The sequence below is a fragment of the Ursus arctos genome, unplaced genomic scaffold (genome assembly GCF_023065955.2).
Source record: "Ursus arctos isolate Adak ecotype North America unplaced genomic scaffold, UrsArc2.0 scaffold_26, whole genome shotgun sequence".
Classification (NCBI taxonomy): domain Eukaryota; kingdom Metazoa; phylum Chordata; class Mammalia; order Carnivora; family Ursidae; genus Ursus; species Ursus arctos.
In genome coordinates this window covers 38202023-38322173 of record NW_026622941.1, presented here as the reverse complement: position 1 = coordinate 38322173, position 120151 = coordinate 38202023, and the positions used below count along the sequence as shown (strand labels likewise).

The 120151-nt window shown below is 47.8% G+C and overlaps 3 protein-coding genes and 1 long non-coding RNA gene across 8 annotated transcripts; 3 read left to right on the top strand and 1 right to left on the bottom strand.

Moving 5' to 3' along the window:
• The first annotated feature begins 12311 nt into the window (after positions 1 to 12311).
• On the top strand, positions 12312 to 42751 carry RAPGEF3 (Rap guanine nucleotide exchange factor 3). 4 transcript variants are annotated; one of them, XM_026502021.4, is made up of 28 exons: positions 12312 to 12672; positions 13123 to 13335; positions 19250 to 19303; positions 19388 to 19494; positions 19687 to 19808; positions 19961 to 20129; positions 20610 to 20694; positions 21028 to 21088; positions 21196 to 21272; positions 21468 to 21614; positions 22167 to 22279; positions 22556 to 22644; positions 22945 to 23023; positions 23230 to 23380; positions 23465 to 23547; positions 24366 to 24405; positions 26952 to 27033; positions 27350 to 27496; positions 29428 to 29525; positions 29991 to 30116; positions 30205 to 30386; positions 30656 to 30746; positions 30850 to 30900; positions 31812 to 31899; positions 32249 to 32313; positions 32726 to 32780; positions 32890 to 32961; positions 33726 to 34151. In XM_026502021.4, the coding sequence occupies exons 1-28, from the start codon at positions 12667 to 12669 to the stop codon at positions 33842 to 33844; spliced, it is 2772 nt and encodes a 923-aa protein (XP_026357806.2). In that variant the 5' UTR covers positions 12312 to 12666; the 3' UTR covers positions 33845 to 34151. The 4 variants fall into 4 exon arrangements, with proteins under 4 accessions (XP_026357806.2, XP_057174790.1, XP_057174791.1 ...); XM_057318808.1 differs by lacking the exon at positions 33726 to 34151 and adding an exon at positions 42209 to 42751 and having other exon boundaries at positions 12357 to 12672; XM_057318809.1 differs by having other exon boundaries at positions 12357 to 12672; positions 12994 to 13335.
• Positions 33251 to 69077, bottom strand: LOC113257689 (uncharacterized). Of its 2 annotated transcripts, XR_007189432.2 has the most exons (5): positions 68771 to 69059; positions 67561 to 67832; positions 66288 to 66368; positions 45091 to 45231; positions 33251 to 43165 (listed from the first exon to the last, which is right to left on the bottom strand). It is a non-coding gene; the product is annotated as an uncharacterized LOC113257689 (long non-coding RNA). The 2 variants fall into 2 exon arrangements; XR_003317020.4 differs by lacking the exon at positions 45091 to 45231 and having other exon boundaries at positions 68771 to 69077.
• ENDOU (endonuclease, poly(U) specific) lies at positions 44226 to 60332 on the top strand. The gene is made up of 10 exons (XM_026502026.4): positions 44226 to 45199; positions 49750 to 49872; positions 52105 to 52176; positions 52632 to 52766; positions 53229 to 53400; positions 53816 to 54015; positions 56731 to 56844; positions 57482 to 57588; positions 58353 to 58495; positions 59184 to 60332. The coding sequence occupies exons 1-10, from the start codon at positions 45145 to 45147 to the stop codon at positions 59302 to 59304; spliced, it is 1242 nt and encodes a 413-aa protein (XP_026357811.1). The 5' UTR covers positions 44226 to 45144; the 3' UTR covers positions 59305 to 60332.
• RPAP3 (RNA polymerase II associated protein 3) lies at positions 68939 to 109083 on the top strand. Its single transcript, XM_026502023.4, has 17 exons — positions 68939 to 69185; positions 72072 to 72255; positions 73025 to 73165; positions 76062 to 76184; positions 76988 to 77115; positions 88108 to 88229; positions 88970 to 89040; positions 90417 to 90542; positions 91508 to 91635; positions 94357 to 94478; positions 96171 to 96241; positions 96360 to 96461; positions 103112 to 103344; positions 104580 to 104766; positions 105596 to 105693; positions 106303 to 106403; positions 108766 to 109083. Exons 2-17 carry the CDS (start codon positions 72103 to 72105, stop codon positions 108849 to 108851), a joined length of 1992 nt encoding a protein of 663 aa, XP_026357808.3. The 5' UTR covers positions 68939 to 69185; positions 72072 to 72102; the 3' UTR covers positions 108852 to 109083.
• The last annotated feature ends 11068 nt before the right edge of the window (positions 109084 to 120151 follow it).

The following is a 120151-nucleotide window of genomic DNA, read 5'->3' as shown; positions in this document are numbered from 1 at the left end:
TCATCGCCATAAGCTTCACCCCCCACCCCAAATCCCTACCAAACATCACCCCTCTCTCAGAATCTATAGCAATAGTATACCGAGCTTCCTCTGTGAGCTGGCTTCATCCTGGGAGCTGGGAGGGAAAATCAAGGGTAACACAGAGCCCTCAAGCCCATACGATCTAGTCGGGGAGGCCCATCACATCCCCGCACAACAGAAGTAGCCGGTATCCCTATTAGTTTCCTTTTGCTGCTGTAACAAACTGAATCTAATGGCTTAAAGCAACAAATACTTATTTTCCCGCAGTTCTGCAGGTTGAGAGTCCAGCAGTGGGTCTCACTGAACTAAAATCGCGGAGATGGCAGGGCTGCCCTGCTTCTGGACGCTGGAGGGGAGAATCTGGGTCCTTCCTTGCCTTTTCCAGCTTCTATCACCACCCACATTCCTTGACTCATGGCCCTCTTCCTTCACCTTCAAAGCTGCCAATCACATTACTCTGACCTCTGCTACTGTCGTCATATCTTCTCTACTGATGACTCGGCTGCCTCCGTCTTCCCTCGTAAGGACACTTGTGACTAAGAACCTGGATGATCTGGGGCACCTGGGTGGCTCAGTCGGTTAAGCGTCCAAGTCTTGGTTTCCGCCCAGGTCATGATCTTAGGGTCTTGAGATTAAGCCCCAAATGGGGCTCCCTGCTTGAGATCCTCTCTCCCTGCCCCTCCTGGCCAAGCACTGTCTCTCTCTCTCTCTCTCTCTCTCCCTCTCTCGCTCGCTCTTAAATAAATAAATAAATAAATAAAATCTTTTTAAAAAAAGAACCTAGATAATCCAAGCTGATTTTTCCACCTCTTTACCTTAATCACATCAGCAAAATCTCCTTTGCCACGTAAAGTAACATATTCACAAGTTTTGGGGATGAGGACATGGACATCTTAGGGAGGCATTATTCTGCCTACCACACCCTTCCAGAATGTAAACTCTATGAAGAGGGACTGTACCACTTTCGTTCACATGAACACCTAGAAGAGCGCTTGGCACCTAGTAGCCCCTTAATGAACATCGTTGAATAGGTGAAGGTGGTAAATGAGTTAAGCATTAAATAATGATAAAGGTGGTCGTCATAGGAAGTCCAGGCAGGACATGACGAATTGCCCAGGGAGTGATATAAACCAGTGTAAACCACACTTGCCTCACTTCAGAATAGTCTGGGAGCTTCTAAAAAAAAAAAAAAAAAAAAAAAAAAAAAAAAAAAAAAGACCCCAGACTCCATCCATGGTTTATTACATTTGAATTTTGGAAGTGTATTTTTTTTAAAAGATTTTATTTATTTATTTGACAGAGAGAGAGAAAGCACAAGCAGGGGGAGCGGCAGGCAGAGGCAGAGGGAGAAGCAGACTCCCTGCTGAGCAAGGAACCTGAGGTGGGACTCAATCCCGGGACCCTGGGATCATGACCTGAGCTGAAGGCAGATGCTTAACTGACTGAGCCACCAGGCGCCCCTTGGTATTTTTTTAATGAGAAGTCATTTTCATGTGGTAGGCTCAGCACTCAGCCCTTCTTTGGGGGCCAGTGATGCAGTCCGAGAAGGGAGCAAGTGCCATGGTCCGGAGTACACTGCCAAGGATGGCTTCAGAGCAGGCTGGCTGCGCTAACACTCCAGGCGGTGGGAACAGCATGTGTGCGGCCCAGAGGGAAGAATCAACATGGCAGATTTGGGGAAACTGTAAATAGTTTGTGGTCTGTGGGTGGAGTGGTGGGTTTTGAAGTTAGAAATATTCTGAACATAAAGAGCCTTTGTGCTCTGCTAGGGGGAGGGAAGCAAGAGCTCCATATTCTAGAAACGTGGCCAGGGTGATAGCATGAGGACCAGCTGTCTATGAAAAGACTAGAAGCAGAGAGCTCGTTCAGACAAGTCCTTCCCCTCACTGTGCCTTAGTGACCTCATCTGCAAAATGGGGACAGCAGGGATACCTACTTCCAGTGTTGTGACGAGGAGTCGGTGCTTAGAAGAGTGCCTAGCACATAGTAGGTGCTCAGTAAGCGAGATGAACTACGGCAGTCCAGCTGCCGTGGCAAGAGAGGAGGAGAGGCTGAAAGGTGGTTCCGGCTGAGAGAGTGAGAATGGAAAAGAGGGAACTGATTCAACAGATATTGAAGCTATTTGAACCTGAAAGGTCATATAGGAGTAGTTAATTATCTGGGCAGACAGAAACAAGCAGAGTGAAAGTATTCAGAGTGGACATAGTGGGAGTATTGGAGAGTAGTGAGCGAACGTGTCACTCTGCAGTAAGAGATGGTACAAGAAATCAGTTAGAAATAATTCGCTAATTGTAGCTGGCCCAGGTCATACAGGAAGGTTAAAAGCAGGCTGAACCTTCTTCTTGATTGCAGAGGTACTATGGAGCTGTTGGGAGACTTCATACTCAGATGGGGTCACCACTTACGGTGTGACCCTAGGCAGGTTCCCATAACTCAGCAGAACTTTCTAAGTTTCTGCCAAGAGAATACTCTATGTGCTCTCCAAAACAGTAGCTGCAACACACATGTGGCTTGTACTTGTACTTGGTATGTGGCTAGTGTGACGGAGGAGCTGAATGTTTAATTGTTTTTCATTTTAATTTAAATAGCCACTTGTGGCTGGTGGCCACTATAATAGCACAGGAAAGCTCTCGGGACCCCTGTTGCTCTGCCTGTACGATGGGAAGGATGATGATACCTCGTCGGCTTGTTACAACAACTGAGATATACCGACATACTGCTGTTAGAAGCCCAACACAGTAATTCACCAAGTTATTTTCACTGTTCTTAAGATTGTTGTTATTGTCCTCACTGAACAGGTGTAGCAGGATATAAGCCATGTCTTAGGAAGATTATTGAGATTGTGATGTCCAGGTTAGATCTGATGGGAAAAGAACATTGTAGAAGAGAAAGCAGTCACAAGACTATTTCAGTGGTAAGGTGTGGATAATTAAGGTCCTACCTGGAGAACGGCTGTGACAACGGGAAAGAATGGAAGGATTCTGTCGTGTTCTGCAAAGCACATGCGTGTGCCCGCACAGACACGTCTTGCCACATCAGCTTCCCTTCCAAGGTGCTTTCAGGGAGCGCCCTCCCGTCCCAGCCCAAGACAATGCACCGCCGCCCGCTCCCCCCACAAGACAGATAGCCACTCTCCCTGCTCACTAATGCTCACCATTAGGGACTCTTCTGGCACATCACCCACTAAATTTGAACTTGGAACACTTCCCAGTGTCCTTGCAGTGAAACTGATGCCATGGGGATTGAGCTCTGAACAACGGAATCAAAGCGGAAGCAATGGCTGCCATTTCCAGGCTGGACCCGTAAAAATTTCCATGCACCCTCAATTCCCTATTTCCATTCTGTCACGATTTGGGAGGCCACATGTTGAAGATGGCAGCACCACACGATGGAAGGAGTGTGGGACCCCTGAATGAATGAATGAATGAATGAATGAATGAATGGAACAAAACCACTCACTCCGTTCTCATGGAACTATAAAGGGGAGTGCAAAATACACCTTTGTTGTGCTAAACCATTGAGATTTGTAGGTTGTTTGTTAAGGCTAACCTGATTAGTCTGAGACACTGTTCCTCATCCCATTTCTGTCGTGTGAACATACCCCATATGGCTAACCCGGCTGAACTATCAAGCCCTCAGGAGTCACTTTTAAATTGGGCCCCACCAATATTAAGACAGACTCTAACTCCCACCTGCAGGCATCTTGCCTCCCAAGACATTCCTTCCTCACTTCCCCAAAGCAGGCACATTCCAGACACGTCTCCCTGGACAACACTACGTCAAGAATAGCCCCGCTGAGCTGTACTCCGGTTGATTGAGTTTATTGGACTTGCCAGAGCTTCCTCCTCTCTGTTCCTTACTCCCCCCCCCCCACCCCACCCCACTCAGGGATCTCGTATGCCTTCTGGGCATGTCCTTGTTTACCATGGCTCCAGCCCCAAACCCCAGCGTCATTTCTGAGTCCTCTCTTTCCTTCCTCCCCACATCCAATTTGTTAGTAAGACAGTGGGGTCTGCCCTGTCCTCCTCCCTGTCACCACCCTCATCCAGGCACCATCATCACCACCTGCCCACTGGCAAGGGTCTCCGAACTGGCCTTCCTCTGCTCACCTTTTCCCTTCCAGTCCATTCTCCAGCCAGCAGCTGGCACGATCTTTTAAAAATGACAAGCGGCACATGGTACCCTCCTGCTCAATCCCTCCAGGAGCTTCCATCACTCTGGGGTAAACCGATTGGGACCTCCCAGTTCCAACTACTCTGACCGTTCACTCCAATTCCGGTACACAGGCCTTCTTTCTGTTTCTCAAATGTGCCAAGCTTGCTCCTGCCCCAGGGTTTTTGGACTTTGGGCCTGGAAATCTCATCTCTGAGCACCTAGAAGATTGATTCCTCCTCCTCATTCATCAACAAAGACGTTACTTCCTCAGAGAGGCAATGCTGGCCTCCTTATCTCAAGTATAATCTGCCACCCGCTTTTAAGTTTTTCATGGCCCCATCACTATATGTTTACCCTTTAACCCCCACTTCTCCTATCCCTTCGGAACGTAACCTCCACGAGGGCAGGGGCTTTATTTGATAGGGTCCTTCTCCTCTTGGTTTTACCGTGAAAGGTCTCACATCCCAAGAAATCCCTGGGCAAGTCTAGGGCAAACCGTGACAGTCCCGGATTGCCTGCCTTGATTACTTCCGCCTTCCCAGTACCTAGTTTAAGGCCAGGTGTGGAGGGAGGAACTCGATAAAGGTTTGTACAATAAATACAATGGCTGGCCCTCCATAAAGAATTCTTGGATCCCAGCTCTAGGGGGCAGCCTTCTCCAACCTTGTGCCTTGAGACCCAGCTTTCCGAAGTTGGGCTAAAAATCTCTTGTGCTTGGATTTAGGTGGTGAGTTCCACAAGAGTCTCCCCAGACATCGCAGGGCCCCCTCGCCCATCCCCAGCTCTTGTGGAGTTCGAGGCTGAGGACCCCGGATAAGATCACCACGTCACTCCTGCAGCTTCGTCTTCCTCCCGAGGCCAGGCCGATAGAGCAGAGCAGAAAGGACTGTTCTAAGAGGAGGCACAGGTGGCTCACTGAAGGGAGAGCGTCCCAGCTGTCCCGGCTGCAGAAAAACATCCTGAGTTGAGGGCTCCCCGGGGGTCACTTCGCCCCCCTGCCCCCCTGGGCTCCTCCCCAGGGCTGTGGCTGCCTTCTGCCCCTGGAAGGGATGTCTTTGCTTCTTAGGGTGAGAGTGAAACTGCTCAGAATCTGCTTTTCCTCTGAGAGCCCACTTCCTCCGCCTGCCCACCGACGGCCTAGAAGTCCTCGTAGTGGGCAGGATGCAGGGTGAGCAGATGGTGCGGACGCGCAGCAGGTCTTCGAACTCAAGTGCTAAGTGAGCACCGTAGGCAAAGCCAGAAGCAGCACGTGGGGAGAGAGGGAGTGTGTGTGTGTGTGTGTGAGAGAGAGAGAGAGAGAGAGAGAGAGATCACAGCCGCAGTACTGTTTGGGAGGGCCGCCTGGGGCCCAGGCCTGCTTGCTTCTCCCAGTGTGTCTGGTGACCTCCATCTTCTGACCTGAACCCTTGATCACAGGTACCTACCCCAACTCTCTTTCCCTTTCCCTGTGCACTCGCTGCTGGGTGAGGAGGGAGGGAGGGAGGGCAAGCCTGCACTTCCCCTCCACTGGGCTAAGCCTGGGAGCTGTAGGGAGTGGGAGAAGAGCAGGGCTGAGGGCAGGAGGGGAGGGTGCTGACAAAGCCTGGCTCAGGGACGTGCACCGCTTGTCCTGTTGATTCGAGTTTGGTGACTGGATTGATTGAATGAGAAAGTCACCACCGAGGCTTAATCCATACGTGTGGGTCCTGCCCTAGTCCAGCTGCAAGGACACTGGGTGAGGTGAGGTAAAGGGGCTAGAAATAAGGCTGTCACTGTGCTTGGTCCAGAGCATGCGACCCAAGAAAAGTGGCCTGGAGAGTGCCGCATCTGAGGGTGCTTCATGGAGGAGGGAGGGGTGGGCTAGGGGGTGGGCTAGGGACGGCCTGCCGCAGGGTGAGCAGGGTGAGGAGCGGAGAGCGGTCAGGAGCTGGGCGGGAAGGTACCAGCAAAGAAGGCAGATCTGGGGGGTCCACGAGGGTGGTGAAAAGGACCCATGCAGGAGAGGGGGAAGTTCGTTTGCCTGCTGAACTCAAGCGATGTCCCCTGAGCAGCTTGTGGGCACAAGGCCCTGACTGTGTGGGGTGCAGCCTCGACCGAGCAGAGCTGGGTCCTGCCCTTTGGGAGCTCACGTTCTCTTGAAGGAATCACCGATCATAACTAGGAAGTGATTTAATTTCGGCTGTGGTGAGTGCCAGGTGGGGGGCAGCTGGCTCTGAGGGCCCCGGGAGGCATGAGGCCTGAGGAGCCTGGGCCGAGGGAGAACCAAGGGCAACAGGGAGGAGGAAATCAGGATTCAAGACTTGAGAGGCCTCTGTGGAATGAGAACAGAAATACTGAGGTGGGCTGTCTACCTGCCCCTGCCTCGTGTTTAAGTGGAGGTGACTCTCCTTTTTTCCGGAGGGAAGGCCTCTAGAGGCCGAGGCGCCAAGGCCAAGGGCAGGAAGGACTTCCTGAGGGCCAGGCCTAGGGTGGAGGTCTGAGCAGCTGGTGCTGTCTCCCGAGTCCTGGAGGTACAGACTGATACCTGGAGCGGAGGGAGTGACCTCTCTCTCAGTCTCTCAGTGTTTCCCTTTCTGGACGCCCCCTCTGTAACCTCCTCTAGGCTGTTCCCAGGTCCTCTCAGGAGAGAGGAAACGGGCAGTGGTGCTGGTGCCGGGAAGTCTTTGGACTCTTCAGCTTCATCTCTGGTCCCAACACATCCTGCCTGGGCTTTGGGGGCAGGATTGAGGTCTGCCCTGAGGCTAGGAAGGGGCTTCTCTCCCTGGCCTGATTACCCACATCCGTGTCCCTTCTCAGCCGCTGTTCTAGGTCCAGAGAGAACGGGGCATGTCGTGAGCAGGGGCTGGGGCCCTCCTAGGAGCCGTCCCTCGGGCTCCCGGGGCTGCTCCTGCCAGGGGTCTAAAACGAGGGCCAAGTGGGTGCAGAGTCTGAGTCCTGAACAAGGGCCACAGGCCTAGGACGGGTTGGAAGATTGGAGCACTTGCGACTAGGCTTCTGGGAAGGCCAGGAATGTTGGGAAGAGGCAAGGGGGAGGAGGTCGTGTGGGTGGCCAGCCTCAGGGAAAGGCTAGGAGTGGTGTGGGCTGGGGCACAGGCAAGTGTAGGCTGGAAGTTCTGACACAGCTGCAGGACTGAGGGAGAAAGAGAGGTGCTCCGAGCCCGAAGGACAGTGGCTACACCTGGACTGGGGCTGCCACTTCCCACCGATCACTCATGGTCAGATGCAGAGTCTCCTGGGTATTTGGGATACACACACGTACACACATGCACACCCAGCCCTTGAGAAACAAAAGCTTGGGAGGAAGCACATTTGCCTGCTAGGCAGGCCTGTTCCCTCCCACACAGCTCCAGACCTGCCCCTGCCTTCCCTCCTGCTCTCCAGGCCTCTCCTCACCCTCCGGCCACCACCACCGGCACCACCACGGGCCTGCTCGGTGATTGTTTCCTTGCCCCTGTCACACATGACCAGCTTGAGCTCCAGCCAGGAGAATGTGCCTCCAGGAAAATATGGGGTCCCTGTTCTGGCCTCGTCAGATCCTCACCAGTCCCCAGACCTGTCCAGCCTTCCCTCCCGGCTCCCAGATCTCCCCCACCTGGAGAAGGCGGGAGCCCGTTCCTTGCTCTTCTCCTCCCGCTCCCCTGCTGTCAAAGCGGCCCATAAGCGCCTGGCTGGGACCTGCTAGTCCTGAGAAGGTTTGGCTCGGGGCCCATTAGCCATTAGCGTTCCAGCTCCCTGCCTCTGCCCCCCACCCCAGGAATGGGCGGGGGCGGGGAGGGGGGCGGTAGGCTGGAACTGAACTGGAACCACCCTCAGGGCAAGGTACCTGGGCAAGTATGGGAGGACTTTAAACCTTCCAGGGCCAGGAGGCAGAGCCCCCATGAGGGTACGGGGCTCAAGTTCCTCTCCCTTGTCCATGGGCTATGGCCAAGGCAGAATCCCAGGGATGCTGAGGGAGGCTGCAGCAGGCCGGGCTCCCAGGCAGAGCCCTTCCGTCCTCTGGTTTCCAAGCTGGCCCTTCTCTGCAGTCCCCCTGGAGGCCCGTTAGTTAAAACTTCCTCTAACCTCCCACTGTCCATCCCACCAACCAGCCTCAGAGGACAGAGCTGAGCCTGTGAGCCAAGTCTGCAGCACAGGAAGGGAGAACAGAGCAGGAGGCGGGGAAGCAGGAGGAGGGAGGAAGCTGGACCACTGGCAGCTTGAAAAGCAGCCCCTCTCCCTCCCCTGGCCCCGGGGTACAGGCCCTTGGTGGGCACCAGCTCGCTCCCACAGTTCCGATTCATTTCATTTCCACCGCTCATCTCTGCATCAGACACTGCTGGGCAGGGAGGCCTGACCAGATGGGTGTGTTAGGAGATAAAGAAAATTCCACTTGGCCCTGTGCCCCTGCAGCCTGGGGTCTGCTCACTTCAGTTCCTAGTTTAGAGCAGCGATCCTGGCACTTGGGTAAATGTGGTGGAAGGAACTGAGGATTCATGCAGCTCGGCACAGGATAGAGGGAGGAGGGCAAGGCTGAGCACAGCAATGGGGAGGCAGTACCCAAGGGTGGTGGGGTGTGAGCGCTGCAGCTGGCCGCCTGAGTCTGGCTCTACCAAACTCCGTTGTGGGGCTGCGGGCCGCTTACGTCGCCTCTCTGTGCCTCAGTACCCTCACTTGCAAGTAGAGAGTGCTCTGGGGATGAAAAGACGAAGTCTATCAGGTTACTCAGCACCCTGCTCATAGTAAGTGCTGGAAGAGGCCACCCCCAGGGCCAGAGCTGTTGCAGCAGGCCCCAGGGCAGAAGGGCTGAATGTAACAGATTATCTCTTCCTTGGCTCATCCAGAGCTGGTGGCATGGCTGACTGGACATGGGAGAAGGGACGGAGGAATCTAGCTGGTGGCTTAGGCAGTGGCGGGGCTCCTGGAGCAGGCAGCAGGGAGACACAGGCAGGAGGAGGGAGTCCAGACACGCCCTCCTCAAAGCACCTGTGAAGGTCCAGGAAGCCCTGTGGGCTCCGTAAGTGGCCAGCTCAGCAGAGAGGCCTGGGTGGGTGGGAGAGAGCCAAGTCCAAGCCAGGGGCCCAGAAGCTCTCCTTCCCCATGCACCCTCCTCCATGATTCTTTGGGGGCCTCTGCCACCCCCTGCCATCTGCCTGAAGGGAGCAGGGCAGGGTTGGGGGAGGTTCAGGCCCTGGTGGAGAGCTCCTTGTATGGGTAGACTGTGTCAAGGGGCCCAGCCCTTCAGCTTCCATCATCTGCCTCTCCCTCCCCTTCCCTCTGGAGCCTGTGCACCCAGATGTGGGGGAAATGACTCTGGATACGGGCTTTTTCCCCTTCCCGGGAACCGTCGATGTATTTGAGAGGCAGGATTGCAAAATGGCAAAGCCCACAGGACTCCTGATGGCTTGGGTGGAACCCACCGCTCTACATCTTCCTAGTGAGGGGCCCCTGGGTAGGCCATCTAGGCTTCTTGTGTCTCAACTTCCTCATCTGTGAAATGGGATGGCAATTAGACCTATCTCATAGGCTTGCTGTAATGATTAAAAACGCGCACGTATATGAAGGATCAAGAGCAGGGCCTGAGGCAGGGTAACTGCTGTTATTAGTTATCTGTCCTAACACACCTCCAGACATCTAATGACAGTCGGGGAGGGTGAAGGCTGCACCCGGGCAGGGCACGATTGTTCCCGAGATGCCTCACTATCTGTCTTGGGATGTCTTCCTCAGACACGCTCCTCTTGTCCCCCACCCCCTGCAGGCTTCAACCCCGATTAAACATCTGCTGGGTGGCCATTCAATGAGGCAACCCTCACTCAGGAATCCCGGGAAGGAAAAACCCAGGCCCATCATCTGCCTCGAGTGGGGAGGCAGGAGGCTTCGCCTGCCAGTAATGAGAAGGAGACAAGTAGGAGGTCCAATGGCCTGGTTGCCGGTGAATAGGCAATCACCCCAGCCATCTTCTCCGTCTCCCAGGAGAGGGGGAATGAGAAAGAGCTCAGAGAAAAGAAAGGCAAGGGAAGAGTAGTGGTGAGGGAGAACACAGATGGGGGAAAGTGGGTCTGAGACACGTCCATTTGCACTGATTTGAATGACTTTCTTTGGACCCTCGCACCCCCCACCCCAACCCCTGCACTCATGCTCAATTTCCCTTTGCATAGCTTTCTCGTCTAGGCATAGAGTGCAGATTAGGAGAATAAGTGAGATGGATACACAGTGCAGTACAGCATGGGGGTTAAGTGGAGCCTGGCAACCTGGGTTGAAGCCCCAGGTCATCATTTGCTAGCTGTGTGACCTTGGCCAGTGACTTAGTACTTCGGGGCCTCAGTTTCCCCTTGTGGATAAAGTGAGAATAAGGGTAGTGCGGCCTCACAGGGTAGCGAGCGGCAGCGATTCCTCACGTGAGGCACTTGGAAGAGTGCCAGGCACTTACAGGTCTCGCGGCTTGCTGAGGGTCTGCGGGTACGCAGATGTCCCGCTTCATTTCCCAGCTCCGTTTCCACCTGCCCAAGTAAGGGCAGGTATGAAGACAAAATGGGGGACCCCTTTCTGACCCCACTACTAGTCCCTTGAAACTGCTCTGTAAGACCTTCTAGATCAGGTCACTAGCCCCAGCAACCTGAAACTTCAACTCCCTCAACTGTCTTCTGCACGAGCCCCTGTGCCCCCAGCCTGTTAGTCTTTCCTGCCAACAGCTAGGCTGTTCTCGCTTCTTCCAAATTCCCAGAACTCCCAGAACGTGGGTGCGTGGGTTTGGGCCTGGGGCCAAATCTATTCTCAGGCTCCCCGTCTTCCCTGAAGGGGCATTTAAAACTCCACCATCATTGCTCAGAATGTGAACCCAGCAGATAACCTTGGGGTATTTGCTCAAAATATAGATTTTCCATCACATGCCAATAGAACTGAATCTGAATTTAGGGGGTGGGGAGGATAAAACTTTCATTTTGATAAGCTCCTGGGTGGCTTTTTAAATACACATTAAAATTGAGATTTTATTTATTTGTCAGAGAGAAAGAGAGAGCACAAGCGTGGGGGGGGGGGGCGGCCGGCAGAGGGAGAAGTAGGGTCTCCACTGAGCAGGGAGCCTGACGTGGGACTTGATCCCAGAACCCTGGAGCTGAACCGACTGAGCCACCCAGGCGTCCCTAAAATTGAGATTTTGATCACCATTAAAAACTGTCTCCGAGAAAATAGTCATCGGTGGGAGATGCGGTCTTAGCGTCTCAAGGCAGGCGGGATGGTTAGTGTCTTCCCCAATTCAGGCCGGCTCAGCAGCAAAGGGAAAGGGACAGAGACTCGGCCAAAAAAGGGAGTCCTGCCTGGAAAGCTGGGGGCGGGGCGCGACTCCTTTCAAAACCCTCATCCCGGTCCTGACCAATTACTGGGCGCTGCGGGTGTCGCGGCGAGGAGCCCCTGTCTCCCCGCGGTCTCCGAAGCAGGAGTGGGGCGAAGAGGGCGACTCTGGGCCATGTGCGCGGGGGGGAAATTGAAGCCCAGGCAGGCGGCGGGCTTTCGGTACAGAGCTCGCACAGGACTCTGGAATCCCCGGGCTCTGCCTCCAGCCGCCCGGCAGCCAGGGAGCGCGCTGGGGGCGTGGTTCTCGAAAACCCCCTCTCTTCCGCAGCTCAGCCACAACTCCGGCCCCCATCCCTTCTGGAAAGCAGCCCTTCTTCCCAAGCCTCAATTTCCCCTCCCGCGCCCGTGTGTGTGTGTATGGCGGGCGGGGGACGGGGAGGCTCGGCTCGGCAGCGGGATTCCCCACGGGAAAGCAGCCCAATCCCTCCCCCGGGCTGTTCGAGACCCTGAACCGAAACAGGAGGCAGGACGCCCCCGGCCGGGAAGCGGCCCCAGCCCGGATTTCCCTCCCGGGTGGGGCTGCAATGACTCACCCCGCTCCCCCTTCCCCCGGTTTCCTTGTTTGCATTTCTCCTCCCGGCCACGTGGCGGCCGGTGCCGCCACTCACCACCCCTACCCCGACACCCCGGCCGCCGAGGCCCTGGCACACAACCCAGGGCCGCTCCTGCCCCCTTGGGGTTTCTCAGGCCTCGGGCTGGCGCCCGCCCTACTTCCCCGGAGACCGGACTCCACCCCCTGCCCATGCCCGCCCCCTTGCCTGCGCCCTCCCCCACCGTCAGGCCGGGAGCCTCCTCCCCGCCCTCTTAGCCCGACCCGGGGAGGGAAAGGGGCGGGGAGCGCAGGGGGTGTGACAGCTCCCGCCCGGACCAGTGCCAGCTGCAGCCTCGCTTCGGCGCCCGGTGCCAGCTGGCTCATTCGTCTGGGACGGAGGCGGAGGCTTGGGGCTCCTTGCCGCTGGGGGGGACTCCCCCCCCCACGCCCCCTGCCCTCTACCCACCCTAAAGGAGCCCCTCCACCCAGCCCGTTGCCCTAGCAGCAGGTCCAGCTGGGAATTACCCCGTTCACTTCGCCTGGGGCTTAGAGCCCACACCCCTCCAGGAGCAGTCGGGGTCTCGCTGAGGGTCTCCCCCGCCCCAGCCTTTTGCTAGAGCCTGCAGGGCTGTGCAAGCTTTAGAAGGAACATGAAGGTGGGTAAGGTGGGATCAGGGTGGGGAGGAACAGGAGATGGTGGGTGGGGTGTTTGAGTGGGAGAGAGAGGGCTGGTCAGGGGTGAAGGAGAGAAGGGCTTGAGCCGAAGCTGCATTTCTGGGGGATCCAGTGAGTCCCTAGCCTCATACTGGGAGGTGGCAGAGATCCCTTCAGGGACATGGGCGGTGGGGTGGGGCAGAAGTCCAAAGAAGACCGGGAAGAAAGGCCCGATCTCCGGTCCGCCAGCTGGAGACCCCGAAGTGCGCCAGACCGGCAGGCCCCAGTGAAGGTCTTCCTGTCCCTCCCCCGGCTCCTGGCAGGGTTGCAGCACCTCCGCCTGACCAGTCCAGAGGACTCAAAGGAAGTGGTTCTGCCTGGGGCAGTTGTGCCCTGGTCCAGCTGCCCCAGCCCCAGCCCCATGGCTCTCTGCCTTCCTCCCTGCGTCACAGGTGGGCTGGCCAGGTGAGAGCCGCTGGCAGGTGGGCCTGGCTGTGGAGGACAGCCCGGCTCTGGGAGCATCACAGGTGGGAGGCCTCCCGGCCGTGGTGCCGGAGGGGACCCTGCTCAACATGGTGCTGAAGAGGGTGCACCGGCCCCGAAGCTGCTCTTACCAGCTGCTGCTGGAGCACCAGCGCCCCAGCCGCATCCAGGGGCTCCGCTGGGTGAGTGCCCCTCCGCCCCGCGGGCTAGGGCCAGGACGGGGACAGAGAGTGTGCTGGAGGAGGGCCTGGACTGGGACAGAGAGCGTGCTGCCGGGGGTGCAGGGGCTACTGCTGGGCTGGACGGGGGTCAGCAGCTTGGCTGCTCTGTGTGGGTCTGTGGGCGCGTGGTACTCACATCTTCCCCTGCCGGCGTGGGGGAAGGGGAAAGGGATTTGTCACTGATCTGTCACCTCTGTGTGCGCTGAGTTAGGTGCTTGTGTGTTCTCCGGGTGGTGGTGGGAGGCATGTGTGAAATACTGGGGGCCGGGTCAAGGTGGAGGGTGAGGTGAGCTTGCTTGCTGTTCTGGATCTATCACCGTGGCAACACGGTCCTTCAGCGAGTCACTGAACTGTGCCAATTCTTCCTGATCTTGGGGTGAGGTGGTCATGTGAACACTGCTTGGCATCTGGCTCTGGGGGGCTCAGGGGAAGATTTTGAGAAGTTTGGAGACTGGAGCTGGAGTCTCCCTTGGCCGCAAAGAACCTCCTGGAGCTGTGAGAATGAAGGAGAGGGCAGGAGGGGGGAGAGTGGAGGGGTGTGGGGTGGGGGACAGGATCCAGAGCAGCAGAGAAGCTCTCTCCGACTGTCCAGACTTCACAGAGTTCCTTCCCCTGAGATTCAGCGTGTGTCTATTCTGTGGGCCACAGGGACAGCGTTGGCGGGGGGTGTGGGGTGCCAGGAGGGTACTTGGGCAAAGGGGTAGCGGGAAAGCAGGAGCAGGTGACAGAATTGGGAGAGCTTGTCACCTCTGTCTCTTATCAGCAAGTCCCTTTGAGTACAATGACCACCACCTTCTGCCTCTTTCCTCCCACCTGTTGCCCAACTGCCGTTTATATATCAAAATATGAGGCTGAGCGAGAAAAACGAGGTATGCCAGGGTGATGGGGGCCTCCCTAAAATAGGAATTGAGAGGATAATCTAGGTGACTGTCCCTAGCTGTCCCCCAACCCATCCCTCCCTCCCTGGGTCTTCCTGGTCGGGACTGTCTGGGGCCTGGGGCCTGCTCAAGATGGGGCTCCGGAGGGAGCAGGGGAGCCGACCCCTTCTGGTCACCCCTCCAGGTCACTGGCAGTAGCTACTGACTGCTTGGAGCCTGTGGGTTGGAACCCTCCCTCCCTCCTTCCCTCTCAGGCTATAATTACTTGTGCATTTCCTGTCCCCTTCCCAGCTTGTAGAGGCAAGGTGGGGAGTGGGGGAAAGGGCAGGTGCCGGGACAATGAGGTCACTGGAGCATCCCCTGGGACCCAAAGACTGGGGGAAGGAGTGGAAGAGGCCACCAGGCTGTCTCCTGACTCCCCCAACCCCCAGAATTGAAGAGCTGGGGTGTGTGGGGAGGCCGGAAGGGTGGTGTGAGGGTTGCTGGAGTGTAAATGGGGTGAAAGTCACTGAAACACAGCCCCTCCCCTGTTAGGTGTGAGGGGGGTAGGCAGGGATGGGTGATTAAAGGGAACTTAGATTTTTAGGGCTAGGGGCAAGGGCCGTGCCCTCTCCTGATGACCAGCTCTGGGGAATGGGGGTGGGGTGGGGTGGTTTCAGCCCCCTGTGGCTGTGTTTCAGAGGCTCTGGGTACCCATGAAGTTGCCTGTCTAGCCTGTAGTTGACGCATTGGGCCTAGAAGGGGCTCACTTGAGGGAACGAGGGGCCGAGGGGCCGGCAGGGAGTGTGCACACCTAAGGGAGAGGGGTTATGTTGTAAAGGGGCGGAGGCTAGGAGGACACGGCTAGCAGTTATCCAGGCTGCGACAGCCTCTTAGAAAACCAGGGGAGACCCATGAACCTCCTGAGGTCTGAAGAGACCACTTTCTGTTGCGACTAGATCAGGACAAGAGAAAATGAAAGCAAGTTACAGCAGGACGGCCCGAGGTTAGAGAAAAGACTTCCCGACTGGCAAAAGTGACACTGGAATGGGATGGAAGGACATCTCTGGAAAATGCGAGAGGGAGAGGAGATCTTGTCTGATGTCTGGGAGCCCAAGAAGGACCAATTTATCAAGAGGCACGGGCAAGATCAGGATACCTCTGGTGGTTCTTACAAGCGCAGAGAAGTTTCCCTTTGAGTGATTGTTCTGGGGGAGGTGCCTCTATTCTCTAACTCAGAAAACACGCTTTCGGGCGCCTGGGTGGCACAGCGGTTAAGCATCTGCCTTCGGCTCAGGGCGTGGTCCCGGCGTTACGGGATCGAGCCCCACATCAGGCTCTTCTGCTGTGAGCCTGCTTCTTCCTCTCCCACTCCCCCTTGTGTTCCCTCTCTCGCTGGCTGTCTCTATCTCTGTCGAATAAATAAATAAAATCTTTAAAAAAAAAAAAAAAAAAAAGAAAACACGCTTTCATCCAACCTGTCCAAACAATGGTAGGAGCTAACAGTGGTCTAATACTTAGGTCCCAGGCATATTTTTTTTAAAAGATTTTATTTATTTATTTGAGAGACAGAGAGAGGAGGTGAGAGAGAGAGAGAGAGCACAAGCCAGGGGGAGAGGCAGAGGGAGAAGCTGTCTCCCTGCTGATCAGGGAGCCCGAAGCGGGGCTTGATCCCAGGACCCTGGGATCATAACCCGAGCTGAAGGCAGATGCTGAACTGACGGAGTCACCCAGGCGCCCCAGTCCTAGACACTATTAGAAGAGCTTTACCTTTATCATATCAAATAATCTGACAATAGCCCTGTGAGATAGATACTAATGTCATCATCTCATTTTATAGATGAGAAAACAGAGGCACGGGGTGGCTACGCACCTGCTAAGAGACAGAGTGAGGCTTCTGTCCCAGGGGATCTGGCCATGGAGGCTGAGCTCCTGGTGTACTTTCTTTTGCTGCAGATGGTAACACGGACCCCCTCCCCCGGCCAAGCATCACCCCTCCCCTTGCGTCCTCTCCCTGTCCCAACACACACAGCCCTGGCCTGAGACCCTAGCCATGGCCTAAGGGAACTGGTCTGACAGGTCCCCACGAGGCTCTCTGGCTCAGTGCCTGCCCCTCCAATGTGGCTCTGACACCCAGCGACGGGGGAGGGAGGGTGGAGCAGGCTTATGGTGCTGGTGCCAGGGAAGCTAGCTCCCACCTCCTCTCCCACCCTGCTGTCTTTCCTGTCCCTGTGGGCGGGGGAGGCAGTGGGCAAGGGCCTTCACCCCTACCCATACCAGCCACTTCTTTCCAACTGAGAACCCCTACGGTGACACTCAGGGTTATCGGATCAGGGACAGGGTCAGCCAAGGGATAGCATTTTTTTGCATTGTGTCCAGGGAATAGGTACCCATCATAAAATAATGAAGTTTAATCAAGTAACTTAACATTTACTAAGCGGTTACCACCAGCCAAGCATCGCTTCGAGTGCTTTATGTTATTAACTCATTTGACCCTCATAATTACCTTATAAGATGGGTACTATTATCATGAACCCCATTTTACAGATGAGGAAACTGAAGCACACAGAGGTTAATAACCAGCCAAGGTGACACAACCGGCTGGTAATGGGGAGCCGAGATTTGACCTGGGCATCTGGATCGGGAGCCCCCAACCTTAACCGTGTCTCCTGAATAGTACCCCCCACCCCCATCCTACATGTGCATGGTAGGGACCGAGAGGGACTGTCTCAAACCTGTGGAACTTTGTTTAACGCAATGTCTTCCAAACTTACTTGCCCATGGAACATTCCTGAGGTCAGAATTTATCCATCCAGAGCACAAAATGGGGGAAACATGAGGCTATGGGGTGCCTGGGAGAGGGTAGTGCGTAGTGTGCTTTGGAGTCAGAGAGGCACGGCGTGAGTCCTGGTCCCCTCCTCACCAACTCTCAGGACAGGTTACATAACCTCCGAGCCTCCTACTATCTAGCTGCGAGCTAGGAGACAAATACCTCCTTCCAGGGTCCGCGCTGGTTAGTCAGTAGGCTCTTGAATTTCTGAGTAGTTGTGTGACTCTGGGTCGGTTACTTCATCTCTCTGGGCTCCCGTTTTCCTTGGCAGATTGAGAGGGATGCCTTCAGGAACCTTCCTCAGCTCTGATGGGCCAGAGCCCCCTTCCTCTGACCCCCATGCTTATTCCCTGGGGCAGGGCAGGAAATGGTTTCAACAAGGCCTGGGGATCTGGGATCTGGGTTGTGCCCGGCCTGGCCACAGGAGCTGGCACCTCCCCTCCCGATGTGCCCTCCAGGGTCAGAATAATACCAGGAAGGGAGCATAGGCTGGAGCCGGGGCCGTGGGCACCAAGGAGGGTTGGGGCAGGGTCCGGGCCACTTGGGCGTTTTGACATGAACAACAACAAGTCATTAGTGCTCGGCACTGTTTGTTCTGACACAGGGGGCTGGCTGAGTAGCATTCCTGCCCTTCCTCCTTCCTTGGCTCCTCCTCCTCCTCCTCATTTCCTGTTGCTAAGTCTCCAGGGCTCTGTGTCTGGCACCAGGCTGGGCCCCATGACCCGGGCAGGGATACCCTAGGGACACCTAGCGACTTCCGCCCAGCCCTGGGCCAGGCGCCTGTGCGTGCCAGACCTCAGGCCTCTGCCTGGCACACGGTGGGAAGATGTCAGGACCAGGGGAGGGGGTTCTGGCTCTGGGCCTGCTTGCACCCCAGCTCACCAGCCAGGTCCTTCTCAGGGCCCTGAGTGCAGCTGGGAAAGCGGGAGAGAGAGCTGGTGAGAAGGGGGAAGGGGGAGGGGGAAGGAACCAGGCAGGTGCGGTGGGTGGGGTGAGACCAAGAATGTGAGCACTTGGGAGCTTACGCATGGCTGTCTGGCTACCCCATGTACGCGTGCCTGTGTTACACAGGCTCTTCACCCCAAGAGTTCTGTTTCCTTATTCAGAGAGGACAGCCAATCCCTGCTCCACTTTACATCTGGTCCTATGCTGTACAAGATCAGTGGAAATCATGGAGCGAGACATGCTTTGTAAACCGTAAAGTACTCTGCCTTTGGGACGGCTCATGGAGGGTCGGGCATCCTGTCCAGAGATGTCCACAAATTCCAGTTTTCAGGTGGCAGAAAAAGAAGGCTTGTAAGGGGCTGTTGCGGCCAACATCCCAGGACATATAGGCCCCGGGGTCCTGGATGGCGTGGTTGATACCGGGGGCCCGAGGTCTTATTCACTGGTGTTTCTACATAAATCCCGTCTTCCAGAGCCAGTCCTGGGTGCCGCCAAGACTTACTCACTCTCGCAGGGTTCTGGGCTAGCAGCAGCATCTCAGAGAGGACAGGGGCTTTCCAGCAAGCAGCCCGCCCCCTGCTTCACGGATGAGTAATGATAGCCAGCGTGTACATACAACTCTATGCTAGCAGTGCTTTCAACATTTAATGCACAGGAACTCACAGAGCCCTTCCCAAAGCCTCCGCATTGGTATTATGAGTGTTTTATAGAGTTTATAGACGAGGAAATTGAGGCAGGGAGACGTTGAACCACCTATCTAGGGTCAGGTCACACTGCTAGTAAATGGAGGAACAGGAATTTGAATCCAGGAGTCCCCAGGTCTTGTGGCTGGGGACAAACCCCGGCTTGGGATTAGGCAAGCGTTCCAGGCCTGCCTGCCGAGCTGCTCACTTCCTGGCCCGTCGTGAGCCTTCCTTACCTCCCATCCTCACGCCCTTTCAGCTCTCCCCCCTCTACAGGTGTGGTTCACCTGGGAGCCTGGGCACCCCTGGGCCCTGAGTAAGCAGAATGGGGAGCTCCTCTATTGGGGGGCAGTGCTGGTGTCTGGAAGGAAGACAAGGGTCTGGTGATGGGGGGGAAGATGGTGGGTGCTCGGGGAGTAGTAGTTTATTTGCTGACCGAGTAGCTAAGTGCATGTGTTTGGAGCTGGGGGCTGGGCAAGGGGTGGGGGGAAACGGGGAGGGCTGGGGTCCCTGCGGTCCAAGAGCTGGCCCTAACGTGCAGCCCTCCCCGCTGCCCTCAGACGCCGCTCACCGACAGTGAGGAGTCCCTGGATTTCAGCGTGAGCCTGGAGCAGGTACCAGCTGTGAGGGGTGGAGCCGGGAGGGGACAGCCGAGCCAGGGGTCAGCGCCTGACCAGCTGTGCTCCTGCCTGTCCTAGGCCTCCGCCGAGCGGGTGCTCAGGGCTGGCAAGCAGCTGCACCGCCATCTCCTGGCCACCTGCCCGACCCTTATCCGAGACCGGAAGTACCACCTTCGGCTCTATCGGTGAGGGGAGGCCTGGGCTGCCTCCTTGCCTGCCCCTCATTTTCTCTCCCTTTTGCTCTCCTTCGGGCCTCTGGGCCTAGCCCTGCTGCTAGCCTAGGAAGGCACCTTTCTGATGGGAAGTTCCCCCTTCTGCCCTCCACCCTCCTGCCTCGTGATTTTCCCTCTTCTTCTCTGTCCCCTTACCTCTCGTAGGCAGTGCTGCTCCGGCCGGGAGCTGGTGGATGGCATCTTGGCCCTGGGCCTTGGGGTCCATTCCCGGAGCCAAGCCGTGGGAATCTGCCAGGTGCTGCTGGATGAAGGTGCCCTTTGCCATGGTGAGCCCGAGCCCAGGGTGGGGCCCCCAGGCTGGGCAGTCCTGGGGAGCAGGCATCTGGGGGCGAGGCATCCGTGGGCATTACAATGGGGGCCTCGTATCCACACGGCCTCAGTTTGTCGCCTCCCTCACACTTGGGCCTCTGCCCTGCAGTGAAACACGACTGGACCTTCCAGGACCGAGACACCCAATTCTACCGTTTCCCCGGGTCGGAGCCGGAGCCCGTGGGCATCCACGAGCTGGAGGACGAGCTCGTGGAGGCTGTGGCCCTGCTCTCCCAGCGGGGCCCTGATGCCCTGCTCACCGTGGCGCTTCGAAAGCCGTGAGTGCGGTGCCCTGCAGCCCGCAACCCCAGGTCTCGCGTGGCTCTCGGACTCTGTAGTTTCATCTCTGAGAGGTTCCCCTTCTTCTTCCTGTGTGATCTGGAGCTTCCCTACCTCTGAACCTGTTTCTTCCTTTGTAGCTGTGGGCGGGACGCACGGGGCTTCCGAAGACCCTGTGCGCTCAGGGCGGCGGTGGCTGAGACGGGGTGGGCGGGCAGGTCTGGTTCAGGATGCAGTTCCATGGCTGACTAGCTGGGTGGCCTTGGGCCTCTCCATGCCAGCTGCTTCTTCTGTCAAAGGAGGAGAGGCATGCCCACATCATGGGGTGGTCACGAGGACAGGCTGAAGTAACGCGCGGGGCCCTCGGCCCTTGTCCGGCACGCGGTGCGCACGCAGTAGTGGCTGGCCCCAGGCCCAAGCGCGGCGGGCGGAGTGGCGCCCGTGCCCGTGGCCCGCAGCGCATCGTTTGCTGCCCGCAGCCCCGGTCAGCGCACAGACGAGGAGCTGGACCTCATCTTTGAGGAGCTGCTGCACATCAAGGCTGTGGCCCACCTCTCCAACTCGGTCAGTCCGCCCGCCTCCGCCCTTTCCCCAGGACCTCCTCTCCCTGTGAACCCCTGAGGCCCAACCGCTGGGCCGGACGACGCTTCCTTCCCCTTCGCCCTGTGGCTTGGAAATGTCCATCTAATTTCTGGTTCCCAGCATCCTTGTCCAAAAATCCTTCTGCCCCTCCTGGCTCATTTCCTCCCCTTGCGTTGTCTCCTGCTGAATCCCAGGCACCTGAGCTAGCCGTCTCTCTGCCCCCGGGCACTTGTGTCCTTGGACCTAACCTCCCCGCTAACCTGGCCCCTCTCACCCCGGACTCACCCCACTGACCCTCCTCTCCCCACCTCACAGGTGAAGCGGGAATTAGCGGCAGTTCTGCTCTTTGAACCACACAGCAAAGCAGGGACCGTGTGTAAGTCAGATGGGGGGCAGGAAGCTGGGCACCAGGGGTCTGGACGTGGCAGCGGCCACGGAGAAGTGGAGGTGACCCCAGGCCTGTCTGATCGGTGCTTCTCTCAGTGTTCAGCCAAGGAGACAAGGGCACCTCGTGGTACATTATCTGGAAGGGATCTGTCAATGTGGTGACCCATGGCAAGGTGAGTTCTCCCTCTCTTCCCAGCCCCCTCGGTGATACCCGCTTCCCTGGTCCAAGCCCTGGCAGGCAGGACCTTGAATGGACCCAAGATCGCCAGTCTCCCAGGTCTCCTCCTGCCCAGGGGTTCTCCCACCATGAATCTGCTCTGATGAGGGTTGGGGGGGGGGGCTGGGCTATGACTGAGACCTGGCTGCAGGGGCTGGTAACCACACTGCATGAGGGAGATGACTTCGGACAGCTGGCGCTGGTGAATGATGCACCCCGGGCAGCCACCATCATCCTGCGAGAAGACAACTGTCATTTTCTCCGCGTGGACAAGCAGGACTTCAACCGTATCATCAAGGTGCCATTACTGGGGGTGGGAGGGCAGGGGACATGGCAGGGACACATTTCTGGAGAAGTGGTAGGGGGTAAGGGGCAGGGACCAGAGAAGGCCTGTAAGGAGCCTGTAGAGGGAGAAGCTGGGGAAGCTTGGAGGTGATGGCTGGAGCGTGGGCATGTGGGGAGGTCCACAGCACGCCGAGGAGGTTCAGTGAAAGAAGAGAACCCCAGCTCAATGGGGGAGACCATGGGGGTGGGTGGTTACAGAGGGGTGGCAAGCCACAGAGGGGTGGGGGACTAGGGTATGAGGGGAGGCAGCGTAATGGAGAGTGGGAGCCACAGAAGGAGGTGGGGGAGGGATGGGTGGAAGAGGGGGTCAGGCTGCACGATAGGCAGGGCTGAGAGTAGGGCAGAGCCAAGGTCACGGGCATTGAATGGGGTGGGAGAAGGGCTGAATGTTCTTGTGGGAGCCTTGTGGGGCCCAGGGTCTAGCATGGAGGTGGAGGGAGAGGCCCTGGAATGGGGGAAAGGACCTGTGGTGTGTACTGAGCAGTGGGCGTGGCTTGTTCTCCAGGATGTGGAAGCAAAGACCATGAGGCTAGAAGAACATGGCAAAGTGGTGTTGGTACTGGAGAGAGCCTCTCAGGGCGCTGGCCCTTCTCGTCCCCCAACCCCAGGCAGGAACCGGTAACACACCTGCCACGCTCCTTCTGCACACCTTTTCTCTTGCCCACCTTCTCTCCTTCCGTATCCCAGGCTTTTCTCCCTCCCCCTGCCATGTCTTACCCTGCTCGCTGGCCTCCTGGGGTGGGGGGAAGGGGCATCCGGGGATCAGATGCACCCCCAGAGCCAGCTTTCCCTCCAACCCCACGGTGGGACAGAGCTGGCACATAGGGAGGGGTGATGTGATTCTTGATGTCTGTCTGAATGTGGGAAGTGCTATGAATCAGCTGTTTCTGCTAGGTATACAGTGATGTCTGGCACCCCAGAGAAGATCCTAGAACTGCTGTTGGAGGCCATGCGACCTGATTCCAGTGCTCATGACCCAACAGGTAGGGGCAAGAGATACCCTGCCTGCTCTGTGACTCACTGGGTGGTCAGCGTAGTCTGGGAGAGGGCCAGGCACCCTGATGACGTCATTGGGTGCTGGGTTGGTCCATTTGGCCGGGCGGCAGGAAGTCCTCATTCCTGTGCTCTTGGCTTGGGTGCAGAGTGCCGTCACAGGGGCTGGGCCTTGCTGGGACACTGCCCACCTTGGGACTGGGAGAAGGGAACTCCAGCTATGCATATATCTGTGCTCAGTAGACCTGAGCTCTGAGGCTTCCTCCTGTTCCCCTGTCCGTGCCCTACAGAGACGTTCCTCAGTGACTTCCTCCTGACCTACAGTGTCTTCATGCCCAGTGCCCAGCTCTGTGCTGCCCTCTTGCACCAATATCCTTCCAGCCCCGGGGAACGAGGTTGTTGTATGGAACAGGGAGAAGGGGTCTCTTGCAGCAGGGCTGCGCTGAACCCTCCGAAGGACGAGCCTCACGCAGAGGCCAGCTTGTCAGTGCGCCCCGGGCATCCTTGCCCCTCCTATGCCTGAGGTGGGGTGGGTGGCCCGGTTGGCCGTTGTGCTTCCCTTGACTGGCGCCCACCTTCCACGCGGAGCCCTCAGGGGGCAGCGAGCAGGAGCACAGCACCTACATTTGTAACCGGAGGCAGCAGATCCTGCGGCTGGTTGGCCAGTGGGTGGCCCTGTACGGCCCCATGCTCCACACTGACCCCGTGGCCACCAGTTTTCTCCAGGTACCTGGGGGTGAGGCAGGGCTGGACCGGGCTGCCAGGGTAGGCACAGCTACCTCTGGGTCAATGAATCTTGGCTCCTCCCAGAAACTCTCCGACCTGGTGAGCAGAGACACCCGGCTTTGCATCTTGCTGCGGGAGCAGTGGCCGGAGAGGCGGCGACATCACAGGTGATGCTTTGGCTCTAAGTGAACTCTTCACATGCATGGCGGGTGGTGCATTGGGGACGCTGAACACCAGCACAAACACGCGGCTTGGAATGCAGGCTGTGCTGCTCTGGGCCCCATGCCCCCTATCAGGGCTTCAGCTCTGTCTCTAAAACCGGGAGAGCACCCATCCCGCGGGGCGGAGTGTTACCGCGCCTTAAGAGCACGGAGCCATGCATGGCAGGCGGTGTGAGCTATGCGAGTGCTGGCTGTGGCGGCTCATTTGTCTAGCCCCGCTCGTCTCAGTTAGCTGTTCCTTCCAGTCCCCTTGCCGTGCACGCTCATGCCACGCTCACGCATTCTCCCGACGACGCAGGCATTCGTGTGTCCTTCTCCCGCACGCACCTGCTATTCTCCCTTCCTCCACTCTGCACATACTTACTCCGGAGCATCCTTGGGGCTGGTCCTGCTGGCCCCGCCCGGTGAATTTCCTAGAGCTTCTCTTGGCCTTCCCAGGCATTCCTATGGGGCCAGGTGAGGTTCAGGGAGAGCCCACCTGCCCAGTCTGACACCTGGGGCACGTTACTTCCTGGAACTCTCTTTCCGTCCCGCTGCTGGCCTGCAAAAAATCCCAGAATGCAGGGGCTGAGTTTTGAGCCCCGGCTTTGCCCCCTCTAGCTGGTACTTACCAAGTCTGCAAAGTTCTGAACTTCTGCTGAGGGCAGATGGAATCCAGAGCCAGGCCCCCTGCTCCCCACCCTGCGCCCCTGCCCCTGCCACGATCTGCCCTGCCCGCAGGGGTCCCTCGCCCCATCTCACTGCCCTTCTCACTTGCTCCCCAGGTTGGAAAATGGCTGTGGGAATGCATCTCCACAGATGAAGGTGTCTGCTCGGACCGCTCCTCTCACCTCTGTCTGGCCCCAGCTTCTTCCCTCCGCCCCTCCTTCAGCCCCCACCCCAGGGGCTCAGCCTGGGAAGGATCCCCAGGCACAGACACACCCCTGGGGCTGGGATAGGTGTTCATAGAGCAGAAACTGTGTGTGGCGCTGGGGCCAGGCCTAGCGGGGAGACACAGAGGTCTAGGGTCACCCCTCCACCCCTACCTCACCCCAAGGGGCTTCTATTGCATTTGGGAGGTAATCCTTGTTCACAGAGCCAGTTAGCAGTTCGGGGGTGGGGGCGGGGGATGGGGCCTGAAGGCAGCCTCTGAAGCCCAGGGGTTCCTGGGAGGCAGAGGGGGCCAGTACCATTCCTGGGAGGGACCCATAGGGACCAAAGGGGGATGAGAACATGTGGCTGGAGCCGAGATTTCTTGAGGAATGGTAGGAGAGAGGGCTGGAAAGGTAGGATGGGGCTGGTTGTGGGGGGTGGTGCACTGGGAATAAACCCCAGGCTCTCTGTGCCCGGTGGCCTGTGTCCCCTCCTCCCCCCTCCCTGCTAGAGACTCTCACAGGCTCCTCTTCTATAGGCAAAGCTTGTTTCCAGCTCAGGGCCTGGAACTTTCTTTCCCTGGCTCTTTGCCCTGCCTAGATCCATGTCCTTCTGATCTCAGCCAGAATGTTAGGTTCTCACAGAGGCTCCTTCCCCTGCCAAGGTGTCTTCTAGGACTCTCCTCAAAGCCTTAGTGCCCTGTGGGGTTGTTTTGCTGTCGTCTGTCAGTGCTTGTCACGCCCCACCGGAGTACCAGCTTCGAGAGGGAGGGGCTGGGACCTCTGTTTCGCCAGGGCTCCCCTGCTGCCCTGCTCATGGCCGGTGCGCAGGAACTAGTGTGGACTGCCCTCTTGTGCCAGGCGCTCTGCTGAGGGGCGAGCCTCCCCTGGCCTTGTGGGGCTCACAGACAGGCGAGGGACAGAGCTGCTGAACAGCGTTGTGATGCGTAAGGGCAGAGGCAGGAGTCTCTGAAAACAGGGAAGGGAACGGCTGACACAGGGTCAGGATCGGGAGAGTGACCACAGGGGCTGAGAACTACAGGGTGGGAGGGTCAAGGCGGAGGAGGCCCACGGTCAGGTCCAACAGGGAAGGGAGTGCACCTGTTCGGGACCCTGCAGGAGGGAGTGTGCGAGGGAGCTGCTGGAGGAGGCCGGGAGAGGGGCATGCAGGGCCCACAGCGTGTAGGGCACTGTGGGCCATGTTGAGGGCTTTGGTCCTTGTCTTCCGAACAATGCGATTCCCTGGAGGTATTGGAACCACGGGTTGACAAGGCGGAATGTGTGCTTTGAGTCAGTCAGCTAAGGAGCCCGTGCTTTATCCAGCAGACAATGATGGCCTTGAAGCTGCATTAGGGAGCTTAATCTGGCTCTGGTCAGGCAGACTGGTGGGAGGGGGGAGGCACCGGAGGGCCATTGTAGCACACAAGGAGGGAGGCAACTGGGCAGGTGGCACTGGGGGTTGGCCTGGGCTGGGAGGAGGGACCCAGAGGAATCCCCAGAACAAGATGATAAGCTTTGAGCAAATGGGGTGGGGATCTGGGGGCAGGGAGAAACGGGAGCCAAGCCCAGGAGACTGGCTGGGAGGCAGGATGGGGGGTCTGAGGGAGATGTTGAGTCTGGGGGCATGGAGCCCAGATATGGAAGGATCCAGGAGGTGCTTGGAAGAGAGGGCGATGCTGGACTATGGCTGCAACTTCCCCATGCAGGCGGCGTGAGGCTGCGTGGAACTTTGGGGAGAGCTCTGATTCGTGGAAACGTAGACAAGGCCCATGGGCTGGGGTCTGAACTCGGAGGATTGGCCCCGTTCAGAGCTGGGAGGGGGAAGAGTCAGTACAGGTGTGGGAAACACAGTCGGGTGGGCAGAGGAATTGTGTTACGGAGGCCTTGGCCCGGCATGGCTGTCCCGTCAGCCCTGCGCTGGGGCCCCTGAAGAAGGGCCGTGGGGCTCGACAGAGCAGGTGACAGGGGCAGTAGAGTGTTGGTGATAACAGCACAGAGGGAGGGAGGAGCCGGTTAGGATTCCAGCTGTGCTACTTAGCAGCTCTGTGGCCTTGGGCATGTTATTAACCTCCCTGAGCCTCATTTCTCTCATCTATAAAATGGGAATAATATTAATAGTTTTGTCAAAGGGCTATTGCGAATATTTAGGTACTTAGAATAAGCCTGTACTTAGCCTGGCATGTAGCAAATGGCCAACTAGCAAACGGTAGCCAGAGGTGGAAAAGGAAGAGAAAAGCAGGGCCAGTGGCTGAGCTGTGTTCGTTTTAGGACAGCTCTGGGCCTTTTTGGCAAAGGGGGTGACGCGCACACACAGGGGCACTGACTTGTCTCTCCTCGGGGAGCCTTGGTGCCTGAGACCTCACCCGGCTCAGGTCCACGCTGCAAGCAGAGCCCGCTGGTGGTGCAGTGCGGGCCCCATGCTCCCAGGGACAGAGGCCCCTGCCAGGCTCTGTGCGCTCTCCCCTGTGCCCCCTGGGCCTTACTTTCTCTCCCTCTTAGGCCAGGAACATGGCTGTTTGGCTCCCCGGCCAGGACCAGCCCCTCCCCAGCAGCAACTGCGCCATTCGAGTTGGGGACAAAGGTTGGTGGTCCAGGCCAGCCAGGGCAGAGCCTGCACTGCTATCGTCACCCTTGACCTTCGTATGCCTGGCTGAGGAGGGCACGCTGTTCTCTGCTCCAGGCTGCCAGATGGGGTGTCCCCCCGCCCGCCCTGCCCCGTGCCTCCCTTCCCAGCTCAGGACCTCCCTCCCCGCTCTGGGCAGTGGATCTACCAGACTTCCCCTCACCACCCATCTTCCCTCCTCGGGACCCTCCCACTGCTGCACTTGCTGCGCGCTCACTTCTGGGTGGGGGACCAAGGAGCCCCTCCTCCAGCTCGGCCTGGTCTTCCTCTCCAGTCTCCTATGACATTTGCCGGCCGGACCACTCGGTGCTGACCCTGAAGCTGCCTGTGACGGCCTCCGTGAGAGAGGTGATGGCCGCGTTGGCCCAGGAGGACGGCTGGACCAAGGGGCAGGTGCTGGTGAAGGTCAACTCCGCAGGTGGTGAGTTGTGTCTCTGGGGGTGTGTGTGGCCCCGAGGGAGGGCCCCTCAGTCCGTGCCCAGATTCCCCCCTCGAATTAAGGTCATCATTTTGGTCGTCTTCATCAACGTCAATGATGGTTAGCGTTTAAAGGAGGTCGATTACGTCTCTCCAAAGCGCTTTGTGTGTGGTGCTTGAGAGAGTGAGCCCGAGCTTGCAGTCTGCAGTTGAGCCCAGCGCTTTAGCTCCCTGTCTGTGTGTCCTGGGGCAGCATACTTGATCTCTCTGTGCTCTTTTCAGCATCTGTATAACGGGGCTGCTAAGAGTGCCGGCTTCATAGAGGACTGAATGAGCATATCTATTTCAGGGCTTAGATCGGTGGCTGGCACAGTACTTTGTACGTTAGTCTTATTATTATCATCCTCATATAGTCACTGAACCCTAGAAACCACCTGATGAGATAGGTACTTTCATCCTATCTGCATTCAAGGACACTGAAGCTCAAGGGGGTGAGGCAATTTCCCCGAATTCACACAGTAAAGGAGAGTGCCTGGCTTTTAGATTTAGGTGGTCTTCATTCATTTCGTCAGTTGGCAAACATGTTTGAGAATCAGCTACGGGCCAGCAACGTGCTAGGAGCTGGAGGTACCGTGGCGGGTAATACAGAGACGCTTGGTGGTTAAGAGCATCCACAGGGGCGCTGGAGCTGGGTTGGGATCCCAGGACCCCCTGCCGATGAGCTGTGTGATCCTGATCTGAGCAGAGTGCTTAGCCTCTCTGAGCATCCAGTTCCTCCTCTGTCGCATGAGCACTAACACGGCACCCATCACACAGGACTGCTGGGCCATTAAACGAGATCACATATATCAACACTTAGCGTGGGGCTGGTACAGAGTTAGTGCTCAGAACACGGCACCATGAGAATTCCTTAGACCTGCTTTCAGGGAACTTGGGCCATCGGAAACCACTCTTCATTCTCCATAAAGGACCCCGCGGGGAGCTGACAGCTGGAGCTTAGGGTAGACACGAATTAGGGGCCCCCAGGGAATAATGGCAAGGAGTAGAGGCCAGAAAAGCAAACCCTTCTCCCCCTTCAGGAAGCGGGGAGACGGGATGAAGTCACGTGCTCGTGTGCTCTGCTCTGGGACGCACCGCCCTCTGGTGGCCACCCGAGAGTGGCAGCGGCCGCAGGACCAGAGACCCTATTATGAGACAGGAACTGTTTAGAGCGCTGACCTTCCTATTGATTGTTTAGGTCACCTCCCGTGTCAGTAACCAATATTTTTACAGCAAACCCCTGTCATGTGTCTATTTGCTTAGAAGTCATATACATATACTCCCACACTAACATTATATAATTCTAAAGGTACCCACGAAGTAAAAATGCAAAACAGATGAGAAAAATGTAAGTAGAAGAGCTGATATTTTTTGGATACATGATGGTCTTGCTTTGGAGGCTACTGGTCTAGAGAGTGGGGATTCACACACGACTAAGACAGTCTCCGTCAGTAGGAGCTGACGAAAATCAACACTAAGCCCCGTGTGAGGCACTTCCCAGTTTTGAAAGGGCCGTTATGTGCATTGTCGACTTATTGCCACGGCTTACATACTTAACTTGTTAGACTTGTGAGTAGTCGGGGTTGGTCTTGCTGTCTCCGTTTGACGAAGGAGGACACTCAGGGAGTCTCCATCGTTGCTCAAGAATTGCCTGTCTCACTAACAATCCTGTTCCGTCTTCCTCGGTGTGCTAACCTGGGCGTGTGGCTGTTGCGGGCCCACGCACGTGTGTATTTAGAGCACTGCCCAGCACTCCAACCTGGCTACTGGGAGAAGGGACCTCCCAGCCTCCCGACTGGGGCCTCGACCTGGCCTTCGGCCTTCGGTGGCTCCCGGACCTCCCTCTCTGCCAGCCACTGCCCCACCCCCCCAGCCCAGCCTCTGCTCTCTTTGCAGATGCCATTGGCCTGCAGCCAGAGGCCCGTGGTGTGGCCACATCCCTGGGGCTCAACGAGCGGCTCTTTGTTGTCAACCCACAGGAAGTGCACGAGCTGGTAGGAACAGGCAGGGGGCCAGAGAGGAGCTGTGTTTTGGGGGTGGCAGCGGGGGTGCAGGGGAGGGTCACAGAGAGGAGAGAGGAGGGCCTGGCTCTGACCGCTGCTGGGACTTAAGGGCGAAGTGGAAGGAGTGGGACTCAGCTGATGGAAGGTTCCAGATGCTGGGGAAGGGAGAGAGCTGGTTGAAAGCTCTCAAGGAGAGAGAAGACCTCCCCTCATTGGGGGTTCCCCAGGAGACAGGAGCCCTACAAGGAAGGGGTCTCAGCACTGGGGAGCCGGCAGGAGGATAGATGCCTCCTTGGGAAGCCTTATCCTTCAGAGGCCTACTCCTGGTAGCACCCTTCCCCTCCCCGACATCCCTTTGACCATGGGCATGGAGTCCCTGCCCCAAACTCTCTCCTCCTACCCCTACCCGCCCCTGGATTCCTCAGGTACCCCTCCTGAGCTCTCTTCCACCTACAGACCCCACACCCCGAGCAGCTGGGGCCCACCGTGGGCTCTGCTGAGGGGCTGGACCTGGTGAGTGCCAAGGACCTGGCGGGCCAGCTGACGGACCACGACTGGAACCTCTTCAACAGTATCCACCAGGTGCAGGGAGCAGAGCCGAGGGGAGGATCGCCCACGGCAGGGGCGCTGCGCCTGGTGTGGGCTCATCTCTCCTGCCACCCCTCCCCAGGTGGAGCTGATCCACTATGTGCTAGGCCCCCAGCACCTGCGGGATGTCACCACCGCCAACTTGGAGCGCTTCATGCGCCGCTTCAACGAGCTCCAGTACTGGGTGGCCACGGAGCTGTGTCTCTGCCCTGTGCCGGGCCTGCGGGCCCAGCTGCTCCGGAAGTTCATCAAGCTGGCTGCCCAGTGAGTGTCTGCGGGCTGGGGGGGGGGGGGGTGGCGAGTCCTGAGGCGGCCTTCTCTCGCGTCCCTGGTCAGGATGTCGCCAAGTCCGCCGTGCCCTTGCTCCCCTGGGTCTCCTAGAGTCGGCCTCCCCACCCCATCCAGCGCCAGGCCCCACAGAGCCAGCGCCGGCCAGGCCGATCCTGGGCCCCAGGCCGGCCGGCTGTTGTGTGGGTAGGAGCTCTGGGAGTGTGGCTCTTTCCCCTGAGATCCTCTGGGTCTTCCTCTCACAGCCTCAAGGAGCAAAAGAATCTCAATTCCTTCTTTGCCGTCATGTTTGGCCTCAGCAACTCGGCCATCAGCCGCCTGGCCCACACCTGGGAGGTAGGCGCCATGTGGAGGGCCCCGCGGCCGTCCTGGGGGTGCTGGTTGGGGATGGGGCGCCCATCCCAGAGCAGTGATAGCTCCATCTGCCTCTGCTTCACAGCGGCTGCCCCACAAAGTCCGGAAGCTCTACTCGGCCCTCGAGAGGTTGCTGGTGAGTGCTGGGCCTTGGCTCTCCTTCCAGAAACCCTGATTCTGGGCCTCCCGGCAGCCCCTCCATCTGTCTCTGGCCACTTCCAGGGTTTCCAGTCCTGGGCCAGAGTCGGAGTCCCTCTGGGCTGTGTGTTGGGGGCGCTGGTGAGGAATGGGGTGTTAGCAGTACGGGGGGGGGGTGGTGCACAGTGTATTATATCCCGTATGGTGGGGGTGGGGAGCCTTGGCTGTGGCCGTGAGGTCCTGTGTGAAGACCAGGACAGGGCACATGTGGTGTCGGGCCTTGGGCTCCGAAGCGCCAGGGGAACATCGGGGTACCACTGGTCTCCAGCCGACCCCCCTCCGGCCCAGGAAGCAAGCCCGGGCGCCAGACCCCACAGCACGCCGGCCTGTCAGTGGCCCCCAGGAGGTGCTAGAGGGGGCTGGAGGAGGCCGTAAGATGAGGGAAAAGCGGAGGAGCTGGCTGCCCCTCCCAGACCCCTGCCAGGAATTGCTGGGGTTAAGGGTTCTGAGAGTGTTCAGGAGAGAACTGGCACAAAAGTGTTTTTTCAGCCTGGCTCTGAGCTCTTGAGAAAATAATTTACCTTGCGGGCTCAAGAGGTTCAAAGGACTTTACCCACTAGAGAGGGACACACAGAGACAAAAACAAGGACAGGGACAGAGACAGAAGAGAGAAAGAGAGAGTTTCCCATGGAACCTCAGGGCCCCCGAAGTGTGCATGGGGGGCTAACCAGAGGCTAGGAAGCCGCATGCGAAGGCGGCCGGTCACGCTTCAGGTCCCCTCTCGCCTGCTGCGGAGCCCGTGTCGGGGAGGCCTGGGGCCCAGGGGAGGCTGAGCTCCGAGCAGAGGGTGTTTGGTTGTGTTGTGGTGCGTGGTGGGTCCCTCCCTCACTGAGACTTCTCCCCTCTCAGGACCCTTCATGGAACCACCGAGTCTATCGACTGGCCCTCACCAAGCTCTCCCCTCCCATCATCCCCTTCATGCCTCTTCTTCTCAAAGGTAATTGGTGCAGAGCTTACCTTCCCACCTCCACCCATCCGTTCCTGCGTCTGTCTGTATGTCCACTCGACCCTTGGGGTGCCAACGCCTTGGGGGACACAAAGATGAATTAGGAGTTCATGGGGTAGAAGCAGTGTTGAGACAAGTGCTGGTGACATCAGGTGGCCTCCGATATGAGGCCTAGGAGATACAAGGAAATCGCTCCAGGAGGTCAGAGGGAAGCCAGAGGAAGAGGGCAATGTGGGGCTGCGACAGGCCCAAGACTCCTATTATTGGCCCTTTGCCTTTCCTGGGCTGCAGGAAGGGGAGGGAATTCGGGGACATTTAAGCAAAACTCATCTCTCTGCAGACATGACCTTCATCCATGAAGGAAACCACACGCTGGTGGAGAATCTCATCAACTTCGAGAAGATGGTGAGTTCAAGGAGAGTGGGCGTCTGGCCCTAGAGTGGGTTAGGGATCTGACTGTGTCCTTGGAGGGGGTGGGGGGCGGGAGATGACCTAAAGTTGTTATTGATACTACAAACACGAATACTTCTTTTAAAATAGCCGCTGCCTCACTCCCTTGTGTGCGGGGAAGACAGCCTCCATTACGTGACCCGGCAAGCAGAGCCCTTCCGGGTCTCTTCGGCCCTAAGCCCTCCCCGATCCCTGTTCTTTCTCCCACCGCCTGGTGCCCCCTGGGTGTGCTGGGACAGAGCAGACAGGGCCCCATCTAGTCCCTAGGAGCACCCCCACTCAAAGGAGGCTTGGTTCCCAGCTGCCCCACGGGCCGTGCCAGGGTCCTGCCCCCAGGCCTGGTCTTCTGTCCTTACTTTGCCCACAGAGAATGATGGCCAGGGCCGTGCGGATGCTGCAGCGCTGCCGAAGCCACAGCAACGGTGAGAGCGCTGGGCCCCCGCCCCCCACCCCGGGAGCCCCACCCCCACTCACCCCCGTCCAGGCTCTGGCTCCACCGGCTCCCTGACTCCCGCCTCTCTCCCTGCGCAGTGCCGCTGTCCCCACTCAGAAGCCGCGTATCCCACCTGCACGAGGACAGCCAGGCGGCAAGGACATCCACGTGTAAGGCGGGCAGGGCTGGGGGCTGACGGGGCGGCTGCGGCTGGCACTTACAGGCACTTGTGTAGAGGATGCTGTGGACTCCTCACGACACCTCTCTGAGGAAGCTAGAATGTTCTCCCAACTTAGAGATGCACAGACAGGCCTGAGCACTCACGTAACTTGTGGAAGGCTGGGGTAGGGCCATAGGGCCGCGATGCAGGCACTCTTACTCCAGATCTGATTTTTTTCAATTCAACTTCAGTTGCATGAAGTGGGATTAATCGTAGTCCACGGTTCAGCCAACACTGTCATCATTGGCCCTTTATTTTACGTATGTATCTGTCGTGATAATATAACGGACACCGCTGGACCCAAGCCGAGTATGAGCACACTGACGATAGTTTCCTCTCCCTGCATACTGTTCCCTCCTCCCGTGCCACCATAACATATTGATGTAGCTGGACACATAAACATACACCCACAGCTTTAAAATGCTTCCTATACATATCATGACAACAAAATCCTTCAGTCGTCGTCGTTTTTGAATTCAGTAAAAGGGGTATTATGCAGTATGTAATCTTGGGGACCTGTTTTGCAGAGTCTGAGCTCTTCACCACACTTCTGTCCAGACTGGAGGGGTGGACGGTCTTCTAGCTGGGCTGTGGGAAGTGGCAGGGTGGGGGGGGTGGGGGCGGCAAGGCTGAGCTGCTCCTTGATGGGGAGGGGATGGGCTCTACACAGTGGCGCGGCTGCCCCCCCTGACCACTCTCCCCCACCCCCGGCAGGCTCCGAGCAGTCCCTGAGCACCCGCAGTCCGGCCAGCACCTGGGCTTATGTCCAGCAGCTGAAGGTCATCGACAACCAGCGGGAACTCTCCCGCCTCTCCCGGGAGCTGGAGCCGTGAGGAGGCCGGGGCTGGAGCAGGCACTTCCCGTCAGGAAAGCCAGGGCACGCCCGGGCCAAGAGGCCCACAGGCTGGCCACAGCTGGGCAGGGCTGTCCGTGGAGTGGACTCACGGCCCTGGAGCGGGCAGCGTGGAGGCGGCTGTCCCCTGTGATGACGGGCGGCCAAGGAGGACCTCGGAGTGGAATGAGCCGGGGCCCAAGGCCAAGGAATGGGGGACAGAGAGGCCCTGGAGCGGGGGGGAGAGCAGAGCAGGCGCTGGGACTCTGTGTTTAATAGAGAGCTCTCCCCACGGGGTTTTTCCCAGATTCTGTGCTTCTGTGGCTCTGTTGTCCGGCCATCTCCAGGCGGTTTGTTTTCACAGTGGACAGAGGGAGCAGGTCACATCTGTGTGGCGGGTGTGTGGCAGGGGCAGGGCGGGCGGCCTGGGGAGTGGGGGCAGGAGCAGTCCTGCTTTTCTTCCCAGAGTGGGGGAACAGCAGAGAAACAGTCGGGTGTGGCCGGGGCTGTTTGTATGGGAGGGGTGGTCCCTGAGGAGCCTTACCGCTAGCATAGATTACCAGGGACACGGTGTTCTGAGGCCGCCCCGTCGGGGTGTGTCAGTGAAGGCCGAGACCCTCCCAGCCCCAGGAGCTGGGGAGGAGGCGTTGTCTCTAGAGTGGACCCAGGGAGCCTGACAGGCAGTCCCACTGCTGTACGGGGTCTCTGGGACCCAGGCAGAGCGCCAAGACGGCTGACCGCCGTGCAGATCTAACGCCCTGGCCACGGCAGCCGCTGGAGCCTGGGGCTCCTGTCAGCGGCCAGCGGGGGTAACGCTCAGTTCTCCACTGTGGTCTGAGAGCACTGGTACGGCCCAGCTGCAGCTAGCTCCTTCCACCCCCCATCCTGGCTGCACTTGCTGTCCCTCTGCCTGCAGCACGCCTCAGCCTGGTGGGTGGGCCTCTCAACCAACCGAGGCCTCCGAGAAGTGGCCAGTGATAGAAAGAACACTGAGGCAGAGGCTTCTGAGGGGAGCCCGTCCCTTTCTGAGGCCTAGCAGGCTCCCCGGAAATCCAGCTTCCTGAAAATGGTCCCAGCAAACTCTGTCAGCATTCAGTCCTCCCCCCCTGCCACTTCAGCACTCCCCTCCCACCCAGGGGCCTCCTGTGAGGAAGTTCCAGGCGGGGCCTCCCTCCTCTCTGCCTCCTGTGGCCCTGAACCTGGTAGGGGGAGGCGCCCTGTCTGGCCTGGAAAGGGACCTCTCGGCCTTGGGGATGACTCCAGAGTAGGTATTGAGCAGCAGGGCCCGAGGGCATCTGGAGGAAGTGGGCCCACACCTGGAGGCTGAGGAGGCAGCTGGCGTGGCCCCGTACTGGCTCGAGTCCACCTCCCCTCACCCCTGCACGGCCAGACCTCTTATCCCTGTGGTCAGGGACACACAAGCAAACTGCTTCCAGAGAGGGTTAGAGCCTTTCGCAGGAAGCAGCACAACTGGGATTATATCTCAGGTTTCTGAGAGAATCGCAGCAAGTTAAGGAATGGTTCCCTGCCTCCATTTTTCCATCTGTAAAATGGGTATGATGAGCTCAGTCCAGCCCTTAGTGACAAACAAGTCTGACTGCAGCTCAGCCTCCAGAACCACGGAGACAGCCTTGGCAGTCCGGTGCCCTCGGCCTGACGGGGTGGGTGGGCAGCAGTGCCTAGAGTGAAATTGGGCAGAGCCCACTCCTTCAGGGAGAGCCTGGGTAGAGCAGATGACAGGGTGACCAAGCCAGTTCCCTTGCCTATGGGTGGAGGTGCAGGACCACGGGGCACGGAAGCTTCCAGAGCTGAGCAATCATGACAGGAGGCCCGAAGCTTGGTGAGTCAGGACTCCCAGGGGCTCTCTGCCATCCTAAACCCATTGTCTGATGGGGTTTTGGCAAAGGCCAGACCAGCCTGCCAGCCACAGCCCTTCACCATGCTTTCAGACTCCAGAGCGAGACAAGCCTTCCAACCACAGAATGGAAGCCAAGCGTGGTCAGGGCTGGTGTCTTCCATCAGCATTTCCACTTTTCTTCTCTGTGGTCACACCTATGTCCTGAAGGAACTTTGGCAGCAAACGAATCTCCCTTCTGCCTGGGACTGCCCTGCAACCTTCCAGCTGCTTTAATCTCTGGGGTACACCTTTTGAGCCTGTTGGGAGAGGCTTGGCCAGGAAACCAGTGCCCAGGACGGGCAGGAGGATGCAGACTGGGTGCTGGAGATGCCTTGACTAGGCCGGGTCACCATGGAGGAGGGAAAGGCTCTAGGTCGTGGTGGCTCCTTGCTCTGAGGGCCTCGTCACTTCTGTCTCCCTGACTGCCTAGGCGTGGGGTGGGCGGGACGCATCTTCCCGTATCCAGGCTGCGTAGGGGACTCCCAGTTAGTGTCCCAGCTCCAGGACAGCCATGAAGGGAGAAGGAACTCATGGGACGGCCGAGAGAAGGAAGTGTAAGATGAGGTCTTTAAAAAAAGCTCTTACCTAAAAGGAGGTAAAGCAGGGAGGAAAGTGTGTGTGTGTGTGTGTGTGTATGGGTGTGCGTGTGTGTGTGTGTGTGTGTGTGTGTGCACCCGAGCCCCATGAGGGAGAACAGAGTGCGGCAGGTAATTCCTCCTCCCAGATACACACGCATACTCACCCCTCCGTCACCCCTTCTCCTTGGCTTCCCCGGGGAAGGCCAGGACGCTAATTGTGGGGTACACACTGGGGAGGGCCACACCTCTCCAGCTGGTTGAGCAGGATCTGGGGAAAGGGTAGGGCGGTCTGGGAGCCGACTGTCTGACCCTCGGGCTGCTCCAGCTCTTCTCCCTGGGAGCCAGCCCCCCCCCCCCCGTCTCTCCACGAGCCCTGGGACTCTGGCCACTAGGCTCCCCAAGCTGCGAAGATTTATCTTTTCAATATTGCTGTTATTCATAGTATTTATCATGCCGATAGGCTTAGATGTGAATAGTTTTCATCCTTTCCAGCATACTTTAACCTCTATTATTTTTATACTGATAGTAGGGCACATACTTTTACCCCCGCCCCCATTTTACGGTCAAACTGAGGCACAAAATGATTTGCCTAAGGTCACACAGCTGACTAATAATAAGCAGGTGGACCGGTGAGGAGCCTGGGTGTGTATCTCCTGGGCCCGTGCCGTGGACCTTCGCTCACCCTTGCCCTTTCCTCGTGCCCCCGGCGTTCTAGATGCAATCTCCCTGAACCCCAGCATTTTCTTCTCTTAGAGGAATAGGCCTAGGCATGTACATTCCTCCCTCTCTCACCTCATTCTTGAAATCTTACACAGTAGGGGCTCTGTGAATGAGACAGGCAGTCCTGGCCTTCATGGAGTGGACCGCCCCACCCGCAGACAGACCCGGAGCAAGGCTGTCAGAGGGCTACGGTGCCACAGAGCGCAAGTCCAGGGAGGAGTGGATGCCCAGGGCTGTGGGGTCTCACTGCTCACCCCCGAGCAGTAGGCATCACTCTGCTCCCGGCATTGGGGCTGCTCTGCACTTAGGATGGGTACAAGCCCCCGAGGATCCCGAGTATCTGACAGCTAGTGTGGCTGGTGGCTGGGGCACACTCTGACCGGGCAGTTGTTCTCTTCCCTTCCATGGACGGATAGGCCAGAACGTAAACGCATTTCCAGAATGTGTCCTCGTACCCTGCCCCGTACAGGAGTGCTAGGCTTCTCACACACCTGCCAGCGCCATGGGCCTGACCCAAGGCCCCAGCCTGTCCAGTTGCCCTGTTCCATTGCCCCAGCCAGTCCAGGCACCCCTCTCTGAGATTCTGGACTCTCCAAACCCTGAGCCCCATCCTCCTGCAGCCCCTCTGGACAGGGCCCCTGAGGACGAAGGGGCTTACAGCCTCCGATGAGCGACTAGTGTTCTTCCCAGTGAGGATGAAAGCACATCCTCTGAGAAGCTGAGTCTGACTCAGCTGTGCTCTGAGAGCATCTTCTTGGTCATGTCTGGGGCCTTCCTGGAGCAGGTGGCCTCGCTGGGGCCAGAAGCGTAGGTGGAGCCCTGGGCGGGCAGCACGGGCCCAGTGACTCCCAGAGGAAGAGGAAGGTTGGGCTCAGAGCCCAGATCCACTTTTTATGGAAAAGTGTGGGATTCTAGTTGCTCATGTCTGTTTCGACTTTGACCTGTGTGGACTCTGGGTGAAGGAGCCCTACACTTAAGGCCTCGTCTGCCTCTGCCTCGCATGTTCTTGGCCCTCGGGGAGAACTTGGGGGTCAGTTTTCTTGCTGGGGTGTGAGTTGTGGGCAGCCAGAGCCGTCTCTGGGCTTTCCTGGCACTGAGGGGACTGTAGCCAACAGAGGGGTGGAGAGAGGCTGACTTTTTGCTGGGGTCATGACGCCAAGGCATTTTTAGCTTACTCTGCCTCCCAGAAAAGTGCCCTGTCAACCAAGCTGGAGGCAGCCGGGGTGTGGGGCAGGGCCGTCCTCCCTGAGTGGCGGTGGGTGGGGCAAGAGGAGCCTGGGCCTCAGCAGCATGTGGCCCCGGCCTCCCCTCCAGCAAGCCTCTTCCTCTCTCCTGGTTTCCTTATTTATAAACAGGGATTTTGACTAGAAGGGTTTGGGATGTTTTCCCTCTCTCAGTGTCTTGACTTAGGCTGCTCAAGTCAACAAAGGAAATGAGGGGGCACCGACCTCTCTTGGTCATAAAGCTGCAGACTCTCCAAGCATCTTCCCAGGGGTGGCCTCTGGCCGGAACCACCCGACGGAGGGAGTGTCAGCTACAAGCCATTTTATTAGAAGGATTTTCAGAGAGCCCCCTATCCCCTAAATATTACCGCCTGCAGGCTCCCTGAATTCTAGGTGTCTGTCGATACCTAACTGGGGAAGATTCTAGGGGTCTAATGGACAGGATCCTCATCCTTCTAATGCCATTTTAAGGGAGAAATAGGAAAGAAAGAGCCTGAAACAATGCATTAGGGGAGTTTTGTTCCCCACTGAAGCTCCTAGCTCCCCACCCCCCCCAGATCAAGCTCAGTCCTCTAGGCTGCAGCCCCCCCCCCCCGAAAATAAGTGGTCCCCTTTGGCAACCAAACCAAGTGCGCTAGACAGTGTGACTCACAGAGTCATCCCCCCCCAACTGGGAAATAAAAAAGTGAAATGCTTGAACATACACAAAAGCACATCACATTCTTAAAATATAAATTTGGTTTTGGAATTATAAAAAGGCATCACATTATGAAGAGTTTAGAGAAACTGCCACTTTCTCATGCTTCCTGTCTTAAATGTCATTTTTTCACGGAGGCTTCCATAACCATCCTGTCCAAGTTAGGTCTTTTGTAGGCCCGCTTTTTTATTTTTAATTGAGGCATAATTAATGTACAGTGTTATATTAGTTTCAAGTGCACAATATAATGATTCAGCAATTCTATACATTACCCAGTGCTCATGATGGTAAGTGCACGCTTTAATCCCCAACCCCCATGCCCCTCTTCCCCCACCCACCTCCTCTCTGCTAACCATCAGTTAGTTCTCTGTATTTAAGTGTCTGGTTTTTTTGTTTGTCTCTTTTTTCTTTGTTCATTTGTTTTGTTTCTTAAATTCCACACATGAGTGAAATCATATGGTATTTGTCTTTCTCTGTTTGACTTATTTCACTTAGCATAATACCCTCTAGATCCATCCATGTTGTTACTAATGGCAAGATTTCATTCTTTTTTTTAAGGCTGAGTAATAGTCCGATATATATCTATATCTATATATCTCCAACATATGTATATATATCGTGCTTCTTCTTTCTTCATCCAGTCATCTATCGATGGGCACTTAGGCTGCTTCCATATGTTGACTATTATAAATAATGCTGCAATCAACATAGGGGTGCATATACCTTTTTGAGTTAGTTTTTGTTAGGTACCCAGTAGTGGAGTACTAGGGCATGTGTAATTTTATTAGAAAAATTTTGAAGACCCTCCATCCACAAAAATAAATTCAGTTTAATTCATTTGCATGTGGTTGTCCAGTTTTTCCCAGCACCATTTATTGAGGAGATAGTCTTTTCCCCATTGTATATTCTTGCTTCCTTTGTCATAGATTAATTGACCATAGATTTCTGGGCTCTCGATTCTGTTCCATTGATCTATGTGTCTGTTTTTGCGCCCGTACCATGCTGTTCTGATTACCACAGCTTTGTGGTGTGTCTTGAAATCTGGGAGTGTAGTACTTCTGGCTTTGATCTTCTTTCTCAAGATTGCCTTGGCTGGCCCCGTTCTTTTTAAACACACCCTATGCTGGTCTTGTTATGTTCCAGGCACTGTTCTAGGTGCTTTGCAAGTATTAACTCATTCAATCTGCACAAGAGCCTTGTCAGGTACTCTTACTTGCTCTATTTTACAATTATGGGGGAAACCGAGGCACAGAGAGGTCAGGAAAACTGCTCAGGGTTGCATAGCTGGTGAGTGGCAGAATTGGGACTTGGACCCGGGCAGCTTGGCTCTAGAACCAGTAGTCTCAGCATTGGGTTCTGCTCCCCCAATCACAGCTTTCAATGTGCTTGTCCATCGCCTCCCTCCCTCTTCGGAGGCTGAGCTCCTCGTCCTCTCATCCATTTTGCTCAGCAAAGTCAGGCGAATGAACAAATGCTGAGAAAGGGGGAAATTGGCCCGACTACTTTAGACACTAATTATGACAATTGTGAAAGACGGTAGGTCCTCACACCCTGGGTAGGAACCGCTCCTGCCAGTTCCACTGTTGTCTCTGGGAGGGCAGAGCAGCTGGCTGTGCCGACACACCTGGGGCAAGAGGCTGGTGAGAGACCTGGTGCCAGTGCCCGGCCCCTGCTCGGCTGCTCCCAGCCCTCCCTCCTGCCCTTGCCCTTGCTCACTCCCTTGCCGCCTCTCCGAACCTCCTTCTCTCTGTCTGCTTCTCTCATCCGCTTCTCTTTGCTCCCAGCTAGGCCTCCAGACCCTCCCCAAAACTACTGGGGTTACGAGACAGAAATGTTATTTGATAAACACTGTTAGGTAGCGTAAAACAAACATAAGTGCAGCTAGAAAAAAAATCTAGGCAGGTGGTTACTTTGGGATCCCAATAAGATTGAGTTATCTGTTACATTGTGGATTCAGAAGCTGCTGGAATCCTGGGTCCTGTCTGATCCCTGCGTTGGCTGCCCCTGGCAGGGGTGGTGCCAAGGGGGTTGCTTGGGGGGTTAGATGCCCCTGCATTTCCATTAGTTCCAAACAAACATGCAATATTGCCCCAAACGGTGTGTTTGCTATGAAAACATAACTACACAGTGAATGCCTAGACCCCATTTCCACCCACTGCCCATAAGTCCCCCGCTCGGAAACCTCCAAATCTCAAAGAGGGACCCATCTGCTCTCTCTTGGGCTCATCATCTTCCGTCGAGCCTTTATAACAAGTGGGGCTGGGAGGTTTAGTTTGCGCATTCATTCGTTCTTGGCCCCTTGTACATGTTGATGGCTATTTAACACATTCAGTGACAATACAAGGCAGTAGAGGGGACCCGGGAAGCAGAGCTGTGGAGGAAACGTTCAATGGCAGTGCAAGGTTAGGCGACACCACGCTGGCAACAATACCAGAGGGGCTGTGACATGGCAAAGGCACCCAGGACGGATATCAAGAACTGAGGCCACAGGCAGGAGGGATTCCTCTGGCTGGAGGGCTGAAGTCAGGCTTCACAGGAGGGTGGGCTTGCCCTGGGCCTGGAGGTGAGTGGGAGGTGGACAGTCCAGGGGAGGGCATCGCTGGCGGAAGACTGGCCTGGGGTTTGGCCAACAGAACCAGAAGCGCAGCCCGGGACTCTGGTGAGTGGCCTCGGTGGCATGTCTGACTCGTGTATCCAGGGCGGGTGGCGAGTGCGACGCTGAGTATCAGGGCTGCCCACAGACTTAAAAAGAAATGCCTGGACACCCAACGGTGGTACACAACCTACAGACCACTGTGAAAGAAAACCACACGTGGAGCCATTCCAAAACACGTTCAGCAAGAGGGAACTTGACTGAGGCAGGTCACAAGGGACCAGATGTGGGTGACTGTCTCGGGTCTCTCTCCCGGGGCACTTCTGGGCCACGATGGTATGGAGGCTGGAGGTGTGACTTCAGGGGCCAGAGGTCCTCTCGGGAGGTGACTCTAAGCCTCACCTGTGCTGGGCCAGCTGCAGGGCCCGTCCAGTTCTGGTCTTGTGCTGAAGTGACTCAGCCTTGGTTTCCCAGAGGACAAGGACAGTGGAGAGGCTGGCCTCGGCGTATGTCCCCTTCAGCAGTTCCCTGGGCCAGTCTCTCCCATTGCCTGTGGGTCCTGACAGAGCCCTCACCACCCTGGTAGCCCAGAGATGTGTGGGATCTACTTCAAACAGCAGTCTAATGCTGACGCTTCTCTGTCCTCTGTCCCACTAGAAGCCAACAGGTCTAAGAGCCGTCTGCCAGCCCGGCCTGAATCCTGCTGGTCCAGTAACAACACAGCACCAGACGTACTAGCCAGTGCTCAGTAAACACCTGCTCACGGAATTCCCATCCCCCACACTGCTGATGGCCTGCCGGCCTCCTGGATCCTTGCCCACGTGACTTCGCCCTCCATGGCCGCACTCTGGCCTCACTCCTGATCAGAGGAGGCATCTCTGCTGGTGTTCTCGTCGTGGGAATACCATCAGCCATGCACCTGTTACCGCCCCCTCCTGGGCCCAAGTCTCCAGGATCCAGCCTCCTGGGACTCCCACCTTGCTGGCTGGCCCCCTGGGAAGACTTTTAATCAAGGGTGGAAAGCCCACGTGAAAACCGAACTGGGGGAGAACCTGGAAAGAGGAGCAGCCGAGTTTTCTGTCCAGACCAGGCCAGCTGCTGTCTGAAATACCTGTTCGTGCGTTTATCTCTACATACCCATATGTGCATCTAATTTATCCGTGAGGCGTCTTTGCGGGAGTGTACAGATGTGTGTTCATACATTGGCTCGCTGGATTTTTTCACACTGTCTTATCTCCTTTCCTCCATGTCAGGGTGTCGTGGGTTACACAGTCCTGGGGTTTGGGAATCAGACCTGGGAAGCGGGGATGAGCGGCCCCTAGAGGCACGGAGGCATCAGGTGGAGGCAGGACAGCGTCTTCAGATCGTGCCGGGCTTGCAACTTCATCTGAGCAGCGGAGCCCGGTGACCGCTGAGGTCCCTTCAATTCCACCATCTGAGTGCAGACCACTTTGCATCGTAACCCGGCGTGAGGAAGTGGTTGTTGACGCGTTGTGTGCGACAACGTGGCATCAGTGCCCATTAGGTCGGCGTCTGGTGGGAAGCCCTGCCGCATAACTTACTGATGCGCTCCTGGGTGTACCTCCCAACCTTTCTGTGCCTCGGTTTCCTCCTCTGTGAATGAGGATAACAATAGTACTATTACGGGTTGTAGTGAGAGAGAAGGAGAGAGCGCATAGCAAGTTCTAGCATGTGACACCCCGGCACGTCCTTAAAGTTGGCATTGCGGTTCTTGTTGGAGGACCCAGTTGGAAAGACCTGGCTCCTCAGATGCGCCCTCTGGCTCTATGGGGTCAGTGTCGACCGTCCCCCAGCTCCCAGCCTTGCTCCTGACCTAAAATTCCCCTGTTGGAGGGAGGCGCTCCTGCCCAGAAGCCCCACCCACAGGTAGCTCAGCTGGACAGTGGGGCCGCTGGGGGCCGGACTCCACACCTGTGGCCTGAGTGGGGGTCCCCCCAGTCGGGGCCTTGGAAGGCACTGTCCATCCCAAATTCTGAGGCGTTGTTCTCCTGGCCCAGCCAGTGACTGTCTCCTTTAGTCCCTAAACTAACCAGAGCCTGAGATCGGGGTGTGCGCCGCCAGCCCCCAGAGGCTGCAGGCTCCTGCTGGCCGCGGTCGCAGCCTGCCCTCCACTTGGACTTGGCCGCTGGAGCAGCACAAGCAGCCTTTCTGCTCCTACTCCTCCAACCAGCTTCCCTCCATGAAAGGGCCAGGTTGACGCATCAGCTGTGCACCTGCTGTGAGTCTCTTGCAAGGTGGCTCGCCGCAGGCTGCCCTGTGCACCCCGGAGCTCCGTGTGGGGTCTCATCTCCACACACAGACGGGGGGGGGGAGTATTTTCCCCAACCTACTGCAACGGCTCACCCTGGGCGTGGGCGGGAAGCCCTGAAATGAACTTGGCAGGGATTGTCAGGTTCAACCCTGTCATTTCGGAGATGGGGAAACTGAGGTCAGAGAGAGGAAGCATCCCACTTTTCAGGCACACTGGCTGAGGAGGATAGCCCCCCCCACTTCACCCCTAGAGAAAAGTCACTATAGAGTAGTCTCGATGGTTCATCAATTTTGCCTTTTTATGCGAGGGTTTTCTTTTTTTGAGAGAGCGGAATCTCCATGCAGTACTCTTTCTGCAAAGGGCAATTTACTTAGCAGATTTTACCTTTAATAAGAGGGGGATCCTGGCAGCCCCACGTTGCTGTGCTTCTGCTCTCGGACTTGGGGAGGAAGGAGCATCAAGAAGCCTCACCTCCCTGGGGAGGATCCTCGGGAAGACGAGTGTAAGTAGGGGATGAAGGGAGTGGGCTCCTGGGCCCCCAGGAGAGGAAGGGTGGGTCCTCTGGCTGTCTCTAAGCCTCTCGGCCACCGCTGACCTTGTAAACCTGGAACCTCTGAGAACCTGAACCGTGAAAAGCTGAGACGCTGACTCAGCAAGAGTTAGAGACTACTTGCCTACTATTTGTGGGGTGCTTCAGCGACGTGCGGCTTGCTGCTAATAAGAGCGGCCCTTGTTCCTGACCCACACCTCCCCTCTCTCTCCTTGCGCTGACACTAACGCTTGCCTGAGCACTTCCCTGCTGGTCAGATTTGGAACGAACGATCGCCTTACTCTGTTCCTCATGCTAGCATCAGGAACTCAAAGACGAAGCCAGCCTGTAGCTCCTTGGAAGGTCAGGACAGTGGCCTGCAGGTAGGTGGGTGTTTGAGGGGAGCACCCAGAGACAAGTCCATCAGTGCTCCCACTTGGGACAGAGAACCCCCCCAAACCAGGACCATCTTGCTGTGCCTGCGTACATGACCTATTTTCTGGCTACAGCTAGTATTACCTGTTCTAAACATCTGGAATTACCTGCCTGCTTAGTCACCTTCCCTCTGGCTTCAAACAGCTGTAGGGCCCCACCCCCTCTCCCCCTCCTATCCATCTAGGGTCCCTCCCTCCCCTTTTTCTTCCTGGAAGGATCTGGAGGTACCAGATCCACAAGTTCTGATGTCTTTAAAAGGATCAGCCTGGGCAATAAGGCTCATTTGAGAGCTGTGACATTCACCTTGACTAGTGAAAGTCCAACAGCCAATCCCCTTTTGGCTTCCAACTGGGCACCATGAGGGCCTGCGTGCCCCTGATAGTGGCCATACTCTGCAGCCTGGCCTGGGCCGGTAAGTCACTCTCTGGTGGGGGTGAAAGGGTCCTGCATAAAGAAGCAGAGAGTTAGGGAACTTGGTAGAGGGACAGCAGAGTGGGACAAGGGAGGGTCAGCTCGGTCCTAGAGCCATGGAGCACCTTAGACCTATCCCTATTAGAGTATAGTTGTCGTCTCTGGGGTGGAGGGGACTGTGTGAAGGGGGTTGCAGGGCTGATGGACTAATGTCATGGAAGCCCCTTCCTGAGTCCTTGGAGGACCAGACCCAAACATTCCTTAGTCCAACCTGACTTTTGATCTCACCAAGGTTTGTCTGTGGGACGGCTGTATGATATAATGCCGGGGCTGTGGCCTGCTGGGTTTGAGGGGCCTGGCTGCCCTTGGTCGCTCCCTCCACTGCCCTGGGGGTGGGTCGGCTTGTTTGGGATGGGACCTTGCTCTGGACAAAGCCTCAGGAGATGGGCAGGCTCAGGGGGAAACCGGAAAAGACCCTGGCCAAGAGGGGGGTCATGCGCTCTCTGGGCTGTAGAAGTGGTCAGCGGAAGGGGCCCTCGACCCAGTGTTCGAGGAGCTAGAGCCCAGAGAAGGGTCCTGGCCCACAGTTACTAGCTGGGCGGGGGTGGGACTGGCAGGTGGACAGCAATGTTTTCTTCGGTAGCTGTGTAAGATGCTGATGCTGATGTGTTCATTGGTCGTTGGTTAATGGGCGTGGAGGAACGAGTGCCAAGGGAGGGGGCTGAGCCGAGAGGTGTGGGGAGAGTTCTCCTCTGCCCAGAGGAGAAAGAATCAGAACTTGATACCCACCCCACCGAACCCAGGTTATTCCTAAATAAAACTGCCGTAAGGATGAATTAAGATAATGTATAAGAAGCACCTCACGTGGACTGAGAGCTCGAGGAACTGGGGTTTTGGTCACGATTCTGCTTATACATATTCCTGGGAGAAACTTCCTCCTTTCCAGTCAGGTTATGTGTAAGGAGACCCGTAATGGGATTCCCAGATGGAAAACCTTGGAGGAAGAAGCTGCTCCCAGGCCCCCCTGTGCTGGGAGGGACCATGTGCCTCTACTTCGGCAGCAACTGAGGGCAGCTGGGACTCGGCTCTGTCGGGGCCCTGGGTGGTGGACAGCCAGCAGGGAGGCCGTGGGAACTTCTCGCTTAATGTGAGTGAGTGGCCGCTGGGTTGGCACATCCCACTCTCAGGAGAGGAGAGCGACTTGAGACATTGGGTCCCGGGGCAGACCTCGCCGGGGGCAGAGGCAACACTGGCTCTAGAAGTGCCAGGTGGGGCCCTTGCACCTGGGGGTGATCTGATCTGGCTGTGGGATGGATGGGGGGTGCGGGTCCAGTGGGCAATGCCTCCTTCTTCCCTAACGTGGGCGGGCAGAGGCTCAGCTCTTGTCCAGCCTAGTGCCAACTAGGTTAGATGCAAGACTATGAATCATACGGAGGAGTCACTGCCAGCCTTTGGACCTTGGTTGTTTCAGGGGAATGGGGGCAGGAAGCATGAATCTTCTTGGTCGACTCGGTCTCCAGGGAAACAACATTTGGGGCGCCTGGACAGGCACGGATGTAGGATGGTGACCCCATCCTCCGAGGGGCTGAGTGCTGGTGTAAGGGGGACATCCAGGCTTGGGACCAGCCTCTCTTGGTGGGCAGCATGGCTAGGGAGTGGGCCTTCTGGCATATCGAAGTCCTGGAGAGTGCAGAGAAATGGAGCGTCTCATGAAACAGGGGGGCCCTAAGCTTTTCAAGGGGAAATGGAGGGAAAGCCTGAGTCTGAGACAGGCAAGGCCAAAATGAAGAAGGCAGAGGCTCAGAGAGATGAGGCAGGTGGTCACTGGGACAGTGACTCAGCGCCTGGCCATTGAGCGAGGCTCACACAGAGCCTTGTGTGGCCCACAGGCACAGGGCGGGGACACCGGAGTGAGGAGTCAGGGTGACTAGTCCGCTGAGTGTCCCCAGGACAGCACAGTGAGGCGCCCACGAGGAAAAGTCCCTCCTACCTCTCCCCTCCACCCTCAAATCCCAAGGTCGTCTTGAAGCAGACCAAGTTTACAGGGGAACCCCTGGAAGGGGGTTCTTACTGGGGACAGAGTTCTTGAACAGAGATGAAAAAGTCCACTCAGTCAGGGCCGTGGGGGTGTTCTCCTGAGCTCCACAGAGCTGACTATTCCCTTGGAGCCCTTCTCAGCTGGTGCCAGCAGCCGGAACGAAGTGAATTCTTCCCTGGGGCTCTGCTGATCTGGCCCATTGTGAACGCTGCCTTGATTTGTCCGAATTTTCTCCTTTCGGATTCTGGGTGTTCTGCCAGGCTGACCGGGCAGGCAGCTGACCGAGCCTTCCTCCTGGCCTAAAAAGTTCTCCTCGAGGTCTTCGCATTCAGGTTCCAAGGGAGCATCATTTAAGATTCAAGAGGAGTTCCCCTGAGCCTGAAAGGACCAGAGGCCTTGGGCCTGGTTGTTTTTCAGGACAATCCACTGGATCAAAGGCCTGCCTCGCTGGCCACGTGGGAGGCCCTGGATGCAACTTGAGGCTGCCTCAGGACCTGCTTAACCTTGACCTGACACCTCGCTCATGTAAATACAGGCTCCCAGCAATGACGTCAGCTAGGAAACTGTGGGCAGCATAGATGCACTGACACCCCAGTCCAAGGGATGGCACGGCTGAAACCCAGGAGGGAGTCAGCTAGATGGACTGCGTGGACACGGAAGCCTGCTCCAGCCCGTCTGCACACTTGCCACACCGCAGCTGGGCATGCCCCGTGATCCCTGTCTATTTCTCTAAGCCACACACGTGCTACTATGTATCGTGCGCTGTACTGAGCACTTTACAAATACCAACTCATTTAATTCTTACACATATTCTAGGAGACGGACTCCATGGTCATGACACTTTCACAGATAAGGAAACCGAGGCACAGAAGGTCCAATAACTTGTCCAAGATCTCAGAGCTTGAAAGCAGCAGAACCAGAATTCCAGCCCCATGCAGTTTTGGCCCAAAGTCCAGGTTCTCAAGCTCTTTGCTACGCCACCCGTGTGAACACAACAGTATAAACCCTAATCCCAGAATCCAAACCAGTAACTAAGCCCACATCCTTACTACTCACCTCCCACCCCATCCAGGCTTCAGTTGAGATACTGTGCCGGTGTGGGATCACCCCCAGAAGCAAACCCCAAATCTAGTCTCAGGCAAACGTGGGATAATTTCTCTTCTGTTAATCTTGACACACTCTTCAGCTGTGAAGTGGTGTTAAACCTATTCCCTCATTCCTCAGCCCAACAGTAATACAAAATTGTTATTTTATCAGTAAATTTAACTCAAGCCCAAATCCAACCGTAGCTGTTAATCTAAATCTAACTAATCCTAACTCTGGCCCCGATTAGGTTTCAGTTTCTTCATTCGTACAAATTCCGATGCTAATGGCAACCCTGACTCTGATCTTGACATCCGCCGTCGCCCACAGCCTGGCCCCTAAACCCAGCCTTCGCGAAATCCAAACCTCAGGAACCTCAAGTGGAAACAAAGACTCTGTAATTACTCTGAAAGCTCAAAGTGGAAGGAAAGGGCCCCTGAAGCTGGCTGTCACCCTGGTGTGCTCCCCACCCTGTCTTTGCTGGGGTGGGCATGGCGGGGGTTGTGTTTTTAGGAGTGGTAGTGGGTTTGTACCATTTCTTTCAAAGTTTTTGTCTATGCCCCTTGTGACCAAAAGTTTGCTTCTGCAAGCCATGTGGCTGGAGTAAGGGATGTGGTCTGTGGTTACACAACGGATCCTATTCCAGAATCCAATTCTCACCCATACTCGCCTCGCTCCCCACCCGAGTGTAAACTAATTCAAACGCATTCCAAGGACTAGAAGAAACAGAAAGACAGGACCCGGGGGAAACAGGATGCAGGGGAGACCAGGCGAAGGGAACAACGAACAAAGCAGCAGAAGACATAAAAGGGACAGGATGAGAGGAAGGGGGTGTCACAGGGGAGAGGGCCGGCGGGATCCCTGGGGCAGCAGTGTCTCACCTTCATCTATGGGAGAGGTAAACAGTGGCCTGTGGGTCACAACCAGCCCACAGACCTCTTTCGTTGGTCTGCCTGAATTTTTTAAAAATTGGAAAACTTCACATAAAAATGAAGGCTCCTCTGGAGAAACTAGAGGCTGTAGCGACACTGCGCCTGTACCCCAACATGGCAGGAGCGGCCGGAGCTGACAGTGGCTGTCAGTTTCAGGCCGAGCATCACTTCCAAGCTTGTCACGGTCCCCACCGATTCTTACGGCCTCCTTGCTTCTTTACTTGCTTCTATTAGGGGTCTCGCCTCACTCAGCAGTTGAGTCTGTGACCCTCATCTATGTTATGAGCCCCGCAATGTAGGGTGGGGGTGGGGGTGGCGACGAGGCTTCTGCCGGCGCGTGGGAGGCTGCGTGTGTATTTCCCCCTTGCAGAGAGCAACGGTCTTTCCTGCAAGGACAGGCCCGTGCCCTGTCTGTCCGCAAACCCTACTGCAGGGGGCACCTTGATGAGGAGAAGAGGATTCTCACAGAGCTGAGTTTGTGACCTTTACTGCCCGTAGGAAAACTGGAGTCCTGTGCATCTCGCTGTAACGAGAAATTTCACCGGGACGCTGCCTGCCAGTGCGACCACCAGTGTCCCCGGCATGGGGACTGCTGTGAAGACTATGAGCACCTGTGTACTGGTGAGGCTCCTTGTGGGGTGAAGGGTCTGGGAGGCATGGCGGGCCAGGCTGTGTCCTCACCGAGACTGCCTGACGGGACGCTGGTTCGGGTGTCCAGCAGTTCAGAGTAGGGGTTGAGACTGATGACAGGGCTCCAGGGGCCCGAATGAGGACACTGAGGGGCAGCACAAAGGTCAGGGATTTAGCCACTACTTGTCCCAGGTAGTCTAGGATGTCCCCAGTGTAAAACCCCAACTTAAAAGAAAATAGATGTTATTTACCTGGAATATCTATCTGAACTTTCGGGCTTAACAATACTATTTTGGAAATTTAAGTAATTCCCCAGACAGCAGAATGGTAACAAACAATAATATAGCATGTATCCCATTACCAATTGTAATTCAACACTTTACATCACAAAAGTGTAAGAATGGAGTCGAACTTTCCAACTTGCTTGCCACCAGGAAGCCTGCACGACATCACAGTGACTGTCGTGATTTACACCACTCTTCCTATAATGAGTGGACCGAGCGGCTGTGGCATCTTCAATCTGTCATTCCCTGTCCAGTGATTAAATGGGACATGCACTGCTCTCAGAAGCCTCTCAGAAACAATTGTTTCTCTGCTACTCTAACAACATAGTTTTAAAGGAATCATTTGAAAAAATTATTTTGAATAATCCCCTTGTTTGGATGCTTCCAGTGTTTCAGACTGCCAGATAAATGGTCTTCTCCTTTGTGACATGAAGGCTTGTTAAGTTCACTGTCAAACCAGGTGCCCCGACTCTCACTTTGGAAAACATGATCACTAAAGCCATGGTAGGTAATGGCCAGCAAGACCATGGCATATATGGTGGTGCAGGTTGTGCACTGCGCAAGGGCACCTGGCTGAGAAGGCAAGTTGACCAAAATTGAGTCCATACCCTTCTGGCCAATCCATGTGCCTTGCTGAAGAGTTAGGAGAAAGGAGTCCCTTTTCCTAATTTTCCCGAAGGTGGTATCTGCTGACCCAGCCATGTGCCCACTGTGCTGCTTCTACCCAGAAGGAGCCCGCATTCAATTTACATGAAAACACCATCTATACCAGCAGAAGTTCTGCTGACCAGGCCCAGGGAGGGAAACTCGGGTCCGGAGCTCAGTGCCAGAATCAGAGCCTGCCCTTTCCCCCTGCCTTGTGCCCTGTTCAGCAGACACAGGAGAGCCTGTTCACCCTGGACCATCGGTCTGGTGTTTCATAGCACCGACAATACTTGGCTTAGGAGCCAGTCCATCTCCAAGTCTCTGATTTGCACCTCAGAATCCTTTTCCCACAGAAAAATCCAGATGATGCTTGAGACTCTAAATCAGCCCTTGAAAGTCTATTTAGCATAACATTGGCGGAGTTAAGAACCCTGTGGATTGTCGGCAGCACAAGTGAGTGATCAGAAGATGTGTGTTGGCTGAAGGAACCACCTGCCCTGTGGTTCTGACGGCAATAACACAACACAATCCAGCAAACTCACTAACGGATTCTGAATCACTTTGGAAGTGTTATTCCTTGGGGGAAATTACCCCCTCTGTTCCTTGGGGGAAATTACCCCCTCTGCGTGCCAGAGAGGAGCTCAAAGTCCCTAGGAGCACCCTGCCTCTTCCTCCCCACCCCCACTCCACCCACGCTGCTCTGCCCAGAGTCCGGGCCGGGCCGCAGTCACACAGCGGGCAGGCCAAGGGCACAGGGCAGCACCATGAACGTGCTTTTCTGAACACTCCCCTCCCCCTCCCGGTCTCTGTGGCCATTGCCAAGTGTAAAGAAAGAAGGGAAGTTGGTATCTCAGGAAACAGCTCTTAGTCCCAGAGAGCCTGGGTGGAGTTCACCCTTGACTGTGACTGGGAGCTGGTATAGGTAAGGGATGTTCCTAAGTGAGGGCCTTGTCATTTGGAGAAGGGCAAGCTTGTCCCTCTACCAACGTACATTAAAGAAAAGTCATACCCAAATCAGGGTTTGCAATCCAGGGAGGCACACTGAGTACCAGAATGCTGAAGTGGCAAGGAGAGTTGTCACCTGGGGAAATTCTTGCACTTTCTGTAGCAGTTTTCAGTCCTGTTCCCTGCTGTCTTCCATTTTCAGTTTGTCCCCGTGTTCATTGTGCCTTAGCCCCTGTTTTGTATTTTCTTCCACCGCACTGCTTGTCCCAGAGGCTGGGGGACCTGAGAATCAGACATGAGGGGAAGGGAGCCCTCGGGGGTGGCTGGTGACTGCTTCTCTGACCTACAGTGGAAGAGGACCCCGAAGAGCCAGAGCCATTCCCGGAGCTGGAGGAAGAGGTGTTGGAGGCCCCAGCTAGCAGTGAGTCTGCCTTTCTAAAGGGGGGCCTGCAGGCTACAGGAGGAGGGACGCGAGAGGTGACAAGGAGGAGGCAGCCGTCCCAGTGGCAGCAGGCACAGGCCTGAGCCAGACGGACCCCAACCCCAGCACCGGGAGGTGGTACGAGGGCCTGGCCTCGGCAGCCTGGGGAGTAGGCAGGAAAGGGAGTCTGAGGCCTATGGAGGGAAGTGGAAGAGATTTTATTTTTAGAGTGGGAAGATTATAAAAACAACAGGCCAGAAAGTAGAGTTTGGCCTCTCGGAAAGGGCTTCCTGACCGTGGAGGGTGTGCACCAACCCAGCCTGTTTGTTTTCCTTCCCCAGAGATCTTCAATAGGAGTGCGGAGGACGAGGCTGGGGGGAGGGGGGACCCAGCCGGCGGCGGCCCAAGTGACCTCTAGGGGTCTGCCCTGGACACACCTCTCCCTGTCCTCTTAGACCTGTACTCGGCACCCAGCTCCTGCCGGGACCGCTGCCACGAGGCCTTCGACAGGCACCAGCCATGCCACTGCAATGCCCGCTGCCCAGAGTTTGGGAACTGCTGCAAGGACTTCGAGAGCCTGTGTGGCCACGGTCAGTCTCCTGCTCCCTTTAGCACAGCCCCAGAGATGGAGGAACTCTCCAGAGCAATAGTTCTCCAGGTGCGGTCTCTGGAGCAGTAACATCAGTTACCATCTGGGGATATAGGAGAACAGGAAGCTCTAGGGCTTGCCCCCAGACCCACTGAATCAGAAACTCGGGGGGTGGGGCCCACCTGTTTCAACAAGCCCCCCCAGGGGATTCTGGTGCATGCCAAAGTTTGAGAACCTTCCCAGATGGGGGGGCAGTGTGGACATTCTACGGGCAGAGCCCTGTGCCAATTTTAAGTATCCTTTAGGCCCGAGGCCCCTGCCTTCCAACCACTAGGGTGATGAATTGCAGCCTCTTTCCCTGGCTGTCGGCTTCTGGAAGGTGCCCAGGGGAGGGGGCACACAGACTGCTCTCCCGTGCTCAGGCCTTCCTTAGGCTGAGAAACCCCTCCCCCATTCCTCCTAGAGGGCTTCTCGTACAGCAGGGACGCCATAACCAAGGAGGAGCTACAGAGCATCTCGGAGAAGATCTACAGGGCAGACATCAACAAAGCCCAGAAGGAAGACATCATTCTCAATAGCCAAAACCGCATCTCGCCCTCAGAGACCAGAGACCAAGTGGACCGCTGCCCAGAGCCGTGAGTCCCCTTCACTCTTCCTGCACAGGGCCCCTCACCCCTGCTCCCGCCCCCAGCTCCCCCCAGCTCCGCTTCTTTCCAAGCCTCAGCTCTTTTCTCCTCAGGGCAGGCAGGATCAAAGGGAGAGAAGAAAATAGGTCTCCTAAGACAAAGAAAGCCATCTTGAGGGACTGTGGGTGTCCAGCTGGGAGGGTTTCTGTGATTGACTGGGCTGCGAATAGAACTGACCTTCCAAGAGCTGGAGCAGGAGATAAGAGCGACCTCACGCACACCCTCCCAGAGGCTCTGAAGCCCCCACGCTGCTCCTGACCCCACTTTCACATGCCTGCCCTGGCCTGTCTGGCTGTCCCTGGAGGGGGTGGGGGGTTCTGCTCCTCATTCAGGCCTCCCTCGGGCCTCCCTCTGCCTCCCCCAGCCTCTTCACATATGTCAACGAGAAGCTGTTCTCCAAGCCGACCTACGCGGCCTTCATCAGCCTCCTCAACAACTACCAGCGGGCCACGGGCCGCGGGGAGCACTTCGACGGCCAGCAGCTGGCCGAGCAGGATGCCTTCCTCAGAGAGGTCATGAAGACTGCGGTCATGAAGGAACTCTATGGCTTCCTCCGTCACCAGAGTGAGTGAGCCTCCCAAGCCCCCCGAGGCAGTGCTGAGGACTCGGTGTGTCTGCAGGAGAGCCTGGCCCCCCGGGGGCTCCCAGGTGGGGAGGTGAAGAGAGCCGGTGGGGGCTGTGTGGGTGCCAGCGGACCTCTGCGAGGGGCCGGGAGGGGGCCAGAGAGGAGCCCGGGAGAGACCATGGGCCTAAGGAGCGGCGGAAGCCTCCGTCTGGCTTGGAAGTCACCCCTCTTTTGCTTTACTCTGAGCTGCCTGGTGTATCCCCACCATTCACTGCTGCAGTCTCAGGGTCTCTGCAGGTCGGGGAGTCACCCTGCTCCACCCCACTTCACCCCTCCCGCCTGCTCCAGGTCCAGGAAGGATTGTTGGCTCACTCCACATTTTTGCTGGGGAAACAGCAACAGAAAATCACCAAAAGCTCCGAGAGGGACGTTCTCCCGGGAGGGGTTCTGGCTAGCGGGGCTCCAGAGAGGGATACATTTGAATCAGACCGAAGAAGGTTGGAGCGGCAGGAGTTTTTGGCGGAGGCTTGTGTTCCTTCTTGTCCTGCAGATTCCTCTCCTGAGCTCCAGGCAGCTGGGCTGGGCCTCATGGGCAGCTCTGGCCAGGTCTCCCCCCTGCCCGGAGTGGCTGCCTTCCATCTGCCTGCCTTCCCTTACCAGTGAGTTTTTAGGGGTTTTTAAAAAGGTAAAGTGGGTGACGCGCAGGCAGCCCCTGTAAAGAGAGCGCGATCCCGCACCGCCCCCTGGCGGCCTCTGCAGCAAACACAAGCGAGAATCTTGTGAGGACAGCCCCCCAGCTTTCCAGACAGAAGCGGAGGTCCGCACAGGCTGGCTGACTTGTCTGACACCAGGCAAGTTGTGAGCCGAGCCGGGTCTGGGACCCAGGGGTCCGATACTGAGCGCGGGCTGTTCCTTCTCCTGTCCTCACCTCTCTCCCTGTCCGAATCCAGACTGTCCCCCAAGTTCTAGCTCACGTCCCACATGGCTGACGCTGCCCCTGCCCCAGCTCACCGCAGGCTTTCAGCATCTCCTCAGAGGTCAAGGGTTGGGGGTGGGTAACCCCAAGTAGCCTCGGGCCAGAGAGCCTCTGCCACTTGTTGGTGCAACCATGGGCAAATTATCTTAGCTGCCAGAGCCTTATCTGTGAAATGGGGTCTTGGAGAATGAATGCACGAGAAACACTCAGTGGGAAGCCTAGCGCCGGGTAAGTGGCAGCCGTTCAGGCTGAGAACCCATTCTCTGTTATTTTGTGTACATTTTGTCTCGTTTTCTGACTGTGTTTTAAGTCCTCGAAAGGATGGAAATGTCTGGTATCTTTTTGGTACCCACACACGATTCTGAGCGGCGGACAGCCAGTATCCGACGGCTCCCTCAATTAGAGCTCGAGCCCCGACTTTCCCGTTGGGTCCCAGCTGCCTCTCCAACATCTCATGCAGCCGTCTCATAGCATCTACTCAGAGAACTCATGATTCCCACCCCTTCCTCCTCCCTCGGTCCTCCCCGCCCCATCAATGACGTCATAGTCGATCTCATTGCTCAGGCCCACACCCCAGGAGGTCCATTCGATTCTTCTCTTTACCTCATGGCTCCCCACCTCCAACTCCTCCATCAGTAACGTCTGCCACGCCCGCCTTCAAAATCTATCCCTGATCTGCCCGCTTCTCACCCCTCGTCCACGGCTGCCACCCCTGCTTCTGACCTGGACAAAGTGTTAGCCTCAAAACTGGTCTCTCTGCTGTGCCTACACACCTGTGCCTACACACCACTGCCTTTTTATAAACACGACCAGAGTGAGCCTTTAAGAACAAAGCTATCACATAATTCCCCTGCTTAAAGCCCATCGGTGGCTCTCTCACCTCTAGGAAACTATATAAAGTCGTTAGGAGACCAGTTACCGTGTGTCATGGTCACATGGGCTTGAGTGCCGTTTCTACCTCTTATTAACTGTGTGATCTTGTGTGAGTTACAGAACCCTGGTCTGCCTCAATTTCCTCATTTCTAAATTGGGGATAATTAGGATTGACCTTACATGAAGATTCAATGTGAGGACTGAAAGCACTTAAAACAGTCTGGGCACATAGAATGTAGTCAGTAAATCTAAAATATTTTTGTATTACTACTTTTTGACTGACACCCAACTTTCTTGCCTTGGCTTATGAGGCCTGGCCGCTGCCTACCCCTCCGACCTCCTGTCCAGATACTACCCCCCGCGCTCACTGTGCTCCAGCCACACTGACTTTCCCTTAGCTCTTTGAACACGAAGGCCAGGTCATCTTAGAGCCTTGCACTTGATGTTCCCCCTGCATGGAATAATCTTTCCCCCAGATTTTGTGTGGCTGACTCCTTATCCTTCAGGTCTCTGATTAGTGCTACCTTCTCAGAGAGGTCTTTCTGATCTTCTTTTCTAGAAGAGCCCAACCCCATCCCAACCCCACCTCCAGTCATCTTGGGATACTTTCCTTATTTTCTTCATAGCACTTATCTGCAATCATATTGTTTATTATTTGTCTTTTCCCCTGGAATGGAAACCGTGAAAGCAGGATCCTGTCCTTGCTATGTCCGTAGATCGGGCTAGTTATTGAATGGAAAACTGAACACATTCGTTGGTTGAAGCCCTGTGTCTCTTGATGTGCTGGAGCAGGCCGCCCTTCCCTGCTTCCCAGGACCTGGCCTCGCCTTCCCCTCTCTCAGGTGCTCCGTGTTCCTCCCCACAGACCGCTACAGCTCAGAACAAGAGTTTGTCAGTGACTTGAAGAACATGTGGTTTGGGCTCTATTCAAGAGGCAATGAAGAGGAGGACTCAAGTGGCTTTGAACACGTCTTTTCAGGTGGGATCATTCTGCGTGGAAAGAAGGAGTTGGACGAATGAAGAGAGACAGCCTCCCTCAGGAGTAGGGCAGCATCAGGCGCCAATGAATCGGCAGCCAAGCCAACTGGCAGGGACGGACATGTCCACTCCCTAGCCAAGACGGAGGGGTCCAAGGAGCCGTTTTTGAGGAACAGTCTCCTCTGGAGTATCTAAAGGGGAAAGGAGATCAGACACTGGGGCTCCCAAAGGGCACACATAGGAAGGGAGATGTGTTTGGGGGCAGGGCTGGCTACTTCTGAATGGTCCTCTGCTTTCCAAGAGGGCCATGGTCTTTCTCCCCACTACCCCCCCCCCCCAAAGCTCCACCAAGGGTGGCTTGCTACTGGAGAAATGGCTGAGAGGAATATCCCAGATTGGTCATCCGGAGCCAACCGGAAGGAGGAATTCTCCCAAGGGCTTGAGCTGAAAGGGGGTGGGGAGGGCTTTCTTAGGTGAGAGTTGGGGATGTGTGGGATGCTGGGGAGTTGGTGTAAGAGGCTAAGCGGGTATGCATTCTACGAGCCAAAGTCTGCAGAAGGGGGACAGCCTTGGCATGGGAGGGGCAAAAGGGGCTGGAGGGGAGGCCCAGATCACCCACCTTGAACTCTTTATTATAGGTGAAATCAAAAAAGGCAAGGTCACCGGCTTCCATAACTGGATCCGCTTCTACATGCAGGAGAAGGAGGGCCTGGTTGACTATTACAGTCACATCTATGACGGCCCTGTGAGTACTGAGTGCTGACCCGTGGGCTGGAGCAGCTTATTAGTACCCAGACTTCCTGCCCTCCCCCTACACTCCCGGCAGCCGGACTTGCCTCCTACCCTGACCCTCGTTGGCCGTCTAGTGGAGATGGTGAAGATGACTTCCCTATCTGCTGGAGAGTGGGTTCAGGCAGCCAGGACCCCGAGAGTCCCTTCTAAAGAGCGAAGGCTCCAGAGCCGCAGAGGGCAGGAGGCAGAGAGCACTTTCTCTGGAGGAGAGGTGGGGCGCAGGGGAGGAGCCTAGAGGGGAAGACAAGACTCAAAGATGTGTAATGACCCCTGCCCAAACTTCCTTAGAATGTGGCCTTGGCTGGAAGTTTCAGCCTGGCTAGTCTGAGTTCAACTCCTTACGTTTTATAAAAAAGAAACGTTTGCTGCCCTGTGCCAGTTAATAATTTGGGTACAAAACTGTCCTTCTGCTCCACGACTGGTGGCCACAGGAAACAGGCATGGTCCCCGCTGCCCTGGTGTCAGTCACAGGAATGCTGGCTCTGGCCTCTCGGGGAGATGCTCACCCGCAGCTCCACACCGAGGGTCCAAGGAGGGCTCAGGCACCTTAGCAGGGCAGACCGCTTCCTCGGTCCATGTAAGGAATCCAGGCTCCCCACAAAACTCACACAGGCCCCTAACGGGCCATCAGCAAATCTTGGCTGAGGGCTACCACGTGCCACCTCTCTGTCAGACTCCGCTCAGTATTCACCAGGCCCCCTTTGCTACGCTCCGCAGTGGGATTCTTACCCCGACGTGTTAGCCATGCAGTTCAACTGGGACGGCTACTATAAAGAAGTGGGCTCAGCTTTCATCGGCAGCAGCCCTGAATTCGAGTTTGCGCTCTACTCCCTCTGCTTCATTGCCAGGCCGGGCAAAGTGTAAGTACTGGGCCAGCCAGGCCTGGGGAGCAGGCTGGGGCCACAGGCTGTCCTCGGCCAGGACAGCAGGAGAGCTGGATTCTGCAACACAGTGGCTTCGACAAATCACCCTTCTGGACCTCAGTTTTCTCACTTGGGAAATGAGGTTGTTAGATAAGACTGGTGGTTGTCAAACTTTATCTTAGCGGCAGAACCACCACCTGAAATCTTATGCAGAACCTTCGTATATAAAACAGTTAGAAATGGAGTTGCCCTTGTGCTCCAAGCCTCTCTCTTGGGTCCCTAAGGCTGCTGGGGGAACCCCAAAGCCTCAGAGAGTATAGCCAGAAACCACTGGGCTTCATCTCCTCTAACATTTCAGGACTTTGGGTCCTACTACTTCTGCAACCCGAAGCAGACATTTAATTTCCGGGGGTTCAGCTCTAGAATCTGAGATTTTAGAATATTGCTCTGGGAACTATGAAGAGCAGTGTTCTTTAGGAAGACAGAAAATAAGGCGTAGGTTTTGAAGGGCTGCCTGTGCATGGGGAGCAGGAGGCAATGGCTGAAGAAAGCTGTGGCGGTTCTCTTGGGGGCTCTTCAAGTCCGAGTGGAGCCCTTCAGCATGGCTTGGGCTTCATCTTCCCAGTCAGGGGACAGACAAGGAGAGACGTGGTGGCCCCTATGACTTGGGCATCTTTCCCCACAGGTGCCAGTTAAGCCTGGGTGGTTATCCCTTGGCCATCCAGACCTATCCCTGGGACAAGTCCAGCTACGGAAACGGCAAGAAATACATCGCCACAGCCTACGTGGTGTCTTCCACCCGATAGAGCTTGGAGCCGGAGAGAGCCATGAGGGCAGTGAGAGTTTCTGCAGGACTCAGGGGCTATCTGCTCGGGGCTGGAGGGGGCTGGAGGAGACTGGGAGGGATTCTCAAGTCTAGAAATGCCCTTATGGTTAAGAGAGAAAAGACACACATAAGACAAATGCAGAGAAACAGTCAAATCTTTGTGCTCCAGCATTTTGGAAATAGAGTCCAGACAGAGAAGATGGGAGCCCTCCGTAGCCCTTTGCCCTGATGGGAAGTGAAACCATAGACAAGCCCTTGACCTCTCCAGGCCTCATGTTTCCTTTTAATGTAAAGGGAAGGGGTTTGCCCCCTTTCTTCTTTTTGGAGTTGGTGAGAGGGCAAACCTGATGATATCATTACTGTGAAGGTGTTTTCAATTGTTCTTAAAAAGAACAGCAGATAAAAATTCAAGGTTTCTATAACGGCTGTTATCATACACAGCTTTGCAAACTGCAATTCAGCCCTATGTTGGGGCCCCAAAGAACTCTGGTCATGGAAATCAAGCAGTGGGTATTTGGTCTTTTCTAGGGTTATATCCTCTCAGAACAGGGTCTGGGAGAACCCTGAGGCTTGAAGGAGAGGATAGTGGGTTGACACAGTGAGTGAGCTTGGGAGGGAGTGAACTTCTCCAGGCCCGAGTGTTTTTGCACCCAGCTCAGTGAACGCATCAAGAAGCTTCCTGCTTGTAGATGTTTAGTGCATGTACAGAGGTGCATTTTGATCCCACATAGTTTGTGAAAGGGTTCCCCAAAATAGGAGGAAGATTTTGCACCTGAAGAAAGGACCTTATAGCTTGGTGACATTAACAATTACAAGGCTTATCCAGCAGCCATAATCTGCTGGAATTACTCTGGAATTAAAGACCAGGGAGAGTGAGGATCCCCGTTCCAACCTCAATTATGCATTTCTCCTCCTGTGACCTCGGGGAGAACCAGACACTGTTCCACAGAACTAGGCTTGAACTATGGTTTACAGGGTTCAAGTCTCTAATTAAAGTCATTAAGAAAACTTGGACTCTATCTCCTCTTTGTATATGACCGCCCTCAACTCTCTGCCTCCCTCCCTGCCTTTTCCCTGGAGCTGAGAGTGATGTCGCTGGCTTCAGATGCTATTCAGGATGGTGTGCAGAATGTGGTAACTCCAAGTCCTGAGGACTCATTAAGTCTCTCTAGCCAAGAGGGGAAGAGAATTCTTGCTGGTTGATTTGTAATGTGAAGAGTAGAAGGAGGGTACATCCGACTTCTGGTTCCACATATAAGGAGCTTGGAAGTCACTATTCCATCCTAACAACAAGTGAAAAACTGAACAGACTGAAAAATCAACAACTCTTCTTGGATCTGCAAGAGAGGAGAGGATGCAGGCCAACCATGGCCCTGAAGACTGGAAAGTCAGGCAACTATAGATTGGAATAAGCTTGGAAAGATAAGCTTATTGGAGCAGAGACTCTCAAGCAGAAAGCCGTTGTAGAAACCAGTGCCAGGAGAGGAAAATCTGAGCTGCAATTGATGAATTGCCGGAAGGAGAGGCAGGCAGACTACTCTGAGTTCCAAACTCCAGGGGACCCTGGCATAGGGGGTGCCACCGTATTGTGAGACTGATCTCTAGCTCCACCAGGTTCCCATAGTGTGTATTAGAAAAACCCTCTTGGGCTTCTGGCACAGGGAGGAGAGTTGGAACCATTTTGAAATAGCCAGAGCACGTTGTCCTCGTTAACAAAGCCTGCCCTTGGGGGAAACTTGTTAGCCGGTGGCTAACCTGCCAGAATATTATCAGAGCCTAACTGACCTGGGGAAGGCAAATAGCCAACTCCACCCACGTTAGCCATCCTCTTCCACACAAAGGGGGCAAAAACCGGAGAAACACTTGTGAAGTTCACAGTTCAGAAGTATGGGCTCACTAAAAGACTGAAACACAATCACAGGACTGTGGAATGCTCCCCCCCCACATTACCAAAGGCCAATTTACCATGCCTGGCAATCAAGAAAAAATTTACAAAGCATATCAAAAGGTAAAATAACATAATTTGAAGAGCTAGAGCAAACACCAGAAACAGGCATGGCAGGGATATTGTAATTTTCAGATAGGGAATTTAAAGTGACTATGATTAATACGCTAAGGGCTATAATGAATAAAGCGGACAGCATGCAAGAACTGATGGGCAATGTAAGCAGAGAGATGGAAATCCTAAGAAAGAACCAAAAAGAAATGCCAGAGATGAAAACACTGTAACAGAAATGAAGAATACGTTTGAGGGGCTTATTAGTACACTGGACACATTTGAGGAGAGAATCTCTGAGCTCGAGGATATCTCAATAGAATCCTCCAAGACCGAAAAGCAAAGAGAATAAGGACCGACAAACGACCAAAACAGAATAGCCAAGGACTGTGGGACAACTACGAAAGGTGTAACATACGCATAATGAGAATGCCAGAATCTCCTTCTGGCATTTGCTCCCCCTTTGCAGTTAGAAAGGGAGAAAGGAACAGAAGAAATATTTGAAACAATAATGACTGAGAATGTCCCCAAATTAATGTCAGACATCAAACCAGAGATCCAGGAAGTTCACAAAACAGCAAGCAGAATAAATGTCAAAAAACCGCTATACTTTGACATATCATTTTCAAATTACAGAAAATCAAAGATAAAGAATAACCGTGAAAGAAACCAGAGGAAAAAAAGTCTTACCTACAGAGGAACAAAGATAAGAAATACATCTGACTTCTGCTCAGAAACCATGCAAGCAAGAAGAGAATAGCATGAAATATTTAAAATGCTGAGAGAAGGTGCCTAGGTGGCTCAGTCAGTTGAGTGTCCAACTCTTGATTTCAGCTCAGGTCATGATCTTGGGGTTAAGAGATTGAGCCCTGCATCAGGCTCTGTGCTCAGCACAGAGTCTGCTTGAGATTCTCTCTCTCCCTCTCCCTCTGCCCTCCCCCCTGCTCATGCAAACACACTCTCTCTAATTAAATAAATAAAATCTTAAAAAAAAAAGGTTGAGGGAAAAAACCCATCAACCTAGAATTCTGTACCCTGCAAAATTATCCTTCAAAAGGGAAGGAGAAATAAAGACTTTCTCACATAAACAAAAATTCAGGGAATTTGTTGCCCATAGATCTGCCTTGCAAGAAATTTTCAAAATTTCCAAATTTCAAAATTTGGAGAGAAGGAAAATAACATAGATCCGAAACTCAGATCTACATAGAGAAAAAAGAGGGTATCAAAGAAGTAAAAAGTGAAGGTAAAATAAAAGCTTACTTTCTTGTTACTAATTGATCTAACAGATAACAATTTGTTCAAAATAACAACAGCAATAATGTGTTCAATTATATATGTTATGTATACATGTACACATATATTTATGTACACTTATATACATATAGGTATTACAGAAATATACATATATATTTATCCTCATATGTAAGTGAAATGAATAGCAGGTACAAGGGATGAGAAGAAGGAATTAGGATTATTTTGTTATCATAAGGTACTCACAGTACCCATGATGTGGTATAGTGTTATTTGAAAGTAGACAAGGATTAATGTTGTAAATGTATTTTGCAAACTCTAGGACAATAACTAAAAAAAGTAAAAAAAGTAAAAAAAATGTAAAAAGTATAATGGATTTGCTAAGAAAGGAGAAAAAAATGGAATCATATGAAATTCTCAATTAAAAGCATAAAAACCAGAAAATGAATGGAAGACAAAAATCAGAACAAAGACCTAGGGTAACAAATAAAAAACAGTAATGAGTATGGCAGATATTAATTCAACTACATCAATAGTTACTTTGAATGTCAATGGTCTAAATGCAACAAATAAAAAAGAGATCGTCATAGTGGATCAAAACCAAGAACCAACTATATGTTGTCTATGAGAAACCCACTTTAAATATAAAGATACACATAGATGAAAAGTAAATGGATAGAGAAAAATACACCATGCTAGCACTAATCAAAAGAAAGCAGGCATAGCTATGTTAATTTCAGACAGACCAGACTTCAAAGTAAGGAAAGTTATCAGGGAAAAAGAAGGGCATTACATAATGTTAAATGGATCAACTCTCCAAGAAGATGTAATGATTCTTAACATGTATGCATCAAACAACACAGCCTGCAACTACATGAGGCAAAAACTGATAAAATAGAAAGAAGACATAAATGAATCCACTATCATAGTTGGAGATGCCAGTATCCTTCTCTCAGAAACAGACAGACCTGGTAGGCAGAAAATCAGTAAGGATACAGGTAAACTCAGCCACACCATCGATCAACTGAATATAATTGCCATCTATAGACTATTTCATCTAATAAGATAGAATGTACATTTTTCTCAAAGTCATATGGATCATTCACCGAGATAAACCACATTCCAGGCCACAAAATACTGCTTAACAAATTCAAAATAACAGAATACCACGATGTCTGCTGTCAGCTCACAGTGGAATTAAACTAGACACCAATAACAAAAGAGAACTGGAAAACCATAAAATACATGGACATTAAACAACACGCTTTTAAATAACACGAGTAAAGGAAAAAAACTCAAGACAAATTTTAATATGTTTTGAACTAAATGAAAATGAAAATACAACCTATCAAAATGTGTGAGATACAATGCTTAGAGGAAAATTTATAGCATTGAATGCATATATTAGAAAAGGAGAGAGATGTAAAATCAATCATCTAAGTTTCTACCTTAGGAAACTAGAAAAAGCAGAGAAAAATGAAAAGTAGAAGAAAAATAATAAGAATTGGAGCAGAAATCAAACAGATTGAAAACAGGAAATCGATAGAGAAAATAAAATTAAAAACTAGTTCTTTGAAAAGATCAATAAAGTTGATAAGCCTCTAGCCAGGCTAACTAAGAAAAAAGGAGAGGACATAAATGACTAATATCAAAATGAGAGAAGAACAACACAGCAGACTCTGTGGAAGTTAAAAGGATAATAAAGGAATATTATGAGCAACTCTATGCTCATAAATTTAAAAACTAGATGAAATGAATGAATTCCTTGAAAGACACAAGAGGAAATAGATGATCTGAATAGGCCTATATCTGGTAAATAAATAATATTAATAACCTTCTAAAAGAGAAAGCACCAGTCCAGATAGGTTCCCTGGTAAATTCTATCAAATAGGTTAGGAAGAAATTTACCCAGTTTTCTACAGTCTATTTCAGAGGATATAAAAAGAGGGAATGCTTCTTAACTCATTCTATGAGGTCAGCATTACACTAATACCAAAACCAGACAAAGGCATTATAAGAAAAGAAAACTACAGGCCAATATATCTCATGAACGTAGACGTAAAAATTCTCAACAAAATATTAGTAAGTAGAACCCAAAAAAGTATAAAAAGAATTGTATACCACAGCCAAGTGGGATTTATTCCAGGTATGCAAAGCTGGTTCAACATTAAAAAATCAATTAATGTAATTTAGCACATCAACAGACCAAAAACGAAAAATTGCATGGTCATATCAATAGATGTAGAAAAAGCATTTGACAAAATCCAACACCCATTCATAATAAAAACTCTCAGTAAACTAGGAATAGAAGGAAACTTCTTCAACTTGATAAAAATAATCTGCAAAAAACTTACAGCTAACATCATACTTAATACTGAGAAACTTGAAGGTTTCCCACTAAAATCAGGTACCAGGCAAAAATGTCCCCTCTCGCTATTCTTTTTCAACATTGAACTGGAAGTCCTTGTGCATGCAATATGGCAAGAAAAGGAAATAAAAGTTATGCATATTGGGAAATATGTCTTTATTCACAGATGACATGATCATCTATGTAGAAAATCTGTAAGAATCAACAAAAAAATCTCTTGGGAGTAATAAGTAATTATAGCAAGGTTAAAAGATACAAGGTTAATATATAAAAAGTTAGTTGCTTTCCTATATGCCAGTAATGAACAAGTGGAATTTGAAATGAAAAACACAATACCATTCACATTAGCAACCCCCAAAATGAAATACTTAAGTATAAACCTAACGAAATATACACAAGATCTTTATGAAGAACACTAAAAAATTCTCATGAATAAGATGTAAAAATAAGTAAATGGAAAGATATTCCGTGTCCACAGATAGGAAGACCCAATATTGTCAAAATGTCAATTCTTCCCAACTCAATCCCATTCAAAGCTCCAGCAAGTTATTTTATAGATGTCAACAAACCATTTCTAAATTTTATATGGAGAGGTAAAAGGCCCAGAAGAGCCAATACAATATCGGAGAAGAACCAGACTTCCAGACTTACTATACAGCTACAGTCATGAAGACAGTGTGGTGTTGGTGAAAGAAAAGACCAATAGTTCAATGGAACAGAATAGAGAGCCCAGAAATAGACCCAAAGAAGCATACTCAATGATTTTCATGAAGGAGTCAAGGAAATACAATGGAGCTAAGTATTAGTTTCAATAAGATTCTGGAATAACCAGACATCTACATGTAAAAAAATCAGTCTAGACACAGGCCTTACACCCTTCACAAAAATTAACTCAAAATAGATCATAGACCTAAATATAAAACACAAAACCATGAAACTCCTAAAAGATAACATAGGAGAAAACCTAGATGACTTTGGGTATGGTGATGACTTTTTAGATACAACACCAAAGACATAACCCACGAAAGAAAAGTTGGTAAGTTATACCTCATTAAAATTAAAAACATCTGCTCTGTGAAAAACAACATCAAGAGCATTAGTGGATAAGTCACAGACTAGGAGGAAATATTTGCAAAATACACACCTATAAAAGACGGTTATCTAAAATATACAAAGAAGACTTAAAACTCAACAATGAGAAAACAGCTCGGTTAAAAAAAATATGGGACCATAACAAACACCTTACCAAAGAAGATATACGGATAGCAAATAAGAATATGAAGAGTTGCTCCACATCATATTTCATCAGGGAAATGCAAATTAAAAATAACAAGATAGCACTACCTACCTATTAGATGGCCAAAATCTGGAACACTGACACCACCAAATGCTGGTGGAGATGTGAAACAACAGGCACACTCCTTTATTGCTGGTGGGAATGCAAAATGGACGGTTACATTGGAAGAGAGTTTGGCAGTTTCTCACAAAACAAAACATACTCTTGGGGCACCTGGATGGCTCAGTTGGTTAAGCAACTGACTCTTGATTTTAGCTCTGGTCATGATCTCAGGGTGGTGTGATCAAGCCCTGTGCGGGCTCTGTGCTGGGCATGGAGCCTGCTTACATTTCTCTCTGTCCCCCTGTCCCCCCTCCTCCTCCCACTCCCATGCGCTTGCACGTGCTCTCTCTCTCTCTCAAAACAAAACAAAACAAAACAAAACAAAACAAAACAAAACGGTATTCTTACCATATGATCCGGCAATTACTCTTCTTGGTATCTACCCAAAGGATTTGAAAACTTTTGGCCACACAATAACACCCATGTGAATATTTATAGCAGCTGCACTCATAATTGTCAAAATGTGGTAGGCGAATGGATAAACCGTGGTACATCCAGACAACAGAGTACTATTCAGACTCATACGAAATGAGTTATCAAGCCATGAAAAAACATGGAGGAATTTTAAATTCATATTACTAAGTGAAAAAAAGTCAATCTGAGAAGGCTACATACTGTATGATTCCAAGTATATGACATTCCGGAAAAGGCAAACTGTGGAAACAATAGGAAAGATCATGCCCGAGATGCAGATAGTGGGGGGATGAATAGGCAGAGCACGGAGGCTTTTTAGGGCAGTGCAAATATTCTGTATGACAGTACAATGGGAGATACATGGTTGTTATAAGTTTGTCCAGAACCACTGTACAACACCAAGAGCGACCCTTAGTTAAACTATGGACTCTGAGTGACTGTGATGTGTCAATGTAAGTTCATTTTTGGTAGAAAATTGTAGTATTCTGGTGACTGATGTTAATAGTAAGGGAGGCTATGTATGTGTGGGGGCAGGAGGTATATGGGAAATCTTGGTACCTTCATCTCAATTTATTGGAAACCTAAAACTTCTCTAGAAAATTAGTCTTGAGAGTGTGGAAGGAGCATTATACATAGATTATGGGGTGCAGTAAAAGGAGACTGGTGATCCCCAGCCCTGCTAACCAGCCCCATAGGCCACATCCACAAGACATGTAAGGACACTTCTGGATACAGCTTCTGCGGTTGTGGAAGTTGACCCAGTGAGGGAGGAGGAGGTCCTAAAGAGATAAATTAAGAAAGTTCTTACCTGTCAACAGATTACGTAGGCTACAGATGCTAGGAGAATGCCAGATATGAAGGAACATCTCAGGCAAGTCACAGAGTGCAGATGGGTGGACCAGGGCCTCATCTCGCCCTTCCTCAGGGGAGCTCACAGCCAAATGAGCAAGACAAGGAATCAGGAGAACATGGTGGTCACGGGTGCTGGCTCTGAAGCCGGAATGCCCAGGTACCTCACCAAGCTCTGTCACTTGCTGGCCGTACGGGCAAATTTCTTAATGATTCGTATCAGCTTCCTCACTGGTAAAATGGGGATAACATTACCATTATGTTGTGAGATAAAAAAATAAAATAATATGCTTATTACTTCAAATAATTCTTTTTTTTTTAAAGATTTTATTTATTTATTTGACAGAGAGAGGGACAGCCAGCGAGAGAGGGAACACAAGCAGGGGGAGTGGGAGAGGAAGAAGCAGGCTCCTAGCGGAGAAGCCTGATGTGGGACGGACTGAATCACCCAGGTGCCCCTATTTTTTTTTTTATTGTTGTTTGTTTGTTTTTGTTTTAATGCTCCATAGATGATTCCAAAGCTCAGCCAAAACTGAGAGCCACTGAACTGGATTTTGGGACTAATGTTTGAGATCATTGAGTTGTTTCAAACCGATAGGTTTGTTTGCTTCTGTTTGTTTTCATGGGCTGTTGACATTATTTTTGTTTTACAATTTTAGAGTTGTCATGAAATTGAAAGAAAGCTCACTCTTACACTAAGCAGAAGCAAGAAGCACTAAAACCTTCACATTCTTTCTTCGTTTTAAGCCAGGGCACATCTAAAGACAGATTTTTTTTTTTAAAGATTTTATTTATTTATTTGACAGAGACAGACAGCCAGCGAGAGAGAGAACACAAGCAGGGGGAGTGGGAGAAGAAGAAGCAGGCTCCTAGCGGAGGAGCCTGATGTGGGGCTTGATCCCAGAACGCTGGGATCACGCCCTGAGCCGAAGGCAGATGCTTAACGACTGTGCCACCCAGGCGCCCCTAAAGACAGATCTTAATACTGACACACGTCCAAGGAAGACTCAGATGTAGATACACTTAAAAAAGGAGAGTTTACTTGCAAAGGCGAAAAGAGTCAGACTGAAGAACTGGTTTGCCAAATGGAGGCGCTTAAAGGGGGGAAAAACAACAACCGCGCACAATTGTCAGAGTTACAAGATTACACAGTCTGTTGGAAACAGTACCTTTCTCGGATGATCGTCATGCCTACAAAGGTCGTAATCTACAGACACCGGCAAGGCAAATATTCGGGCTAAAATTGTTTTAAGGGATTCCAAGTTAATACTCAAGATGTTATTACTTTGGGAATCAGAACGAGTCAGGATGACTCTGCAGTTTTGGGGTTATCTCCCGTGAAGTTTAGTCACGTTGGAAACAGGCAAGGCGTCAGATTTGCCTTTAACACACCTGTCAATTCTTCAACTCCACCGGGAGAAGAAAGGCGCACAGTATCTGACCTTCTGCGCACGCTCCGTCCGGAAGCCAGGGGGCGGGGCGAGGGCACGCGGGGACTTGTGGGAAAGCTCGGGAAGGCGGGGCCCGGCGTGGGAAGCTGCGGGCCTGGGGTACCGGTCCTGCGGGCAGTAACGGCCTAGCGAGGTGAGCCGGCTTTGCCTTTATCGCCGGCTGCGATAGCCGACGAGGCTTTGGGGGTGACCTGGCGCAAAGAGGGCGCGCGGCCGTGGGTGCCGGGGGAGGCGGAGGGCAGGAACGCGTGAGGGCGGGCGGCGAGGGCGCGGCGGCGCGGTGGTGTCCAGGGTAGCGGCGTCCCGGGGGAGCGTTCCGGAAGGGACTCGCCCTGCGCGCCAGGGTATGGAAGATCTGCTCCGCCGACTGTCCCTCCATCCCCGGCTACCCAGGGTATTGGCCGATTTGCGGTGATCCGATCGCAGATCCACCCTACCTAGAGAACTGCAGGAGGGGGGGGGGGATACCCGCCCCCCTCTCGGCGTGGGTGTGCTGTGTTCGCCTGGATACTGAGTATGAAAGCGATACCCCCCAGCACTGGAAGTTTCTGGTTCCCTGCTCCGACTCTAGCCCCGTCGTAGGTTCCGTGGGAGCAATTGTACCTGCGGGAGCAGCAGAGGTGATGAGTGAAATGAAAAAGGGTTTCGACTCTTTGTAGCATCTCAGCGGCTTGTTGCATTATTATTCCTATTTTTGAGCCCCCAGGAAAGCACTATACTGGTTTCGTTTTTTTTAAAAATGAGATATACATACGTGATCAAACTGGGGCACTGCCTGAAAAGAAGGTTAAACTTTATTAGGTTATAAGGACAGGCAAGGGGTCAGAAGACCTATCTGCATTTGCAACCATCAGAAAAGTGATTTTCCTAATCTCTGCTCTCGTTCCCATGCTGCTCCCCTCCCCACTCACCTTAAACGTTGAATCCCTTCCTATCTTTTTGCGGACTTTGCCCCATTACTCATCCTGCCCCATCACTCATCCTTTTTCCTAGATCTTCTTTTACACTGATTCTGTTCGTCCTCTTCCACCAGACTATACTTGTGAGCAATCTTAGATTATTACAGAATTAGCTAATCCCCATATAATCTCATTTACTCAGCAGCTCATTTTATTTCCATTCTTTCCTTAAGTCTCATTAAAACTTTCAATAAATTTTTATATGACTAAATACAGTGCACTTTCTTTCCCCTAATGCAACCTTTGTGTCATTAGGCACTGCCAACCTCTCTCATCTTGAACTCATTCTTGAAAATTCTCTTCTGTGACAGTACTCTCCAGTTTTCCTCCCAGCTCTCTAGATGTTGCTCCCCAGTTTTTCCTATATTGGCATCTCCTTGGCTTGTTCCCTAAATGGTAGTGTTTTGCAGGCTCCACCCCGGCCCCACCCAACCCAGCAGTCGCAGTGATTAAGCAGGTCCAAATCCATGATTGTAACTTGTACCTTTATGCTAATGACACTCAAATTTATAAATTTATATCTCTGCCCTATGTAACTACCTACTGGGTATGTCATCCTGATGTCTGATAAGCACTTGAGTCAGTATATCCCAAACTGAAATATTTGTCTTCTTGTCCTCCAATCCTGAAACCTCTTTTCCTTTCTTTTTTTAAGGTTAAAAAAATTTTTTTTAAAGTAATCTCTACACCCAACGTGGGGCTCAAACTCATAACCCCAAGATTAAGAGTGGCATGTTCCACCGGCTGAGCCAGCCAGGTGCCCCCCTCTTTTCCTTTTAGAATTGTGATCAATTCTAGATCACAGATCAAATCTGTGACTCAAATGGCACTGCTAATTTCACCAGGCTCCCAAGCAGGAAATCTAAGACATTGTTTATGTCCTTCTCTGCTCGCAGCTCCTCAGTTGAATCAGTCATGAGGTACTTTTGATTTTACCTCCACGATACTTTCATAGCTCTCAGACCTCAAGGCCTGGCATTTTGAGATCTGTCCCATAGCCACCTCAGCCTTCTCTTCCGTCATTCTCTTTCTTAGTCCTTCAGTCCACGTGCCCACTCCATGGTTAATCACTAGCTAGTTATAGCACCTCTGGGGACTCTTTCCTTGAACCCACCACCCTACCCACCTGATTTATGCCTGTCCTTTGTGGTCAGTCCCACAGCATCTGTATGTGCCTCTAGCGCAGTTCTCAACCAGGAGTTTGTCTCCCCGGTGACATCTGACAATGTCTGGAGACATTTTTGATTGTCACAGTCTAGAGGGGAGGGAGAATACTGCTACACACTTGGAAGATGCCAGCCATCTTACAATGCATAGGACAGACCTTCTACCACAGAGAATTATCTGGCCCAAAGTGTCAATAGCCGGGCGCCTGGGTGGCTCAGTCCTTAAGCGTCTGCCTTCAGGTCAGGTCCTGATCTCAGCGTTCTGGGATCGATCCCCGCATTGGGCTCCCTGCTCGGCGGGAAACCTGCTTCTCCTTCTCCTACTCCCCCTGCTTGTGTTCCCTCTCTCGCTGCCTCTCTCTCTGTCGAATAAATAAATAAAATCTTAAACAAAACAAAACAAAACAAAACACAAAGTGTCAATAGCCCCAAGATGAAAAACCCTGCCTAGCATAGTATTTTGTGGCTCGGTACTTGATTATTTCGTTTCCTTTTCCACTAGACCTGGGATCTTGTCTTACTTGTTTTTACAGGACCTGTCACATAGCAGAAGTTCAATAAATTTTGAAAAGGAGTAAAGGAGATAATTAGATTAATTTATAAACTGGAGATGAGCAGAGAGTCTGCTGCTTGCTAATTTCAGTGATTTCCCCATCATTGCCTTTCATTCATATTGCATTGCAGTGAAGCCCAGACTTGTCTGTTTATTTTTCATTTGTTCATTCAGCAAACATTGATTCATTTAAAAAATAATATACTGATGTTTTCTTTGTTCAGCATCACTTTAGACTCTCGTCCATGCACGTATTTTTTGCCATTTATGAAGTGGTAAAAAAATCATTAATTAGCTCTGCTTCAAAAACAAACCAAATAATTCTGTTTAATTCTTGTCAGAGATTGGTTGGTCAAAAGCCTGCAGACCATAATGACTTCGACAAATAAAGCAATTGAATTACAACTACAAGTGAAACAAAATGCAGAAGAATTACAGGACTTTATGAGGGATTTAGAAAACTGGGAAAAAGATATTAAACAGAAGGATATGGAACTAAGAAGACAGAATGGTGTTCCTGAAGAGGTAACTTTCTTGATTAAATCCCACTTTAGCTTCCAGCAAAGCTGTTTAATTTAAAACAAAGCACAACCTTGTAAAATGTTTCACGAAAATACTGAAATTGAAGTCATGTGCTGCCTGTCAAACATTTTGAAAAATTCTGCTTTTTAAATGTTTGTAATAATTATATTAACTCTATTCAGACATTTTAAGGCTTAGCCAGTAGTTACAGAAAGGAAGACCGCGTGATAATTCTTAAGGTAAATGAATAGCATCTTCGATATTTAGGGGTGTGTGTGTATATATATAATACAGATTGTGTACAATTACATATTTAATGGTATCTTAACATACAGTATTGGCATAAAATGTAGATTACTTACAAACGTTTTTCTTAAGACCGCATTTAAGTATGGGTAACTTTCAAACTAACGATATGGAGGCAGTTCAGTTTGCTGTTGTACTGCTGATTCATTGTAGTAAGGCTGACGATAAAGCAATTTCGGAAGCGTGAATTTAGGATTGCAAATGAAGTGTATAATTAAAATTTCTAGCTAATACTTTCCTTGTGACTAAACAATATTCAGCATTTGTCAAAGAATGAATTAAACTTTTCAGGCATGAATTGTTATAAGTGAAGATGGTAAATTGGTATTTTAAGCACTTAAAAAATAAAAAGTACTTCTTACTTGAAAATATAATTTAGTGATAGTTTTAAACATTGGTAGTTATATAAAAGAGTAATAACAGAGCAGTGCTTAAACATTGTGTGTTTATTTTTTCCCATCCCTAGAATTTACCTCCTATTCGAAATGGGAATTTTAGGAAAAAGAAGAAAGGCAAACCTAAAGAGTCTTCTAAAAAAACCAAAGATGAAAACACAAAAAACAGGATAAAATCTTATGATTATGAGGCATGGGCAAAACTTGATGTGGTAAGTTAATTTGCTTCTGTGCTTCTTAGTATTTGAATAAAATTGTCTTGAAGTTAGCTAAGAGTCATGGGTTAAATGAAGAATAATGTAAAGTTCTTACCTTTGTGTCTTTCACTTATAGATTATTTTATGTGAGTCCAAATTAAATGACATTGCTTTTCAATTAACTAGATTATTTTTTTCTCCTGAAGCCCTCATTCAGTGAGTAGTGGCTAAAACAGCCAGGATCCTTTTCTTTTTTTCTATTTTTTCTTTCTGCAAAAATAGTATGTAGGGGCTCCTGGGTGGCGCAGTCGTTAAGCGTCTGCCTTTGGCTTAGGGCGTGATCCCGGCGTTCTGGGATCGAGCCCCACATCAGGCTCCTCCGCTGGGAGCCTGCTTCTTCCTCTCCCACTCCCCCTGCTTGTGTTCCCTCTCTCGCTGACTGTCTCTATCTCTGTCAAATAAAGAAATAAAATCTTAAAAAAAAAAAAAGGTATTAAAAAAAATAGTATGTAGAGGTCCTGTGTACTCCCTACCCCATTTACCCCAGTGGTTGTATCTTCCTTAATTATAGTACAGTATCAAAACCAGGAAATTGATATGGTACAATGTATGTATAGTTCAATGCCATTTTACCACACAGATTTGGGTAGCCACCACTGCATTTAGAATTCAAAAATACCGCATCCCTATCCCATCTTCTTTTCTTCCCTCTATCCCCATAGATAACCACTCTTCTGATTTTTATGTTTATTATTTTATTTGCACTTGTCTGTTTAACATTTTTATTTGAGGTTATAGTATACATACAGTGAAGTGCAAAAATTTTAAGTGTACGGCTCCCTGAATTTTTGCTCCTGTATATACCTGAGAAACCATGATCCACATCAAAATATAAGATGTTTCCAGCATCCCAGAAGCCTTCCTTTTCAGTTGATTACCTCCCGAAAGTAGCCAGTATTGTGATCTCTAATATTATAGATCAGTTTTGCCAGTTTTGGAATTTCATATAAATGTATCATACAGTACACACTCTTTTGTGTTTAGCTTTGTTTGCTGGCATTGTCTGAGATTGATCCATATTAACAGTAGCAGTAATTTGTTCTTTTTCCTTGCTGATTAGAATTCCATTGTGTGGATATATCACAGTTTGTGTATCCATTCTCCTATTGACATAGTTTGGGTTGTTTCCAGTTTGGGACTATTATGAATAAATCTGCTATGAACATTCTTGTATGTGTCTTTTGATGGATGTAAGCACCCGGGAGGGAATTTGCCAGGACATATTTTATATATACATTTAGTTTTAGAAGACATTGCTCAATAGTTTTTCACATTAATTGTATTTTTCTTAATGAAACCAAGGCTAATTGACTCAAGATAGAGCTGGCACTAACAATTAAATAGTTTGCCATCTGCTTCAGTATTGTCCTGATGTAAGAGAAGTACGATTTTAGGTCTTGGATTTATTGCTGTGGGAAGTACTTTCTGAACATGATTTTTTCTCTGCTGAGTATTATATAGTCTACTTTGATTTTTTGTGACCTTACCTGTCATTATATAGATTTTTCCTTTTCGTAAGGTGGTATGTTCTTATAATGCTTTTTCCTGAAAGCCATCACCCTCAGATCATTGCTGAGAGTGGTGCTTTCTATACAGTCATTTACTCAGTCAGCAGATACTTTTGAACTCCTGCTTTGTGTGGCCAGTGCCATCATGATGCCCTGCGTTGCTTGACGTCGTTTTAGTGTATCCATACAAGACGTAGGTGTTTACTTACCATCCCACTCTAGTTGAGATCTGAGCAGCTGCTTTAGTGTTCTGCTGCTGGTGGTGGTCTACACATGCAAGCGTAGCGGCGTTGGATAATCTCGGCTCTTTAATGTCGGTAGGCTGGTGGTATTTGTGGAATCTTCATGCTAAAACACGTAGCTGAGTTTCAGTCTATCCTTTAATGTTCATTCAAGGAAACAAGCATAGATTTTATTTTATTTTTTAATTTGTCAATGACTTGGGGTTTTTTGACATAAGTAGTATGGTATTAAAGGCAAAAAAGATTTTTTTATATAATTAAAATTTTTGTTTAAATGAGCTTTAATGAACTTTAACGCTTACTGGTTTTAAAATCTCTTAATAAAAACCATTCTTTTATCGTATGTGATAAATATGATGAGATGATTTATTACCGTGAAAGGAATGTGTGATCCAAAAGAGATGAGGAACTGTTGGACTAGCATATTATGTATTTTCTTTGGTAGAGTTGGCTGTGTTTTTGGAATTCACTGAGAGACACTCTAACACAGTCCTTGAGAGCTCTTCAGAGGAGGCAGATTTGCCTTGATTCAAATCTTGGCTTGGGCACTCATTAGCCCAGTGATCTTGAGTTAATAAACCTGTGTGTCTTCGTTCCTTCCAGTAAAAAACATGGGGAATTATACTTACCTCATAGGTTTTTGTAAGGATTAGGAGTTCATGTGCTTTACAGGCAGTTTTTCATATTTTGAGAATAAAGAAGAAAAAAGGTTTTTAGTAAAAACCTTTCTTGGCTGTTGGTTGTTTATTACATTAGTTTGGCGTTATTTCCAAACTTCGCTTATGTCAAGCTGTAAATACCTCACTACGAATAGTTTGTGATTTAGAGGGATTTGTAGGCTCTATTGACTTAGCTTACTTACTTCATGAGTTCGTAGCTAGATTCTTGAAATAGTCTGGATCTTGGTTTTCTAAACAAGGGGGCATTTTTCTCTGGAGATAATCCTAACAATGAGAGGTTATTTGGATTGAAAGCAACCTTAAGCCTTTAGGTCCTTAGATCATTACAATGTAAGTTCTGTTGAGTGTACTTTTTTTTTTTAATGACTTCTTTATTTTAATGGTCATGTAATTATGAGCACTGTTCTACTTATAATTTCAGGACAGTATCCTTGATGAGCTTGATAAAGAAGAGAGTACCCATGATTCTGTGTCTCAAGAATCAGAGTCAGAAGAAGATGGGATTCATGTAGATTCACAAAAGGCTCTTGCTCTAAAAGAAAAGGTATTCTTTAGGTTAGCATTAGTTTCCTTCGTGTAAGCAGGATATGTAGAAAATCGTATGGATCCCAGTATTTCTTCAGTGTAGTTTGGGGGATGTTCACACTTTAAGTTGTTATTGGCTGTATCCGTATCAAGAACTTGATTACAAGTATATGCTCTGAAACCAGATTGTATGGGTTCAGATCCTGTGACAAGTTCTTTAATTTCCTGTACCTCAGTTTTCTTAACTGTAAAAATAAGATTAATATTATTACTAAACCTCAGTGGGTTGTTAAGAATATTAAATGAAGTATTATGCATGGACTGTACAGAGAGTCCTTTTAGGGTTTTTTGTAGAAGACTAAAGTAACTTAAAATCAGTGTGTGAATCTTGACATGCATATTAAATTCCACTCCTCTGTATCACAGGTCATCTTTGGTTACTTTTTGGAATGTTAAACATCCCTCTTCAGAAACCCTCATTGTAAAACTAATTATATTGCTTTTCAAAAAGTGGAACTCTTTTCAGATTAGACTTCATTTTGATGCCTTTCTTTTGTTACATTTTTGTGGGTTATTGTCAATCTAAAGTATATAATGCTAGGTATGTTACTCATTTTTCTACGAAGGCTTTTTTGGCTTGTGCTCATACCAGAGTATCTAGTGAATTTCAGCATTAGTCGGAAGACCATTTTGCTTAATTCTCTTTTCTTTCCTGTTAACCTTGAACACAGAGCTAATGAGTTAGTAAGAGATGCATAATATTGAAAGAAAGTGGCTCTGCAATTCTCTGCCAGTATATATCTGATTCATGTGCTTTTTCAGGGCAATAAATACTTCAAACAAGGAAAATATGATGAAGCAATTGAATGCTACACCAAAGGCATGGATGCTGATCCGTATAATCCTGTGTTGCCAACAAACAGAGCATCAGCATACTTTAGGTTGAAAAAGTAAGGGATTCCCGTAATGTGTCTGACTATTTTATATGTGTATGGAGACTGATTTTTTTTTTAAAATCTTTTGTACATCCAGGCAATTACATAATATTCAGCAATAAAAAGGCATGAGTTATTAAGTCGTGAAAAGTCATGGAGGAAACTTAGATGCATATTTCTTCTCTCTCTCTCTCTTCTTAGTGTTACTGACTTTTTATTCTCATAACTAAGCCTAGTAAAACAAACATACAGTCATCTGCTGTCATTATAATTTCTTGAACAAAAGGCTATTTGGCAGTATTAAGGACATAATCTTAGAACAGTCTTTTAAATGAAATAATTTGGCTTTACAAGAATTTACTATATGGTCTGTCTTTTCCCAGTTTTCATCATAAAGTGGTAAAAACTTGTCCCAAATTCTGGCACTTGCATGCAGACTAGCATTTGGGAATCATACATCATAAAAAGATAACTTTCTTCTTTCCTTGAAAATGGAGATGGGCTCTTCGTTTTTTTTTTTTTTCCTCCAAATTTTTATTTAAATTCCAGTTAGTTAACATACGGTGGAATATTAGTTTCAGTGTAGAATTTAGTGATTCATTGCTTGCATGCAACACTCAGTGCTCGTCACAAGTGCCCTCCTTAATACCCAGCACCTACTTAACCCATCCCCCCACCTGCCTCTCCTCCAGTAACCCTCAATTTGTGTCTGTAGTTAAGAGTCTGCTTCTTGATTTGTCTTTCTTTTTTTTCCTCCATGTTCATTTGTTTCTTAAATTCCGCATATGAGTGAAATCCTATGGTATTTGTCCTTCTCTGACTGATTTTGTTTAGCATAATATACTCTAGCTCCACCCACATCATTGCAGATGACAAGATTTCATTCTTTTTGACGACTGAGTAATATTCCGTGTGTGTGTGTGTGTGTGTGTGTGTGTGTGCGCACTCATCTTCTTTACCCATTTATCAGTGATGGACTTTTGGGCTCTTCCCGTAATTTGGCTATTGTTGATGCTGCTGCTATAAACATTGGGGGGGAACGTACCTTTTCCAATCAGTATTTCTGTGTCCTTAGGTAAATACCTAGTAGTGCAATTGCTGGATCGTAGGGTACTTCTATTTTTAACTTTTTGAGGAACCTCCATACTGTTTTCCAGAGTGCCTGCCCCAGTTTACATTCCCACCAACAGAGTAAGAGTTTCCCTTTTCTGCCCATCCTCACCAACAACTGTTATTTCCTGTGTTGTTAATGTTAGCTCTTCTGACAGGTATGAGGTGGTATCTCATTGTAGTTTTGGTTTGTATTTCTCTGATGATGAGTGATGTTGAGCATCTTTTCATGTATCTATTGGCCATTTGTATGTCTTCTTTGGAGAAATGTCTACTCATGTCTTCTGCCCTTTTCTTAACTGGATTATTTGTGTTGAGTTTGATAAGTTCTTTATAGATTTTGAATACTAACCCTTTATCAGATATGTCATTTGCAAATATCTTCTCCCATTCTGTGGGTTGCCTTTTAATTCTGTAGATGGTTTCCTTCGCTGTGCAGAAGCTTTTTGTTTTGATGAAGTCCCTATAGTTTATTTTTGCTTTTGTTTCCCTTGCGTCTGGAGATGTATCTAGTAAGAAGTTGCTACAGCCAGTGCCAGAGAGGTTACTGTGTGTGTTCTCCTCTAGGAATTTGATGGTTTCCTGTCTCACATTTAGGTCTTTCATCCATTTTGACTTTATTTTTGTGTATGGTGTAAGAAAGTGATCCAGTTTTCATTTTTTGCATGTTACTGTCCAGTTTTCCCAGCACCATTTGTTGAAGAGACTGTTTTTTTCCATTGTCTATTCTTTTCTGCTTTGTAAAAGATTAATTGACCATAGAATTGTGAATCCATTTCTGAGTTTTCTGTTGTGTTGCATTGATCTGTCTGTTTTTATACCAGTACCATCGTGTCTTGATGACTAGCTTTGACATATAGCCTGAAGTCTGGAATTGTGATGCCTCCAGCTTTGCTTTTCTTTTTCAAGATTGCCTTGGCTGTTCGGGGTCTTTTGTGGGTCCATACAGATTTTAGGATTGTTTGTTTTAGCTCTGAAAAATGATGATGGTATTTTGAATATTTTGATGGCATTAAATGTGTGAATTGCTTTGGGTGGTATAGACATTTAACAGTATTTGTTTTTCCAATCCATGAGCATGGAATGTTTTTCCATTTCTTTGTGTGCTCTTCCATTTCTTTCGTAAGTGTTCTGCACTTTTCAGAGTACAGATCTTTCACCTCTTTGGTTAGGTTTATTGCTAGGTGCCTTAATGGGTTTTGGTGCAAATAATTCCTTGATTTCTCTTTATGCTACCTCATTATTGGTGTATAGAAATACAACAGTATTCCGTACGTTGATTTTGTATCCTGTGACTACTGAATTGCAATTTTTGTGGAATCTTTTAGGTTTTCTATATAGAGTATCATGTCATCTGCAGAAGTGAACATTTGACTTCTTCCCTGTTGATTCGGATGCCTTTTATTTCTTTTTGTTGTCTGATTGTTGAGGCTAGGACTTCCAGTGCTATGTTAATAACGGGTGAGAGTGAATATCCCTGTCTTGGTCCTGACTGTAGAGGAAAAGCTCTCAGTTTTTCCTCATTGAGGGTGATATTTGCTGTGGGTTTTTTATGTATGGTCTTTGTGATGTTGAGGTATATTCCCTCTATTCCTACTTTGTCAAGGGATTTTATCATGAATGGATGTTGTACTTTGTCAAATGTTTTTTCTGCATCTATTGAGAGGATCATATGGTTCTTATCCTTTCTTCTATTAATGTGGTGTATCACGTTGATTGATTTGCAAATATCGAATCACCCTTGCAGCCCAGGAATAAATCCCACTCGATTATGGTGAGTGATCCTTTAATGTACTGTTAGATTTGATTTGCTAGTATTTTGTTGAGAATTTTTGCATCCATGGTCTTCAGAGTTACTGGCCTGTGGTTCTCTTTTTTGGTGGACTCTTTGGTTTTGGAATCAGGATAATGCTGGCTTCACAGAATGAATTTGGAAGTTTTCCTTTCATTTCTGTTTTTTGGAACAGTTTGAGAAGAATAGGTATTAACTTTTCTTTAACTGTTCGGTAAAATTTCCCTGTGAAGACATCCAGCCCTGGACTTTTGTTTGTTGGAAGATTTTTGATTACTGATTCAATTTCTTTCCTGGTTATCAGTCTGTTCAAGTTTTTTGTTTCTTCCTGTTTCAGTTTTGGTAGTTTATATGTTTCTGGGGAATTATCCACTTCTTCCAGGTTGTCCAGTTTGTTGGCATGTAATTTTTCATAATATGCTCTTTTATTTTTATTTTATTTTATTTTATTTTTTTTAAAGATTTTATTTATTTATTCGACAGAGATAGAGACAGCCAGCGAGAGAGGGAACACAAGCAGGGGGAGTGGGAGAGGAAGAAGCAGGCTCACAGCGGAGGAGCCTGATGTGGGGCTCGATCCCAGAACGCCGGGACCACGCCCTGAGCCGAAGGCAGACGCTTAACCGCTGTGCCACCCAGGCGCCCCAATAATATGCTCTTTTAATTGTTCGTGTTTCTGTGGTCTTGGTTGTAAATGTCTCCTCTCTCATTTGTGATTTTATTTATTTGGGTCCTTTCTCTTTTCTTTTTGATAAGTCTGGCTAGGGGTTTATCAATTTTATTAATTCTTTCAAAGAACCAGCTCCTGGTTTCATTGATCTGTTTTTTGTTTGTTTGTTTCTATATCATTTATTCCTGCTCTAATCTTTATTATTTCCCTTGTTCTGCTGTCTTTAAGTTTTGTTTGTTGTTCTTTTTCTAGCTCCTTTCTAGGTGTAAGGTTAGCTTGTGTGTTTGAGATTTTTCTTGCTTTTTAAGGTCTGTCTGCATTGCTATATACTTTCCTCTTAGGACTGCTTTTGCTGTATCACAAAAGTTTTGGACCGTCATATTTTCATTTTTATTTGTTTTCGTGTATTCTCTTATTTCTTCTGTGATTTCCTGGTTGATCCATTCATTCGTCAGTAGGATGTTGTTTATAACCTGCATGTATTTGTGCTCCTTCCAAATGTTTTCTTGTGGTTGACTTCAAGTTTCGTAGGGTTGTGGTCAGAAAATATGCATGGTATGATCTTAGTCTTTTTGTACTTGTTGAGGCCTGATATGTGACCTAGTATGTAATCTGTTCTGGAGAATGTTCCATGTGAATTTGAAAAGAACGTGTATTCTGCTTTAGGATCAGATGTTCTGTGTATATCTGTTAAGTCCATCTGGTCCATGTGTCACTCAAAGCCATTGTTTCCTTGTTGATTTTCTGCTTAGATGATCTGTCCATTGCTGTAAGTAGGATGTTAAATTCCCCTACTCTTATTGTATTATTATCAATGAGTTCCTTTATGTTATTAATTATTTTATATATTTGGGTGCTCCGGTGTTGGGGGCATAAATATTTACAATTGTTAGATCTTCGTGTTGGATAGTTCACTTTATTATGATATAGTGCCCTTCATCTCTTGTTACAGTGTTTGGTGTAAAATCTAGTTTGTCTGATGTAAGTATGGCTACTCCAGCTTTCTTCTGACTTCCATTTGCATGAAAAATGTTTCTCCACCCCTCACTTTCAATCTGCAGGTATCTTTAGGTCTAAAATGAGTCTCTTGTAAGCAGCATAGAGATGGGTCTTGTTTTCTTTTTAATCCATTCTGGTACCTTGTGTCTTTTGATTGGAGCATTTAATCCATTTACATTCAGAGTAATTAGTGATAGATATGAATTTAGTGTCATTTTATGATTCTGTTGTTGTTTCTGGAGATTTTCTAGTGTTTGTCACTTTTGGTCTTTCTTTCCCACTCAGAGTCCCCTTTAGTATTTCTTCCAGGGCTGCTTTAGTGGTCATGAACTCCTTGAGTTTTTGTTTGTCTAGGAAACTCTTTGTTTCTCCTATTCTGAATGACAGCCTTGCTGGATAGAATATTCTTGGCTGCATATATTTCCCATTCAGCACATTGAATATATCATGCCACGCCTTTCTGGCTTGCAAAGTTTCTGTGGAGGGATCTCTAGCTAGCCTTATGGGTCTTTTCTTATAAGTTAGGGACTTCTTTTGTCTTGCTGCTTTTAGGATTTTTTCTTTCTCACTGTGTTTTGCAAATTTAACTACAATGTATGTCTTGGTGTTGGCCCGTTTCTGTTGATTCTGATAGGAGTTCTCTGTGCCTCCTGGATTCAGATGTCTTTCCTTCCCCAGATTAGGGAAGTTTTCAGTGATTATTTACTCAAATAATTATCTTCTGCCTCCTTTTCTTTATCTGGGACTCCTGTGATACGAATGTTATTATGTGTGATGGAGTCACCGACTTCCCTAAGTCTATTCTCATGATCCCTAATTCTTCTTTCTCTCTTTGGTTCAGCTTCATTATTTTCCATTATTCTATCTTCTGTATCACTTATTTGTTCCTCTGCCTCTTCCATCTTTGGGGTCATTACATCCAGTCTGTTTCGAATCTCAGTTATTGCATTTTTCATTCTGATTGTTTTTTAACTCTTTTATCTCTGTGGTAAGGGTCTCCCTGACGTCTTCTATACTTTTCTCAAGCCCAGGGAGTATCCTCGATTTTTGCTTTTTATTCTCCATCAGATGTATTACTTATATCTGTTTTGATTAGCTCTCTGGCCATGACCTTTTCTCGTTCTCTTTTGGGATGAATTCCTCTGTGTTGGCATTTTGTCTCTGTTTTCTGTGTATTAGAAAAGCCTGTTACGTTTCTTGCTCCTGAGAGTAGTGGCTTTATGGAGAAGAGGTCATATAGTGTCCAGGGTGTGGCACTCAGAGAGTGTCTGGTGTGTGCGACGTGCACTTTGCTTCTGTGCTTTGGCTCCTCTATCCCAGTTCAGTCATCTGCAGAGGTTCTCCTTGCCTGCTGTGGACAGAGTTTGAACCTTGGCCAGAGTGTGGCAAGTGTTTAGTAGGTGTGCTCTGGTCTGCTTGTTCCATGAAACCTGATGCTACTACCCCACCAGAACTGAAGCCCTGCAGAACTCTCTGCTCAGTAGACACGGTGCGTGGGGTGGTTTCTGCTGGTCTTCTGGGGAAGGGGCCTGCTGTGCTGGAACTTAGGCACGCTTGCCTGAGAAGAGCAGTACCAGTGGAGCACAGGGGGCCGGGACTTGGTGTAAGCAGGTTAGGCAGCCAGTATTGGTGCTGTACTGTTTACTGAAGTTGGTTTATGCTAAGGGCAGGGAGTGGGGAATGGCTCCTTTGTCCCCGGAGAGGGGTCTCCATACTTGCTGCTCTCAGGGAAGCACTCCCAGAAGAGCAAGCAGTTTCTCAGGGGGTTTTCGGGCCGCTGTTTTCACACTGTCTCCAGGTTGCTTGCCTGCCTGGAGCAGTGCAGTACACTTTGGGTTCTGTCCCAGCCAAGCCTGCTGACTTTTAAAACTCCAAACTTCAGGGACGTGCTGTGGCAAGGGCCTGCACTGGTCTCCTGGGGAAGGGGCTTGCTGTGCTGGGACGAATGCAGGTCTGACCCAGAAGGGTAGTTAGTGCAGGGGTGTGGGATTTGGAGCTAAGCCGGCTAAACAGCCAGTGTCCGGGTTAGCTGCCCTCAGCAGGTGTCTCTCCAGCTCTGCTGAGGGGCGGGGCGGGGGGGGAGTTGGTGCCTGCTGGCTCTTTTGTCCCTTGAGAGGCATCTCTGCAAATGCCACCTCTCAGATGTGCTCCCAGAAGAGTGAACAGTCTCTCCCCGTGTGCCATAGGCAAACCTCAGATCACACCTTCTGCTCCCAGGTAGTTTGCCTGCCTTCTCTCCAGGAGCGGGGCGGCGCCCTCAGGGCTCTATCCCAGCCAAGCCCGACCTCTAAAACTGCAGTCTCTGAGCCCCGCTGGCTGCAAAAATTCACCAAATCAGCTCCTCTCATTTTCCAAGCCAGTGGCTTTGGGATCGTGCTCTCTTTGTGCATATCCCCGAGCATTCTACTCTCTCTCACCTTTCTCCTGGATCAGGGCTCCCTCCCCTCCACAGCACCTGAGATCCGTTTCTCCCCCAAACCACATCTCGGCACCTGCTACCTTCCTCACTGTGGCCCCTTCTCTCCCTCTAGTTGTGCAGTTCCGTCAGTCCTCAGGTTGATTTCTTGAGTATTCAGAATGATTTGATATTTATCTAGCTGAGTTGGAAGGACGAAGCAAGCCTAGGGTGGTCCTACTACACTGCCATCTTAGCTCCCCCTTAGAGGCGTATTTCTACGTGAGAGAAGCTAATCTGAAAAATCTATATACTGTATGATTTCATGATTTCAACTGTATGACATTCTGGAGAAGGCAAAACGACGGAGACAGTGAAAAAATGAATGGTTGTCAGGGGTTGGGGGTGGTGGAGGAATGAATAGGCCGAACACAGAAGCTTTTTAGGGCCGTGAAAGTACTCTGTAATAATGTAATGATAGATACATGCCATTTAATACTTTTTCAGACACATAGAATGTACAACACCGAGAATAAACTGTAATGTAAACCATGGACTTTGGATGATAACGATGTGCCAGTATGGGTTCATCCCTTGCCCAAATGTACGGCTCTGATGTGGGATATTGATAATGGTAACCATGCACGTGTGGAGGCAGGGAGTGTACAGCTGACACATAGCCGTACCTTCCCGTCAGCACTGCTATGAGCCTAAAACTGCTGTAGAAAATTTGTCTTAATAAAAAAATTTGAAAAAAAAATCTTTTCATGATAAATTGTGAAAGATTAAACACAGACTACATTTCTGTAAATTCTTACAGCTCCCTTCTTTTTGAGTTATTTTATTCAGACCATTTTAAATGGTTTCAGATGCTCGGACCATGCTCCTGTAGTCCACGTTACCAAGATATTCCTCCAATAAAAATTTGAGTAATGATGTTTTTTACCTAATTTACAAAAGGAAGGAAAGGTAGCTAGGTAAACAATTTTAGAAATTAATTTCCTTATTTTGAAAAATCATGTATCTACTCCTTACCCTCTTTCACCTAGAGACCTTTCATTATAGTAAACTTAAAATATGTTCTTATCTTTGTTTATCTTTAAGTCATACTCTCCCTTTAAATACGTACTTAATGTTGAAGAATATGAATGTGTTATGGTCTTATAAGTAGAGAATGGACTTATCATAAGAATTTAAAAAAAGACAAATACCATCAAGATATTTCTTGAATGTTAAAATTTTTAACTGTTAAATTATTATTTGGAGGGGTGTCTGGGTGGCTCAGATGATTAAGTGTCTGCCTTTGGCTCAGGTCATGATCCCAGGGTGCTGGGATTGAGCCCCACATCGGGCTCCCTGCTCTGCGGGGAGCCTACTTCTCCCTCTTCCTCTGCCTGTAGCTCCCCCTGCTTGTGCTCTCTGTCAAATAAATAAATAAAATCTTTATAAAAAAACTTATTTGGAAATACAAATTATATGGGTGTCTGAGTTTTTAATATTTAATTGACATACTTGAGCCTTTGAAACTTATTAATATCCTGAGAAATTACAGTATTTACATTTCATAATATATAATTTAGTATGTGCAAGTTATGGAAAATAATTTTAAATAAACCCACATGCACCCATCACCCAACTTAGGAACTAGAACACTATTATTTTTGAAGCTACGTTGATACTCCTTTCCATATCCTGACCCTTGCTTCTCTCCCAGTTAACCACTGTTTCAAGTTGCATATTTATCATTCTTTTGGTTTAAAAAAATCCATTGTATATGTATATATTCCTATGTAGTATATTGTATGACTGCTTGTTTTTAAGCTTTAAGAGTGTATCATACTGAATGTAGTTTTCTGTGGCTTGCCTCTTCCTCTGAATATTATATCGCTAAGATTTATTCATGTTTTGCATATAGCTGTAGATCTTTCATTTTCACTGTTATATATAATTACTTTTTAGGAATGTGCTTTTCTGTATCCATTCTCTTCCTTCCTCCCAGGGACTCCCACCCTTCTTTTCTTCCTTATTTAAAGCAGTGATACTGTCAACATTTTTGTATGTTTCTTGGAGTTGGGTCACAGGATGTATATGTGTTCGACTTTACATGGTGATGACAATTGTACAGGTAGTACAAAGGTGGTCGTATAAGTTTATATTCCCATTAGGAGCATGTAAGAATGCTTGCTCCATTATCCACCAACACTGGTGAATTGGGCTTTTTAATTGTTTTCAATTTAGCGGATGTAAAATGATAATTCATTGTGGTCTTAATTTGCATTTCCACAGTTGCTAATAAGGTTGAACATCATCCTATATATTTATTCACCACTTGTATTTTTTTTTCCCCCCTGTGAAATGCCTGCCTTGTCTGGCCATTTTTCTGTTAAGCAGTTTTTCTGTTGATTTTTAAAAATTCTTTATTCTGGATACTGATCCTTCAGTGTTTATTTATAATTATTTTTCCCAATTTGCAGATTTGCTTTTTTTCTTTCTCTGTGAAGTCTCCGTGAACAGAAATTCTTAATTTTAATATATTTCAATTTATTGATTTTTTTTTATAGGTTAGCACTTCTAAAAATATGATTTGTTAAAAAAAATAGTTTCCTTCCCTGAGCTCATAATAGTCTTCTATATTTTCTTCCAAAAGTTTTTTTTTTTTTTTTTTTTTTTAAAGAGTTTATTTATTTATTTGACAGAGATAGAGACAGCCAGCGAGAGAGGGAACACAAGCAGGAGGAGTGGGAGAGGAAGAAGCAGGCCCATAGTGGAGGAGCCTGATGTGGGGCTCGATCCCAGAATACCGGGATCACGCCCTGAGCCGAAGGCAGACGCTTTAACCGCTGTGCCACCCAGGCGCCCCTCTTCCAAAACTTTTTATATTTTACTTTTCACGTTTAAGTCTTTATATATGCTGAAGGTAGAATTCCAGTTTCATATCTTTTCATATGAATATTTCAATCATTTCAGTCTTTTTTTTTTGTTCTTTAGAGAGAGAGAGTGAGCGAGCACAAGCCAGGGGAGTGGCAGGCACGGGGAAGCAGGCTTCCTGCTGAGCCAGGAGCCCGGTGTGGGGCTCAATCCCAGGACCTTAGGATCACAACCCACACCAAAGGCAGCCGCTTAATTGACTGACCACCCAGGCACCCCTCAATCATTTCAGTCTTATTTATTGAATATCCATGCTTTTCCCATGGATCCGCAATGCCACCATCGTTCTATGTCAAGTTTGCACTGACTCTTTTTTATCCCTCTGTTCTCCAGTTGATCTGTTGCTTATCCCTCTGCCCATTCCATACTATCTTTAAGTCTTGATATTTGGCATTGGGCATGTTTTCTTACCTTATTTTTCAGGAATGTCTTGGGTATTCTTGGACTTTTGCTTTATCAACGTAAATATTGGAATCATCTTGTCAAATTCCTTGAAAAATTATGTTGGGGTTTTGATTGTAATTGCTTTGGAATTAGAGCTCAGTTTGAAGAGAATTATATTGCTCTGTTTTTGTGACTTATAGATCATGAATGTGCTGTATGTCTACTTAAGTCTTTAATGTTTTTGAAGACAGTCTTCAAATTTTCTGCGTATGGGTCTTTAAATATCTTTTGTTAGGTTTATTTCTGTTTTTTTGTTGCTTACCTCTAGCAAAGCAGCCACCTTGCAGACTTTCATTATTTCTAACAGTGTCTCTAGATTGTTTTATTTAGGTAGACCATCATATCACCTGAGAATGTTAGTTTTTTTTCCTTCCTTTCCAGTCTTTTTGCCTGTTTTTCTTCCTTATGAAACTGCATTAGTCAGGACCTCTAGTACAATAATGAAAAAAGCAGTGATAATGGGTGTTCTTGTTCCTTGCTTTAAAGGGAATGTTGCTTACGTCTCACCATCACAAATTAATGCTTTTCAGTAGCCTTAAGTAAATAAATGAAGGTGGGAAACACACCTTTAACTGGGAACTCAATTCCCTTCTTGGGGATTTCAGAAACAAATTTGGACGTTTGGTTTAACAAATGAATTTTATTAACCTTAATATTTTTAAATTGCAGATTTGCTGTTGCTGAGTCTGATTGTAACTTAGCAATTGCCTTGAATAGAAGATATACAAAGGCTTATGCAAGACGAGGTGCTGCTCGATTTGCTTTGCAAAAATTAGAGGATGCCAAAAAAGGTATTAATATTTTCCAGGTCTTTATTATCTAAAAAGATTCTTTAACAGTTTAATTTAACAGATGCTATACAAAGAATACTAGACAGTCACAGTTCTTACCTTCGGAGAGCTTTCTGCATTTGAATAAAGCTCATTTTTACTATTTAAAAGTATCTTGATACTTTGAGAAAGAATACATTATCGGCCACCAATTAGACCTTGGTTCAGATTCTCATCCCACTGTGTATTAGCTGTGTGACCAAAGGGAAGGTTATGGATGGATCTCCTATGATTTTCAGTTTCTTATCTGTAAAATAAGGATTAAAACATTTTGTCGGATAATTTGAGGCAGAAGCACTGCACGTAAAGTTCTTAACATGTTTTTCTTTATTTGTAAATTCTAAGCCTTTTATTATCCCATAATACAGGTTTTTGTACTACAAATTACAAAAATCTGAATAAAGTTGATAATCTGGTAGGATTCTGCTGCTGCTTGGTTTTATGATGTACAACTTAGTGATAGCAAGAATCCTTCCTGGGGCTGGTGGAAGAAGGTGATTTGTCATGGGATTCTGTCAGGGTTTTGTTTGTCCTGGGGGAGAATGGAGAAAGTCCAGTAGGCTGCCATTGGCTAGTATTTCTTACTCCTCTTAATTTTGCTGCAAGATACTTGCCTGTTTGTCACATGTAGCAAATGATTATTGTTTTATGGATTTGTTTAGTATCCTGTCTTTCAAATATTGATCTTCTCATTTACCTAGATTATGAAAAAGTATTAGAACTGGAACCAAATAACTTTGAAGCAACGAATGAACTCAGGAAAATTAATCAGGTAAATCATAGTTACTTAAATTAAGTGCATTACTTACCTTTATTTGATGAAGTAAGGGTTTTGGCATAGTCTTTGTACTGTAGATTATTTAATATAGACTTTTTCTAATTTTAGTTGTTTGTACTGTATAGTTTTACTAAACAGATTTGCAGGCTAGAGGAAGTAGAACGAATGGTATTTAAAGATCCTTAGGAGTCATCATCTTAAAAAGTTGTCTGAGGGGCACCCAGCCACTCAGTCTGTGAAGCATGTGACTCCTGATCTCGGGGTTGTGAGTTCGAGCCCCACGTTGGGTGGAGAGATTACTTACAATAAAATCTTAAAAAAAAAGTCATCTGAGGTCTGTGAACTACTGCTTTATTTTTTCCCAGATGATAGAGTTATTTCTCTTTATCCCACTAATTTTTCTTTTTCGGCTTGTGCTTTGATTTCTGTGCTAAACTTTTGCATATTCTTTGATTTTGTAATTTTTAAGTCGCTCCATCCTTATACTTTATATTTTAGCAAAAACGATACTAATTTTTTAGCAGTGAGAAGATGGTTACTACCTAGCTATAAAATTTGCTGTCAGATGACACTGTACAGTTACATATTCCTTTCAGTTTGCTGTTGAATCAGTTACAATTATTGTGCCATCTGTTGAAACTTTGAGAAAAAAATGACAATGTTTGGGGAAAATCTGCTTTTAAATATTGCCATTACTTATTGCACATAATCTGCTGATAAATTTATCAACTTGTTTGTAATTGTGAATTATATTGTATGTTTTTGTATTTTGTCTGAGGTGAAATAATGACTGAATATTAAATTGAGAAATTTGGTGATGTGGTCTTAATTATCTGTTTATTTTTGAAAATAGTTACTTGAATGGTGCCTGGCCTGTGTAGAAATTCAATAAATATTTCTTTTTTTTTTTTTTTTTTAAAGATTTTATTTATTTATTTGACAGAGATAGAGACAGCCAGCGAGAGAGGGAACACAAGCAGGGGGAGTGGGAGAGGAAGAAGCAGGCTCATAGCAGAGGAGGCTGATGTGGGGCTCGATCCCAGAACGCCGGGACCACGCCCTGAGCCGAAGGCAGACGCTTAACTGCTGTGCCACCCAGGCGCCCCCCCAATAAATATTTCTTGATAAATAAATGAACAACTACCATTAGGGGATATGACTTACTCTAATTGAAATAAGATGTATATTAAATTCACTGTTTTGTTTTTTAATTTGAATTAGATTTTGAATTAGAGTAAAAACTATTTCAATATTAGTTTGAAATGTGACAGAAATTCAAATACATTTGAGTAATTTAATATTTTAAAGTCAAATATATATATGCATCTTGCATTACTTGTTTCATTTTAGCTGACTGCTCTGTCTCCTAGGCTTTACCATCCAAAGAAAACTCATATCCAAAGGAAGCTGATACAATGATTAAATCAACTGAAGGAGAGAAAAAACAAATTGAAGAGCAACAGAATAAGCAGCAGGCCATTTCAGAGAAAGATCTGGTAATCCAGAGGGATTTCAACGTATATATGTTTTGTTGAGTTTGCTCTTCGTTTCTTGTGTATCTGTTTCTGTCTTCTCTAATATTAAAATTCTTCAGTAGGGACTGAAAATTATACTGAAAAACCCCTGGAGGGTTACTAATTCAAAATTTGAATAACTGATGACTTAATACATAATTTAAAAAATAATATAGTTTAGGGAGCAAATTACTTTTGAGGATTTTAACGTATTTACGTATAGATGGTTATAAATTTAACATAGAAATAAGTTACAATTCATTCTTATATAGAATTTTTTTTTCGTTAATTCACACCGGACTGCTTTCTGATCAAAATTCCTTTAGAAACCCTGAGTTGAGATTTAGTTTAACATACTTGTAGCTTTTCTTGGAAAAATACTTATGGAACGATAAATATTTATGTAATGGTATTGATTGTGATAAACCTGACTGATTATAAATAAATGTTATAGTGAAATCCGGTATATACATTCCAGTATGGTTTAATTTATCCTATGTTTAAGCATGGTAGTGTTACCAAAGAATGAGCTGTACAATTCTGGTACTCTTTTACAAAAATTATTTGAGTTAATGAAATTCTATTGTACAGCTTCCAGTACGGCTAAAGAGTATAATATTTGGGCCTATATTTATTAAAGTGTGTTTTTAGATTTAAGCTTTTTGTAGTATTTAATTAGGAGAATAATGGTTAATGGAGCAAAGTGGTATAGTAGTATACATTTTTTTCTTTTTCGTACTGAAAAGAGAATAATGCCATTGCAAAAAACAACCTAAACTAACAGATTCTAGAACATGTATCGAGGACTAGATTTTTAACATTAAAATATACTTTAAGTACTGATACAATATTGATGAGGATTCTTGTAGTGTTTACTTACGATTTGAATTCAGCTAGTTTTTTGCATATTTTTTCATTCTTCTTTATACTTCTCTCCAAAATGATAGGGGAATGGATTTTTCAAAGAGGGGAAATACGAAAGAGCAATTGAGTGCTATACTCGGGGCATAGCAGCAGATGGCACTAATGCCCTTCTTCCAGCTAACAGAGCAATGGCCTATCTGAAGATTCAGAAGTAAGTATTGGTTATATTTGATGCTTTTCAGGATGAACATGAAATTTACCATGAATTGGCACATTAGAGAAGTAATAAATTAAAATATAATTTATTTACTCTTGAGCATTAAATTTAAATGAGAGAGAAACTGAGTGTGTATCAGTACATATTCAGTAAATGTTTGCTCTTGTTATTATTTTCCCACTTGTAATAATGTGGCATTACACAGTTTAACATTTCTTTAATTGTTTTATGCATGTTATTCTGAATTAGTGATTTAAAGATTATTTTTAACCTCAGAGCCTTTTGGGCACATTCTTATCTGGCAGTGTTTTACATATGCATATCCATACATAACAAAAGAGAATTGCTGCCATTGAGATCAGCTGACTGATGATATATCCAGCTAAAACTTGGTCCTCTGATACTAACAGCTGTTTCTGGATGCACTCAGGGGTTCCAAGTTGAACAATCAGTAGGATAATGTCTGTTGGCACAAACTGTGTCTCACAGTTCTTTATATCTTTTGTAATCATATTTTATGCACTAGTGACAGAATTTAAGAAAAAACCCTGTGAATACTTAAAATAGGGATTCTGAACTTTTTTTGGTGCCATGGACCCATTTGGCTGCATAGGGAACCTTTCTCAGAATAATATTTTCAAATGCATAATTATACATTTGAGACTACAAAGGCAGCCAATTATATTGAAATATAGTTTTTTAAAATACTACAATTTGTGATATAGTGGTATATATACTTTTTTATTGACACAACAAAACGAGAAACTATGTTTAAAATACAAGCAGATTTAAAGCTAAATTTGTTTTGAAGGCATAATATGAAAATTTAAATTTGGGTTGATCTGTGACATCTTCTTCCACATACTGATGAACTAATAAGTGTGGATAGGAAATAAAAAAGTAACACAGATGATTATGTTACCAGTATGGTGGCGTATGACTTTGCTCTTTGGTATCTGAATGACTACTAGGGGCAGTTAATTGCCTGATAGTTGGTGTCCAGGAGCATTTATAGACCGGGACGCTGTCATCCCATACAAACAGATAGCAGGTTTAATTACTATGGTAATTCGGAAATGGTGGTGAACATAGATAATACTTTGAGATATCTGCAACAGTTATAATGTGATATGAAAATATCTATGCTATTTATCGGGGCGAAGACATAGCTACTGCTTTTGCTACTACAGTTATAATGGAAAGAAAGGCCAAATCCCATTTAAGAGTTAGAATAAGGATGTAATATTTTTCCCATCCAACTTTTCAGATCTCTCAAAGGACCTCAGGTTAGGAGCTCGTGTCATAGAAGTAACTTTTGTTAGTATATTTATTCTCATTTAAACTAACAGACTCAATTAGAGATACATTATTTTGGTTACAGTAAGTGAGATGAAAAACAGGTTGAGTGTCCCGGTACAGGTTTAACTTTTCCACAGTGGAAAAGTTAATGTAACTTCTGGAAAGGGCAAGTGGTCCATATTATGGTGTTACACAGGGTACAGTGGTAGAGATAAGGCTGGAGATTCAGGCAGGCCCTTGACTTTGTGCTCTTTGGAGTTTTTTACCCTGAAAACCTGGGGGTTGGGGTGGGGACGGGGGTGGGGTATGGCTGTGTCTGGAATGAGAGAATGATACAATCAGCAAAGTAAAAAATATATTCGTGGGGCGTGGGCACACACTTTTTCTCAGACACGGACATGTTCGTTCTTTCGTTGCAAAGTGAATTAAAGAAATAAAAGATGTTTAAATTCATTAGAAATTTTGATTTTGTCCTTATGAGGTCTTGTTTCGGGGATAGGATGGCATTTTAGGTTTTGGGGAGAATGTAACCACGGGAGATTCTCTTTTTTTGGAATTTTTTATTATGAAACTTTTATAGCTTTCATGAAAGTAATATAATAAACCCCATGTACCAAATCATCTAGTTTTAACAAGCCATACCTTTGTCATTATATTTAGTTAGCTTTTTTCCCCTCTGAATTATTATAAAGCAAATCAGAGACATTATGACATCTGGTCTCTAAAGGATCTTTTGTACATAACTGTAATACTGTTATGCTAGATAATTTCACAGTAATTGATTAAGGTCATTTCGACATACAGAAGGGTCTTCAGGTTTTTTTTTTGTTTTGTTTTTTAAGCTCTCCTTAACTTTCTGTGTTTTAGAGCACTACCCAGTCTGACTGAATTGATGGCTGGCTGCATGGTTGAGTAGAATTTATGAGAAGTGTTAGGTGATATGCCGTCACACATATAACAAGCCCTAAGTTTTGCGTAGGTTGGTTTTCCTTAGGTAATGTATACCTTAGGAGATCCTTAGGTGGGTAAATATTAAGTTTTGTTAGAAAATTAATGCCAATTTTAATTATCAATGTGGTACCTGTGTGTATTGAGTGTTGGAGTGGAGATGGGCTGCCAGCCAGTGGTATTCTTTTGTCTGCTCGGCTTGTATTTTTACCATCATTTCTTAACATTCTTCCACCATACTCTTTCCAGACTTTCCTTTAACCTCGTATCTCTTCTCTCCTTCCTAGATGTTTCCTAAATTTGGTGAGAGTGAACAATTAAAAAAAAAAAAAAAGTCTTCCGCTCGAAGACAGACTTGGGAGTTTTTAATTAAAATAATATGCCTGCATTTTACGTTAGAAACTCAGTTTATGTGAAGTTTTTCTGTAAGCTGCATTTTCTAGTTGTTAATTTTGTTGCATTAAATAGATACGAAGAAGCCGAAAAAGACTGCACACAAGCTATTTTATTAGATGGCTCATACTCTAAAGCTTTTGCCAGAAGAGGAACGGCAAGAACATTTTTGGGAAAGTTAAATGAGGCCAAACAAGGTACGACTATTTTCTATAACAACTATCACTCAGACTCCCAAGTTACAGAAGCAGAGATTTTTTTTTTTTTTTTTAAAGATTTTATTTATTTATTTGACAGAGATAGAGACAGCCAGCGAGAGAGGGAACACAAGCAGGGGGAGTGGGAGAGGAAGAAACAGGCTCATAGTGGAGGAGCCTGATGTGGGGCTCGATCCCACAACGCCGGGATCACGCCCTGAGCCGAAGGCAGACGCTCAACCGCTGTGCCACCCAGGCGCCCCAGAAGCAGAGATTTTTGTAGCTTTTCCATTGTGCAAGGATACAGAACTTACAGAAGTAAATTTTCTTTCACAGTTCAGATCGTGAATTGTTTGCAGATTTGAAGGATTGCAGCTTCACAGTAGACCAGATTACCTTTTACTTTAATAGTGGACAGTCTGATCTGGCTAATTGCCAATCAAAGTTAATGAATAATTTGAATTATAGGTGAGAAGGAAAAAGGCAAAAAAGTAAAAGAAGGGGAAGCAGCCGTTAAGGGTTAGAGGATAACATGAGATCTGCAGTGATGCTTCTTTTTATTCTTGGTACTAGTTATTTTATTTTTCCAGGATCTGTCTTTTAAGTATTCATTCAGTCCTTTTGAAGAACCAACTTGGTTTTATTGTGTGTGCTTTCTGTTTCATTTATTTCTGCTCTTTCTTTCCTTCAATTTTGTTGAGGTTTATTTTATTTTAAAGACTTTATTTATTTGAGAGAGAGAGAGAGCGCATGAGCCAGGGGGAGGGCAGAGGGAGAGGGAGAAGCAGACTCCCCACTGAGCAGGGAGCTGACGCGGGGCTCGATCCCAGGACCCTGGGATCATGACTTGAGCCGAAGGCAGACACTCAACCGACTGAGCCACCCAGGCACCCCTGTTTTGTTTAGGTTTAATTTGCTGTTTTTCTAATATCTTGACATCAATACTTAGATAATTGATTTTCAGCCTTCCTTCTTTTCTGATATGTGCAATTAAATCTGACAGTTTCTCTAAGGCTGGCTTCAGCTGTAGCTCATGCATTTAAAAAATGGTAGTAAAATATACGTAACATAAAACTTACCATCTTAACTGTTTTTAAGTGTGCGATTCAGTGGTGTTAAGTACATTCATACTGTTGTGCAACCATCACCACCAAGCATCTTCAGAACTGTTTCATCATCCAATCCTGATAATCTACCCATTAATAAGAACTCCCTAGCCCCTGGTAACCATCATTCTACTTTCTGTTTCTATGAATTTGACTCTTCTAGGTACCCCATATAAGTAGAATCGTGCAGTATTTGTCCTTTTGTGTCTGGCTCCTTTAACTTAGCATAATGTTTTCAAGGATTAAGGCCGAATAATATTCCATAATATGGAATTCTCTTAGATTCTTACATTTGGTGAGTAACCCTGTCATTTTTTAATAGTGTGAGCTTTAGTAAATTAGGTGACCTCTAGGCCTCAGTTGTATCATCTGGATAGTGGGGTTCTGATGAACGTGACACGAGAATTCACGGAAAGTAACTAGAAGAGCACTCGGTCAGTGTTTAGCTCTTACTATCCTCACCTATTTCCTAGCGTCCTGAGTAAAACTTCTAGAGACAAACGTGGGTTAGTAACTAAATGTATCATGTCTTGAACTCCATAAATATTTTCACTAATTTATTCTATTTCTTAAAAATTCCCTTTAGATTTTGAAACTGTTTTACTTTTGGAACCTGGGAATAAGCAAGCAGTAACTGAACTTTCCAAAATTAAAAAGGTAATGTATTCTGTTCACCAAAATATGGTCTTATTTTCTGAAACAGAAACACATTATCTATTACATAATTAACTTGAGAATATGTTTTGGTAGTCATGCTTACAAATTTATTTTCAAGGACTTAATTGAGAAAGGACACTGGGATGATGTTTTTCTCGATTCTACACAAAGACAAAATGTGATAAAACCTATTGATAATCCATCTCATCTTGGGTCAACTGTAAGTGAAGCACTTTTCTTTCCTTTTTTTTCCCTTCCTTTTTCAATGTCAGTGTTGTATTAATAAGAGTTGGAAGCAAACTGTTGAATTAAGAAACTCTTCTTAGACTCTTTAAAAAGCACTCTTAGGATTATTGACATAATAAAAATGGGGAAAATTCAGCCGTTCAGAATTCTGGGATAATTTTTTCAGTGACTTAAGTTAGCACTATAAATTTAAATATTTCTACATATTTTCTGATATTAAAGGAATTTGAGATAGTTTTATTTTATAATAATTAAATATTTTTAATTTCTGGTACCATTTTTATTTGGGATTATGATTTTATTATAATAGTAGCCTTACATCTCATGTAGGGTTAGATCTAAAATCAGCACCTCAGCTCAGCAACAACAAAAGTAAGGTGAATACACTGCTCAGATCATTTATCAGGAGATGCAGGTGGGGATGGTGGGGTGGTCCCTGGGGCCACCAAGGGGCAGGAGGCGGAGGCGGTTCAGAGCCCATGCATGGTGATAAAGGGAGCCCATGGCACGTGCAGGATGGTCCTGATAAAGGAGGGGGTCCTCTTGTCGCCATACTGACTTGCAGAGCAGAAGTGAAAGCTGTGTTGATGTGACAGACAAAAGAGCCAATACCAACAATAGCTGAAACCCAGAAAAGCGGGTGTCAGCACCTGCCACCTTTCCCACCACAACTTTCCCAGAGAGCACATTAGTGCCAGAAAAAACTGTCTCTCCCACCGGGGGCTACCTGCAGCTTGGGGGAATAGAGGCCAGGAGGTTAAATTACTGTCACCACACGTCACTGCCCATGCCAGTGTAGAACGGCAAGGGGGTCCATCCTAGAGGGTCACCGGAAGTCATCACAGACCGATAAAGTACCGTACTGCGGACAGGCAGGCGTCTGCGCCCAGGGTAACCCTGCGTCCCTCCTCCTCCCTGGCTGCTGGAGGTGTGGTTCTTTGTATATTGAGAACAGAAGGAATGAGTGAGAATGACAAGCCCATTCTCCACACATCATAGCCACTCCTGTGGAAGAGGTCTGTCTGCCAGCCCATGACCTTCTTCCTTTGCTTCCCTCCCTGACAAAGGGGTCTTCTCTCTGGAAGTTCTGTCATGGCCTCAGAGACCTCTGGGATGTGGGGATGCCTGCAGGCTTGGAGGGGAACTGAGAGTGTTTTCTGAGAGGAACATGTTACCTATAAATGCCAATTAAGTTCAGCTACATTTATCTTACCAATTCATAAGTAATTCTGATTTTAAGTACACTATGAGACACAGAGTAATTATGTTCTATGGAAAAAGGAGGCAAAAATTCTAAATAACAGGATTAACACAAATATGTTTTGATTTCTGGTATAAAATTCCCATGCTGTGTCATGAGAGGCAGTATGAGTTCTAACAGTGACTCAGGACACAGCAGAACCCACTCAGGAACACAGCCGAAGGACTTCGTGTGGACCTGGCCCTGCAGTGGTAACTGGAAATTCTCTCTTCGTGACCTTATTGCTGGTGTACGTTTTCTACTACAAATATGTCACCTCGGATAATTCAGAATATTTTTACCCAGGGTACAACTGGAGGGATTCTGTATAGCACGTTTACCGACAGACATGGAGCAGTGATGAGTTAGTTAGGAAACTGACCTTATCTAAGACCGTTCAGAGTTGCACAACGCACACAATGTGAAGTTGGAGGGATGGCATTTCGTATTTTCCAGTTGTGAGGATTACCGCAGGCATTCTGACCAGGTTAATCACCTAACTGGAAACAGGAAAGGAGGAAACAATGATCCCACACACAGGAGTTCTGGAAGGAGTCAGCCAGGCCAGGAGGCTTCAGTGTGGAGTGTGGTGTCATTCTCTTCATGTTATTCCCAGAAAGACACAGAGCCCTAAGGTCCTCAGCCGTTAGGTACTTTTGGCTTCTGAAGGCACAGCTAAGGTGACACGCTGAAAATAGAGAAGCTGTAGGCTCTTGGGTTAAGAGTTTGCACTTTGAAGATAAATAACAGCAGACATCTCACACAACACACAGAACAGAGGTAAGGCCAGGAGAGAGCGCTGTGCAAGAAGATGGTTTCTCGAAAGAGCTACGACTGAAAATGGCCACAGCATTTACCTTGTCCTTCTCGGTGTCCTTGCTAGAGACAGAGCTGCTGTTCCTCGGGGCAGTGGCACCAGCTTCTGGATCTCATAAAGGCCCTAGAAGGAATGGAAGTTTATTTTGATTTGCATAGACTGTGCAGAATTAAAACCAACCCTCCACTCATTTCTCCACCACCTTGAACTCTTCCCTGCTCTCAGGTCCCTGACTGGCAGAGGATTTCCCACATGCTCAGGTGATCCCCAAGGATAAGGGGGAGACCTGTCCCCTATGCTTGGGGAAGACACCACAGGCCCTGGTTTAGGTGTTTTTATAACTCATCAAATAACTATGGGAAGCTTGGGGCTCAAATCAGCTGGAAAGAAAGTTACAGGTGTCCCCCATGGCTCGGAGAACCCAGCACGTGGTCTTTGCATACAGTGCACATGCACAGACGTGGTGTATGTCTGCGTTTCTGTAAACAGCCTCATTCTTTCTCTGCAAGAGACACCTGCTTTCCAGCTCAGTGTGGGGGAAATGACACAGCCCATCTTAGGGGTGTTCTGAGAAACTCGAGGATGGGTACAGTGTGCTCAGCCAGGTTTACCCTTACATTGCCAGACCCTCAGTACCATAACTATATCTTTTCAAAAAAAAAAAAAAAAAATCACCTAAGGCAAAACTCTACTATAAGCGAATTGTTTTTAAAAATATACATTGCACATTGTTTTTGGTGTACTGTACTATTTTTCATTAAGTCCAACAAAGCCAGGTTTTTCCCTGCAATATTAGAGTAGCTGGCATGAATTTAGCAATTTGTTTTGTGCTGAATTATTATCTGTAACTTTATATATATATGCAGGATATGATGTGACTGTGGTAATTTCTAACATTTACCTAATTTATACTGAAGAGTCCACAAGACAAATGAAGATTTAAAAAATATTTATAAAATGAACACCCACGAAATCACCCAACTAGGTAAAAACTGAAAGGTGTCAGCCTCCACAATCTCCCTGTGTGCCCCCCACAGGTTATGGTCCTCTCCCTGCCCCTAGAAGTGACTGTTACGCATGGCGGATGCTTTGAGAGCCGTAACAATTTTATAAGGAAGTCAGAGCAGGTATTTTTATCTTCCTTTTACAAAGGAAGAAAGTGAGGCAAAGATAGTTTTGTCAAGTTCATATTTCAGGTTGGTAACAGAGAATATCTTAGTTAAATGCTTTGTTTTTTTTTTCCCCTTCAGTTTTTCCTCCGTTCCCCATGAGTCTTTTTCTGTCGCTTTCAAAAGTTTCTTCTTTTTTTTTTTTAATTTTTTTTATTATATTATGTTAGTCACCATACAGTACATCCCCGGTTTCCGATGTAAAGTTTGATGATTCATTAGTTGCGTATAACACCCAGTGCACCATGCAATATGTGCCCTCCTTACTACCCATCACCAGTCTATCCCATTCCCCCCCCCCTTTTTTTTTTTAATTATGTAGGCTCCACGCCCAACGTGGGGACTCCAACTCATGACCCTGAGATTTGGGGTTGCGTGCTCTACTGACTGAGCCAGCCAGACACCCCCCATGTTCTTATTGTGACTTTGTTCTTGGATTTTCTGAGATAGTACTTGTTTCATGACCAGGCATAGATCTAGTTGCTTTTATAGATTGTACTCATTTTCATACGTTATGTTAACGTGCTGCTATTCTTTTCAATTAATTGTTTAACTGATTAAATGTTTAATTAAAAGTGGTTTTAAAAAAGTGGTTTAAACTTTTACATCTTTGTAAGATATTTTCCCAAAAAATTAATTCACAAGGTTTAAAAAAGCCTTTGTCAGACTTTGTTGTCCATAATTATAAAAACATGGCCAAGTGGTATATCAAATATCTGTATGTGTGATGTCCCATGGCCAGTATATAAGGAGCTTTTATACATTGGTTGGGTTCTCTTTTCCGTCACTTTAAAAATCAATTTATGTTAATAGTTTGAAAATGCAACATGTATTTAAGTCTTTTGTGGCAAGATCTCAAAACAGAACACCTCTATGAAATGAAAGATCTGGGGTAAACCATTCTATAAATCATCCCAAACAAACAAACAAAATCAATATCTTAGCAGGAAGGGGGAAATTTGCTGTTTATTTTTGTAATAGGTCTTCATAATAAAAATGTAGGCATTATTTAAAAAATAGAAGATGCAGTTTGGTGTAATGTTTTTAAGAGTTGATTTGAGCCCCACTATAAACTTTGAAATCTTGGCAAGTTACCTAATCCCTGTGAGATCCTTACTTTTTTTCCTTGTGAGGATGATTCACAGGTGAGTTTCGATCAAAGGAAATAATATCCATTAATGCTAAGGCAGGTTTAGGTGAAATGAATATTAATTTTCTTGTCAGTCACATATTTGTGAGACAACCTGACCACTGGGGAAAGTGGTCAGAAAAGAGAGGAAGGTCCCGGAAGTAGAGGGAGTCCTAGGATTACCTGAGTCAAATGAGAGCCTAGGCCAGGGAAGTCTGTTTTAAGGGCTGACAGCCTGGGAGTACTTTTGGCGAATCTTCTCTGGAGAGAGTGTAGGAGAGCGGTGACGTGGATCACCTGGGACCCGGGGTTCCCGGATAGGTGGTAGTAAATGAAGGGTCTCCTGATCTTGTAGTCTCTGCTGAAATACTTTGTTTTATTTTCATTTTTCTGTTTTCCTATAGCAAAACTTCACCTTTCTCCATGGTCCTTCCTCTTCTCTTTCTCCCTGTTTATTTTTATTTTTCTCTTCCTTTTCTTGAAATGGCCATGAGACAGAGCTAAACAAAATGTTATGCATCTAAATCTTAATTTTGAGAAAGGCTTAGTCGAATCTTTCATATTTTCTTAAATCTTTCTGTAGTGATACCTTTTGTGTTTCACTCCTGTTAACCAGCAGACTGTCATCCGCCCCATCACTCCCGACCATCAGTAGCCCTCAGAAGCTCCCAGTACCCACTGGTCTGTGCTTCTTAGAGACCACTGATTAGGAAATTTTAAAATTAGGATCATGTTTACACATCTGTTGTCAGTGAAAGGATCTGGTGTTAAGTGGGACTGTATTGATTTAATGCAACGATGACTGCCTGTCAGAAATTATAGTCTGTGTGCAGCACTCACACATGCGCATTCTTGGTCAGTGTCTTCGGGGCAAACTGTTGCTGTTGAGCGTTCTCAGCAAGGCAAAGGCTTCAGCCTAACACGATCGTACTTTAAATAGAACTGCTTCTCGGATTCTGTTAACAATTTTGCTAATAGCTTTTAAAAATTTATGTCCGTTCATCCAGTAACACTTGGTTGTTACTGTTAGGTCTTATCTTAGCTGTGTTAATAGGACGTCTGGATTTAACAGAGTTTAATATATATGTCTAAAGTTTTTATATTTACAACTTTTTCATTTAAGATTCAGTCATACATTTGGGGGCGCCTGGGTGGCACAGCGGTAAAGCGTCTGCCTTCGGCTCAGGGGTGATCCTGGTGTTCTGGGATCGAGCCCCACATCAGGCTCCTCCGCTGAGAGCCTGCTTCTTCCTCTCCCACTCCCCCTGCTTGTGTTCCCTCTTTCGCTGGCTGTCTCTATCTCTGTCAAATAAATAAATAAAATCTTTAAAAAAAATTCAATCATACATTTGGAATGAACACTTAGAATAAATTGCAGAAAAGTTTTTTATTAAAAATAACAGTATTATATGTAAACTTAAGAAGTTGAACACGTTTGACATTTGTAATGATTGAAATAGTGAATCCTGTTTATTTTGTTAAATTAGAAACCATTATGGTCAAGTCTTAACAACTTTGTGAATATATTTGGCAAATCTTTAATCCTGGGCTGGTTTTATCCAGTAGCTACATATTTAGAAAATCTACTTAGGTGTTTTTTGTTTGTTTGTTTTTAAATCTGCTTAGATTTTAATGTTAGTGTGTTTCGTACAGAATACTGGTTACTGTCTGACTTTGTTCTGCTTGCCTTCAGTTAGCCCACTGTAGGTTTGGCCATAATTTTTCTTGGCTTTGTTTCCTCTAGGATAAAGTCCCAACTCCTTGTCATGGCGCACAATTCCTTTATAAGCTGTCTAAGCAGCCTTTCAGGCTTTGTCCCCCGCACTCCTCCCCTTGCACCAGCTTTCCACTGACCATGCTGTGCCCTTCCCCATTGCCATTCCTGTGTAGTTTTCTGGGGCGACTCTCCTGATGCCACTGTCTATCTTCCTTCCTCTGTGTTCTCTTCGCATGTGGTGCTTTCACCTTTTATGGCATGCGTCCCATTGCCTTGGAAAGATGTATACGTACATCTCTGCTTCCTCCCATTCAGACTTACATGTGCTAAGTGCCATGCATCTTTTTATTCTTTGATTTCTCGGAGTATGACGCCCGTCTATCCTGCCATCAGATTGACTTATAACTGTTAGTCTATGAAATTAAAATCTAAGTACATGCTGTAAATATGGAGCAGATATTAGTTATAAGAACACGGCAGCCTTTTCATTTGTGACCCTAAAATAGGAAACCTTTCTATGTTGGTTTCAAGAATTGATTTTAATTGTTTTAGAAACCACTCAAGAAAGTTATTATTGAAGAAACTGGCAATTTGATACAGACGATTGACGTGCCAGGTAGCACTGCTGCTGCGCAGAGTGATCCTGTTACTGTGGCCAACGGAACAGCAAGTGCAGGCTCTACGAGTAAGAAGAACTCAAGCCAAGATGACCTTTTGCCCGCAAGTGATATTCCAAAAGCAAAAGTATTGAAAATAGAAGAAATCAGTGATACTTCAGCCCTGCCGTGAGTAGAAGAAATACTCTCTTTTTTTAAAAAGATTTATTTATTCATTTTAAAGAGAGAGAGGGGGAGTGAGAGCAAGGGGGGAGGCAGAGACAGAGGGAGAGAGTCTTCTGTAGGCTCCGCGCTGAGCGTGAGCCCGACGTGGAACTCGATCTCACGATCCTGAGATCACGACCTCCGCTGAAACCAAGAGTTGGGTGCTTAACTGACTGCACCACCCAGGTGCCCCAGAAGAAATACTCTTACTTGATACTCATCTAGAATGGTAATAATTCACTAGAAAATTGGTATTAACTGATGAGACTTCTGGTTTGTGCTTATCACCATAATTCTTTGAAGTGCCCAACTTCACATTCTAGATTTTTATTTGTACTTAGCCGTAAGAAAGGTTTTGCTTTTAAGGTATGATCACTATTCCTATGCCATAGTGGGGAATTTAGAGGTAAGAAAGTATCTTGAACGACTTACTTTGTGCATTTTTATTCTAGAACTTCAGTAAATGCATTTTACTTTTTAATTCAGCAAAAATAAGTTTTTAAAAGGAAGCTTCATAAAAAATGTAGAGTTTAGTCATCATTATTCTAGCCATTAATATTTAAGATTACTTGGGGTCTCTTTAAATTATGTGGGGAATTTTAAATAATAGTCATGTATTTGCTTAATGGTGAGAATATAAAAGATCTAGATTAATTAGGTTTATTTGGGGATGTTGAAACTTTGTTCTTACATTCTTGTATTGCCACTCAGTAATCCTATTAAAAGTTTTTTTTTATGTTTAATTTGAGTGGTTTTATTTAAAGTGATAGTGATTAGTGATTTGGGGAAAACTTAAGAGGTGGATTTTTTTAAAGGAGGAAGCATTTCTTGGTGTCTGGGATTATCTCTCTTGAAACTGTGATAATTCAGATTTCTGAAAGGCTGAGTTGTGAGTATCTGTGCTGTGATGTAGTAATGGCAATACATAGAAATGGTGTGCTTCAAAAGGTGCCAGGCTACATTAGCCCAGCAGATGAGAACAGTCACTACACAGCCAGCATGTGAAAATAATCTGTCTTGCCAAAGGTAAAGGTGTATTTTTATCAGCTGAAAGAATTTACTACACGTAGAATACAAATAGTTACAATACTATATTAATAAAGTCAGAAATTGAAAAATGTCTCTTGATGTTTCCTTATAAAAGCTTTATTTGTGGTTCTTTTCTAATTGTTTGACTGATGGCCTCTGAAATATCTCAGACCTCAAGTCAACTTGAAACAGAACGTATGTCAGTCTTTCGGTGAGCAGATTTCTGTAGAGACAGACAAGATACCTGCTCGGTTTGTCACAGCTGTTCTTCCTCCGGTCCCTGCAAACTCATTCCAGCTTGAATCGGATTTCAGACAACTGAAAAATTCTCCGGATATGTTGTATCAGTATTTGAAGGTAAGAAAGAGGAAGCTAGTAGTTCTAGTTTAAGTAAAAGGTCAAAGAACTTCTTTTATCACTAGTGCTGTACAAATAGCCCTGTATCTGCTTTTCGTATAACACGATTGTAGACCCCTTCCTTGCCTCCTGCATGTATTACCTCGGCCAGACCGTTTTAAATGTTTGCAACTAGGAAACCTCTGGAAATAGGTTCTGTGTTAAGTTCTGTGGTTTAATATAACTTAATCTAATTTCAGAAATCATAACCTAAACCTAATTCTTCATTCTTCAAGATGGGGGAAGAAGTTAAACTACATCGAGTGCCTTCCATGTGCCCCAAGCACTGCTTGGCAATATTTAGACAATCATTCTCTTGAAAACGAGCTCTTACTTGCTTCAAGAAAAAGAACCAGATCCTATGAAATTTACCAAATAATGGATTTTAGCATTGTCTTTTTCAAGTGTGATTATAGTAATAATCCCTTATAATTTTCTAGTATACAATTACTTCTAAGTACATTAGCTCATGTAATTCTATTTTTTGAACTGTCTAGTTATTTCTATTGCTCCTTGAGAGCTCTCTCAAGATTCCTGTCTCTCTTAGGAAACATCTCTCTGTTCAAGGAGGTTTTTCTCTGCCTTGAACAGAGTGATTATCTTACAGTTCCTTTGACTTTTGTCCTTCTGTCACAGTTACGTTGCATGGTGACCCCATTATTATTCAGTAAGGACTAGTGTGTAACAGTTATTCTTTCCTATATTCACCTAAGCGGTTGTTATATACATAATTTGTGATATGTGAATGTTGCCATGATGTAATTTTCTAACTCTTTGTATCTTTTCCAAGCAAATTGAACCATCCGTGTATCCTAAGTTGTTTCAGAAAAATCTAGATCCAGATGTATTCAACCAAATCATTAAAATTCTGCATGACTTTTATATCGAGTAAGTGGAATTTTTTTGTCATCCCTGCATATTGTGATGTTATGCTATTTCTAGTGATTTGGGAAAGTCTTTCTCCTTGATGTCATATTACCGTTTTCTGTATTGCAAAATTAGCTCTCTAGTAAATTTCACCATTGCAGAAGTTGTGACGAGAGGACAAGTGCAAGCAGTAGAAAGGGAAATGATTAGGTAGGAGGAAAAGGGGCTTTAAAACTTTTTCTTAAAGAAAGGGAGGTGTAGAAGTGACAAATGTGATAGCAAATTAATAAAGTCTGTGCTATATGGTGTAATGAGCATTGGGTGTTACATGCAACTGATGAATCACTGACCTCTACCTCTGAAACCATTAATACACTATATGTTAATTAATTGAATTTAACTAAAAAATAAACTATAAAAAGTCTGTGCTAAGCCTCACATTTAAGAAAATTATAGTTTCTTCAATTGACGATATAGCTCTTCATTTGGGCACTTAACGTGTAGACCACATCCAGGGAAAAAAGATAAATGAAGACCTTTTTTATATATAATGAGAAATCTAGTGTTATAAAAACTGAATTACATGAGCTACTTTTAATTAATCATTTGTTTATATTTGGATTGCTTCAGGAAAGAAGAGCCATCACTCATCTTTGAAATCTTACAGAAACTTTCTGAACTAAAGAGGTTTGATATGGCAGTGATGTTTATGTCAGAACCTGAGAAAAAAAGTAAGTCTGTGAAGAAAGCTTTTCCAGATCTCTTTATTCTGACATGTTGCTTTATTTATTCAACAAGTATAGTGGACATTTATTGAATATTTACTAAGATACATGCAATTAAATTTAAATTAATCACAATAAAGTTTAATTGAATTATAGTTAAGTAAAATCACATCTTTTAATCCTGACAATAGCATTATGAGGTTTAGGCATGATTAACAGTTCCCTTTTACAAAGGTGGAAACTGAGGCACAGAGAGGTAAGGAACCTGACCAAGCTCACCTAGATAAGAAGCCGGACCCAGGATTTAAGGTTAGGCAGTCCCGGCTTTATAGTCTGGACTCTTCTACTTGAAAATGCATTAAAGTGTAACGGTTGAGAGCTTGCTGTGGTGGAACACGTGAAGGGTACCCACCACAGACGCATGTCACCGGGCATGGGGGCAAGGGAGGTCAACCCAGTCTGTGAGAGCCTATTTCCTTGTGTTTGATTGAACCTGACTCCTCAAAGACGTGCGGGAGTCAGTGAGATGAAAGGGGTGGGGAAGAGTTTTAGACCGGGGAATGGTGTATGCGGAAGTTCCGAGGCAGGAAAGAACAAATTGACTTGAGAAAATTGCACGTACAGTGCAACTGGATTGTAGAGTCAGGGGGACAGTTGGCAGGTGACGATCTTGGAGAATTCTATTCCTTATCTATTTCTACATCTCGGTTTTTCCCATGAAGTGTCAGTTTAGGGAAACCTTAAGTAACATCGAACTCTGCAGGAACTTCAGTTACTTCAGGGTTTTGGGCTTTACTCTAGTTTTAGGAAAAAGAAAAAGTACTAGAATGCCAGGTTTTTAGTTTTAAAAATAGCAGAAACTCTATGTACCATTTTCATGTATCTCCTAACCTAAACATACCTCGGGCTCCTTTTCTTGTGTCTTTATGTTTCTAGCAGCGACATTGAATGAGTCTGAATCACTAAGAAGAATACTCTTTACGTTGTACTTGGAGACGTGGACACATCATTTTAAAAACATGAGATTTTTAAATAGGGTTTAAATTAAAAGACGTTTCTGTTTTATCTTTACTCAGAAACAGCCCTTGAAGTTCCCTGAAAAATACCAGCTTCTCTTAGTACTATTCTAACCTCTTCTACTACTTTTTTTTGATTACTCTGCTCCACCACACGGACTTTATATTTTCTGATATACCAAGCTGGTAAACTTATTTTGGCCTTAGGCGCTTTGCACTTGGCCGTTTCCACGGCCTAGAATACCTTCCCCTTGCCTGCTTCTTCACTTCATTCCGTTTCCACCTCAGAGTTGCCACCTCAGAGACCCCCTTCCTCAACAGAGCTACTCAAAATAACTGCCCGCCTCCCTTTATCACCCTCTGGCTTCTTACCCTCCTTTATTTTTCTTCATAATATGTAGTGAGCTGAAAATCTTTCATGGATTTGTTTATTATTTCTCTCCCCCTAATAGAATGAAAGCTCCACGAGAGCAGGAACCTTGTATACCTTGTTCTCTGGGCCTCACGGCGTAGATCGTTGCTTAGTGCAGAACAGCCTGTCAGTATAACTGCACCGAGTAAATGCATTTCTTGGTGCTGTAATGTGATAAGTACAAGTGTACTCAAAGAATGTGAGTTGGTTCTTTAGACTGGCTTACCAATAGTACTGTCTCGGTTGGGCCACCATTGTCAGCGAAGCTAAACACGGGGAGCAGCTGGATGGTTCCTGGAGTGTAACTAGGCACTCGGTCAGTATTAGCTGCTCTTACCTTTTTCGTCAGTAACAACCGGTAGCCAGTGTCAAGGTTGAACTATACTGAGTTTTCCAAAGTGTTGAGTGTGGGCCATGCAGTGGTATGAAAGATGATTTTATATGACTTACAGGCAAGTTTTGTAATTTTTAATAGTTATATAGTTTATTGGATATTATAAAAATATATAGCTAACATGATTTTGCAGCTGTTGTTTCAATTACTGTAAAGTTTCAATTTACAGTAGTGGATACAACATTTTCTTTTAAAATAAAATAGTTTCAGTTTGAAAAACCGTTAATTGAAATATTAAGTAAATAACATATACTTGTTACAGAGGACAAAAATGCTTAAGGTAGTACAGAATGAGTTAAGTTTAATCTGCAAGATTCATGTTGTTGAGAAAGTAGGGGAAGTTTTTTACAAAATATCCTGGAAGAATCTATATAATTTTCTCTGATTAGCTTTTTAAATATCTGAATTAGAATTTGTAAATAATCCTAACGGTTATTACTTTAAAATAGAAAAAGTTTTGTTTGACAAATCAGATTACTCTCTTTAATTTTTGTCATTTAGTTTTTAAAAAATGGAAATTAAAATGAATTTTTTTTCTTTTTTCAGTTGCACATGTGTTGTTCAATCACATAGACAAATCGGGATTGAAGGATAAGTCTGTTGAAGAACTCAAGAAAAGATATGGTGGTTGATTTTCATTTTTACTGAAATTATTGTCTTTGACTTTCATATGTAAATTTTTTTACCGAAAATAAAGTATTTTGCTTTTTAAGAAATGAAATCATACAGGAAAAGATTATCTTTAGACATAAGTTAATTAACTCTACATAGTGAATTGTGACTTACGTAGTGAGAAATGTACTCAGGTGAGCTATTTGTAAGTCATTTTCCAAAAATAAAAATATAATGACGTATATTTGTAAAGATCAGTATTTTATGTCATTTAAAATTCTAAATCTAGATGCATTCTTCAGTGCCCCGTAATTTTAACATTATTTTTATATTTTCTTAAGTTTTTGTAGGCACGTGACAAGGTTGCTTCGTTAGCATACGAATAAAGTTATAGTTGTATAGAGGGTGTTAAGGAGATACAATTTTCTTTATAAAAGTTTTAATATTGTGCTAGTTCCCTAACATAAAAATATTTATTTACAGGATGTGTATTTTTAGTATTTACCGTGAAAGGAGATTTAGACTCTTTCAGTAGGTTCCTTGAAGAGTCACAGCATCCTTAAATGTTCATGCTGCAGTTTTTTTCCCTCATGATATCCACATTATATGTCATCTAAAGGCAAATAATGATTAAAGCAAAGTGTAAACATTTTAAAAACTAGGAACGTCTAAAGTAGTCATTAGCATGTAGCTTGCGTATATGTGTTGTGTCTGAGGGTGGTGTCTGTAAGTTTTGAAAGCAGGGCTAGTATTCTCATCCTGGTTTTGCAAAGTACCTGACACAGTCCTTTGCACATAGTTAGGTGCTCAGTTGATATTTATACAACTTAATTGAATTTTACCATAGGAACCAACTTTAGCAAATGTCGAAAATAGCACCCTTGCAAATTTTGGGCATATACTGTAAATGTTAAAACCAAGTTAATTTTAGAGGCTACCAGGTTGTTAGACTATTAGGTCACTATCCTTTAGCTGTTATCAGCATCAATAAGGCCGTCCAACTTAAGACTTTTATACTGTTATTTTTATTGCATCATACATATGCTTAAAATTGCTTGAGTAATAATCGTAATCTATTTACAAAGATAATTTCCCCAGTTCATGGTATAAATTACTGAAGTGGTTGTAACTTGTATAGCCTCAGTGTTTTCCAATGCACTTAGGATAGAATTTTTTAGTGTTACGCATTGCTGGATGTGTCGTATTATGACATATGAAAAGGTAATGAAATCGAGCCTTTTATGTATAGCTTATACATGGGCGATAACTATTCAATTTTGAATGACTTGAATTTTTCTCAAGTCATTAAATAAGTTGGTTTTGATGTACAGAAAAACTTCCCAAAGGCAAAAATGTTCTTTCATATATTTTCTTATGTGATCCTTAGAAGAAACTTATAAAGTAGTCAGGGCAGGTAGTGTGATTGCCATTTTTTTTTAAGTTTTTTATTTTAATTCCAGTATAGTCAACATACAGTGTTACATTAGTTTCAGGTGTGCAATATAGTGATTCAGCGCTTCCGTACATTACTCAGTGCTCATCATGACAAGTGTTCTCTTAATCCCCTTCACCTGTTTCCCCCATCCTCCCACCCATCTCCCCTCTGGTAACCATCAGTTTTGTTCTCTGTAGTTAAGAGTCTATTTCTTGGTTTGTCTCTCTCTCTCTCTCTTTTTTTTTTTTTGCCTTTGCTCATTTATTTTGTTTCTTAAATTCCACACACGAGTGCGATCATAGGGCATTTGTCTCTCTCTGACTGACTGACTTGCTTATTAGCACAATGCTCTCTAGCTCCATCCATGTCCTTGCAAACCGCAAGATTCCGTTCTTTGATGGCTGGGTAGTATTCCATTGTAGACATATACCACCTCTTCCTTCTCCATTCATCTGTTGGTGGCTGATTGCCCTTTTTAACAGAAGAAGAGGAGATTCAGAGAGTAAATGGCTCCGCGATCAGAGCTAAAAAATAGCAGAACTGGTTCAGAATGTGCTGTCTCCTACTTGGTATCTGCAGCTCTTTGAACTACTCCAGGCTGCAATGTTTATTATTTATGTTGCGTTACTTCTGTAGAGACTGGACTGAAAACGTACAGATCCCATGGTTTACTTTAGAATTTGCATTAATTATTATTTTTCAGTGTTAACCTGTTTTCCCCCAGGGACAATTTCACATAGTGGTTAAGACAAAAGGCTTTGGAATCAGACTTCTCGTGTTTGAATTCTGGCTTCATCTGGCTTTAGGGCCTTGGACCCATCATTTTTCTGTGCTTTGGTTTCCTAAGCTGTGGGTGGGCATACTGATAGTTTCTGCCTCATTGGACGGCTGCTAGGGTTAAAGGAAAGGACACGTTTGTGTTGGCAACAGCACCCAGATACATAGTAAGCACTTACCAAGTTACTGCTGTTATTACTACAGTCACCCTCCTGTCCTAAATGTTGTTGGAATAAAGTATAGTCTTTAGGGAATGTCCTACTGTGTGTCGCCTTACTGCAAAATAGCACGGTGGTAAAGAGTCCTTTTGTACAGTCCCATGACCTAAGTGGACATCCTATTTGCACTTACCTAGCTTGTGACTTTGGACACGTTGTTCGACCTCCGTATGCCTCAGTGTCCTCTTACATAAAATTAGAAAAATAGTAAGTGCGTAGTTCAAAGATTCTCGGAAAGATAAATGTGCTAATACCTATAAGCATTTAATACAGTGCCTGCCACGTAGCGCTGTTATTTTTGTTAATGATAGCAATATCATTAATGACATAGACACAAAAGCAGGACTTTCCCAAGTGATTTCTTTCTAAAAATGTAGTTCTTCACTGTTGCTTGTATCTTCATTTAAGTCACAGTCTTGCATTATTGACAGAAATGCCATGCCTCCCATTTATTGGCCTCCTCCCAGTCTTGCTTCATTTGCACTAATTTCAGCGAATGGGTAGAGTATACGCAAGTCCTCACTGTTCAGTAATTTATGCTAATGCATTTGAGAAAGATTTTACTCCTGACCTACAAATCTATTTAATCTGTGTTAACAGAAGGCATTTCTGAACACAATACCAAAGCTCAGATTACCTTTTTACAATTTCTTAATGTTTGATCTTAGAGAATTCTGTTTAAAGTGACATTAAAAAATTTAGTATTAATGCAACTTTTGTTTGATTCATTCATTTATTTGTTAATTTAACAAGTATTTATTGAGTGCACATATAATGCCAGGCACTAAAAATGGATTTTGCCTTTTAACAAAGCTCAAAGTGGCATGGGGGATACAAATAAACAGTGTGACAAATGCCATGACAGGTAATACCAGGGGGTCACAGGAAATAGCAGATGCAAAATACAAGACGTGTTTGACAACTTTAATTTTGAGCGTGGAGTGGGAGCTAGACAGTGGTAAGAAATGAAGCTGGAGAAAGCAGGGCCAGGTCATAGGAGACATTGGGACTTTATCATGAGGGAGCTGGGGAGCTAGTGACCGTCAGGTTTCTATTTTGTGACGTTTCCTTTGGCTGCTGTGGGAGGAACAGTTGCATGGGGACACTGGAGTCAGGGGCACTTGTTGGAAGACTTTCTGGGTAGTTAAGGCAAGGGATTATGGTATTCTGAACTAGCCATAAGGAGGGAGAGAAGTAATAAGAATGGAGAAATACTTAGGAAGTAGAACAGGTGAGACTGGGCAGTGGATTCAGGACCGCCACACTCAGGGCTTAACTCCAACGAGCACCTGTTCGCGCTGTCTAGTGGACGGCGTCTCCGGATACAGCGTCAGTGCTTCCTGACTCGTGCGACCCCCTGAGCCTGTGTGGGCTGGATGTTCAGGTGAGAGAGAAGTTGAGAAGCAGAAGGAAGCATTAAAGACCTTGCCCAGATTTTTTCCCAGAGGGTGGTGGTTTCGTTCACTGAAGTAGAGACCGCAGAGGGTGACACAGGGGACTAAGCACTGGGGAAAATGAGGCAGAGCTGCTACCCTCAGGTAACGGCCAGTGTAGCCAGGGAGTCAGGAAGCAGCAGCTACTGTACAGTGTTACAGGTGCCCCGGGAGGGGCTTGGAGAAGGCACTGAGGGGGCCATAAGGTCCAGGTGCACAAATGGGAGGGAAAGTGTCCAGGCCGAGGGATCAGCATAGCTGAAGGTCATGTGACGTGGTCACGAGCATCCCGATTGCCCTCTGGGTTGTAAGCAATTCCATACATCATGGGAGGTGGCAGGTGGGGGAGAGTCTGAGTTGGTTGACTACATTTCCTTTCATTTTTTTTACTCCTTTTTCACGCAAGCATATCCTGACTCCATACTAGATTTTAAGCTAGATGAAGGTCCCGATGTTGTCTTACATGTTGGTGCTAGCATCGGCCTGAAGACAGAGGCTGAGTTAGTGTTTATCGATGGATTGATCTGTGTTATTACTATTATTGGTGTGTTTCTTCTCTCACTGTGACTATTTAATGCAGGACCCTCAAATCACACAGTCCTGGTTCTGGGGAGCTACAGGTGTGTCACACCATTTGCTAAGCAGTGGGTTTCTCCTTAGTAAGATTCAGCGATATTGAAGCAACCCCATGAAGAAACTCTTGATTTAGTTTATTCTATACCATCTCCTCCTTTCTCTTCGGGCTGCTACCCGTGTGGCTTGGAGGGCAGATATTTTGCGACAGCTAATCGTTATAGAGGTAAATAAAACTTGTTTTCATGCTTTTAGAAATCTGAAATGGTGTGGAAAGATGACTTTCAGGAGCTTTTGCTTTTTGAAAAAGATGTGAGATGTAGTTGTTTTTCTGAAGTAAATTCTAAAGCAGGTGGCAAAATAGAGCAAAATTTCTAAATCACTGGCGAATCACACCATTCACAACTTTTTCAGCGTAATCACTTGGAAAGGAGGAAACAAATGAAGCTACACATGGTATATAGGTTATTCCAAAATGAGTTTGATTATATTTTGTCAAATAATAATTTGGGGCAACAAAAGGACTTGATTAGCAATCCTTTTTAACATGATTGTTTTGAATTATATATAAGTTTAAAAATTCAATTATTTCCCCCTGAGGCATGAGGATGGAAAGCCTCACTTTAAATTAGCCCTAACAGCAGCCTAGCCATAGACTTTTAACAAGATGGATCACTTTTACGTTTGTAGAGCGGGCCACGCACGCTCCTGATTCTAACCTGCTAGCGGGGGCTCCGAGTTCTCCAGCCATCTTCTGAAAATAGCTGCTCCTAAAGTAGGGCCGCCTCAAGTATCTGGAACCCTTCAGTAGCTGATGCGTACTATGGAGGTTGAGAAAGACCTCTGGGTAGTTTTATTCAATAAGCGTTATTCCATCTGTATTTCTCTTAGAGTATCCATATTTAATAACAGACACACACACACACACACACCCTGCCAACAACACAAATGAAGCTTGTGTGTGTGTCCAGCCCTCCCTGGTGTCTCACTGTGCAGCTCTGGAGGGGACCGCAGGTCGCGGGGCGGAGGGCTCGGTCTCTGTGAGTCTCCCAGGACACAGGGCCGTGGTAGCATATCTAAGAGGACAGTTTTTGGGGCGCCTGGGTGGCACAGTGGTTAAGCGTCTGCCTTCGGCTCAGGGCGTGATCCCGGCGTTATGGGATCGAGCCCCACATCAGGCTCCTCCGCTGGGAGCCTGCTTCTTCCTCTCCCACTCCCCCTGCTTGTGTTCCCCCTCTCGCTGGCTGTCTCTATCTCCGTCAAATAAATAAATAAAATCTTAAAAAAAAGACAGTTTTTGTTGACCTCGCTGATTGCAGCCAGCCAGTCAAACGTGGGAGGTGGGACAGTCGATTCCCTGTGGCTCACGGACTCGGCACTGTGCTTTTGCCGTGACCGGTGCCGCGTTGCGGGCTGTGATGAAGGGACTGGACTGATGGTTCTGGAGCTGGAGGTACGGACTGTGTGGAGGAGGTGGGGTCTGAGCGGCTGGAAGGGCACGGAGGATCTGGTTAGGTGGAAGAGGGGTGACAGCGTCTAGCTGCCAAGGGGTTGCAGATGGACAGCAAAGTGGCAGAATGGAAACCGCTGTGACCGTTCCCCAGTAGCACAGCAAGGCCCAGTCCTGTGCCCTCCGGAGATAGCTCGGGGAGGACAGTAAGTAGTAGAGTTGTCAGCTGGTGGGTCTCCTGGAAGCTCCTGGATTTTCTCTGATGATGCCCTAGCATTTAAACTTCACGCTTCTGAAGTACCAGCCTGAGGGGTCAGAGAAGAAAATCGAGGGAAGCAGACAGTCAGGCAATCGGCATGGATAAAACTATACATTGAGGCCTCATTAGAATCCTGCTTTTGGTTTATTACCTCTTCAGGGAATAGCATAGATGAGGAAGATACGTCTGAGCTCTGTTTTAATCTTCTCCTTACTGCTTGCCTCATTCACTGACAGTTAAAATCCCCAAAGCTGATGACCACATTGGCAGTGACCCTGAGGCCGCTGGTGGGGGAAAGTAGTTCCATAAAACTGGGAAACCTTTGGGGTGATGTGGGGCAGGTGAACAGGATAAGATGAGAAGAATAATAAAGGTTGGGTAGAGACAGTAAGAAATGGTGAAAGATATGTGAAATTGTCAGCAATCATAAAAGATTCTCAGCTGCCGATAAGTTACTGAAGTCTATCAGATGCTTCTGACCGGGCCTGGCTCTCTCCTAGTAATGAGTCTCGCTTCCTCCCTCAGGATGGAGACCGCTTTGCAGGGACAGAGCACAGAGCAGGCATGCAGTGAACATTCACTGAATGAGAGCTGAGGAAAGCTCCAGACAGTTGTTGCTGTGTCTTGTCCACCAACACCAGGCAGAAGTGAATCTAAAGTAATTTTATCCTACGAAAGGGAGAATTTAAAAAATGGCCATCGTGGAGCCAGAGTGAGGGAAACACGTACGAGGGTAGATGAGTCACAGTCCTTGTGCTGATCAGGCACCAGAATGGAATTTGAGTACCGTTGAGACTACATCTGGAACTCTGTCCCAAAGAATCAGGGCCATGGGAGAAGGTAGAGTTTTTATCACAACATGCCCCGGGTGCAGCACAGTCTTCTTGACATTCAGTTGATCCTCTGTGACCCTTGAAACTATACGTAGGGCAGCTCTTAGGTTAAAATACTTGCCCAGAGTCATGCGAATAGCGACATAACTCAAAACTTTGTAGTGGTTCTAGAAATTTCTATCAGGTCCCCTCTCGTGGAATCCAGTAATGATATTATGACTCGACTTTCAGCACTACAAACCGTTGAGTGTGGACTCTGTGGGAACTAGATTCAGTCTGCATTTCAGTGGGATTATAGACATTCGATGTGTTTCCAAGGGATGGCTTCCAAAGCACATTACTTGGCACATAAAATGAAGTTAATAAATATTTGCTGAATAAATGAATGAATGAATTCAAGTACTACGGATGAGATGAAGTATCCAGATGAATAGCCTTTTAACTTTGGCTCAAAGCCCTTCCTGAACATTAAAGACCTTTTCATCATCAATGGGGATTATTTTAATTCTATTTCACAAGATTATGTTCAGAGAGCTCCACACCTCTGCTCCAATGTTCTTTGCATTCTAAATGAGTGTGGAAAGGGAATAGGAATTTTGTTTCTCATGTGGAGCTCTCTTTTATTGGTCTTCACAGTTCCAACAGGCTTAGTGATAATATTAGCTGCCATTTATATGCGCTCTTGTACGCTAGGCACCGTACTGGGGGCTTTGCACATATTATCTCAGTCCTAGAAACAGGCTCAGAGAGAGGTTGGTCTGAGAAGCTGGGAGTCACAGGGAGGTTAGTCTGACTCAGACACTCGTACACTTCCTTCTACACTTTATCACGGCCAAGCACTCTTCACGATAATACAAAAGCAGGGTAGCTGGAGAAGCAGGCTGGCAGCTGGCCTTTCTTTGGTATCCCTGCCACCCACTGTAGCTTTAGAAAATAGCACAAACATGACAGACAGCATGCTGATAGGAATCCAAGTGAGAGTGAATTTTTATTTCTTAGCAAGACGTTGACTCTTCAGTGTCTGTAGAAGTCTCCTAGCACTTGTAGCAAAAGTGAAGTTCTAACCTTTGATGGTGGTGTTCCGTATTGGAACCTGGGAGGAGGATGGGGTGAAGGAATGGAGTGTGGCCAACAGTTTGTTAAGTCTGGTCCTGCATCAGTTCTTCAGCTCATTCTCTTGACTAACACATAGGTCCTGCAGACCTCCTCTGTGCTGGGCAACATGGTGGTTGGCTTGGGTAGTTGGCACACAGGAAAGGATGTTAGTGTTTACTTAGTCCCTGTTCTGAGCCAGCGGATTCACTGTCCTGGCCATAGTTGTCTGGGATCCCTGGGTGTGGTTAGGCAGGGAGTTCTGTGAGGTCCCTGGGCAAATGTCCAGCCAGGGAGCACCCATCAGAGTCAGTGCCCAGCTATGGCCACACCAGAAGCTCCATCTTCCTATACCAAGCAGAGTCCCTTTTTCTAGAGGGTCACAAAGTCTTTCTAGGGACTAGGAGGGTGTGTGTGTGGGAGGGGTATTCTTGCCTTCAGTCCTATCGTGCACGGGACCTGGATCTAAAATAAAGTAACAGGCTAGACTTTGAAGGGAAGAGATGTCACAAAATGCAGTCAGGAAGGAGTGTGTAGAAATGTCTGTCCTTCCTTGGGGCAGAGTAGGGGGAGATGTGTGTGTGTGTGTGTGTGTGTGTGTGTGTGTGTGTGTGCGTGCACATGTGTGTAGAGTGGTGGGAAATGGCTAAGGGTCTCTATATGATACTAGGCCTGTTTTTCTTCTAGTTTCCTTGGCTCGTGTTTTCCATCATCAGTAAATTGTTTTGATTTTTCCTTTAAGGAGTCTGTATAAGTAAATAATATGTGGTGATTTGAGTATTTCTCACTGGGACACTTTCTCACTGGGATAGGCATGTCCTAAAACATCAGAGCAAAAACTATAATATCCGTGAAGTCAAGGCAGATCCTGGATTATGGTAAAGTGGTGCATTTGCCATAGGAGAAAGGCAAGTTGAGAAGTTGTCATAGTTCTGTGGTCATTGGTTCAATATCCTGAATACCATGTTCAATTCTCTTTTCTACGCTTTGTATCAAGCCTTTTGTGAGTGCTAAACATCCTTGAATTCTTTGTCATTAGTCACTGCTCACTGGGCAGGAGTTAGCTTACCAGGATGGCAAGAGGACCAAAGGGAAGGACTCATCCATTTACTGCCTAGCAATAAAGTGGTGTGCCATCTGTTTCTCTGGCTGAAGTTGCTGATGACCCAATTTTAGCCCTAAAAGCCTATAACTTGAGACCCAGGGCAGTATTGTGGGACAAACTCTGCTTGGGTATAGGCTTGATCATGTCCTCAGCCCCAGGCCTGGATTAGACGGCCACCAACATGCATTAGAGGGCCCCTTTTGCCAAATACTTCTCCCCACTGGCCTGCTGCAGTGCCTGAGAAACCTGTTCTGGACCTCATGGAGATGCAGTTTTACCTTGGCCCAGGCATTATTGTTTGAAAGAGCTAATTGGTCCCTCAGCAGAGATGATTTTATCTGATAAAATCCATACCACCCTCAGGCCTTGGAGAGGATGCCGAAGGTATCCAAAGGCAGGCTTGGGACACCAGAGCCCATACGGAGTTCCAAGTAATCCAGAACTGAAGAGTGATCTAACTAGGGAAATGGAGGAGGAGGAGAAGAGGAAGGCACATGGATGCTGTCCACCTCCCACAGGCTCACAGTTTTGCCCGGGGCCTGGAGACACTGAGATCCGGGGCTCACAGCCTTGATGTAAGTATAGTGGGTCTCCAGGGTGAGCATTCTCCCAAGGCATTTCAATATTAGGTACTCTGTTACCCCAGTAATAATTAGATTGAGGTCAGTGGAAGGTAAGGTTCAGTAGGATGCTGTAAGTGGCCTCCATCTGCCTTTAGCCCTATTGCAAACCAAACAGCAAGGCCATCTGAAGCCCTCAAATGGCAGAATCCAGATTCAAATAGACTTCTGTACCTATCACCACAGTATCTCCAAGGGCTCCAGCTCTAGTGGGTCATCCATTTCTTTGAATCCCCCCCCCAACATAGCCTGAGCCTTCTCCTTGTGTCCCTGGAAGACATCATCTTCCCTTGGTTCCCAGCAGCCCCCACCCCGGCGAGTGTGCACACATGTGCGAACCCATCCTGTCCACTTCTCCTCGGCTCTTTTTGTGGACAGCTGCTTCAGGCTTTCCTGCCTTGGCCTTTGTAGCTTCTTCTGGCTTCTGCTCCTCCCAAAGCCTTCTCAACCCCAAATGTGGGCACAGACCTCTCTGTTAGCCTCCCAAACACAGGTGGTACTAGAGGGCAAAGTTTAACAAGACTTCACTGAACCCTCGAGGATGCCATCAGGGCATTCCAGGAGAGAGAACGTTAAAGCAGGCATCCCTGCTCCTGGAGACCACTGCTTCCTTGCACAGTGCCCTTCCTCAATCCAGAATTCTCTCCCAGCTGGCCTAAGCCAGATGGAGCAAAGACCAGGTAACCTCCTCTAATAGATCCGCACAGGTTCCCTCCTCGGAGGTGGCTTTTATGTTTGCGGGCTCAGCCTCTCAGTCTGCAGCCTCTGCTCCTGCACCTGGACCACACCTGCTTCCAGGACTTCCCAGGGAGAGTGTGTAACACCCAACCTTAGATCTGCTTGACCAAAACACCAACTGTCTTTCTCAGAGCAGTCGGAGAACCTTCCCAAAGGAATAAAAAAATCCAGTAAACACAGGATGCAGAGAATGCTTGTGATTCCCCCAAATGTTGGCCATTGGCTTTAAATTTTTTGTTTATTTCGTGTCTTACATTGGGTACCTAGGATTTGACTTAGTCCTCTTTACTCACCCTTTTTGCCTTCTTTTGCATCCAAGAAAGCCTGATTTGGGTAACTAGAGTAAGTCAGTAGGTTCGAATTGGGTGTATAGTCTGTCAAGCAAACATGAGCCTTTGCAGTGTGAAATGTTTCAAAGTCAGGCTGCAGTGCCTGTTTGCTGTCTCTGTCTTCATCTCACTTGATTTGTCATTGCTTTTGATAGAGCAAAGCAGAACAAAGCTGTCACTAACTGAACATATGGCATCATCAGCCACAAGAGCATTTTGAATCCAGACCTGGTAGAAATTCAGGAAAAGAATAAATGATACAAGGGAACAAGGCTCTTTAGATGAACTTGGAAGATCATGTTAACAGGTCAAATTAGCTGTAAATGATCTGAATTCAGGACTGAGATTTTCATTACTATAGTGATCAATATTGATTTTTTAAAAAATATTTTATTTATTTGAGAGAGAGAGAGAGAAAGAGAGAGAGAGCACAAGCCAGGGAGAGAGGCAGAGGGAGA

What these genes read in the sequence shown, in the direction of transcription:
- RAPGEF3 (XM_026502021.4), top strand. An exon ending in ATGTGGTGACCCATGGCAAG is followed by an intron (nt 21,273 to 21,467) that starts GTGAGTTCTCCC and finishes ACCTGGCTGCAG; the next exon opens with GGGCTGGTAACCACACTGCA. An exon ending in ACTTCAACCGTATCATCAAG is followed by an intron (nt 21,615 to 22,166) that starts GTGCCATTACTG and finishes CTTGTTCTCCAG; the next exon opens with GATGTGGAAGCAAAGACCAT.
- RPAP3 (XM_026502023.4), top strand. Translation starts at nt 72,103, where the DNA reads ATGACTTCGACAAATAAAGCAATTGAATTACAACTACAAGTGAAACAA. An exon ending in CATCTCATCTTGGGTCAACT is followed by an intron (nt 96,462 to 103,111) that starts GTAAGTGAAGCA and finishes TAATTGTTTTAG; the next exon opens with AAACCACTCAAGAAAGTTAT. An exon ending in CTGCATGACTTTTATATCGA is followed by an intron (nt 105,694 to 106,302) that starts GTAAGTGGAATT and finishes GGATTGCTTCAG; the next exon opens with GAAAGAAGAGCCATCACTCA.
- ENDOU (XM_026502026.4), top strand. Translation starts at nt 45,145, where the DNA reads ATGAGGGCCTGCGTGCCCCTGATAGTGGCCATACTCTGCAGCCTGGCC. An exon ending in CTATGAGCACCTGTGTACTG is followed by an intron (nt 49,873 to 52,104) that starts GTGAGGCTCCTT and finishes TCTGACCTACAG; the next exon opens with TGGAAGAGGACCCCGAAGAG. An exon ending in GTTGGAGGCCCCAGCTAGCA is followed by an intron (nt 52,177 to 52,631) that starts GTGAGTCTGCCT and finishes CTGTCCTCTTAG; the next exon opens with ACCTGTACTCGGCACCCAGC.